The sequence below is a fragment of the Camelus bactrianus genome, chromosome 13 (genome assembly GCF_048773025.1).
Source record: "Camelus bactrianus isolate YW-2024 breed Bactrian camel chromosome 13, ASM4877302v1, whole genome shotgun sequence".
Lineage (NCBI taxonomy): Eukaryota > Metazoa > Chordata > Mammalia > Artiodactyla > Camelidae > Camelus > Camelus bactrianus.
The window spans coordinates 40,535,340-40,642,008 of record NC_133551.1 but is presented as its reverse complement, the minus strand read 5'-3'; the positions used below and the strand labels follow the sequence as shown (position 1 = coordinate 40,642,008).

Here is a 106,669-nt window from a genome sequence, read left to right as displayed (position 1 = left end):
CTGGGGTTATTTCCACTGCTGCTTTTATAACCACACCATGACTGTTGAGCAAGAATGAAGGAGCTAGTACCCTGCAGCTATTGAAACCCCCTCAAGTGCCCACAACCATCTGCAGTTGCTCTCTGAGCCTTAGTTTCTTCATCAGTAATAAAAAAAAAAGTTCAAGATGCTGTATTAAATGAGATTTTGTCTGCCACACAGTAGACTTTCAATATATGATAAATATTATTAGTAAAAAGTTATAGGCTTTGGAGTTAAATAAACATGGGTGTGAACACCTGCTCTACCACTTAGCTGTTTGATCTTGGGAAAGTCACTTTATGTTTCTTAGCTTATGTCAAAAAAAAGCATCCCTATAGACTACAAAGGCATACCAGAAAGACACACACACTAAATAGATGGAACTATAACCTAATCCTCCAAAATGGAATAAAATTAAGAAAATGATACAAAATGTGAAAGAACAATAATAACTAGTACTAGAAAAACTCAGGATTATGATATAGAACACCAGGAAGAAATAGAAAAGAAAAGAAAAATCACTATAGAAATGAAGGTTGAACTAGAAGGAACTCAAGAGCAAAGAAACACAAGATTAATGCCATAACAAAGGGATGACTTTTTTTAATCAAAAAGGAATAAAGAGAGAAACAAAAAGGAATTTTTAAAAGCAATAAATAGGGAAGATAGGCAAACAAGATCTAACATATGAATAATGGGACACCCTGAAGACTCTGCACTCTCATTTTTAACCACCACCCTCTCCCAACAAGGTACAAGGATGTGAGAATTACCTTTTGTTCTCAAATTTTCCTAATACTTTCAAATAAGCCATAATTTTCCTAAAGTTTTCATTTCAAAATCTTCATATTGTATAGTCCTAGGTATCTTATATAAATGCCTGATAAATATTAGAGGGTGAATGGCAAATAACCCTTCTCTCTCCCCATCTGTACTGTGTTCATTGTCAAATCCAGTCCTTTGAAGAGAGAAGGCTGCTGACTCTTGATAAAATGTGATTAGCTATTTCCAAAGGCAAATAAAAGACATTTATTTTAAAAGACAGCTCCTTGGACATCCAAAGTCTCTTGTGCAACAGTATTTTGATGAGTCTAGCAAAAAATAAATAAAAACACATGATATTTCCTAAGGGGGCATGGAAAACACGTATTCCCTAGGATAAACATAAGTCTTTTCTTTTTTTTTTTAACCAAACTCAAGCCTTGGGGAAGAATTAGAAAGGTTCACCAAATTGAAAATGAGGCCAAGGCTCCTCCTCCTTCCTTTGATAGCCCCTCTCTGGAGCCACGCTGCATCTCTTCATGGCTGTGTAGTGGATCAGATTTCAAAGTAAAGAGCAATGAAGAGAGAGGAAGATCCTTGAGGGAAAACCCACACAGTACAAACAAAGAATGTAATCCAGGCTTCAGAAATGGCTCCCCCCCCCCCTTTTAAACCAGTGGTTTACAAAGTCTGATTTAACCTTCTGTTGGTAACACAGAGACAGTAAATCAAAATCTATGGGTTAAGTTGAGGCTACTTGGTGCTTTGTTTCCAAGGATATGAGGAAGAGGCAGGTTCAAAGGTAGGAGAAGTTCCTGGTAAGCAGCAGGTAAAGGCGTTAGAGTCCGACAGATACAGAGTAGAATCCTAGCTCCCTGCTTAATAGTGGGTTAGTGTGAGCAAGGAACTCAACCTCTTAGTGCACAAGTTTCCTCAGCTGTAAAAAGCGGGATACTAGTGTACACTGTTCTTTCTTTCTATCTACCTAGCTAAATGCAGCCACATTACCCACCTTCAGATAATGTGGTGGTCATCAATACTGCTCACCAAGCATTTCAGCTCTCTTGTTTTCTAGGCATATAGTAGGATTGCACCTCATAACCTTCTTTGAAGTTAGGTACGGCTGTGTGACACTTCTGGCCAACGAACTGGGAGCAGAAGTGACAAGTGTCACTTACAGGTAGAAGATTTAATTGCTACTGTGAGACCGTTCAGAGCTCTTTACCTCTGGCACATAGTGACCAACAATATATGAATTGGTGCTCGATCTGTCAACCCAGAGGCCTGAGTGACTACAACGAACAGAGTGTCCCTGCCAATTTGTGATGAACTTGTAACATGAGCAAGAAATAAAACTTCATTGTTTTAAACTGCTGATATTTTGGAGTTGTTTGTTATTGAAGAACAATCTAACCTATCCCAAATGGTATAAATGGTGAGTCAGTAAATGCAGTTACTTGAAGAGGGCTTGAAAATGCCTTGAAAAACTTGGTGTGTGTTTTATGTATTACCTTATTAATTTACTCCACCAGAATTTACTTAGCAATGAGTATGTGCCAGGCACTGTGCTGGGCCGGGGGAGTGCCCATTGGAGCAGAGTATCTGCTATCAGGACTTTCCTGTCTAGGATACGAGGCCCTATCTTTAGACATTCACTGTCCTAAAACATATTCTCACTGAATACACTGATAGAACTGGTTATCAGTTTTTAGTTTATAAGTTTTTCTTGGAAAAAGGATGAGGACAGGTCTAAGAAACTAAAGCCTATCTACTTACAGACTTCTCACTTCCTCCCCAACACATCTTGTTTTTTTCTCCTTCATGCCTCTACTTAAGCTGGACTCTCATGTCTTCAAATGCTATGTCTTCCATGAAGCCTTTCCTGTTGAAGCTCTCTTTCTTCTGAAGATCCTATAACCCCACCATTCAGTGGATACGTCCTGCCTTGAGTAGCACAGTAGAGAAAGAGCAAACCTTGGAGCCAGACAATCCTACATTCAAGCCCTAGCTTTGCTGAGAAGGCTAGACATCTTGCTTTGGTTGAACACTTATTATATATTGGACACTGCAAGTCATATCACATGATTCAGAAATGGCTCACACTTGCCTTCAAGGTGAATGATATATATTACACATGTGTATATACATATATATATATACACACACATATATATAATATGCTCCCAGGCACTCAAGTATACATACATATATAGTCTTTTACAGAGAAAGCCAAGCAGAGAGAGGTAAAGTGAAGCAAAGATTCACACTCATATCTATTTGAACATTTCAACTCTTTTATATGGTTTTTCACTGTACAGCCGATTTGCTTGCTCACTCCCTTTTCTCTTTTAATATTTACAAAGATTTGTGCTTTTGCCTTAATCATTTCCCTTATATAACATCTTTAACTCCCTCTATTTAGGGAGAGCAGTTATTGTCGATTATTTCCCTCTTATGAAAACACTGACATTGATTAGCAACTTCTTCCTTCTTCCCTCTTTTCCAGCACCTGGTTTGAAGTAATATTCTGTTACTCTTAGTTAATAACTATAAGGCAATCAGCAAGTTTGCCCATTGTAAATGTTCTCCTGTTCTCTTTTTACTTTTGTTAGTTATACTGTATATTTATTTTAAGGGCACATAACCATTATAAACAATATTCTCTCCCTTATAACCATCATTCATTCTTAGTTCTACAAATAAATATATATTAAGTGCTCTCCACCTGCTACATCAATGTCTCACCGGTCTGGTTGTCTGAGGTGTGTTCCCTAGAAGATGTCTCAGAAAGTTCCCACAAGGAATATTCCCTGTGTTCTTCCATGTTGGGAATATTAAATCTGTGGCTTTCACACCTGAAAGTCAGTTTGGCTGGATGTTAAATCCTTTCCTTTGTCTGGTGCCTTAGATATGTTGTTACTCTATAGTCTTCTGATGTCAAGTACTGTTATCAAGTCTGATGGCAATCTGATTTTCTTTCCCTTATAAGTGAATTTGTCTTTTAGCCTGGATGCCCCCAGTATTTTTTTTTAATTCACTATTTTTACTAGAATATGTCTCAGTGCTGATCTTCCGAGTAGCTTCCCCAGGAATAAGGTATGCTTTTTCTGTACTCAGCATTGAGTCTTTTAAATTTTTTTCAGGAAAGCTTTTTTTTAATTACAGTTTTTAAATAATATTTCTATTCCATTGCCTCATTTTTTCCCCTCTTTCAAAGACATGTATAATAGTTTTAGATACTCTTGCCAGCTTCTATATTTGTCATTTTTCTCTTGAATTCTCAGATTTTTCTTTACTCATTCTAGAATTTAAATTTTTTCCTTCTTTTCACTTTTTATTCCCTTAAGGCATTATCCATTGTGCAAAAGCTATGTTCCTCTGATATTCCTTCTAGTTCAGTCTTCATTTGTGAAATTAGTTTTCCCTTTTATTTCCAATTCTTTCCTGAGTTTGATTACCTAATTTCTACTTTCTAATTCTGACTTGTGATTTTTTTTCATATCTTATACTATTTCCTTAAACTACTTTAGCTCATTTTGAAATATTAAGTTACAGTTTTTATCTGGTTTTGTGGGCATGTCTTTCTGGAATGCATTCATTTCATTAGGGATGTTTTTCTGCTCCTTGTTCTCATTTTTCTTATAATAACTTCATTAGAGATTTGACTGCAGTCCTTTCTGTTGCTCATTTTTATATAAAATTAGTTTTCCTGCACATTTAGTTGGAGGGGTGAGTTAGGATAGCTTTGCTAAATCCAAGGCCCTATGATTCCTTTTCTGTGTTTTCATGAAGTGTTCAAAAGTATGGCTTCATAATTTCTGAGATCTCCTGGCTCTGTTCCCCTCCCCCATTCTCATCTGGACTTCCCTTTCCTTTGCCCCAAATTTCCCTGGCCTACCCTATTTCTAATCTATTCTCCACAGTTTCTAGTCTGGTGTCCTGGAAAGATACTTTGGCTGGTTTTGAGGGTTCACAGGATCTGGGCTGCTCCAGCTTCTTCAGACCTCACTCTGGGCCCCCTTGCACTCATCAGCTGGAGACTTGGTCATACAACCACCCACCCATCAGTTCCTGCTGCTGATCTCCTATTGGTCCATGTACTTTCCAGGGAGCACCTGTTGTCTATTTTGAGGTTCTCTTATTTTCATATTTCTTAGGCACTCTTTGCTTCCCTCTGCTTCTTTCCACAAAAATGCTGATAACACAATTCTTTGAGCTGCCAGTGGTTTCCACCTACATGAATTTTGGGGTTTGGGTTGCTATCTTGTCACCCAGTTTTGTTATAGATATCCAAAGGTTTTTGGTTTTGCTAGCCCAGTTACTCTGTTTATTATTTTTTTATGGGAGAATTCAGGAAGATTATAAAATGTCACTCCTGTATTCCCAGAATTCTTTTCTCTCAATCCTTTATACAGTGCCAACCAGTGAAATCAAACAGATGATGGACAAATCACCACCCACTAACTTTTCTAAAAGTAGAGGATTCCAAGATGTAATAGTTATCCATCCAAAACCCATTTTGGTTTCACTTGGGATGGCAGTGTGCCCAGCTAAAGAGCATTTCCCAGCCTCCCTTGCAGCTAGAGATGATCCTGTGATCCAGTTCTGACCAATCAGATATAAACATAAGACAGCAGTGGGGCTGTGGAGAAAGCCCATCAAAAGACAGATCAGTTCAACTGGCCAACTCCTTTTGCCCTTTGCCATCTTCCTGCCCATCAGAAGCTGAGCTGCCAGGTGTCTGTGTAGGGTAGTGAAAATGAAACTAACAATCAAAGCTTTACTCATCTACTGTGACAGTATAAGCAAGAGACTAAACAGGAGAAAGTGCTGGCCCCCCTAATGTCCCATTTTTCTCCCTGGAACAGTGCCAGGCAAGAGTCAGGTGGATAAGTGCAGATGCCAGGATTGTATCACTGCTGGAGGATCCCTAACCAAAATGCTCCTGCCATGTTGCAGACCCAGGAGGCTGGGAGGAGGGGGGCAGGGCGAGGAGTAGAAAAGTACTACGTACTGAGTCAGCATTCAAGGAGGACACATTTCAAGGCCCCTTCTTTGCCCTTCTACCCCAATAAGTAGGTCTCTGCAGAGGCACCTAACAGAGGCCATGGCTAGGGCCTCCCCTTCTCTCCAAAAGGAGCCTGGGCTAAGGCTGGGTGATGGTAGGGGTGGGGCCAAAATCCTTGACTGCAACTTCCCTCAGAGAGCGCAGTGCATGGGCTGTGTACCTGTCTGGTGTGGGCCTTCCCAGGAGGCCCATGGGTAAAGCTTTGTAACTGCCTATGGTTGGGCCTGAAATCTCACAGATAGGTTTTTGACTTAGAGCTGGACTCCTCACTGCCTACACTTTGCTGGAGAAAGAAGCACACATCTTGGGACCAGAGGATGACAAATTTATGCTAAAGACTGTTGAGCAGAAGAACATTAAAAGATAGAAGGCAGATTCCCTGATGGCCTCATGAAGCAGCCGTGTTAACCCGGGACTATCCCTAAACTTCCATTTACGTGAGAAAAATGAAACTGCTAGTTTGTTTAAACCACTGCTTTTCCAGGTTCTTTTACAGCTGAATGCAATTCATAATGCTACATGGGGGTCCCAAGAGCAGTGGCTTCCGAAAGGGTGAGGCTGGTTGGTTTGTGAAGTTTTCACTGATACTTGGTAAGTGAGAAAGAATGCACAACGTAGTTGGGTTTTCATAAGCTAAATTTATTCAAATTTTTAGTACTGAGATTATGCCCTTCCAGATTATTAGATATTACGATGTCCTCTCTTTCATGAGATGTTGGTGCTAATTTATGATGCTGGTTGTGTCTAAAATCCTTACTTAAAAATTAAATTATGACCACTGTATCATAAAATCTCTAAACATATTTTTGGAAAAATGTACCAGTCATACCACACTTAAAAATATTTAGAAGTAACTAATTTCCCCTTCAAGTTCAGATAATTATATGTGCCTGGGGGGAAAAAAATGACTGTTTTCCTCTACTTGAACACTTACAGCACTTCTGTGACCAGATGTGTGTATTTTCCACACTAAACAATTTTGATACTGTCTAAAATTAGTGCAGAACCTGTGGGTCAACAAGATTGTCCCCTACTTCAAATGCCAATTGCAAGCAGTGGGTCCCCAGTTTACCCATGACTTCTGTCTGACTTGGCTACAAATTGGAGGGTCCCACAACCCCTTCTTTGGGTTTGACAATCTGTTCACAGAATCCAGGAAAACAGTTAATCTACCATTGCTGATTAATTACAAAGAGCATTTTAAAAGACACAAATGAAAGGACAGAGGAAGAGATACATACGGTGAGGTCTGGAAGGGTCCCATGTGGAGGAGCTGGTGCCCATCTGGAGTTGAGGGTGTGCCACCTTCCCAGCACATGGATGTATTCACCAAACCAGAAGGTCTCTGAACCCCGTTCCTTTGGGGTTTTATGGGGGTTTCATCACATAGGTATGATTGATTAGTAACCCTATTTCCAGCCCCTCACTTCTCTCCAGAGAATGGGAGGTGGGGATGAAATTTTCAAGCTTCTAATCATGGCTTGATCTTTCTGGTGACCAGCTCCGTCCAGGAGTTCCCAAGAGTCTCCTAACTAGATCCAAAAATACTCTAGTCCCCAGGAAATTCCAAGGAATTTAGGAACTCTGTCAGATACTCCTGTCACTCAGGAGATGACAAGGGTCTTAGGGGTTCTGTGTCAGGAACTGGGGCAGAAACCGGTTTATATATATTTCTTATTATTTCACAATATGCTTCTGTTCTTCAGTAGGAGAAAAATTCTGTCACTTTTGGTAAGAGATAGGAAGGGGAGGTTGCAGATGGCTTGCACAGGGGAATTCACAGGATCCACATGTATAAGAATCACTGTCTTGGGCAGTAGGAGTTAAGTATTAAGGAAAGAGTGAGCTGGGGCACCAGTTCAGACTGGAAAGTATGAATACCAAGTTCTTTGAAGAGCCCTTGAAGACAAAAGAAATATTTAGCTGGAGAAGACTCAGGGGATATCGAACAGCTGTTTTCAAAGACCTGAAGTTAACAAAAGGAAAGAAGTTCAGACCTGGTCTGAGGGCCCAGGGTTAGCGCTTGAACCACCCAGTGAAAGCTGCAGAGACGCTTCTAAGAGCAAGAGCAGTTCAGGGGGAAATGGCTGCCTTGGAGAGGCTGAGGCTGGTCATCCCTTAGCAGTGATCACTGGACTATAGAATCCACAGGAACCGGGGTTTTTTTCTGTTTTGTTCGCTGCCCGAGTACCTAGAATGGTGATCAGCAGCACATTGTAGGTGCATAATATGTATTTGTTGAATAAGTTAATGGGGGTGATATTCAGCATTTGATGGGAGGTTTGCCAAGGTGACGTTAAGCTCACCGTAGCCTGGATTTGTGTGCATCTTCCTTTATCTGTGTGGTCAGCCTTTTAAGTCCAAATATGTCTTCGTAGTTGTGTCAGAAATACACAGGGAACTCCTGTCCTGAAGAGGACAACAGACACAGTGGGGAATCAGCAATCCTGAGCTGGCAGAAACTCAGCCTCCAAGATGGTGTGCATTTTGAATAAAAAGTGTAGCAGAGTATCTCTGAGGTATCACTGGTTTCTCCCTTTTAAGCACTCTAGCCAAGAAGCCCTGCCACCTTGAAGAGGTACTCAGAGGGCCCTAAAAGAATTTTCTAAAATCTGTATGTCAAAATAGGTTATAAGTAAGCAAGTTCTTTAAACCTACTGTTCCGTACTTAGAGGGGAAAAAATTCTGATGTCCATTTTAACCCCCACACCCCAAGTCCTAGCACATTAAATCAGACTCCCAGCAGCCTCCAGCAGGCTGAAGATAAAACATCAGGGAAGAACCTGAAATCAAAGTCACAAAGGACAAACACAGACATAATGTGAGGTATTTATTTTGCAACCCTTAGGTTCAGTTGGCCAGTATCGGATCACCAAAGACACATTTTCAGGCTCCCAATGAATCCCAACCAAAGTTCACATTGTTTGGCCACTTGAGGATGCAAAAGGGAGCAGAGGATCACCTAGGTAATCCATACACACTCCAGAGAAAAGATATCCGAGTAAGGACAGATCCATTTCAGGGATGAAGGGCGAACCTGGAGCGAAGCACACCACGTGACTGTGAGAGGCGAGTGCAGGGCACTGGAGCAGCCGACACCTGCCCCATACTTCACTCCAGATCAGCGCACAGTCACAATGACAATGCACAGGTGAGAAAGAACAGCTGAAGGACACGTGTACTCAACGATATTTAACTTCTGTTTGTTAAACAGGTGACTAGGCTTCAGTGTGGGCACCGTCCCGATGTTGCGGGCTGGGACCATTCATTCCATCATTCTCCTGCTGGCTTTGGTCACTCTGCTTCCCTGTTGTGGAAGCCCATGTCCAAAAGAACCACACCAAAACCCCTCAAATAGAACTGAAAAACAAAAAGAGTAACTTTCAAGGTAAAGATTCCCCCATACAGAAAGGATTCAGAGCTGTAAGTTCAACACCAGAGAAGTCTGCTGCCACCAGCTCCCCAAACCTAGAGACTTGAGCCCTGATTTAGATGCCCTTGGAAGACTCACTGTTGGAGGGGAGATGACAATTTTTAAAGTTTTCCTCTATTTCTTTGGAAACCCAGTGACTTTCTCTGACACAGATCCCAAAGCTACCTTCCCCCACCCTCCTTTCTCTCTTCTTTGTGACTGCCCTGTGTTTGGTGCTAGAGGAGGAAAGATAAAAGTAAATATGGAGGGACATAAAAACAATTGGGAACAGGAGAGCTGTTTGTAGTTCTTGAAACATAAGGTTATACAGGGGACACTGGCAGGATATGAGGTAGGGCAGATAGATTAGGGGTAGATCTTGGAAATCCAGGGAGTTTGGATTTACTTCTTTAGACAATAGGAGGCAAAAAACAAAAAACAACCTTTTTACATAGAAGAGTGACACAGTCAAAGGCGCAACTAGATTTATACACTTTCACGGACCCCCTATAGCTACATATAGGATGGTTTGGAAGGAGGAAAAGAAAAGAGACAGAGAATCCCATCAAGTTATTCCCACAGTCCAAATGTGAGATGATTGGGTCCTGAATGCTGGGTATGGTACTAATAGGACAGATTTAAGAAGTATTTCAGAGGTAGAGTAGACAAGTCTTCTGACAGGTAAAACATGGACGATAAGAGGGAGGAATCTGCACTGATGGAAGTTCCCAGCTTGGGTAACTAGGTAGATTTCTTAATTTAGCTAACAAATAGTGACGGAGGACTCACGTGCCAGGGACTGGGTACAGTGATGAATGAGGCAGATATGGTCCCAACTCTCAAGAAACTTACAGTCTAGCAGGGGAAAGTACAGGGGAAACAAATACATAAAACATTCTTTATGTAATTATAGCTGTGAGATACCATGAGAGGGTATGATAAAGAATCTAACTTAGTCTGAAGTCAGGGTGGTGTGGATGGTAGTGCCATTCACAGAGACAGGAAAATATAAGGAGGCTCCAGCTGTTGTGGGGATGAGTTTAGTTTTGAACATAATGAATTTGAGGCATCTGTCTGTAAACCTAGTTGAGGATTTGTAAGAGATGAGACCTTGGAAAGAGAGGCTAGAGATATGGTCAAGTCCAGGGGAGATTAAAGAAGGGGTTCCTAATGCATGGCCTTCCCCCTAAGAGAACGAGCCAGGCCTCCGTGGCGACCTCATCAGGGGAAGTGTCACAACATGACGTCAGCATCTGAGCACCCCAGGAAGGTGAACCTGAGGCCGGGGATGTGTGTCTTCATCTACTGGCTCCAGAAAAGGGAAAAAATGCCAACAAAATATCTGTGAAAAGTGGTTGGAGGGTGGATGCTGTAATCTGCTGGAGTGGAGGAACCTAAAGTCCTGATTGGCTGCCTGGTAAACATCGCTCCAGTTTCTAAACTGCTAAATAAAGTTAGGGACAAACCAGCGCACAGGGCAGGCACTAAAGGTTTTATTTTCATAAATATGTATTCTGTTTCTCTCTCGTCTTTCTAGCTGTCTGGTCCAAATTAATGTCAAGACTGGAGGAGGACATGAAGGCAGAAAAATTCCCTTTCCTGCTGCCAACTTTTCATAGGTGGCCTGCAGGGCAGAGGCTGGGAATTCCTGGGGCTTAGGCTGAGGGTAGCAAGGAAGATGATACCATCCTTTGTGTCAGATTTGGTCCATGATCTCACCATCAGCCAGGACTCCCTCACCTCTTCCAGGCCTGAGACCTGACTCCTGGCCACTGCTAGCTCCCCACCTTGGTGGCCCCCTGTGGCACAGGCATGCTCTGCTTCCTTCCTGGCCCCCTCCCTGCATCCAAGCCTGGACAATGTCACCACTGTCTGACCTGGAGTGTTTCAACCAGAAGTTCCCAAAGTAACGATTCTCTCTTTAATTTAGTAAGGCCTGCTAGTCTGTGTGATGCAGGAGATATAAAATTGGGGTGCAAAATCAGGGAAAGTAAGGACCTATCTCCACTGTTCACCAGTAGCCCAGCATCTAGCACAGACTGGGTCTTCAATGAATAAACAAGAATTTCCAAGTAAGTTGGCAAAATATCCCAGGAAAGTTTTGAGTGCCGCATGGTATGTATATAATCCTCACTTGTTGAAATCAAGCTTTCTCCAAATGCCTGCTGAGTGCTGGGCCTATATTGGTAAATAAATCTCAAAGAACTCTCAGTCTATCAGGTTACAGTTAATAAGAAAATTGCCATAAGAGAGAAACAAACAAAGAGCTGTAGCAGAGCCCAGAGAAGTAAGTAAGGAATATTACCTGGAGAAGTAAAGCCAAACTTCACCAAGAAGAAAGTATCTCAAGTGGGTCCTGAAGAATAAACAGGAAGTTCCCAAGCAGACAAGGGAAAGAAAAGGGCATTCTAAACTTAAAAAAAAAAAACAAACCCTCGAAGATTTTAAAGTAACATTTCCAGGCATTAGTGGTAGTGTTGGTACTGTTACTGCTAGATCACTGGGAGTGCACAGTGGGGTAAAACAGATCAGTATGTGATAGCCCAATTCTCTCACTGATGATGTCACTGAGAAGTGAGATGCTCAGTAGAGGAGAAAGGAGATACGAAAATAAGATAAAAGCAGTTTTGTAAGAACCCTGTAGTACAAAATAGGAATTGAAAGTATCAGTAGGAACTGAAAATATACTGTTCTTTAAAAAAAAAGCAAGCAAACAACAATCATATTTCCTATCTCTGAGAACTGAAATTCAGGCCTGAAAATGATGACCAATTGCAGTGACTACCACTAGCATCCAGACTGTGACTCGGAAATACTATTTCCCCACTGAATGGAACCAAGACTCTTTAGAGAAATGGCTCAGTCTGGGTCTGGGACAGGGAAAGTCCAAAATGAGCCCAGAACATTTGGCCATAACAGATAGCAAGGCAGTTATCAGAAACTCCTATGACTGTGCCAACAGGACTAAGGGGCCAACCTGAAGAGGTTCCCCATGGCTAAATATAGGACAATTTGAGCATCAGTAAGCATAATATTTGCAATGAGCTGAAGCTAACTGGTCATCGCTGCAAAGTGCTAGTAAGCCAACTACAATTTTGGAAGTAGGTAAATAAAGAGGAAAAAAAATCATTTACCTTGCTTTTCTTACATAAACTATGCCACCGGACACCCAGGTAGAGGAAGGGAAATTCCTAACAAAGAAATATTCTAGTTCATAGAAGGGAAGATAGAAGTGAAATATCACCATTTTGAAACCCCTAATGAATTGATGGGTCTAGATGTGGCTTATTAATGGCTGCTAATATAAAAAAGGCAGAGAGATAATAAGAATATTAGTTTATGGATAGAAGAACTTAACAGCACATATCAAGTAGTCTTGCCGAAAGAAAAAAGTCAAATCTGAATCTGATCAAACCTTTTAGATACAACCATCAACTCAAAGAAAACAGAGGACCGAGCTACCTGTTAAATGATACCATGGAGGTACAGTCAGCAAAATCCAGACAGTGAAAAACTATAGGTTAAATGATTTTTCAACAAGTAAATGGCAAAGGGAAAGAGAAAGAGAAAGATGGAGTAGGACTCTCTAATTTAAAAAGCATTTAAGACAATCTAAATGTCCTTTGACAGATGACTGGATAAGGAAGTTGTGGTATATTTATACAATGGAATACTACTCAGTCATAAAAAAGAATAAAATAATGTCATTTGCAGCAAAATGGGTAGACCTGAAGATTGTCATTCTAAGTGAAGTAAGCCAGAAAGAGAAAGAAAAATACGATACGCTATCACTCATATGTGGAATCTAAAAAAAAAGACAAATGGACTTATTTACAAAATATAAACAGATTCACAGACATAGAAAACAAACTAGTGGGGGAAGGCGGTAGGAAGGGATAAATTGGGAGATCGAGATTTGCAGATACTAACTAATATATATAAAATAGATAAACAACAAGTTTATACTGTATAGCACAGGGAACTATATTCAGTATCTTATAGTAACTTATGGTGAAAAAGAATATGAAAATGAATATATATATGTTCATGTATGACTGAAGCATTATGCTGTACACCAGAAATTGACATAATATTGTAAACTGACTATACTTCAATAAAAATATATATACAAAAAAAAGAGATACATCACTGAACTGCAATATGAAATTCAAACACTGAAATATATTTGATATTAAAGAGTTACAATTTTTTAGATGTGCTTATGGTATTTTGGTTTGGTTTTGAACAGAGTATCTCTCATAGACACAGAATTTTAAGTATTTATGGATGAAATAATAGGACGCTCTAGATTTGCTTAGAGAATACAGGGGAAAGATGTGGGGTGTAGGTGAGTATGTGGATGCAACAAGACTGGCCATGAGTTGATGACTGCTGAAAGTGAGTGAGGGGAGGGGCACATGGGGCTTCATTACACCATTCACTCTACTTTTGCCTAGGTTTAAAATTTTCCACTAAATAAGTCGAATAAGAGAATGAAAAGTTATTGGGTTGACCCACTTGCCCTCCCAGGTTCCCCTAATTTTCCTGAAAGAAAAGGAACAAAGAAGAAAAACTGAGAAGGAAATAGCCTAGGAACTGAAGATGGATTCTCTGGGCAGGGAGATTTCAGACATGTTATGGGAAAGAATGAGGGGCTGTAGAGAAAAGTGTTCGCTGTGGTGTAGAGTCATGCAGCTGGATGCTGTGTTAAAGGGGATTATAGCATTGAGCCAAAGCTGATTTCAGAATAAAAGAACTGATGTGTATAAACCTAGTAAAAACATTTGCAGCTTTGGTTTATAAAACGAACTCTTGACATGAGGGAGTGAAAGGATAATTGCATATAAACCCTGTCTATCAAGTCAGGAGGGTTTTAATTACACAGGAGTCCCCGGAAGCCCTTGGCTCATCTCTTATTAAAGCCCTTAGCATGCTGCAGTATAATTATCTGTTGGCTGCCCTCCTCCTTCTTGGGACAGGGCCACTCACCACGGCCCTGGGAAGACAGCCCCAACCTGGATGTGGCCCTTTAGATATTCCATCCCTCAAGCCAAAGTTAGACTCCCTAGATTCCCCAGGGTCTTGGCTCAGAGAAGAAATGGCACTGGCCCTCCAGCTGTAAGTTAATACAAAACAGGAAAGAAAGAAGGAAGGAAGGAAGGAAAGAAGAAAGCAGATGTTCTTTATAATATCTCAGTGGCTTATGTAGGGATAGCTTCCCTGATGATAAGTAATTGGAGGCTCCCCAATGATCCTGAGGTCCCAGGGAGAGAAGCGGTAATGCTCCCCCAGTAATCCCTTCCAGGTGGAGTCCTCCAATGCGCAGATTTACAAGAGGAAGGTTATCTTTGAGATTAGAAGCCATTCTTTTTCAGTGAAAGCTGGGAGCCCAGAGATTACAGTGGGAGGCACAGCCAGCTCATAAATCTGCAGTGCTCGGGGCTCTGGACAGCCCCTCTCATTGGCAAAGCAATTGATGCTTCTGCCAGGGAGGCTCCAAAGAAACTGTTTATCACTATCTCATTTAGAGACTTGACACCCAAATGGAGACACTCACATCCAAGGTTATAGACCTGAGCAAAGCTCAGAGGTATCGAATCTGTGTAAATCAGGATGGAAGGTCTGCAAGGGCCCTGAGGGCCAGGCTCTTCCCAGATGTCAGCTTCTGACTCTCCGAAGGTTTACAGCACCTGGGACACTTGGTCTGAAGCCTTCATAACCAAAATGTATGAAAGGAACTAAAGTCTCAGCTCCAGAACAGGCTGAGAAAGCCCCTCTCCAGGTCGATGTCAGGTGTTCCGAGGCAACGCAGAGAGCCAGGCGACCCTGGCCACTGGGTCCTCCACCTCTGTCCCTCCACAGCTGAGCTCAGATTTTCTGGTTCTGGTTGATGTGAGCCTATAGTGCATCACCATGTCCCAGTGAAGAGCCTCAGTCTTCAGCTTCCCAAAAGCCACAGGGAGTTGACTAATCTTCTCGGGAAAATGGGCAACAGTTTGCTTCTGCTCAACCTTCAGGACCTGGATCAAGCAAGACCCCCTGTGAAGCCTTTGCCCAGGCCAAATGAGTCAGTGTGTCTATGCTTCCACAGCGTCCATCAACTCAGAACTTGGCTGTGGCACTTCTCACACAGCCTGGCCCTTATCTGGTGAGTTGTTTCACGCAGGGACCAAGGCACCAATATTGAGGTAGACTGTATCTGATTTTCTAGGTCCCCAGTGCCTGGCCCAAGAGACCATAAAGTGGCCTCAAATAAACACTAAGCGAGAGTAAATGATGATCTAGGACTCAGTGTGAGCCAAGGCACCTCTGGTAAAAGCCCACATCCTAACTCTTGCCTTAATCTTTCAAAGTCATCTCCACTCACTCAACATTAACGAAGCACACGCTCAACATTAACGAAGCACACGCTCTATCTGTGCTAGGAGGGCAATGGGCCCAGCGCCAGGGAGTTCAAGTGAAATAAGAGTCCCTTCCCTACGGACCTCAGTCCAAGAACCATCCTGCCTTAGGCCTTCTCTGCTAACGGTCAATAGAGTTCTTTTGCAGGATAAGCTGGACAAATGTGCAGATAATTAAACTGTGATGCAGATAAGCTACCACATGCTCATTCTAAAGCACTGGGCTCCAAAAACTATCCACTGAGGTAGTGAAAAGAAAATATTTGACCTTCTATTAATATTTATTTTTCATCAAAAAATAAGAAGTTCAGCTTTAATAGTTCCTGTATAGACTGACAACAGTCTGTGTAAATACTTCAAATATACACATATCACTACAGGTGTGTGCTTGTGGCAGACAGACTCTAAAATGGCCTCCATACCCCATATGTGTACAGCAAACCATCACGAGCTACACTTCAAATGTCTTAAAATTTTACTTGTCAATTACATCTCAGTAAAGCTAAAAAATAAAATAAAAATAAAAACGGCCTTCAAAGATCCCTGCCTCCAGATATCCATGCCCTGGTGTGTCCCCACGCCCCAACTGTGGGCAAGACTTGTGACTAGATTCTGATCAAAAGAATACGGCAAAGGTGATGGATGTCATTTCCACGACTTCATTACTTTGACAGTAACTTCCATCTTCCTAACAGACTCTCTGTTGATTATCTCCATTTCTGGCTTTGATGAAGTAAGTCATCATAGGAGGGGACTACGTGGCAAGGAACTGAGGGCAGCCTCTAGGTGACAATTAGAAAGGAGGCCGTCAGTCTAACAGGCCACAAAGAACTGAATCCTGCCAACAACCGTGTGAGCTTGGAAGAAGATCCTCTCCAGCCCAGCTTTCAGATGACACCCCAGCCCAGGCAACACTTGGAGTGCAGCCTGTGAGAGTCTGAAGGAGAGAACTAAGGTAAGCTTTGCCCAGGTTCCTGATTCACAGAAATGGTGAGATAATAAATGTGTGTTGTGTGAGCTGCTAAATGTGTGGCACTCTTGTTAGGCAGCAATAGATAATGAATACAGTCCTCATATTCTTAACTGACGGGTTGCATAATCAAAGAAGTGTGGAGGCCTCTGAACTAGAGCATCTGTAGGCCAGCAAAGGAGGGCCTCCACACCCCACAAAAAGCTAGAAGCAAGCAAAGGAGCCTGCAAGTTCTCATGGCAAAAAAACCAACAGTCTAAAAAGTGGGAAAGTGGAAAAACCTCAGGAATTGGTTCCCCAAGACCTGGGTTCGAGTCCCAGTTCTGCCTTTAAGAGGGAGGGGATCTGAGTCAACTCAAACTTACTAAGCCTAGCTCCCTCATTCATACAATTGGAACAAGAAGGATGGTATGAGTGGCCAATGAGAGTAAAGTGGACAGTGTTTTGTGAAATGGACAATGATATACACATTAGTTTGCCACCAAACCTGCGGTGGCCCTGGGCAGGGCACTGTCCTCTCTTGGCCTCAGCTTCCTCACTGTAAAAAGAGGAGGGACACACATCCCATCTCCAAGGGCTCTAACCTTCTTTGATTCCAGCATCACGTCCCATGTGAAGAAAGGAAGAGGGGAAGGTGGGCTGTGACATGTATAGTGGCTCCCTAGTCATGCCATTGGCCAGGACTGTCTTACCAACAGGGCCACTAGAGGGGCCTGTTTGACCCATCACATTTTGTCACCTTGCAGGCCAGCAACCTAAATCCCTCAACTAAGAGGCAAAATCTCCACCTGTCTTAGAAAAAGGAAATAAAGGGTCACAGTAAAGTCAGTGAGAACTGCCAAATTCCAACACAAATTACTGACCCACACTCGGAGGGGCAGCAGCTTGATTCTATTACCGAGCACCTTAACGATGTGCAGGAGCTTTTATAGACATGATCTCTAATCTTCACCACAATCTTATAAACACACGCATACCTTGTTTTATTGTGCTTCACAGATATTGTTGCTTTTTGCAGATTGAAGGTCTGTGACAACCCCTGCACTGAGCAAGTCTATTGAGACCATTTTCCTAAAAGCATTCGCTCACTTCTTGTTTCTGTGTCACATTTTGGTAATTCTCTCAGGATTTCAAACTTTTTCATTACTACTGTATTTGTTATGATGATCTCTGATCTTTGATGTTACATCTACGACTCACTGAAGGCTCAGAAGATGGTTAGTATCTTTTAGCAATCAAGTATTTTTTAATTAAGGTATGTGCATTGTTTTTTCAGACATATTGCTGTTGCATACTCAATAGGCTACAGTATAGCGTAAATATAACTTTTATATGCACTTGGAAACCAAAAAATTCACGTGACTTGCTTTATTGCAATATTTGCTTTACTGCAGTAGTCTGGAACTGAACCCACAATATCTCGGAGGTATGCTTGTAGACTGTATCATCCTTATTTCACAGATAAGTTAACTGAGGCCTAGTGAGTAAGCCCCTTGCCCTGGGCACACTGCTAACACATCGTAGAGCAGGGATTTAATTTTAATTCTATTTGACTCTAAAGTCCCTGGTCTTTGCATCACTCTCCATTGCTCTGGGGGACAGCAGCTTGGGCAGAAAGGTCAGCCCATGATTACAAAATAAAGGTTCTTGGCCCACAAGGAGATCATGTGCAGAGTGTGGCTTCATTCATTCATTCCACAAACATTTACTGAGCACCAACTGTATACCAGGTCATGTAGTGGGCAATGAAGAAATAGAGAAACACTCATTCCTTGTTATCATGGGGCTGAGTCTAGCTGGGGAGACACCCTAGGACAAACAGGATTAATGGATGAATAAATGAGTGAACAAATGGACAGGTAGATGGACACATGGACTGTGAACGACTGGTGTTTCAAGCACCACTAGTAAAGTGATGTGCAATATAGGGTGTGGTGGGATCCCCAGGTACGTGGTGACTGCTAGAAGGGAAGGAACAGTTCAGACAACTGGCTTGGCAAGTGCAAAGGCAGGTTGTGTTCCAGTGACAGCAAGCAGTTCAGCACGGCTGCAGGCTCAGTGCACTGAGGTGGTGGCACAAGGCAGGCGAGAGAGCAGCCGTGGAGGAAGTGGTACTCTTCCTTTACTCTGACCCCCTGAGCTAACCACCGATAGCGGAATCATCAAAGAGGCCCTGAGAACAAATCCGGCATGAGAACTGGGAAGCTTCAGAGAAATGCATGAGTAATTCTAGAGGGGTCACGCTCAGGGTCTGAGGCCAGCCTGAGAAGTCACAGAGAAACTGAGAAAAACCACCAGACTGTAGTCACATGGAACAAACCCATAATATGCTGCTGGGAAGGGGGCAGGGAGGAGAGGTGAGGAGACGTTGGGACCAAAAGGCAGGAACTCCTCTGACCAAAGAATCTAAAGTTCATGTTGCCCAAGAGTATAAAGCCAGATGAAGTGGATTTCCCAACTGAAGCCTTGGCAAGAGGGACACCCAAACACGGACCGTCATGTGCATACACACCACACTGAACTATGCAGATGGATAAAAGAGTCTGGCCATCTCAGTTCTCGATGCTGACAGCAACAGCACAGATGCACCTGCCCGTTTTTACTGTACCTCACAGTGAGAAGATGAAAATATAAAGTCTCACTTTCTTCCTTAGTGGGACTTGGCTGCTGCAACTGTCTGGTTTGGAGCAGCTGTGGTTGCTGGGAGGTGGTCCATCTCTGGTGCATCAAAGAAGTAGGCCTGCAAGAAAAAGAGATCCACAAGAGGGGTTAAAAAATAATGGCCCAGGTAAGTCCTAGACTCCATGCTAACAGTACCTCTGGGCTCTTGCGGCCCCTACGTTTCCCCCACCACACTGGTCATCACACTGAACTGTCTCTGTTTCTGTCTGTCTCTTACTCGACTGTGAGTGCCTTTTTAAATTTCGCTACCATTTACCGAGCACTTACACTTAATCTTCATAGCAACCCGGTGAGGATGTTATCATTACCCTCATCTGACAGATGAAGACAGTGAGGCTCAGAGAGGCTGTCATTCAATCAGGTGCACAAGACTAATGAGTGGTACAGCCAGGACTCAACGCTGGGTCTTTCCGACACCAAAGCTCAAGCTGTTGATTGCTACGCTGTACAGTCTCTCCTCCGGAGATCGTGTCCTTCTTGTCCCTGTGTCACCAGCCCCTCAAGCAGGGCCTGGCACACGGTGTAAACAATCAATACTTAATGAACTGAGCGATGACAGACTGCCGCTAAACCAGCCGGCTTCTATAAAGACCTTTAGAAGAAAGTGCTGGGCAGGCCTTACCTCATAATTCCCCAGCTTGGAAATGAAAGGTTTGGTAAGTGCTTCCACTCACCATCTACAATTTAACTGTCAAAAATCAGAAGGAGGTGGATGGAAAACATCAGGGGAGATCTTCCCACCTGTCTCGGGGTCTGAGAAGCCTACCTTTAGCCCAGGAAAGCACCAGTCTCACTAGCCCTGAACATGGGTTGTTCAAAGGACAGTTGAACCTGTTAACAAATCAGGGCCCACTGCCTGTGCCTGACTCACCCTTGGAGCTGGGGCTTCTGGAAGGTAAAAAAAAACAAAAAGCCACCAAGTTAAGAACCATCTTACCAGCTCTGCTCTCTATCAGCCGGAAGAGGGCACCAACACAACACGCTGGAGTTTCCCTGACATAATTCCTATTTCGCGTTAACTCTTCAATAGTCTGTTTCAAAAAGTTTCTAGCTGCAGACTCTCTCTAGTTTGTCACATCCCCAGAGCAATTCTATTCGTTTTAAAAGCCTTCCTCCCCAAGGCCCACTGTGGCAGCTGTTTTCTGAGGAAGGGAAAGAACGGTCCCTAACTTGAGCAGGGGCAGGGGGCCCCTCCAGTCGGCTTGCAGGTGCACTAAGCCAAGGAGCCCCCAGGATGCAGAAATGAAGACTCTCTTCCAGGCTCCTGGAGGAAACCCTTATCAGACAGCATGAACCAAGAGGCCCAGGTTCTAAACGTGGCGCCGCTAGTAACTCACACTGTGACTTTGGACAAGTCTTATCTGTAAAATGAAAGGATTGGAAAAAGAATTTTTTTATATATTCCTATAATTTCTAAGTTATATTTCTATGATTCATTAATTCCACAAAAACTAGGACAGAGACCCTCTACTAGCGGCAGTAACCACCTCAAACACAGGCTGGTACATCTCCAAACATGCTGGCCATGGATGCACCTAGTGCCTCCTTAGTCATCCCTGCCAGGTGTGTTCCAGGACCAGCATAGAGATGGGGTACAGGTACAGGCGCCGAGGGGCCCTCAGCAGGTGCAGGGCTGCCATACGCTTCACTGCACTAAGGCCAAAGCACCAATCCGTGTTCCCCAAGAGGGAGTGAGAAGGCCAAGCTGTCTGGTTCAGCCACTGCTGCTCAGCTCAAATAACTCCCCTGCCATTTCCTCTCCCTGCCTTTCCAATGATAATAACTGTATGTAGCATTCATTCTCACAACAGTAAGATGCTTACTTTTTCTAAATGAGGAGGTGAACTAACAGAAGCAGGGAGTGATGGAGCTGAGACTAGAACCCGACTCCTAATGTCTGCTTCTGCCTTCTTGCATCGTGCATCTCCTCAGGAAGAGAAAGGAGGAGGCAAACTCCCGTGGGGAGCAAAACCCCAGGCATAGTAGGGCCCTGGCTAAACAGACAGTTCCTTTCCTCGAGAAGAGGAAACTGTGCCTCCCATTGCAGGTCCTACACCTGCAATGACCTCCCGGCTCCACCATCCAACTGGCCCCACTCCTCTGAGCCCCTTAGAACTGAACAGAACAAGGTCTTACCTCCTGTCTCCTTCTCTCCTCCAACTTCTCAACAAGGTATAATATATATATGTGGGTAAGAAGTTCAGGAGGGAGCTGGGAAGACACCAGGGAGAGGCACCAGTGAAAGGGCATTGTCTCTAGCGTTGTGACCTGGGACTGCTGTTACTGGGGCACAAGGAGGAACAGGCAGCAGATTGGCCCTGACAGCTTCTGATGACACACAGCTCTTTGAATAATTTCTTTACATCTGAAGAAACTGTCACAGTATATGAGGGGCTTTCACAGCCATTTCATTGAGTCTCACAAAACCCCTGAAACATCAATCCCCCTGACATGAGGAAACCAGGTGCTGAGAGCTATGTCACCAGCCCAGGCTCTCAGGGCTAAGCGGTTCCAGCCCCGTACATTTTCTACTTTATCATCATGCACTCGTTTAGAAAGTTCCTGAGTAGCAAGATGGGCAGGTAAACCCTAACTTCAGTGTCATTTACCCCCAAAGGGAGTAGTGGGCATAAGAGGTCAAAGAGCCCGGCCCCAGGTACCAAGTGAAATGAGTTAATGATAATAGCAAGATACCTCCCTGCTCCGTAGCCCAATTTGCCTTGCTCCTCTCCACCCTCTACAGAGCTGAACAGGGCAATGCCTTGTCTCCTGCCTCCTTCTCTTCACCAACTTCTCAAACAGGTATATAATAGGACAAAAATTCAAAAGAGAGATGGGAAGATGCCAGTGATCAGGAAAGAACACTAACTCAGCACACAGAAGGGTCAAAGGAGGGTCAGAGCAGCAATTCTAGGGATCAGCCCAGAGATTCCAAGTGCCAAACATTAAGAGTGTCACTCTGCTGAGTCCTGTGTCTCAAGGGGTTAAAGCTTAGGCACATGTAAAAGGCATGGCAACTAGGTCTGTGTTTCAGAACTAGGCAAAGACAAAAACTGTTTTAAATGTTGTTCATCTTAAAAATAACTCCTTTTCCTATTTTGACTTCATTCTCACCTATGAAATACTAATTCCAAAACTCTTTCTACTTATGTGCAGAAAACCAGCAAAGCCATCCAGGGGGGGAACTCCACTAGCCCTCACTCCCCAGCCCCACGTGTAGACACTCATCCATCCCTACTTACGCCAGCCAGACACTAAATCTCAACCAAACTTCAGAAATTAGGTAAAGTCAGAGACAATCAAATTCTCATGACTTCACTACTTCTCATCTAGGAGAGTCTATTTAAAATGATATTTATTTCATGGAGCCTTTTTTTTTCAAGTACGTGTTGCTTGGTATCACTTTTGTTTTGTTTGTGGAGGAAGGGTAATTAGGTTTATTTATTTATTTATCTTTTTATTTTATTTTATTTTAAATGGAGGTACTGGGGGAGTGGTATAGCTCAGTGGTAGAGCCCGTGCCTAACATGCATGAGGTCCTGGGTTCAGTCCCCAGTACCGCCATTAAAATAAACAAATAAGTAAATAAATGTAATTATTTCTCCCTCCAAAAAAACCAAATAAATGGAGGTACTGGGGATAGAACCCAGGACCTCGTGCATGCCAAGCATGGGATCCACCACTGAGCTATATCCCTCTCCACCATGGAGCCAGTTTTTAAACAACCATTGTGTCTAACAGCTTGAGGTCTTAGCATGTGCATCTAAAGTGCACCAGAAGAGCATGGGAAGGAGACCATACCAAGCAGCCCACAGAAAGCAGCATGTGAAGCAACACAATTGTCACAACGGTGGCCAACGCGATGCGTCGGTTGTCCTCACGAACAGCTGGCCAAAATGTCATTGCCAAGACAGAGCCTGAGATGCCCAGGGCAATCGTGACTAGAATCCAACGGACGGCTTTCTGGGGGATGATCCACAGTATCTGAAAGAAAAGGAGGGCAGGGAGGGTTTGGGGGAGGCATTCAGAGAGGCATCTGTTCATTCCAGGCGGGTGAATTCATAAGGGCCCAGGAGCCAGTCAGCAGCTGAGCCTTCACTGCACTCTGGTGTCCCAGGACTGCCTGGAGAAATGCAACCAGCAGCGTGCAGACGGAGGAGAACGCTTTCCCAACAAAGGGCTGGAGATCCAAGGAAGGATGTGGCTAAACTTCTAAATTCAAGGGGTACTTCTCAGGCATGCATTGGTGTTAGGTTGGAAGTAGTGACACTGGTTGAATTTTCCACCACCAATTTTCCAAGAACAGGGCCTCACTCAGAATAAGCGTGGTACTTACTGCCGTGGGAATGTAAATGAAGAGTGAATAGCCATAGACGCACACGATCTCCAAAAATGAATAGGAGACAATGTTCATGACTTTGCTGTTTCTCCACACGAGGAAACCCCAGAGTGCAAGAGGAACCAGCCAGGCATAGGCATAGATGATTGTGGCTGCGATGGACACTGAGGGCCAGAAGACACAAGTTTTAATCCCACCATGCCTTTAACACACTGTCACGGCACTTCCATACCTGATACCTACCGGACTTACTCCCTAACACGTCCATCTGCCTCACTGGATCAGGGGATCGTATCTTCCTGGTCTTCACAGCCCCTGAGCCCGGCTGGTACCGTTCCCAGCATGCAGTAGGCGCTCTGTAAGTGTGCTGAATTGATGCACCTTTAGCATCTGTCTTTGTGGTGATGACAGCAGTCTGTCCTATAGTTTTTGCAATTCACTTAATAACTAACAACTAACTGGTATTAAACAACTGAATGATGCAAATGAAATACTTCCGAGGGCCAACACTACAAGTGTTCAAATATACTGAGCATTTCAATCAAATAAAAGCCAACTATCCCCTTGGAAGAACATGTCCTCTTTCCTAATATAACAAGAGCTGACACTGATTCCTTTAGCAAATTTATTAAAATGCCCTGGGTACAGATTTAACTTGCTCTGCATGCTATTTAGAGTTCCTTCTGTCTCTAAAATAAAGAGTTCCAGCTCATTGATGAACTGCTTAGAATATTCTCCAGTTCCACTTTCTTCTTTAAATAATTCTGTCTCTGTGGTAGAAATGCTACTTAGCGGTCCTCAGAACAGCAATGTTCAGTAATATTACAGTCCCTCCCTCCTCCTCCTTCAACAGCAGCGGGCCCTGGAGGATTTGTGCTCCGTCTTCTAGAGTGGAGGGTCATAAAGTGTGGCTCAGCCCACGGCACCAGCCCTACCGACATGAAAATCAGCAGGTGATTCACTAAACACTCTTGGCAAGAACAAAGGCACTGCTAGTAATTACAGTCAGACTCTGGCTAAGATATGTGATTGTCCAAAACATTTTCAGCTCCCAGAGCAGTTTTTTTCACATTGGGAACTCCCTCATTAAGCCAAATGTAATTTTGCTGATATACTGTCTTTTTCTTGGGTAACTAAAGGAAGGGGAAGGGAATTGCTACCATGGCTACAGCCATCCACTGGGTGTCACACGTTACACTGAGTGCTTTCCTGAGAGGTAACATTGGATAATAGTCAGAGCTGCAGACTCTCTATGCAGACTCCGTGGATTCTAATCCTAGCTCTGCCATTTATAGCTGAGTAAACCTGGGTCATAAGTCACTTAACCTTCTTGCCTTGGTTTCCTCATCTGTGAAATGGGAATAATAATGGCATACTACCTTATAAGATTATGAGAGCCAAATGAGTAAAAAACAGGTTTATTTAGAATACTGATTAATAAATAATAAATGTCCAATCAAGAATGAGCTTTTAATATTGCTAACTGATATATAAATACATTATTTCATATAATCTGTATCTTCATTTTAAAGATGAGGAAACAAGTTCAGAGAGCTAAGTGGTTTGGTCAAGGTCAAATAATTAATAAGTGATGGAAGTCGGATCTGACCTTGGATGTGTGACCTATCTTCTTTACATAAAATGGAAAAATGTTTATTGATTGAGTCAATGTCTATCTTACTGGTACATACATCCCATGATTCCCTGATACTGGGATGCCCAGCTGGACAGGATAAGAGCAGACAAAGGCAACCCCTACCCCTACCCCACGCTCCCACACCCTCAGGCGGTGTGATTCACTCCTCTGTCAATAAACCTACACATACCTCTGATATAGAAATTAACACATACCATTTATTACAGCAATATCTACTTATCTGGCCTTCTTTATTTAACCATTGAGCTACGTGAAGGCAGACTTGATAGCTCATGGATAACATTTATTGAATTAAATTTAAACCAAGGTCACTTGATAAATGGAGTTGGGACTGAATCCAGGTCTGACTTCATAATGGATAAGGAGAAGAAGGGAAAATGGTCATGGAAGGTAGAGGGGAGGAAAAGAAGGCAGGCTACATAGACACACACACATGCACAGATAAATACATACCTCCACATACACACGTATATGTGTACATACATATACTGCAATAGTTAATTTTACTGAACTCTTTTTGTACATGGCAGTATACTAACCTCTTTACATGTATCACCTTTTTATTCCTATAGTAGACCTATAATATAGGTATTCTTATTCCCATTTCACTAATAAGGAATCTGAGGCCAAGAGAGATAAAATAATTAGCCCAACAAAGTAGTCAGTGGTGGAGCTGGAGCCTGAAGCCAGTGGCCTGGTTCTGGAGCCCAGGCCCTGACACAGCCTCTCAGCAGGAGAGCAGGCAGGGAGGGAGGGAGGCTGGGAGGGAGAGTGGAGAAAGCCGCACAGGTCAATCTCCTGCAGAGCCAAACACCTTCACTTTGGGGTGGCTGTCATCTGCAAGTCCCTAAAAGCTGTTTTTTGTTTTTGTTTTTCTCTAACTATCCAATACGGCCACAAGAAAGAAATTTTTCAAACAAAAATGTCATCCACGAGCCCATCACCGGGACACGTTCATTTCTGCACTTCCCCTTCTATGCCCTGACCATTTGAAGACTTCTCTTTAACAAAGTTGCTAACAGCACTGGCAGAAGTTTGGATTACCAGTTTTTCACGTTGCTCTTGGTGCTTCATAATTAGTGGCTACAGACCCAGCTAGCTGAGTCATCATGCCTCCAATAACAATGCCCCTATTGTTTCCAACATTTGGATAATGCAAATAATGCTGCGATAGAGACTTTCATGCCCAGTGCTTTTTAATTATTTTGTACACTTTTCTTTGGATAAATTTTGATTGCTATTGGACCTTGCCTTAGTTTTCCAGAAGAGTATACAGAGTCACAGTATTGTGAATGTGCTTAATGCTGCTGAACTGCATGCACACTTAAAAATGGTTAAAATGATACATTTTAGGTTCTATATATTTTACCACAATAAATAATAAAAAGACTACATGGATTTATATAGATGGATAGTTAATTTTGAGACGGTAGGTATGTTTGAACCCTTAAATACAGAAAGCAAGGGCTGCAGGACCTACAGACAGGGGTCCAAGAACTCAGTAGGTAAAAGGAACTCACGGTTACCAATTGACAGCATTCCAAATGAGTCAAGCCATTCACCAACCTTTTCGGAATTCGGGCACATAATGGTATGTCTTCTCTCCCAGATGGATTAAGAAGTTGGAAAGATTCCCGCTAATTGCTATGGCAAAGACCAGTGTGGCACATATCCAAAAGGGGCCTGCAAAGGAAACCAGAAAATTCAGACAAGAAAATAAAGAATCAGTTTTTAGACTCTTATAGACTAATTTCTTATCTCCCTCACCCTATTCATGTAAGCAAGGGGAAAATGAATTTTAGATAAAATGAGTACTCGTTTAAGTGGGAATTTTCTTTTTTAAAGGGTCAAGCATACAACTCAGTAATTAGCTGCCTTCAAGATGGAGGGCATTGAAATGCACAGACCAAACACCTTCCACAATTAGGTGAATGAAGACACTGACTTGTTTATAGCTCCTTTTATTGGAGGATCATCCAAACAAATTCACAGACATTTTGTTAAACCTTCATCATCAGGATACAGGAAGCAAAGGTTACTTCTGTTACGTAAGTGTCAAATGTTGTTGCCAGAGAAAAATAATGTAAATCACATAGGTCCTTCTGCTGTCTAAACGGAATAGTTAGAGCAAGCAGAACACTTTAGCAAATAGATAATTTAATCTAACAAATCACAACAGCGTGTGTGTGTATGTTCAAGGTTTTACTTATCTTTTTTCTCAGTGTTCAAAGGCACAAAAGGGAATCTAGAGAAAAGTAAACTTCCTTCCCTCCCTGTTCCCTAGCTATGCACTTCCCTCCTGAGCTCACCACTGTAACCAGTTTCTGGTGAATCCTGCCAGAGATTTCTTTCTTTCTTTTTTTTTTTAAATTTAAGTATAGTCAATTACAATGTGCCACTTTCTGGTATGCAGCATAATGTCCCAGTCATACATACATACTGCCAGAGATTTCTGTACAAATATAAGCAAATGCCTATTTGCTTAGAGTAGTTTGTATCTCCTAATCCCCTATCCCTGTCTGGCTCCTCCTCCCTTCCCTCTCCCCACTGGTAACTACTAGTTTGTTCTCTAAATCTCTGAGTCGGTTGCTTTGTTATATTCACTAGTTTGTCTTATTTTTTGGATTCCACCTATAAGTGATATCATATAGTATTTGTCTTTCTCTATCTGACTTACTTTACTTAGCATAATGACCTCCAAGTCCATCTACGCTGTTGTAAGTGGGACTTCCACCTTTTTAGTTTGACAACTCTCAGCCTCCGTTTCCTTATACGGAAAACAGGGATAATGGCACTTAATTTATAGCCTTGTTGAAAGAGTGTATGGAGGGATTGGCACATAGTAGATTTTCATGAATTCCTTTTCCTCTTATAATCAACATGGATAATTGCTCTCATACTCCACGTTTAGGACTGAGCAGATATATATTACTGAACCCCACTGAGCATCAGCTTCCCTAATTGAAAACTGGAGATAATAATACCTACTCCAAAGGCTGTTGCAAGAATGAAATGCACTCATGCACACCAAGTCTTTGGTAAAGCACCTGCACACAGAGGCACTCAGAGCCGCTGGCTCTCTTCTCCCCTCAAACACAGCGGCCACCGCTGTCGGAGCCCTTTCCCTCAGGAGAAATGCGTGGACCTTTGACCCCTTCTCAGACAGCAGGGAGGTCAGAACAAGAGGCATCCCCTGGCCCATCCTCTTGCAGAAGTCCAAGGGGAGGCCAGCCTGTCTGAGGGCAGAGCTAGAACTCAGCACATCAACGAGTAAGTGTGAGACTGTCTCCTCCACGCTCACCCCTACCACCAACTCCTCTAAAATGAAAATCAACAATCTCCTCTTACACAGAGTGACCTAATCTGCCTCCAGTTTGTGATGTCGTTTGAAGACTATACTACTTGTGAATATATAATTGCATTTTCTCCAAAATTCTTTGCAAGGGTTGCTACTGAAGCTCAGCAGAATCAAATAAAATGCGGCATGTCCTGCCAACGGTGCGCTTCTCCAACTTTCCAGGCAATCTGCACACTCACCTGAGTTCAGCTGGGACATGGAAAAGAATCAAAACGGCACGACACGTACCATAGAGATCTGGATTGCTGCGGATATATAACCTCACAAAGTTTTTTCCTGGTATTGGCAAAAGAGACCCTTTTATTCTGTCAAAGACCTGGAAAACAGCATAGCAGTAAGTCTACTGAAGATTTTTTTAAAAAGTTTAATAAATTTAACTACTATAAAATTGAAACTCATTTATTAGAGCTTTAATTATTTATTTAGTATTTTTATTATTTTATTTAGTATTTTCAAATGCTAACAACCCTTTACTTTTGAAGACTATATCCAGTAACAAAAGCTTTCACATTACTTGATTGTTTAACTATAGAAGAAACAGGTCTCCACTACACATCCAAGGAAAAGGGAAATTGGTTGACAAACCTGGTAAGTGTCTACATCAAAGAATGTTTGGTAGTATTCAAACGTCCAGAAAGGGGAGCTTTTCTTCTGTCCAGCAAGTAGCTGTCAGAGGTAAAAGAAAACATAATGAACACAGAAGTAATTTCCTTATTCTAACTACCCAGAGAGAGAGAAGGTCTAATAGAAAATCAAGATGTATGAAAAACCAAACTTTTTTGCCCTCATCATTCAATTTTGCCATAGCCCCGCCTAATTCTCAGCTTGACATAAAACAAGCATCAGTTTTGAAGCCACACCAAAAGGGGTTAAATCCTGGTCCCTCTACTAGAGCATGCCTTCATCAAATCACTAGACTCATCTCAGTCTTTCTTATCCAAAAAGTATAGCTAACAAGAGCTACTTGATAGGATTACAGGTAGGATTAGCTTAATTATTATGTACAATAACATATATATGTGTGTACACACACACAAACGTATACCTACAGAAGGCAGTCAGTGTAAATATCTTCTCCTCCTTCAGCTCCTCAACATCTTCACTGCTATCACCACCTGACTTCTCGAAAATCTGATATACTGACCCACCCTAAAGTACGAAAACCTTAAACCATACTGCTCTGACAAAAGAACCCAAATTTCAATTTAGAAGAGGCACACTAGGAGGGCCATGCCTGCCCCAAGAGCACGGCTCTTTCCAGCAGAATGCACGCCCCATGCCAGGAATTGTGAGTGCCATCTTCAGATATCTGAAGAGGATTCACACAGAAAAAGTAAAGATGGACCCTGAGGAGCTATGCAGGACCAGAGAAGGTACTACAGGCAGGTATTTTGTATTCATTATAAAGGAAGATTTTCCACAATTAAAGTTGTCCAGCAGTGGCAGTGGCTGCTTTACATGGTAATGAGCAGCCTGCTCCTGGAGGTATTCAAGTGCTGTCGTTCCTTCTTTTTTTTTTTTTAATTTATTTTTGCTTATTTGGGGGGGTAATTAGGTTTTTTAGTTTCTTTGTTTTAGAGGACGTAGTGGGAATTGAAAGCAGGACCTTGTGCAGAGGAGGTACTGAGAATTGAACCCAGGACCTTGTGCATGCTAAGCGTGTGCTTTACCACTTGAGCTATACCCTCCCTGCCAAGTGCTGTCTTTCTGACATACCTTGAACAGCATTAATCTCTTGGGAGGGCAACTGAAATAGAGGAAACTGAAGGTTCTTTCCAACTCTAATATTGCAAGACATTGAACACCTGAGACTCATGTTCCATAAGCTAAGTCAAGGAATTCTGTTACTATCATAGAATATTGGTAAACCCCTCCAGATTCCCAGACAACACTGAGCTAATGGATACACTTTGATGCCTACTGTTGCTCAGTGTGATGATTAATTTTATGTGTCGACTTGCCTGGGCCATGGTGCCCAGGTGTTTGGTCAAACATTGTTCTAGATGTTTCTGTGAGGGTGTTCTTGGATGAGCTTTACATTTAAATTGGTGGACTTGAGTAAAGCAGATTGTACCTCCATAATGTGGGTGGGCCACAGCCAATCAGGTGAAGGCCTGACTAGCACCAAAGGCTGACCTCCTGAGCAACAGAGACTTCTTCAGCTGACTGCCTTCAGACCTCATCTGCAACATCAGCTCTTCCTGGTTCCACAGCAAAATGCCTTTGGACTCAAAGTCTGTTTCCCTAATCTCTAGCCTGCCAGCATCCTCCATCAGATTTTGACCTTGCCAAGCATCCATGATCATGCAAACCGATGTTAAAAAAATGAATCTCTTTCTTTACATATACACATTCTACTGATCGATTTCTCTAGAGAGTCCTAATGAAAACACTCAACTATCCTAAAAATCATTCCTATATCCTGAGGGTGCCAACAACTTTAACAAGCATTTAACATATACTAGCTCTAGTACAGAGGGACTCAGATTGTCTCAGTTTAAAGTTCCATCTGCACCTGCCAGTTGTGTGCCCTGGGGCAAGTCACTTAAACTCTGTGCCTCCGGTTTCTCTTTTGTAAAATGAAGATAAGAATAGTTTCTTGCATATAGTGTTGTTTTGACAATTAAATGAGATGATCCAAGTAAGGAACTTTAAGTGGTATCTAGCAGCTATTAAACACTGAACAAATATTAGCTATTGTGATAATAATGATGACAACAGTCAACATACTATTTCTTCTATTCCAGATGAGGAAATCCAGGCTTAGGGAAGTTAAAGTACCTGACCTAAGGCTACAGAGCTATTACTCCTGGCCACACCAGGATTCAAACCCAGGCTCCTAATTCTGAACTCTTGCCACAAGATCTAGTCTATAATGGTATTTAATTTGGCATAAATTTTGGTACCTATTTTGATATTTCATGGAGTACCACAAAGAGCACTTGGCACTCCACTATTTCATAAGCTTGTGAACACACTGCTATAAATTGAGCACTCTTCTAGTGAATTATAATCATGTCATGATCCATTTATAAAGTATTACTAGAAATACTATTTTTCTGGAACACACCAGCAGTGCACATGAAAGTAAATCTTTGTGATCAAAAACAGCTCTGATATTCAAAATGCAATCAGATGCAGAAACCTAGATCTCTGTATAGAATTTCCCCTCTCCCTCCTTCACCCCCTTACCACCAAGTCCTACTCAGCCCATCCCCTAAACACTTGTGTTCAGCTCTACTTCAGGCTTCATCCCTTCTAGTCTAGACCACTTCAGCAGTCTCCTACCTGGTCTTCTGGCCTCCAGTCCATCTCCCTCCAATTTACACTCCACAGGGCCACTATATCTTAAACATCTTTACACATATCTGGCCATATTGTTTAAAATATTTCAATGGCTCCCAATAGTTTTCAGAATACAATTCATACTCATTGGGTTGAGTCCTTGCCTATTTGTAAGCCTCATTTCCTGTCTCCACCTATATTTTGCTCCCAATGTATATGAAGATGGGAGATGTGCTGTCTGTACCATGTTCTTTCCTGTCTCTGTGACTTTACCACCCGTTCCTCTGCTCCCACAATCCCAGTGTGCTCCCCTTGGATAACAACAGTCCGTTTGTTGCCTGTTTCTCCCCCAAGACAGAGGCCACACATGATTTACCTTTGTGTTGTCACTGCTTGGCACTCTACCTGGCACACAGGAGACAGTGAATAAATGCATGAACAAGGTTTGTTAAAAGTTAAAAGAAAACAATTTCAAAGGCAAGTTCAAACCTCAGTTTTGTCAGAGTCATCATTTCCTAGTAACTCATCATCCTCTTCTCTCCCTGAGCCTCTTGGGGGTCCTGGCTGATGTTTTGGGGTTTCACCAGGATCCTCGATGCTTATTGTAGTGGCATCTGGGTTTGCTGCTAGAGAAGTGGTTGCATCACCAAATTCTGAAACCAGTTAGAGCACAAGGGCATCAGGGACCTTATCCACACTGGAAATGGTCTACTTTTAATTTAGAGACAAGCTGTTACAGTCTCAGCTGGCTGCAGACCCTATGAGACAAATGGCGAAAGGCTCTAAAAAAATATCATCTAAAAATCAAGCTGACATAGAAAAACGAGTATGAAGACAACAGGATTTGAAGTCAGACCTGGATTTTAGTCCTGGCTCAGTTACTTACTAAGTATTCAAGCTTGAGTGTGTAACTTAAGCTCTATAAGCTTCAGTGTTCTAATCTTCACAATGGAGAGAATAATATTTATTTTAAGGAATTTTGGGAAGGTTAGGAATATTATTACCTAAGTAAAGTCCTTAGCAGAGTGCCTGGCCCATAGCAAGTAACCAATCTAACCTCCTCTTCTTTGAATCAAGTTCAAAAAAATTTAATGGAAGTTATTTTTTCCAATAAGCCCCATGTAATCACTATAGAGAATATGGGGATGAAAATGAAAGTAGAAACCACAGACTGAAAAATCACTCTCAGTCCCACCCACATAAAGGCAAACACTGTTAACTTTTGGTATATTTCTTTTTTTCTATATAGTAAGATTCATACCAGTGATGGTCATTTATTCATTTAACAAGAATTCACTGTATGCCTACAATGTGCCAAGTACTGATTGAAGATGTGATAGTACCATGTAAACAATTTTGTATCCTGCTTTGTCTACTGGGGATTATATAAGAATTTTTTCATATTATATTAGTCTTTACAATGATTGTTACGTGGCTACACAATAGTCCTATGGCTGGGGATAGGGAGAGTAGGACAGAGACACCACCGTAAGTTAACACAATTATTCCACTGTTACTGGATGTTTGGGGTGTTGCTCACTTTTCCTTAGTACAAAGAACACTGTGAGGCATATCTGTGTAGAGGCAGCTTTTTGGGTTATTGCCTTAGCATGAACACTATCCATGCGATCACTAGGTCACAGGGTGCAAATCATTTTTAAGGCTCTGGAGCCATATTGCTAAACTGCTCTCCAAAAGAACCTCACCTAGGCATGTCCACAGGGAATGACTGTGAATTCCTGTCTCTGGGCATCCTAACAAGCTTTATTTAGTTGCTCTGAGATAAAATTCAGGGCAGCTCTGGAATTTGGCAGGACTAAGGAAGGGTAACAGCAGGACGCTGTTATTACACTGCAAGCATGGCAGCAGGATGGGGCTCCTGGATTGCCTTTCAGCCCTGCACATGGTTTTGTGGAGAGAACTAAAGTGACTGAAATTAATGAGGTGGCTGATATGTAGCAATTACTCAAGCTTCATTCAGTCTCCAATGTTTTGGTTGTTAAAGCAGCATGAGGCTCTGGAGTGAGATGGGCCTTTAAGATAAGACTCTAGCACTCCATGACCTTGGGCAAATTACTCCATATCTCTGAGTCTCTGTTTCAGCTATAAAATATAGATAATACTTATCCCACAAAGAGATTCTGAGAGTGATATGAGATAATAATAAATATTGTTATTGCTATAATTTATTGACTAGATAGGACACTGACATTTAAAAAGAAGGCTATAGCTTTGCCTGGGGAATCAGGCCAAGGATGATATACTTGTCTCATATTTAAAAAGCAGTATTTTACCAGGGAGAAGGGTATTCCAGAAGGAGGAACAGAGAGTGTCACTTTAGAGGCACCAGGTCCAAAGAGGTTCAAGCAGGATGATAACTCATCTAGTTGACAGGATTAGGAAAGGCTACTTGGAGATGCTGAGAAGATGAGAAGGATGGCCAGAAGCAGTGGGGATCACATTTCATGCAAAGGTAATGGGATGAGCAAGACCCAGAAGACAGAAGACGTGTCCTGGGTTTGAGGAACATCAGATGGCATAGTTTGATTGTAATGTAGAACGTGTGTACCTCTCACAGGATGACTGTTCACACATTCTGCTCTATATGAGTTATTCTTGTCCATCTCAGCTCCTTGAGGGCAAGATTGGTGCGTTTCTTATTTCTGTCACCAACATTATCTGCTTCTATATCCTGGCATATCCTATGTTGTTCCTTTCCTGACACAATGTCTCCCACCTGCAGAGTCCCTCCACTTTTTCATCTAACACTACCATTCTTCCTCGGAGAAGCCTTCTATGACCCCCACAGCATCCTGTGTTCTTTTCTAGAGAGCAAAGTCTCTTCACACAGTTTACAAATTCCTGTGTGATTTGGCTCCTGCCTCCTCTCTAATCTCACCTTGTGACAGCCTCCCCCACCATCTGTGCTCTGGTACACAGGCCTTCTTTTAATTCCTTGGGAAAAAAATGAAACGAACTTCCTCCCTCCTCAGGTACTCGGCACGTGCTGTTCTCTACACTCGAACTTTCTTGCACTGTACTCCTAGATAGGATGACCTAGGAAGGCCTCTGGAATGAAGTGAGATTTGAACAGAGAGAAGGAACAAGCCATGTGGTTATCTGGAGTAAGATGTCCCAAACAGAAGCATGGCACAAAAGCTCTAAGCTTCGAGTACCTGGTGTCTAGAAGGGACAGTGATGAGGTCCATGTGGACAGGTGGAGAGGAAGGGCTACAGTAGCAGATAAAAGCAGAGGCAGTGGAGGGCTGGGTCATGTAAGGCTTCCTACACCCAAAAAGGGCTCTGCCTTTCACTCCTAGTGAGATGTGAGCCACTCGAAGGTTTTGAACGAATGACATGATCTTATAGTTTTAAAAGACTACTCTGGTTGCAAAATACAGACTGTAGCGGGGGCAAGAGTGGATGCAGGAAGACCAGAAGGAAGGTCAGGGCTATAATTCAGACATGAGGTGATGGTGACCTTGAGCATGGTGGGAAAGTGGTAGATGTGGTGAGAAGTGATCAGATGCTGGATGTATTCTGAAGCTGGAGCTGACAGTATTTGCTGGTGAAGTGGATTTCTCTTTAAACATCATATCTCTTCCTTAGATAATATTAAGATACTGTAGGTTGTGAACGTAGGATGCCTGAGTTCAAATCCTGCTTTACCACTTATTATAACCTTTAGGCAAATGACTTAACTTTTCTGTGCCTCAGTTTCCTGATTGGTAAAATAGAATAAAATAACTATTTCATAAAGCTGACATAAGGATTAAATGAGTTAATATTTGTAAAAGCACTTAGAACAGGGTCCCTATCACTCATTTAGTAAGGGCAATGCATGTGTTTACAAGACAAATGAGCATTCATCAGTCCTTAGTCTAGGTCAGGCTCTGGGTTATAAGTTACCAACTTTTCTGCCAGCACTTTCATAGTTTGTAGACATATATTTAAGTGATCATTTAACAAACGAATGTCTCCCTCACTAGACTGAGAGCTTCATAAGGGAAGAAACTGACTGTTCACTCTTCTACCCTGATAACTAGAACAACTGCCTGGTTCATGGTCACCATGGGATACCTATTGAATCAGTGAAGGAATGACCTGATCACATTTCATCATAATTATCCTTTCACACTTTTATCTACTCCAGCTGTGTAAAAAACTTCTCCTTTATCTTTTTATCTCCTGTGTCTAGTAGAGTTCTAAACACAAAATAAGTGCTCAATAAATGTGCTGAACTAAAGCAGGAACTCTATAAACATCTTCTGTAATCACTACATTAAATTTATGTTGTTACCAATCTTAGGACGGGCTATTTGGCAAGAAAGAACAGCTGATGTGGACACATGGAATAACCTGAGTCCGGCAAACATTCCTTTACCAAGACGTCCAAAACAATCTTCTTTAATGTATGTGCCAGTACAGCAATGGATATCTGTTGCTGTGACTGCAGAAATATTGATCATAAAAGGTGGGCACCCAACTGATGTACCTTCAAACTGTAAGTCATCTACAGCTGCCATTCAGCCAATGGGTCTTCTCCCAATTATCAGGAAGAAAATTTGCAAAGGTCTAGAAAGGAAAAACAAATAAACTTCATTGGATACCATAACCAAATATCTGCAAACAAATCTTATTTCAGCATTTAAAATGGTACTGCTTTCCCTTGCCTCCTTTTTTTAGTGGGATTTGATACATTTATATAAAGATAACCATTTAACATCAGATATCATGAAAACTGTCATAAAGAAACTAACCTGAGGGGTGGGTGTCCATTGGTTCCATCCAAGCTCACTCACTGTGCGACTGTTTAAGGGCCAAATGTAGCCTGGCGATGGAAGGACAGGGAAGGAGAGGCTGGGGGTTGAGAGGTGGCTGAGGGCAGTGAATAGCAAAGGCAGTTCAGCCTAGCCAGTGGTTAAGGGCACAGGCTCTGGGGTCAGACAGACCTGGGTGTGACTCCCGATTCTGCTGCTTCTCGCTGTGTGCCTATGAGCTCCTCAGGGCCTCAGTTTCCTTATCTGTAAAATGGGTTCATACTCGCACCTACTCACATGGTGTTGGGTGCCATTAAATGAGACAGTGAGTGTAAGGCGCTTAGTGTACAGCCAAGCAGTCAGTAGGCGCTGGAGTGATAGGGACCCTGCAGCCTTGGGGCACCCTGAGCCCAGAATGGTCTAGGAAAGAGCTGCCCAAGAAGCGGAGGCAGTGTTTTAGGAGAAGCTGGGCTGCAGCGGCCGAGTGCCAGGAAATCCCGGGCTCCCTCAGTCCCGGGCCGACCTCGCAGACCCAGCTGCCTCACCTCGCGGGGGCTCGGCGTCCAGTCGGTCCGGTCCCGGGAGGCCTCGGGCCTCAGGTTCTCCACGCAGGTTCTGGTCCGGACGAGTTGCCGGAAACCGGAGATCCGGGGGGCAGAACTTCACCACCTCCTCCGGGCAGAGCCCCGCCTCCTTAAAGAGACAGCGGCTCCCAGAGATGCTGCTTCCGGGGACCTCAGCGGGCAGCGGCATCCGGAGCTCGCTCCCTACGCCGCCCCTCCGGAGGGCGAGGCTCCGGCTCTTAAAGAGACAGGCGCCGCCCGGTGGAGCGGCGGGGACGCAGAGAGGGTCTGCCTTTTCTCGCCTTTCTCCGGTGGGTGGGGCGCAGAGAATTCTCTAGAGAGTTTGTTTATACCTTTTGTTATTGAAATATAAAATAGCGTAACGAAAGAGGATTGTGAAAAGGAAAAAAAAAGTCATCAATTTCATTCATTTTTGGCCATTAAAATTTAATTAACCAGAGAAGGAGTGAACCAATCAGTAATTTTCTGAGTTTGTGAATGATGCTATCTGTTAGTAGGGACACCCCCGTAAGTCTGGTAATTTGTTCCTTCACTCCCACTACGGGCTTCTTTATGCCCTTGGGGCGGTGAGGGGCGGGTAGGCATTGGCTTCCTCCCTGTGCCACCTTGACTACAGCAGGGGCTCAGTAAACAAGGGTGCCGTTGCACTGTGTGACCTGATGAGAAACGTTTTGCCCTGCCTCCAGTCTTTGCTTGGTTAACATCTACACATCCTCCGAGATTTCAGTACCATTTCCTCCTCGTAGGGAAAGCCTCCCTTCGCCTCCCAGGACTCCCTTTACTCTTGTAGTCTCCTGTGCTAACATTGTATTGTTTGCTCATCTTTGCAGGCCTGTGAGTGCTTCCGAGGAGACGGATCAGGAATAGGGCCGCCCAGGGCTGGGCCCACAATAGTTGCTCACTGAAGGCTTATCATACAGTGATCAAGTTCTGGCTGTTTAAGCAGCATAAGCCAAATTCACTGCCCACCCAAGGTGGAACCTGTGACTTTGGCCTCACCACAATGGACCCTTATAGACAATTGGAATGACTTACATCTGACTCATAATTATACACACACGCACACACATACACACAGAGTGTATTTATTGAATGGAAATCGTAATCAGGCTTTATACATGCAAAATCTCTAATTCTCAGAACAATCTAGCAAACTTGAGGTGATTATCCCCATTTTATAAACAGAAAGCTTAATTTAGTGTATGTGCAGGGTACTTTGGTTAAACATGTACCAGGAATGAATTGCAACTCACAAATTCAGGTGTGCTAGTGTATTAACCACTTCTTATGTCCGATGTCAGATCCTCTTCGCTTCACCTGCCACTTTTTTCACCACCACTCATCTTATTCTGGCTTCAGCAGGTATAACCTAGGTGAGCTTCACCTCAAGTCCATACCTCAGGCTTCTCACTTTCTGCATCAGGGTTTGTGTCTTGATTCCTTGGGATCATGGGACTGCTGGGATGGTTCAGCACTGGGGCAGGTGCAACCCAGAAATGCAGAAGTGGGGAGCAGTTAATGCCTCATGGGACAAATCTTTGACCAATAGAGTCAACAACTGATGAATACCTGCTTCTCTCTTTTTCCCCTCAGATAGACTCTCCTCAGGTATTTCTTACAGCTTTCAAACTGTCTTGCAGGATCAAACAACCAAATGCCTTTGGAAGTAGTCAATTTGATAGTGCATCCTTGCAATGGCTCTCCTTCCTTCCCTGCTTTACAGCTCCCATCCTTCACTCCTGATCCTTGAACTCACACTTGCCAATAAAGTACTCACATGAGGTGAGGAACCCACACTAAGGCATGTTGGTACCAAGAATAGTCCCAGAAAGTAGCCCCCAGGATGGATTTTGGAACTGGACTGCTCATCAATCAGATGGCAACAACAACCCCATTGCTAGTGATAAGTGTGTAGGTGTTGGGGGGAGGTGATAACACCCAGACTATATATTTCTCCTCTTCGAAACAGAACTGAAAGTTATACTGATATATTAATTATAATGATATGTAAGTTTTGGCTCAAAATGAGACAAGAATCAAAGATAACTATACTGGTCTAACTAAAACAGTGATTCTCAACAGGGGACTATTTTGCTCCCAGGGGATACTTGGCAATGCCTGAAGACATTTTTGATTGTCACAACTTGTGGGACACTATGGGCCGGGGAGCTTCTAAACTTCCTACAACATGCAAAATAGGGGTAGGGGAATAGCTCAGTGGTAGAGAACATGCTTAGTGTGCACCAGGTCCTGGGCTCAATCCCCAGTACTGTCATAAAAATAAACAAATAAAAATAAAATAAAGACAAATAATTGTTTTTAAAATGTTAAAAAAAAAAATAAAAAGAAAGTCCCAACAACATGCAAGATAGCTCCTCAAAACAAAGAATTATCTAGTCCAAAACGTCAGTGCTATCAAGGTTGAAAAACTCTGAGCTCAAATGTTCAGGTTTCCTTAACTTATCTGCCAAATATAGAAGGGAAGGTGAGTCCATCTGATGATACTAATTAGACCTCTACTGCCGTGGGGGGAAATGAGCTGATGAGAGATAGAACCCACCCCACCCCACCTAGAGAGAATGGGGGAAGAATGAGGAGGGAGGGGAAGCCAAGGAGCAAGCCTTGCTTTGATGGACAGGGATGGGGTGGGGTGGGGGGTGAAGGGGACAGTCTGAAAAGCATGAGCCTTGGATAGATGCTGCATGTGATTCTGCTGGAGTCCTCTGGCTTTCTGCAGAGAGGAAAGCTGGCAACCACACAGCTAAGCCGCGCTCCAGAAAGTGTCTCCAACACTCCCGAGTGACACCCATCCTAGGGAGAAGGCTGTTGGTGCTGTGGGAGCATCTCACTGGCTCCGGGGGTTGCAAATGAGGGATGGGCAGTAGGTACTGCTTTACTCTTTTTCTTTTGGAGTCTCTAACAAACAAGCCTCTTTTCCTTTTTTTTTTTTTCTTAATGTGTCTGCTAGTGTTAAGGGCTAAGGTTGTTTGAAACCCAAATGTGGGGCCAGAGCCATCCTGCAACAAACAGGACACAAAATTCATGTATGCCATATCCTGCAAAAATTATAAAATTTGTAGGCAAACCACATACATTTTAAAAGACAAAACAGGAGGCTTCAAAGACTTTGAAAACTCAGTGGGCTAGTCTCAGATACTCAGCAGTTACAGGTATTTGGGAATACAAGGTTGAGAAGTGTGACGTCGGGCCCTTTCCCTTAGCTCGGCCTGCATTCTGTTCATGCCCTGTCTGGTAGAAAGAGGTTAAGTGATTCGGCTTTGGTCATTCAGTGAGTGGAGCCAGGCCAGTGGTGTGCTAGAATATGCTCAATGAGAGCTGGTTGTCAAATTTTCAGGAATTCTGTGAGCCAGTTATTGAAACCTAACCATTATTAAAAATTAAATTATATCAATTTACAATTATGTAAATTTTATTAACAATTAAATAACTTATATTAACAATACAGGTAATCATATTCAAAACATCACTTCCTCAATATTTCCCTACATTTCACTATCATCTGTGCTCTTGAGATGATGCCTGTTTTTACACACACAGTGTGCTTCTGAGGGCCTCTTCCCAACTCCACAAACACAGTGACATCACTTTGGTAGCTTAAAATCAGCAATTTGGAATTATTTACAACACAGAAATTAGAAAATGCTACATGTCTAGGGTTGATGTTTTTGCTTTGTTTGCTGTCTGGACTGAGGCGGACAATCTTTTTCTATAAAGGCCAGAATAGTAAATATTTTTAGCTGTGTGGACCACACAGTCTGTTGCAACTACTCAACTCTGCTGTTGTAGTACAAAAGCAGACATAGGCAAATGTATAAATGAATGGTCTGTGGTCCAATAAAACTTTATTTACAAAAATAGGCAGAGGGCCAGATTTGGCTCATAAGCCATGGTTTGCTGACCCCTGATCTAGGTTTAAGAAAATAATGAAGAAAATATTAAAGTGCAGATTAAATATAAAAGTATGTGTTATGACTATAGTTGTAGTATTGTGAATAACACAAAAAATTGAGGCAGTATTCTTTCAGTATTCAAAAACAAGTTCCTCACATCATGAACAAATAGTGAAATTTTGACATATATCTTCATTTTTTTCACTTTCATCTTCCTCCTTAACTTAAAGGAAAATTATTAACCAACATTCATGTCCAAACTGTCCTGTTCAGCAATTGCAAACATAGGTGAGCTACAGAAGCAAGAGTTTGGCAAAAATCAGTGAAAGCATCCTGTAAGAATCAACTGGCTATGTGGAATTAGCAATAAGGAATATTGGGTATTTTACTACTCTTGTAAATTGTTTACTGCATACTCTGTATAGCAGTAAAATGTATAATAAACTTACATATGGATATAGGTATATATTTTCCCCCCAGAGACCCAGTGACAATCTAGGAGAAAAGCTAGATAACCTTGAATTTGGTGATGACTTTTAGATAAAACACCAAAGTCACAATTCATGAAAAAAGAGTTAAGTTGGACTTCATTAAAATTAAAAACTTCTGCTCTGAAAAAAACATGGTCAAGAGACCGAGAAGACAAGCTACAGACCGGGAGAAAATATTTTGCAAAAGACATAGCTGATGGAGAACTATTGTCTAAAGTAAACAAAGAGCTCTTAAAACTCAATAACGAAAAAACGAACAATCTGATTTTAAAATGAGCAAAAGATTGGAACAGACATTTCACCAAAGAAAATATACAGATGGCAAATAAATATATAAAAAGATGCTCAACAACATATGTCATTAGGGAACTGCAAATTAAAACAAATGAGATACCACTACATACCTCTTCAAATGGCCAAAATTCAGAACACAGACTATATCAAACACTGGTGAGGACGTGGAACAACAGGAACTCTTATTCCATGATGGTGGAAATATAAAATGGTGCATCCAGTTTGGAAGATAATTTGGCAATTTCTTACAACACTAATCATACTCTTAACATAAGATCCAGTAATTGTGTTCCTTGGTATTTACTCAAATGGGTTGAAAACTTAAGTCCATGAAAAAACACAGATGTTTATGGCAGCTGTCTTAGTCCATTCAGGCTGCAGAATATAACAGAATACCATAGACTGGCTAGATTATAAACAACAGAAATTTACTTCTCACAGTTTCGGAGGCGGGGAAGTCCAAGATCAAGGTACCAGTAGGTTCAGTGTCTAGTAAGTGTTCACTTCCTAGTGTCTAGATAGCCATCTTGTTGCATCCTGACACAGTGAAGGGGTAAGGGCTCTCTCTGGGGTCTCTCTTATAAGGGCACTAATCCTATTCATTAGGGCTCCACCCTAACTACCTAATCACCACACGAAGACCTCACTTCCAAATACCATCCTTAGGGATTATGTTTCAACATATGAATTTGGGGGGGACACAAACATTGAGTCTATAGCAGCAGCTTTATTCGTAACTGCCAAAATTTGGAAGCAACCAAGATGTAAGTGAATAGATAAATAAACTATGGTACATCCAGACAATGGAATATTATTCAGTGCTAAAAAGAAATAAGCTATCAGTTCATGAGAAGACATGGAGGTTTCTTAAATGTGTATTACTAAGTGAAAGAAGCCAATCTGAAATGGCTACATACTGTATGATTCCAACTGTATGATACTCTGAAAAGGTAAAACTATGGAAATATCAAAAAGATGAATGGTTACCAGGGGAGAGGGAGGGATGAACAGGTGGTGCACAGAGGATTTTAGGGCAAGACTATCCTTTAAGATACCATAATGGTGGACGCATACCTTACAGATTTGTCAAAACCCACAGATTGTATAATACCAAGACTGAACTCTATGTAAGCTATGGAATTTTAGTGACAATGATTTGTTAATGCAGGTTCATCAGTTGTAACAAATGCACCACTCTGGTGGGATACGGATAGTGTGGGAGGCTGTGCATGTGTTGGGGCAGGAGGTACATGGGAACTCCCTGTACTTTTTGCTTAATTTGGCTGTGAACCTAAAACTGCTTGGGGGGAAAAAGCCTACTTAAAACAAACAGATGACAATAAGAACAAACAAGTGAAACGAGGGATCTAGGATTGCTTTGTACCTGGCATATATACACAAGGGGTTATTACAGCTTGAAGAGACAGGTGCTTGTCCTTTGCAGACCCAGCAGGCGGCATTTACATTGAGATGCTCAGAAACAGAACATCTTTTGGAGCTGTTTTTTCTTTCTCTAAATAAGGTCAGTGTGCTAGAGGCCACGACTGACACCTTTTTGAAGGTGGCAGCTACTTTCATGTCATCCTTCCCTCTATCCGAACACACAGGTATGTAAATGCCTTGGGGAAGGGGGTGCACTTTAAAGCTTTGTGAATTAACTCCTTAGAGATTATTAACAGAACTGGCCTGAGGCTACTTCCACTCTCTGGATTTCAGTTTTCCGGCTTAAAAAAGAAAGTGGTTTTAGATGTTTTCTAAACCTCTTTCCAGCTCTGAGCTTCTATGATTTTTTCAGTTTCTCCAGCGAGCCTTACTATCTCTGGATAGTAGTTCTTTGGACGTGTGGTTCCTTCCACCAGGACCACTGTCCCCACTTGCCTGATTTACTGCTTGCTCTTCTGTCTTTCTGGTTTCAGCACAGACATCACTTCCTTGGGGATGTCCTCTTGACCTCTCTAAACAGAATCAGCTGCCCTTTCTCCATGCTCCCATGGCCCCCACTCATCCTCTGTCTCTGTGTTTAACATACTAAATGGTAATTTTCTGTTTACTTGTCTCTTCCCCACTCTACACTACACCCCACTGAGAGCAGAGAGTGTTGTATTTATCACTCTACCCCTAGTGCTAAGGGAGGCGCAGTCCCAAATTTCCTTGGGGATGTCCCCAGCTCTGTCTCTGCCTGGGGAGCTTCCAGACCCAAGTCCTCTGGGGAGGGCTCTGCCTCCATAAACACTCAACCACCAGCTAGAAGCTGTGAGTGGGAAAAACATCTTTCATAGTTAAAGAACAACTTACATTATTAAAAGAATAATTAACATTAGTGTTCACTTGTAACAGAGCCTTTCTAAGGAGCCCCAGAGTCCTTTTAGGTGTGATCTTTTAAAGTCTTTATTTTTAAAAACTTATCAGAAGGAGAAACTTCAGAAGATCTGAAGTTTCCCAGTCCAAATATCTCTCAAAAGTGAAGACAAAGACTCAGAAACAATCATTAGAACAGACCTTTAGCCACTGGTTTGGAATTTTCCATTCCATTGACAGGAAGGCAAATACCTTCTGTCCTGACACCTTCCTCCTGTCCGGGTTGGCTACCGCGACCCTGCACCTTTGTCCAGCTCCGCCCCGTGTCACCTGGCGGTGGCCTCTCTGCCCACTGGCCTCAGAGCCAGCCCTGGCTGTGCCGAGATGGGGCTGTCCCTGCCAGGGCTATGGCTGAAGAGGCTCTGGGTGCTCTTTCAGGTGGCCCTGCACGTGGCCCTGGGCAAAGTGCTCCTGACACTGTTCCCCGGGAGAGTCAAGCAGGACATCCTGGCCATGAGTCAGAGGACTGGCATGGCCCAGAACCCCCACTTCTCCTATGAAAACTGGATCCCCACCTTCTTCAGCATCCAGTATTTCTGGTTCATCCTGAAGGTCCGTTGGCAGCGACTGGAGGACACGACCGAGCAAGGGGGTCTGGCCCCAGACTGCCCCGTGGTCCGCCTGTCAGGACAGAGGTGCAACATCTGGGACTTCATGCAAGGTCAGGGGGCTGAATCAAGCTTGAGGGGTGCTTGAGGAGGGTGGGCATGTGGGTTGAACAGGGCTGAATTCTACTACTCCAGCTGCTCCTGCTTCATGTCTTCTTCCTGCTTCCTGAAATGAGGATTTTTCCTGGGTTCTGTTTTTCTGAGTGGCATCACCACCTTCCCAGGCACTCAAACCACAGAGCAGGCACACTGGCCTTCAGCGCCTCCAGCAGCGCTCTTAACGCACAGTCCCTTCGTCTGGGCTGCTCTTCGCCCGCCTCTGCCTGGTCTACTCCTGTTCACCCTTCAGACTTCCGCTCAGTGACACTTCCTGAGATAAGGCAACCCCAGCTTCCCTGGACTAGGTTCCCCCCTCTTGTAGGCTTAACATCCTAAACTTTTCTTGATCACACATGTCCTGGTTTGGAATTATGTATGGGTATTTGATTAATGTCTGTCACCTTCACCAGCCTGCAAGCTCCGTGCAGGAGGAGACCCTGGCTCTCACCCAGCATCCCCCTGGCTGCCGCTGCTCATAGAAATTGCTCAGTAAATATTTGTTGAAGAGCTCTCTCTCTCTCTTCCAGGCAAACCAGCTCTATCTGTTTGGGCTCTAAAAGGACTCTCTGGGTCAGTTTTCTCTTTCTGTCCTCACAGCTGCTCTTCCTGCCAGGTTTTCCTTCTCCCTTCTTGTGAGTGGCTCTTCCCTCCCAACTTGTGAGTGGCTGCCAGATTACCCTTCCACAAGCACATCCCTGGCCAACAGGCACCCCAGCTCGGCAACCTCCAGACACCCCAAACCCCTGCATTTGGGATGAAGCACAGGCTCAGCCTTGTGTCTTCCCTGAGCTGACTCTACTTTTGCATCCCAACTTCACCTGTAGGCTTCCCCTTGTGCCACTGCCTCCAGATGAGCTGCTGGTTCTTGGGCATCCCATGTGCTCTCCCTTCTCTTTGCCTTTGCTGATGTTGTTGGCTGTTCCCCTCTGTCACCAACATTCCAAGTCCCCCTCATCACCACAGTGCACAAATGACCTCTGTTTTCTCAATAAGCATTCACTAAGTGACCACTGATAATAAGAGCAATGAGAAAAACAACAAACCTTCCTGTGTGTCTGCCTCATGCCAAGAACTGTGATGCAACCAGGCCAATTTGCTGAATTTTGATCATCTAGCGACCAGTTCCATGAAAGCCAAACTTGCCTCGTGGCCAGTTGACAGGATTTGCTTGCTTATTTTAACTGTTCACTTTCTAGTGGGTCAGTTACATTTTAAAGACAGTTCTATTTGTCTCTGCTCCCTGCTGCTGTACTTGAAACTGAAGAAATGGAGAGAGAAGGGGTCTGAGAGAAAAAAGAAAACTCTAGTTTGTAAAATGGAGTTGGCTTTCAGTCCACTGGCCCAGAGTCCCTGAAATAACAGGTACTGATGATATCAACACAACTGGAAGATTTCATAACTGAGAGAGGAAGATGGTATAGTGGGAGAGAGAACCAGAAAGTCCTGGAAGAAGTAAGGTTGGGTAGGAAGGTGGTCAGGCGAAGGCTTCCTGGAGAAGAGGATAGTGAGCTGGTTGTCCAGGGACCTCAGGCTTGGGATGGGTGAGGACGAGGGGAGTGGTGAACAGAGCAGGAAGGAGGGGAGGAGCAGCAGAGGTCAGAGATGTAGAGGGACATCAATCAGTTTGGCCAGAGTAGGGTATGGGAGGCATGCAGGGATGAAGGATGAAGCTGGAAACATCACTAGGGATCAGAGCTTGCGGGGCTTTAGGTGTCTTAGCAAAGAGGGTAGCCTTTATCCTGAATGTACTGGTGAGTTCCAGAAGGGCTTTCAAGCAGGTAGTAAACATGATCAGTTCTGCTTCTTAGAAAGACATCCTGGAAGTGCTTTGGAAACACACCAGTCCACTAAATAGCTCTGCTGTATGCTTTAGGTATGAATCTGGGAACTCATTTTAGAGCCACAAACTGGAAGGTCTGGAAGATTCTTTACAGATAATCTAAAGCAACGCTTTCACTTTTCAGATGCAAAGGCCCTGAGAGGTAAAGGACTTGCTCAGAGTCACACAGAGCGTTCTTATGGTCAGAACCAGAACCTGAGCCCTCTGACTCTCAGCTAGTCTACTTTCTGTTACTGGGTAAAACAACAGAAGCTCAGAGAAATTCTCAGGCACCTCTTATCCTTTGAATGTACACGCACATGCACACACAGGACAGACACATGCTCTCAGACACACACACACCGCCAAACACTGATTAACTGACGTGGTAGAAGGCAAGTCTGGATGATTTGTTTTCTCCGTACCTGGCAGTTAGTCTGAAACTGGATTTATTTCAGCCCCCATTAAAAATCTTCTAAAATCTCCCCAAGTATATTTATGAGGGGTCATCTAGTAACTATAAATGGGCTTTCTCTGGTGGGAGAGCCTGGTGTGGAGGTTAATTTACTAGTTTGAGGATCAACCTGTAAATTAACCAATGATGGCTTCAAATCTAGAGCTACTACAGAGCTGTTTTCCCATTTATACAAACAAGTTGGACTTGACAGTGTTTGCCTGATGTTCTTGAAATGGTGTTCTCTGCACTGTGGCCTCTGGATGTGGCATAGTGCCAGCCCCCAGCACAGCCACCCCCTCAACACTTGTCCTTCCTCTCTCTGCTACCAGGAAAGCAGGGAACTAAGTTTAAACTTTGCACTCAAGCCTGATTGTTGCATCTAGCCACACTATAAATAATTAAACAAATGGCTCTGTTTCTTCCAAGGTCCTAATCAGTGGATGTTGAAATGTTTTATCCAATTAGAAACAATATTCCAGACAGCTAATATTTAGCACTGGTCCTGACCTTAAATTCCCTTGGTTCTTATCTAAAGGGTGACTCCCTGGGGTCACTGGAGGCCAGTGGCCAGCGACTTGGCCATAACTGATCTCTGAGCCTCCCCTGCTGAGGTCTGGGCATTCCTGTCACATGGGTGAGGATGCAACCAACAGGCACTGAGTTTCTCTCCTAGGGCCTCCTCTGAGGAAACCTGTGGGACAAGGACAAGGAGAACTTTGTATGTCCAGAGAAATTGGCCTGCTTTCTCCTCATGTACTGAAAAATAAAGAATATATAAGCAATTGTGTTTCTCCTTTTACTTGGCCACCTGGAATCTCAGAGTCAAATATTAGCTCAGGTGTAAAGAATGCTTGGCATCTATTCTATGCCTCCCGGAGGGGCATGATTTAAAAAATTTTTTGTTTAAAATTTTATTATACATGTAAGCTGCTTCAAATCCTTTGCAGAACAAGGTGAAGGAATAACTAACCAAACAAACCACAAGCAAGTTAAGATGCCCTGAACTCCCCTCCATCAACAAGTCCTATCAGTTCCACCTTTTCCCCTTCTCCACTGCACACACACTAGCTCAGACTCCCATTGTCTCTCATGTGGATTTATACAAGTCCCCCTAACTGCTTCGGCCCCACTTCCATTCTCACCCTCAGTCCTTTCTTCATTGAGTAGTGATCTTCAGGTGGAAACTGATCATTTTTCATCACACAGCCTATTGTAGTAGTCAGAGTTCTGGCTTGCAAGTAACAGAAACTCACTCTGGTTTTCTTAGCCACACATATATACATGTATAAAGGAATGTATTAGAAAGATGATGCAGTCTCCCCAGAATCAACCACAGCCGCTGGGCTTGGACCATCCTGTAGCATCAACAGTTGGGCCTGGAAACTGCTGTCACCGTGGTTGCCATGGGAATCCATCACCACTGTAGGACTCCACCATCTCTGATGAGGCACGACCATTGAGCTGTGGATGAATTCTACCATCTCAGTAACTCCAGGATCAAAGAGTTAGGAGGGTCTTTTTTTTTTTTTTTCTTTTTTTTTTTTTGGTGGGAAGGTCCAGTCAGCCCAGCCTGGGTCACTCACTGCCTATGCCCTGGCTTCTGGGAGCAAAGAACAGACATGGCCCTGATGTCTTCCACAGAGCAAGGCTGGGCACACAGCTACATCAACAGTACACAGAATAGGGAATTCCAAGTGGGAAGGCGGGTAAGAGGTTGGGCAGCCAAAATTGCAACCAATATCCACCATCCTTGTTTTATGTGTCCATAATGTCCCCTTGTACTTGGGAGAAAACCCAGGTTCTTTACTAAGGTCCCCATTGTGGGGTCCCCTCCTCTGCCCACCTCTTCACAGCTCAGGGAGGAGATGAGCACTAAGAACATAAGAACTTACATTCATTGAGCACCTATTATGGGCAAGCACTGTTTTAAGCCCTTATCTGTTTTAAGTTATTTAAATCTCAGAACAATCCTAAAAGGTAAACATTGCTATTATGTCCATTTGTGGATGAGGAAATGGTGGTACTTTGAACGGAAAGAGCACCAAGTTGAGAACATAGAAACCAGAGTGTTAATTTTAACTCCTGCTGTGTGACAAGGAGCAAGTTTATAAATCGGGGGAAAAATCACCCACCTTGCAGCACATGAATCATATCAATGAGAGGATCAATGCGTGCCTGCCTTATGAACTGCATGAAAGGGACTCTCCTTGTCATCATTTTAATGATCACCCAGCGACTGCAAATGGTCCACTGAGACCATCTGATGGAATCCCCTCACTTTTGAGAGGAGCAAACTGGCTCCAGCCTCTGCTAAGCCTGCTCTCTAGCATTCCACCTCCAACCGTGCCCTGCATCCATCTTAGAGGGGAAATAAAGGTCATAAGAAATGAATTCAGGAGTGAAGATGATGCTTGCAAACGAAATGCTGTGTGTAGGTTATTGGTTGATGATGGTTCCATTTGTTTTAGGTAACAGGCCATTGGTGCTGAATTTTGGAAGTTGCACCTGACCTTCATTTATTTTCAAATTTGACCAGTTCAAGAGACTTATTGAAGATTTTAATTCCATAGCAGATTTTCTCATCATTTACATTGAAGAAGCACATGCATCAGGTAAAAAACATTCCCTCCCTCCAGCTCTTCCCTCCCTCTTTCTCCCCTTTGCTCAAGGTTGAGGGTGGGGAGAAAAAAAGGAGAGAGAGGGAAAAATGGGAAAACTGAGAATTTAAAGAGGTTTAAAGAGCTCGCCCAAGAAACACAGCTGAGTATGTCAGGGAAGGCTTCCTGGAGGAGATGGTGTTAAGAGCAGTAGTTCTCAAGAGAGGGTGGTTTTGGTCCCACAGGGGACATTTGGCAATGTCTGAGACATTTTTGGTTGTCACAGATTGAAGGTGGGAGGATGCTACTGACATCTAGTGAGTAGAGGCCAGAGACGCTGCTCAACCCCTCACAACACACAGGGCAGCCTCCACAACAAAGAATTATCTAGCTCAAATTGTCAATAGTGCCAATGTTGGGAAGTCCTCTATCTGGGACCCTCGGTAAAAAGGGGGGCGGAGGAGGTATTTAGCTTGCAGGAAGTATGTGCCATGCCTGTGGGTCCTTCTGCCCGGCCTTTCTCTTATAGATGGCTGGGCTTTTAAGAATAACGTGGACATCAAGAATCACCAGAATCTCCAGGACCGCCTGCGGGCAGCCCACCTGCTGCTGGACAGAAGCCCCCAGTGCCCTGTGGTGGTGGACACAATGAAGAACCAGAGCAGCCAGCTCTACGCGGCGCTGCCCGAGAGGCTCTATGTGCTCCAGGAAGGCAGGATCCTGTATAAGGTGGTGTGGTGGGAAGGGGACCCAGGGAGGGCAAGGGCAGAGAGGGCTTGTATCAGGCAGACCAGATTCAAATCACTGCCCGGTCATTTATCAGCCACATGACTACAGGCAAGTCTTTCCCCTTCCTGGAGCTTCCATTTCCTTTTCTGCAAAATGGAGATGTTGGCCCCCACCTCAGAGGGAATGAAATAATGTATAAGAAAGTCCCTAGCATTTGGGTCAGAGCTGTAGCTTCCTGGCTACCTTCTGAACCCAGAAGACTGGCCCTGCCCTGGTTTGGTTTGAAGCTGAGAGACAGAGACTGTTGCTTCCTTTTCATAAACAATGCTCAGAGAAGGAAATTGACTTGCCCAAGGTCACACTGCACAGGCTCTGATTTCAATTCTAGAAGCCTCTGGATGGGATGGGCCAAAAGCGGGAGGGCCTCAAGCTACTGATCTCAGAGGGAGGCCTGAACCTGGGAGGAGGTGTAGACGCCAGCAAAGAACAAACTCTGCAGTTTGGAGCTGGAAATACTGAAGCAGGAATTTGAGGCAGGAATTCGAGGCAGGAATTGAGTCTAGGCTTCCTTTCTGGTGGTCGTGTCCCCCTTCAAGGCTTCAGCCTGGTCAGGGTGAGGGAGGTAAGCACAGCCTCTGACCCATGGGCACCATTAGCCTCCCCTGAGAGGACAGAAATGAAGTTTTATAGCTGCTGAAGGGATTTCGAGCCTTGGAGAGCACAGGAAGCCCAGCCATGTGGATACTCCTCTGCCCACGGGTCAAGCAGGTCCTAGTCATGCAGGGGAAACAAGCAACAACCTGCAGATGAACCCTCAGGGTGCTAAGGGTCACAGCACGAGGATTCGGTACTCCCTCCTTTCTCCCCCCTGTGACATGGCAGTAAGGTGGCACAGTTGAGACAAGCTTGGTACTGAGTCCTAACCTGGGTTAGGTCCTGTGCAAGTACCAGAAGCACAAGCAGGAGTTTAAAATGGCCCACACCTACTTCAAGGTGCTCACAGTCGGGGATAAGGAAGACAGGTGTCCCAGGTGCTGTGAGATGCGGAGCAGGGGTCGGCATATCTGTTCTATAAAGGACCAGAGAGTAAATACTTTCATCTTTGTGGGCCAAATTACCCCTGTCAAAACAATTCAGTTCTGCTGTTACAGCACAGAAGGGTGTGAGGCATCAGGACACACTTGGCTCTCAGACTGTAAATTTTCTGAACCCTGGGGAAGGGCAGGCTTCTCAGAGAAGGTGACAACGGCTTAGGCCTTAAGGGGTATGGAGGCAGCCACATGAGCATAGTGAGTGAATACCATTGCAAATATGGGGAAGAGGGTGAGCAGAGGCACTGAGGCATGTTAGGGCAGGATGCGAATGGAGAATTGGGGGCTTGCTGGTTAACAGGGGCTCATTCAGGCCCAGGGAGTTTGTCCTACATCTTAGGGCAAAAAGGAACCACTGAAGAGTTTTGAGCAGGGGAAAGGCATGATCAGATCTGTACTTTAGAAAGATCACTGCCTGTTGGGTAAAGAATGGACTGGAGGGGGCAGGGACTTGGGACTGGAGGTGAAGAGGGTTGAACTGAGGCCTTGGGATTGGAGAGGCAGAGGTGGTTCTGATGCAGAATGGGCAGAAGTTGACGTGAGCGGTGGAGAGGAAGATAAGGCCAGTCTGAAGGTCCAATTGTGAAAGAGAAGCTTATTGGTATAGAGCCTTTTTTCCTTTGGAAAACTATTCACTTTACTCACTCTGGTTTTCCTCCTACTTCTCTCTCCAGTCTTCCCATTAAATGTTGGTGCCACTCCACACACTGTCCCTGGGTGTACTCATCCACTTCCCAGGCGTCTGCCCTTGACTCCACCATCCTGAAAACTCCCACATACATATCACCAGCCCAAACCTCTCAACTCAGCTCCAGACCGACATATTCCTGCAAGTCGGGAATCTAACAATGCTGATTCATTTCTCTTGCAGGGTAAACCTGGTCCATGGAACTACCATCCAGAGGAAGTGCGTGCTGTTCTGGAAAAGCTCCACAGTTAATCTGGACAGATTCCCCCTGTTACAACAGGAGGGCTCCTCAAGGCTTGACTCGCCCCCTGACCCCATCACAGTTGATGTTTACGTCTTGATCTGTGTCCCCAGCTGTGAGCCCAGATTTTTCTGATCTAAGCAAACAACTGTTACAATGAGAAAATGAAGCCACAAGAAAGCTGGGTGTTAAGGTACAACTCCACACTGCCCCTGCGGTACAGACCATGTTCATTGTATGTTCATTTCATTCTTGCCAAAAGATTTAAAACAGAGGGTGGTGCTGGTGATGAGGGGTGGGTTTCCATAGTAATATATCTTCAATTCTACTGTAGAAGAAGAGAGTACTCACTTTACCATCTTTGAATTTATTTCATAGAAATCTGGCTCTCTGAACCTGGGAATCTTCCACCATCTTCCCTTATCAAAAGTCACTTGTGGGAAGGACTGGCTTCCTGAAAACATTATAACTTTGACCAAACTAGGTAACAGGCACCTCAAAGCTGTCATTCAGTTTTACAGACGCTCGTATTTGAAATTCTGTTTCTCTGATTTCTTCACAAGTCTCTTAACTGTCATTTGTGTTAGATGACATCAGACTAATGGATAACCACTGGTATTGATCTGTTTTAACTCTGCTTCTTTTCATATTTGTTTATGACGGCCACAGCCTAAAGTACACACAGCTGTGGCTCGATTTGAAAGAAAATGTTTTAAGATGCAGCAAGCTAATACAGAATGATTAAAACGTATCAGGCTATTTTGGTGGCTTCAGTGTCATCTTTACATTGTCTTTGCTAATTAGTGTCAGCCTGTTCTATGTTTTATGATAGACCAATGTAATCTCTTCAGCAAAAATACCATATGCTGGAATGCCCTCCTTTGGTGGAAAGAACACTTGGTCTCTATGTATTACTATACTAACAATGTTTTGCCTTGTGAACTGCTAGAGAACAGTCATGTTGGAATCAAACTGCATTTACAACATGGCATAAAAGCATGGGCTTGGGAGATATTTTTCTAACATGAAAACACCTTCTCCTTGGCTCTGCCTTATTTGTTACAATGGTATTATTAATGTTGCTATTTTACTCTTTTAAAAATTGTTATTATTGATCATCTATCAGGCACAAGCACTTTCAGATATGTAATCTTATTTAATTTCTATATATTTCAAAGAGGAGATTATTAGCCCCATTTTACAGATGAGGAAAACAAGGCTTGGAGTTAAGTAACTTGTGGAAGGTCTGGGAAGGTTATCTCCAACTTCAAACCAGAGTCCCAGCTCTGCTCCCTGCTGGCTGTGTGACTGTGGTTAAGCTGCTTTGGTATATTAAACTATGAAACAGTATATCAGCAGTGCCTACCCTACAGAGGATTGTGAGTAAAGCACTCTGAACTGTGCCTGGCTTGGAGAAAATGCCATCAAAGTGCTGGCTGTTATTGTTACCAACATTATTGTTCCCCAACTGCCTCCTTGGGTCCCCTTTTTAGGGGCTAGCGGATGGAAAAAAGACAGGACAGTAGGAACACTGAATAAGGATTCTTCATCCTACCAAAACGACTGACCAATACTGGTGTGAGTTTGTGAGGGTACACTGAGAACGAACAGCTGTGAAATGGTGGGGCTAAAGCACAGCTGAGCACTGTTCTTCCAAAGTACTAAATTCCACAAAAGGAGGCAGAGTATGAGGCCATGCACCTCTGAATCACTTCTCGAATGATCCTTCAATTCATGTCTATAAATGCACAGAAACCTCTCAGTTTTAAATAATAGTAGCTGGAACTGAGGAGTTTTCAGAAAGCTAAATTGATCCCAAACATTCCAATTCAATTCTCTTCAATGTAATGCTTCAGGGATTAACTGAGAACTGATTCTTTTCTGGTTTCTGAGTGATGCAAAAATGGACAAAGTCCAGCAGCTTAACCTCCTGGGGTGGAGGTGGGGGACATACACTGCAATATAACTGATTCAAGGTGGAATACTATGGCTTAGAGCTGAGGTAAAGACTAAATGCTTAGAGAGCACAGAGGAGACAGCAATCCCTCTGAGCTGGATGGGTCTGGGAAAACTTTATGGAGGTGATGGCCTCTGGGCTTCATCTTCAAATATGCCTAGTACATCCATAATCTGGAAGCCTGGAAAGCATGGGAAGGGAGAAGGTCATTTAAGTGGTCTAAATAACACAGGCAAAGGTGGAAAAAAAGAACCTGCCCAGCAGACTGCAAGAGGTTTGAACGCAATTCTGATTCATGATGAAGAAAGGGATTTTCTCTTTGAAGGTGACCTCTCTGGGTCTCGGTATCAAGAATGAACCAATTCTGCTTGGCTAACATTGCAAAGTATGACTAAGAGAAAGAAGCTTCTTAATATGTCCTGTCCCACTCCGAACACAGTTTGCATTCAGAACATCAACTCATTTATGTTGTTTTGTTTTTTGGAAGGGGAGGTAACTGGGTTTATTTATTCATTTTTAATGGAGGTACTGGGGATTGAACCCAGGGCCTTGTGCATGCCAAGTACATACTCTACCACTGAGCTATACCCTCTCCCAGAATATTTGAAGAAGATGCACAACATGTCTGTCTGCTCTCGACAAGAGGGTTTACCTTTAGTTCACCTCTTCTCTAAGGGTGATGCCCTTTGTGGTACCTGGCTTTATGTGGGGCTCTGCGCCTATGCCCATTCTGGCTTATACAAGACATTGCCTTATGTGCCTGGCAGGAGGTGCAGGAAACCCAGACTCTGACTGTCAGGAATTGGCAGATGCCCCCAGAATGGCCCAGTGACTTGAATGCTTGATCACCTCCCCAGAGTCAGGCTCTCAATTTGTTCCTGGCCACAGACAATTTTGTTTCTGGTAAGCTCAGCCATTAATTTCAAAAGATGTATTAAAATGTTTTATCCAGGACTGTTAGGTATTCAACTGAGGAAGGATTCCAGGATACCTAATTGGCTGTAAAGATGACATCACTGAAAGTCTCAAGTATGCAGTTTTTTGAAGAAGGGCACACGGATCCTGTGCTCTTTGAAGTCTTATGTGCTTGCAAACAACCAGCTACCTGTCTTTAAGCCTGAAGGATACCTGGTTGGGTTTCAGTCCCTTTACCTCAGAGATTTGTGGACACCACTGTTGTCTAGCAGTCATGAGAGGAAAAGTCTGAGGCCAGCCTAATTTATTTTCCCTAGATTTTAATTGCTTTTATTCTGTCTGAAAGCCTGTCCAATTCTTTCTTCATATTTGAAGTTCAGTAACTTCCCCAAGACATAGTCCAGGGTTGATTGTTCTACATCAAAATTTCTTTGGAATACTGCTATGGTCTGAATGTTTGTGTCCTCTCAAAATTCACATGTTAAATCTTTAAGCCCAATGTCATAGTGTAAGGAGGTGGGGCTTTTGGGAAGTGACTAGGTCTTGAGGGTGGAGTCATCATGGATGGGATGGGTGCTCTTATAATAGAGGCTCCAGTGAGCTGGCTTGCCCTCTTCCACCATCCAAGGATTCAAGAAGTCTGTAACCCTGGAATAAAGCCCCCAACCAAACTTGCTGACATCTTGATTTCAGAGTTCAGCCTCCAGAACTGTAAGAAACAAATTTCCATTGTCTACAGGCCACCTAGGCTATGGTATTCTTGTTATAGTGGCCCAAACTAAGGTAAATAAAATATCCTCTTTTGATCTTAAGACTTCTTTTTTTTTTTAACTTTGCCTTCTTTTTTATTGAAGTACAGTCAGTTTACAATGTTGTGCCAATTTCTGGTGTACGGCATAATGTTTCCATCATACATGTACATACACATACTCGTTTTCACATTCCTCTTCATTATAGATTACAAGATATTGAATATAGTTCCCTCTGCTATACAGTAGAAACTTGTTGTTTATCTATTTTATATATAGTAATTAGCATCTACAAATCTCGAACTCCCAATTTATCCCTTCCCACCCTCTTCCCCCCTGGTAACCATAAGTTTGTTCTCTATGTCTGTGAATCTGTTTCTGTTTTGTAAATAAGTTTATTTGTCCCTTTTTTTTTCCAGATTCCACATATAAGCAATATCACATAGTATTTTCTTTTCTCTTTCTGGCTTACTTCACTTAGAATGATGATCTCCAGGTCCACCCATGTTGCTGCAAATGGCATTATTTTATTCTTTCTTAAGGCTGAGTAGTATTCCATTGTATAAATACACCACAACTTCTTTATCCATTCACCTGTTGATGGACATTTAAGTTGTTTCCTTGTCTTGGCTATTGTAAATAGTGCTGCTGTGAACAATGGGGTGCATGTGTCTTTTTGAGTTATAGTTTTCTCAGAATATGTCCAGGAGTGGGATTGCTGGATCATATGGTAAGTCTATTTTTAGTTTTTTAAGGAACTTCCATTCTGTCCTCCATAGTGGCTGCACCAATTTACATTCCCACCAACAGTGTAGGAGGGTTCCTTTTTCAGCACACTCTCTCCAGCATTTATCATTTGTAGACTTTTTAATGATGGCCATTCTGACTAGTATGAGGTAATACCTCATTGTAGCTTTGATTTCATTTCTCTGATAATTTGAGCATCTTTTCATGTGCTTATTGGCCATCTGTATGTCTTCTTTGGAGAGATGTCTATCTAGGTCTTCTGCCCATTTTTTTTATTGTATTGCATGTTTTCTGACATTAAGCTGTATGGGCTGTTTGTATACTTTGGAAATTAGTCCCTTGTCAATTCCATCATTTGCAAATATTTTCTCCCATCCTGTGGGTTGTCTTTTTGTTTTGTTGATGATATCCTTAGCTGTGCAAAAGCTTTTAAGTTTAATTAGGTCCCATTTGTTTATTTTTCTTTTATTTCCATTACTCTAGGAGCTGGCTTGAAAAAAAAATTGCCATGATTTATGTCAAAGAGTGTTCTGCCTATGTTTTCCTCTAGGAGTTATATAAGGACTTCTTATTTTTAAATTTCAGTGACATTTTCTTCTGTTGCCTTGAACTTCATTTCTGTGGCATTAGTTTACTCAGAAACTATAATTATTGGTCTGTTGTAGCCCCTTTTCTTCCATAACTGTATCTTCTCTATAACTATTTAAAAAATCTTTGTTCTTTTGGATTCTAAGTTGTGATTTTTCTCTTCTCTTCTCTGATCCTGATTCTCCCTAATTTGGGTTTATTATTGTTCCAGAAATGGCTTGTTGGTTCTCACTCTTTTCCACTCTCCTCTGGATTTTAGGGAGCTAGAAGCCTGAACCTTGCATCCTAGTTAGGTTCTGCCCATGGGAAGCACTGGTAGAGATTAGAAGGCAGGTGGAAGGGGGAAGCCCTTCTCCATGTCTGGCTGTAGGGAGTGCAGGAGACTGTGCGTTGTAGCTGCTTCAGGACCACCAGCCATGAGGTGGAGTGGCTTCTGTTCAGAGGCAGTGATGGTGCGTCCACTGGTCAACAAACAGTGTGGCCCATGGGTTCCAGCACTGGGTTACTTTCCTGTCTCCTGTTTGTTTTCCCAGCCTTTTCAACGCTTTCTTTGTAACAAATTCCCTGCGTTATTTCTCTCACAGCTTTAACTATATATCTAGATTGATTACAGTTTTCCTAACTGAACACTGACTGCTGCAAGTACTACCATCATTCCTTTGCTTCTTATGTGGCTTTCACCTCGGATACAGTTAACACTCTTATTTTTCTCTTCCATTTCTTTTCTTAGCTCTGCCAACTCACTTTTCATCTTGTGTCTCATTTTTTCTTTAAATCTTTGTATCTCTTCTTTGAGCTCCTTTTGTCTTTTTGAGAGATAGCTATGGGTCTCCATTCTTGATGTGTTCTTTGTGTAATTTCTCTTGCAACAAATGTTCTGTAACTGCCCTATTTTTCTGTTTCCCCCTCCCCTGCATCTTTCTGTTTTACAGTTTCTAGTCATAGGTCCCTATAGCACAGTGGCTCTCAACTTTAGCATGTGTCAAAATCACCTGGAGGGCTTGCTGAATCACAGATTGATGGGTCCCACCCCTAGAGTTTCTGACTCAGTGGATCTGGGGCTGGATTAGGGAATTTGCATTTCTAACAAGTTCTCAGATGAGGAAGAGGAGGATGCTGTTCCAGGGACCCCACTTTGAGAACTACTGCTCTATAGTTGCTATTAGTTTTCTGCTGAGATCCCCTTTCCAAGCCAATGCAACCATCTGCCAGCCGCTCTAAGTGTTGGCTGTTAATGGCTCACAGGTGTCCCTTTGCCTGAGCATTGCCCTAAGTGACAGGAGCTTTATTACCCAGCAATGCCTGAGAGTTTGTTCCCCCGAGGGTGGCCCATGGCCAATTACTGATGGATTTGGCAACACGAAGACCTGGTCCCTTGCCTCAAGGTTGGGGAGCATACCTCTCTGGTGATATTCATGCTCCAGAGCTCCCCATGGGATGAGGCTGAGGCCAGACTTCATCTGAAGCCATCTCTGATTAACTTTCTCCCCTGACCTATCCTGCTTCCTGAGAGCACTCCCTCAGTAAATCACTCTTACAAGAATTCCTCTCTAAAGCTCTATTTTTCGAAACCCTGATCTAAAGCAATCCCCTTCCAGGTCTTTTCTGATTACTCTTCTTTAATAGGGCTTGTTATTTGCTGAAACAAGTATAGAAGGATGAAGAGTAAGCTGGGGCAATCTGCAACTTTGATTTAGATTAGTTGTCTTAAATACCCTCATTAAGTTTATTATTTCCTTTGTGATAGGACTCCTAGAAATCCTCTTCAGTCACACTGGTTTGGTTACCTCTCACCACCTGCTATGGACTTAATTATGCACCCCCCGTTCATATTTTTTGTTTTTATTTATTTGTTTTTGTTTTAGGGGGAGGTAATTTGGTTTGTTTGTTTCATTGGTTGGTTGGTTTTTGATGGAGGTACTGGGGATTGAACCCAGGACCTCATGCATGCTAAGCACATGCTATACCCTTCCCCGACTCCCAATTCATATGTTGAAACCCTAAGCCCCAATGTGACTGTATTTGGAGACAGGACATATAAGGACATAATTAAGGTTATATGAGTTCATAAGGGTGGGGCCCTGATACCATAGAATTAATGTCCTTTAAGAAGAGACACCAGGGAGCACTCTCTCTCTCTCCCTCTATTTGCACAAAGAAGAGGTTATGAGAGCACAGAGCAAGACAATGGCCACCTACAAGCCAGGAAGAGACATTACACCAGAAATCCAGCAGGCTGGCACCTTAATCTTGGACTTTCAGCCTTCAGAACTGTGAGAAAATAAGGCCTGTTGTTTAAGTCACTCAGTCCACGGTATTTTGTTACGGCAGCCTGAGCTACCTAGCACACCCTCCTTCACCATGCTTTCCCTCCAGCAGTCTCCTCCGGTGTATCTTGCCTGGTTTCTCCTTCAGCTCAATCTCCCCTGCCTTTGAATGATTAACCTGAGCCCTATGGGAACCCACCTAAAGCCACCTGTAGACCAAGACTGCTTCAATCTAGTCAAAGGATTGTTGGATAAGACTTTCAGAACTGTGACATGTTTAAGAAAATGTCTAGCTCTGGGAGAGCATGTCATTCTCAGCTTCTACCTTCACCAAATCCTGATTTCACTGTATTTAGTGAGTATGCTTCCCAGTTAGAGGTTGTAACTACTTTCTTGAAGAGAAAACTTTTTTCTTTCTCTTTATAATCTTTTTTATTGTAAATAATAACTTTTGAGAGAGGGGAGTAAAAATTCCTTCTCTCCACTATCTTTAACCACAAGTAACCATTCTATGTTTATATGTGATTTGTATAAAGTATGATATATGATGTCTGTATGTATCACACTTACTAATCTATGGATGCATAGACTTTTCCAGTTTCCCATCTTGTAAAAACAACATTGCTAGAAGTCTTTGTCCATTTGTCACTTATCTGATTGTTAGAATAGATTCCTAGAAATGGAATCTCTGCCTCAAAGGCTATACATGTGTTTAAAACTTTGATGTAGTCTGCCATGTACTAGTTTTTAGAAGGCTTGCTACCAGGGTCAAGCTACAAAGGGCTGTTGGAACAACACCTAGAAGGTAAAGTTCCCAAAAGATGCCTGAGATGTAACACAACGCAATGCTTTTTTTCACAAGTCTGTATAAACAAGTGATAGACACAATTTTCATCTATATAATATGTCGTTGCCTTGCTTGAGTACATAGTTAAAAGGTTACTAGATTTTTTATTTTTCAATCCATCCCTTTTAAAAAAATTCTGATTGGTTGTTTAACTTTATGCAAGATATTGTGATAAGCACTGGCTCAGAGTAAGTGATCCAAAAATGTATACATCATTAGCTAGCTTTATTAAAAACTCCTCAAGGATTTTACAGTATAAAGAGATACACAGACATGCAAATAAATGAACAAAATTAATTTATTTAATCAACAAATATTTATGGAAAATCTACTATGAGCCAGGCACTGTTCTAAGTCCTGAGGATACAGTCATGAGCAAAAGCAAAAAAACTCCCTGCCCGGTGGAACTTACACTCTAGTGAAGGAGAGAGACAATAAACATGATAATATAGGAAAAATAAGACGAAATAGATAGTGATAAGCAGGGCTGTCCCTAAAAGGGCATGGGAGCCAAGGGCAATTCATTCAATTGAGCCCCCTATCCAAGATATTCACACTGAAAGGAGGCTGTACTGCCTCATCTTTCACGGCATGCTTGGGATATCATTAAAGGAAAAAGAATCCAAGTTGAATTTTAGTGGTAGTGAGAAAAGAGGAGTAAGGTACAAGAACCCCTGAAGCACAGGACACAGGGTGGCTACATCTACTGCCTCATCCCAGGGTTGGGGGTCGCGGCTGGTGGTGAGGGTAGGGAGACACTATAACTTTAGATACAGTGAGGAAGGCCTCACTGCAAAGCAGATTTTAAGTAAGGATCCAAAGTCAATGAGGCAGCTAGCTGTATAGCTACCTAAGGAAAGGGCCTTCCAGGCAGATGAATTAGCAAATTCAAAGGTCTGGATCACACAGCACAGTGGCAGTCAGGAATCAGCGGACAGGTGGAGAAAAGGCCAAATGAGGGGGCTAGGGGAAGGCAACTGGGACAAGTGAGACTTTTAAAAAATGATGGGCTTCAGCAGTGAAAAACAAAAGATAAAGCCACGTGTTATTAAACCTATTGCTTGAAACTGAGAATGGTTTTATCAAGTGAAAATGAGTTTTTAAAGCCTAAAAAATGAAGGTTAAGGAATGCTGTTTTCAAATATCATAAAGGGGTATTACAGGCACTACACTGAGAACTTGTTCTCTGCATCCACAGAAGACAGAAACAGAGAAGACTTAAAGATAATTTACTAGGCCTGTGCCAAAGAGATCAATCAGATAACCTCTGGAGATCCCTTCCAGCAATCTGTAAGCCTTAACACAGTGTTTCTTACACGAAGAATTATTGACATTCCAGTTTAGGAAGCTGGCAAAAAGAAAATCTTCAGCTTTTCATTTTATTGAACATGAACACAATTGCTCTAAGTCACTTTCCTTCTCAAAAACCTTAAATGGCTCCAGTGTTACGGGAAAATATTGAAAGCATTAAAAGCTCTCTGTGATCTGGCTGTAATGTACGGTTTTGGTCTTACCCTTTGCCCTAGTCAGACTTATGTATTCACCACTCCTCAAATACGTTTTATGAGAGTACTCACTCACCCTCATGTATTTGACGGCACCAATGTCACTCTTGAAGGACCTTTTCTACTCTCCTCCATTGATCTAAAACCTACCTTTCCGAGAGTAAATTTGTGCAACAAATCTTGGTAAGCAAATTATCAGAAAGTATTAAAAGACTTAAAACTGTTCCTAACTTTGACTAATTTCCTGCTGGGAATCTCTTCTAAAAAAAATCATATGAGAGGGAGGAAAAGATTTACACATAAAGATATCCTCCATAGCATTATTTATTTTAAATTTTCTATTATGAAGAATTTCAAGCATATAAAAAAGTAGAGAGACTAGTACAAAGAAGCCCCATATATCCATAACCCAGATCCAATAAATTACTACTGTATTTGCTTCAACTCACATTTTTTTCCTTTAAAAAATATGCTCAAGTATTTTAAAGCAAATCCCAGATATCATGTTATTTTTACCTTACATACATACATACGCATTTTTACCTTACATTTTTTACATTTTTACCTTACATGCATACATACATACGCATCTCTGAAAAATATAGGCCTTTTCTTACATAAGCTTGATGCCAGTATTTCACACCTAGCAAAATGAACAATGATACCCAGCCCATAAGCAGATTTCCCCAATTATCTTTAAAATGTCTTTTTCAGTTGGTTTGTTCAAATCAGCATCCAAATAAGATCCACACATGGCATGTGTTTATTGGGGATCTTACATTTCCTTGAATCTAGAATGGAACCACTTCCTTAACTGATTAACATTTTTCATGTCACTGAATTGTTGAAGAAACCAGACCACTTGTCCTGTAGGATAAGCCACATTCTAGATTTCTCTGTATATCAGCCAGGATAGGCCAGGTTATGCTAGGGTAACAAGCAATTCCAAAATTTCATTGGTTTAAACAATGAAGCTTTATTTCTCCTTCTATATGTCTACCACAGACTGACTGGGAGCTCTGCTACCTGCTATCATCAGTCTTACTCCCAGAGGTAGAACGATGAAGTAGTTAAACTATGTAGAACATCACGGCTGGTCACTAGGGGAGAGAGAAAAGGGCTTTGAAGGGTCTCTTGTAAGCAATTAAATGCTCAGCCTAGAGGTCAACTACCTTTCATCTCATTGGCCAAAACTGATCACATGGCCCTACCCAAACAAAGAAGGCCAGGAATTATATCTTACCATGGGCAGGGAAGGCAGAGATCTGGGCATTTCAGTGAGCTGCATTAATGGCTACAAGTCTACTTGCTTCCTTGTGGTGTCATTTTACTTGTTCCTCTCTCCCTTGAATTTCCTGAAAATGAAAGATAACTCTAGAACTTGATTTGACTCAGGCTCAGTAATTTTGCAAGAACACTTCATGGGTTGGTCTATGTGCTTCATATTGCATCACATTAGGAGGCATACAGTGTTTAATTATAGTAGATTCTAGCAGTAATAGCCACTACTCTCTGCCTCCACCCCCAATGTAGTCACACCTCCTTGTATCCATGCCCTAGGTGGACCCCTCTTGTTCTGACTCTGGGCTTGGCCATATGACATGATTTGGGAAAAGCACGATGATAGCAAATACAATGTGAGCAAAGACTCAAAGTGTTTTGCACATTGTGGCTATTCCTCTCTTGCCACTCTAGAATGCTGAGATTGGTAAGCAAGTTATCAGAAAGTATCATGTGATTATGAAAGCTGACAAGTCCAAAATTTGTAGAGTTGGTCAGAGACCCAGGGAAGAGCTGAGGTAGCAGTACAAGCCAGAAGGCCCATCTGCTGGCAGAATTCTTTCTTGCCCAGGAGAGATCAGTCTTTTTTTTTATTAAGGTCGTCAACTGATGGATGAGGCCTGTCCACATTATGGAGGGCAGTCTGCTTTACTCAATCTCCACCAAGGTAAATGTTAATCTCATTCAAAAAATACCCACAAAGAAACATCCAGAATAATGCTTGAGCAAATATCTGGGCACTGTGACCCAGTCAATATGACACATAAATTTAACAATCACATATATATTTCACTAAGGCTGTGTTGTGGGGTGAACTGTATCTCTAAAAAGATATGTTGAAGTCTTAACCCCTGGTACCTGTGAATGTGACCTTACTTGGAAACAGGGTCATTGCAGATGTAATTAGTTAAGATGAGGTCATACTGGAGTAGGTTGGGCCCTTAATTCGATATGACTGGAGTCCCTAAGAAGAGGAGAGGACACACAGAAACAAATATATGCATCGAGGGAAGATGATGTGAAGACACACAGAGTGAATGCCATATGATGACGGAGGCAGAAATTGGAGCTATGGTGCCACAAGTCAAGGAATGCCGAGATGCCACCAAAGCCAGAAGCTAAGAGAAAGGCATGGAATGTATTCTCCCTCAGAAACTCCAATAGGAACAAACCCTGCCAATACCTTGACTTCCAGCTTCTAGCCTTCAGAACTGTGAGAGAATAAATTTCTATTGTTTTAAGCCACCAAGTTTGTGGTACTTTATTATAGCAGCCCTAAGAAGCGAATATAGACTGCATAGATAAAATACTATGTTCTAATGTCATTTTTCCTGTGTGTTTATCAATTTGTAATAAAGTTAGGTTCACACATTTCTGTTTGTTTTCAATATTTTGAAATTGCTTAATTTTTTAACTTTTTGACTAAATATATGTTTTCAAATTCAAGCTATATGGTAAGATACATTCAAAGAAGTTTTATTTCCCTCCAAGCTGTCCTATCCTGTTCCTAACCTCCCCAAAGTATAAAGAAAATCAAATAATATCAACATTAGTTATCTCTGGGAAGTAAGATTATGTGTTTCCTAACTCTTCTCCGAGGTCTTCAAATGAGGACAAAATAAAATTAAAAGAAAAAAATAAGCTAAAGCTCAAGTTTTATGACCTCAATGAAACCTTCTCATAAAAGACTTTCTCTTTCTTGAAATTGTACATTGTTTACTGTCCACATTGTTCACTTAGCCCTTTGCATCAATCAATCAATCAATTAAAAAATTAATGTACTGACATCTGAAGGACACCATGTTAGATGTTGTGGGGACACAAGGTATTATCAGCTGAGTTTTCATGTATAGTCATTTCCTTGATTAAATTGAATGCTGAAGTAAAAGTTTTCTTATAGCCCACATGTTGGCCATCACTACTGACTGATGAACCAAATTCCTACAAAATGTTACAGAGAAAATAAATAAAAACTGAAACAGATTGATACAAATCCCTTTAATAACGACAGCTTCATGTTTCAATAAATATATTATTAAAATTGTGCAAGAGGATTTTGTTATAATTGTTAAGAAAGATTTGAGACTGCTATTCCCTCTGCAGAAACGCTATGCACAGATGCAAAATGATCAAAGGCTGATACAATAATGAATCTCAAGTAAGTGGCGTGGCCATCACGTGCCTGTAGGGGAAAGATCAATACAGATGCTTTTATCAATCCTAGTTAACCATTAAACAAGCAGTGAGCAGAAGGGTTTGATGCAAGAATAATATTCTAAATTGTAATGATTTATGAGATACAATATTCAGAAGAGAAATCAGCCACATATAACAGTACAGTTATTCTGATGTGTATCAGCCAAATATCAGCCTTGGTTTGATGAAGACTAGCAGGTGGAGCTAAAAATTATGCTGTACAATTCTGATTAATTTTTAAAAATGCTTTTCTAAAGTATTTTTATGCTAAGAGATTTCATTTGTTGGATGATGCCTCAGAATACACTACTCTGAAACATTACTATATTTTTATATTTACATAATTTTTCTGAAAAGCAATTTGACTATATATATATAACTATAAATATGTCTATACCCATGGACCCAGTAATTCCATTCCTTGAAATTTAATTTTAGAAAATAACTTAAAAGGTGGATATCATAGTAGCAGCAACAGGCATAAGATGTCCCTGTAGCATTAACTATAATGACAGAGGGAGGAAAAAGGAAATTAGTTAACATTTGCCTATCTGTATACATTTAATTTTAAAATTATAATTTATGAAGCTTGTGATATAATATTAAATTTTTAAAAGATACAAAAAATTTCACACATACTATAATAACATGTGATGCGTATGGTCAATAACTAGAAGAAAATAAGTACAGTAAAAGCTGCTGTGCCAGGGTACAAAAACTATGGGTGATTTCCAGCCTTCCATTCCCCCTTACTCTTCTCCAAATGCTCTATAGTGGTGCAATCCTCCCTGATCCACAGTGAGTTCTGAAACAAAATACTTAGCAGAGGCTTACTAATCATAACCTACTGGTAAAGATGGAGAAAACAGGAAGATAAAATTCCTTCTTCTGGTCCCCAGTGGCCTCCCCAGTCATTAGGCACATTTGGGTGGTGGAGAAGATAATTAATAGGATTCAAAAACTCCTGCAGAATCTTTTGAAACACTGATTTCATAGCTGCCAGTATGTTGTGAAGAAGGAAACTTAATGGACAAGGTACCTTTAACCCTCATTTAGAGAAACTTTAATTGATTAAGCACTACTACCTAAAAAAATACATATTCAGTTGTTTCACTTTTGTGTGTTTGTCTAAAACAGGGGCCTGACAAACTAGCAGGAACAGAGAAACTCCTGATGAGGCAGCAGCTTCCTCATCAACAGGCATTCATTCCACTTGACAAGCAAAGCCCAATGGAATGTTGTCAGAAAACGCTGGTTCTCTTTTCACCTCATCTCTCTTTGGCTTATTTGTTGCTGATCCTATGCTCCAGTTCCCCTTATCTGAATCTCCCTTGTCCTTTCATGCTTAAATTAACATCTAATTTTGGCATCTCGACTTTTTTTAATTCCTATTTTAAAAGCCTACAGAATCAAATGAAAGAAAGGAAAGCAATACTTCAAAATAAATGAATGAACAACATAAAACAAAAACAAATAAGTGAATTCTGTTCTATCCTTGCTGTCATTCTGTTTATGACAGATAAGAGCCTAGTTGATGAATGCTACATTAGATTATACTATTACTGAGAATAACTTTCTCTCTTGGTTGATTAGATACAGAACCTATAATATTATGAAGGTATTTACTAACTATATGACTATGGAGATAGGTTTAAAATTTAAATACATTGTACTGGCTAAAGATGATGTTTATCTCTTCAAAGTATATTTACTTACCACAATTTCTTCATTTTGAAGCTGCCCCTCTGTGTGTACTAGATCTAAAACACAAATTTAACGGAAAGGAGTTAGGGCTCAAAACACATGAGGAAAGCTATGGAAATTTATGTTAAGCAAAACATGATACCTGGTAAACTATAATTAGACCAGATTTACCAGTGATTTGGGGTTATGATTCAACATAAAAATAGAGACATTTGATATGAAAGATATAAAAGATAAAGTATTTATGAGCTACAAAATATTTCTAGTGAGTATAAATAAAAGTAAGTGTAAATTATAGTAAAGGAATATAAAGCAAAGAATTGATAAAATGTGAAAATCCTTTTCAAGGATCAAGCTACTGAGTAATGCAGGCCTGAAAGGAGCCATCTTACCATTCTCGTGGTTACTCATGGCTCAGTTTCTTACAATGAATTTTTACTATGATGCTGAATTATGCCACCTGTGAACTGATCTTTCCTGGCATCCAGCTTTAGAAAACTTTTACTTATGTACTTTTAGGACAGATTAACTTATTCAATCATGAATTAATTATAACAAACATTCTTTTGGGAATATGAAATAGTTAGCTGATATAATAGACAGACATTATTTAGAAATTAATTTTATTTGTATCAAAATAGCATACATATTTTAAAAGGCATGTAGCACAAAATAGGAAGTCTCTAGGAAGTAAAATTATGTATGACTTTCCTTCTGTTTCCTAACCTTTCCCTGAGGTAATGAAAAATATTAAGTCCCTGCTTGACCCCTTTTTCCTCCAATCCTGCCCCCTAGAGGTAAATGTTTTCAACTGTTTAATCTGTTTTTCCTGGAATTATATGTTTTACATTCTTTTTCTTGATTTATCGATTTTTTTACTGACTTTGTATTATGGTATGTGAAAATTTAGGCCTCTTGGACCAATATCCTCTTCTTTCTCCTCCTGCAAATTTTCCCTCCTGCCATTGCCTCAGTTTTGAAATCAATACTTTATGGGTACATTACTGTCTATATAAATGTTATTTACTGCTGAAATAAGTAATAAATTATGACACATTTTCTTTCTTATGCAACCCCTCCTCTACCAGAAGTTAAAACAACCTCATATCATTTGCTTAGTTTTTTCAATTATGAAAAATTGGAAAATCTCAAATATACATAAAAGACAGGATATAATGCCTATATATATATACCCATCATCTTGAATTTACAATTATTAACATTTCACCATACCTGATTCATCTAATTTTTTGCTAAAGTATTTTAAAGCAAGTCCAAGACATCACATTTCACCTTTAAATATTTGATTATCCATCTCTAAATAAGAGTATTTTCTTACATAACCACAATACCATTATTATACTAACATTAAAAAATGCTTTAATATCATATAATACTCAGTCTGTATTCAAATTTCCCCATTGTACCCCAAAATGTCTTCTTCTAGTTGGTTTATTAAAATCAGAATTAAGTCTCTCTTAGTCTTGAACTGCCTTCTCTCCCACACACAGAGTTTTTTCCATGCCACTGACTTATTGAAAAGAACAGGTCAGTTGTCCTGTAAAATGTCCCAAATTTTCTCATATTGCCTCCTTGTGGTTTCATTTAATTTGTTCTCTATCCTCTGTTTTATGTAGATTAGAATTAGAGCTAAAGGCTTGATTATATTCAGGGTTTAAGGCCTTCATCATATGTCTGGTGATTTCTGGCTCTTTGTTTCTTATGAAAAGATCATCTGAAAACTGTTCACGAGCTGGACTTGTTGACTACTGGACTTTGAAAGGGAGACCAGGAAATGAGCTAGCCTTTGTCAGCATACACAGATCTTTCTTCTGGGACCATTCAGTTTCTCCAAAGATGAATCCTCCAATCTCCTGGCTGGAGCTCTATTCCTAGTGGCTACAATAAACAGCAGAACACAGGAAGAAGGCTAGAGTTCCCACCATTCAATATGCAGGCTTCCACTTACATCCGTTTTCCACTCCATGTCTCACTTACTCTCTCTCTACTATGCCTACTATGCCTGGGTTTTTCTAGGCTCTAAATATGTCACAAGAAGCATTTAAGTCCTCTTTTTTCACCAAAATGCAGCCCGACTGGAAATACAGAATAAAGGACAATTCTCTACTCCCTCATGATCAGAACAATGCTGGTGAAACAAGCACATACCTCTCTCAACCCACTGCTCAAAATCAACTGGCTCTTTAGAAGTGCTCTTTTCAATCCTCAAGGTCCGCACTGACATTGTAAATAAACAAAATAAATAAAGTGTTAATTATTTACCTGACTCTATTTTGCTGTCCCTATATTCCCTTTTTCCTCTGTCTGAGAGGGTCAGGCATTGGTGGGACTGCACAAAGTACTGGGATCAGGAACACTACGTTCTGAAAATCACTCTGTGTAACTGCACTCTGACAAATGTTTGCAAGCATATATAACACAAAGCTAATAGAAACTTTCTGAATTTGGTATCATCCGGATTTGGGGGGGGTAAATAATAATAATAATAGCAATAATAATAATAATACTATTATTGGTCTTGGTCATAAAACTTTATGGAGAAACTACTATGAGTCAGACATATTCATTCATTCACTCTTGACTTCAATCTTACTTTACTGATGAGGAGAAGGCTTAAAGAAACTAGGCAACTTAGAAAGTCAGGTGAAGTGTTCAATGATATACAGCTAGTAAGTGCCAGAACTGGAATTCAATTAACTCCAGACCCTTTACAATTAATGACAGAAGAGAGAATGCAGTCATCTTCCTTCTGCACTGGTTTTTCTCCTTTACCCCTAACCCAGCTCCCCTCACCTCAAATCCATTCTTCCCCTTCCCTGTTCTGTGCCTTGAGGGGAGGGCCCCTGGGAACAGCATCATCTGGACTCACTTGCCCACTGGCTACTAGTCAGATTTGGCCAATTGGAGGTACTGGGAGGAAAGTGAAGGGTTGTGGGGAAGTGAGATCAGGTTGTATTTTCTCCACTCCCTTCCCTCTTCAGTATCATGTCTTTGACAGAAGTTACGTGCCTTCATGATTACAGCCCCTGTTGGGCAGGCCCTTATCCACAGGCTCCAGCTCTCGCCGGGCTCCAGTAATACTATTTCCTTCCCTTGGCCCAGGGGAGGTAATGGCTTACTGCTGTAGCCAGTTTCTTGGTGTCTCACCATCCCTAGTTTGTTCCCTTAACCCAGGCCATAAATAGTCCCATCAATAAAGTCTCTTCATTTGAGCCACGTGGGATGTATCCTGTTTCCTGCTATGATTTTGTCTGACACACTTTATCCTTAAATAAACATATGACAAGATTAGGATAATGTTCTAGTGGGAGATACTTCTCCTAAATCCCTCAAAAAATACCATTATTAATAAAAGAATCAAAATTATCTAATGTAAATAATCAGGGTTATCAGATTTCCAGAAAGATTTTGACAGAGAACCCCTAGCCAAAAGAATCTGGAATAAAGACATCAAGGAACCTAGTGTTCTGGCAAGCTGGCTTCTTATGTTCATAACAGGGTCTTTTGCCAAAAGCATTTACATAGTAAATTGCATGGAAATTATTATGTGCTTTGGAAGGGTTTCAAATGTGCAGTTTCAGAGAGGTTAATTGTGCTCAAGGCAGTTAACCCATATTCCCCACCCATCACCCCCAGCAATAAAACTGGATTCCATGCTGTAAAAAAAAATTATAGTGTTTTGCCAAAAGTTTACATATGTGCCCTCTGCCTCTGGAAAAACTGAAAGATGTTGAAAATTAATACATGATTTGCTTACCAAAGTAACTCTGGATTACAAGCCTTTCAATCCTTACGTGTTTGTGAAAACAAATAATGAACTCTTGGGGAAACATTCCTGTGGTGGTCCAAAATGTTTCTGGATTTCTATTGTTAATTTTAAAGAAAAAGAGAAAAGAATAACCATCTGTTTTCAAATGTTTACTCACAAAATTCTAGTGAACAAATTAAAAAAAAAAAAGACCACTAGAGTCTTGCAACCCCATCCTAACTGTTCATTCTGCCTCTAATCTCTCCCCAACTTAAATAATTCTTTACTACTAACCAGATATATTTTTTTAAACATAGAACTTATGTCACTCTTCTCTATAAGCCTGCAGTGACCCCTTATTGCCTATAAATCTAAACTCCTTAGTATGGCATATATGACCGTCTACAATCTGGTCCCATCATGATATCATCTCTCATTACTGCAGTCGCACTGGACCGATTAAAATTCTGCAAACACGTCATGCTGGCTCATGCCTCTGTGTCTTACTTTATGAGGTTCTCTTGACCGAAGAAGCCCTTCTTCCCTTGCAAAAGTTTATTCACTTTTTGGTCCTATCTCTCCAACCCAACAAATTAGAATCACTTTCTCCCTCTTTTGCACTCACCTCACACACAGCATTTTATGGTTCCTGCTACACACTCTTTGTCCAGTTACTTTCTCTTACTCACCCTTATATCCCCAGGAACTATCACAATGGCTGACTCATAGTATGTTTTGAAAAAGATGTTTGTTGGAAAAAAATTAAAATACGCACTCAATGTTAGTCATATACTATATAAAATTCTATATATATGTACATATATAGTATTGACTACAGAGACAATCATTTCTATTTTAATTATATAAGATTTTTCTCTTTTGGAGGTAAAATTTACCTATAGTGAAATTTCTCCTAGGTGTGCAATTCAATGAGTTTTGATAAATGTATATGCTTATGTAACCAATATCTCAGGTAATCAATACCCTAATCAAGATAAAGAACATTTCCATCACTCTACAAACTTCCTTTCATTCCTTCCAGACAATCCTTACTTCCTTTAGGAAACCACTGCTCTAACATGATAGACTATGCTATAATTTGCTTATTCATTTTTTTGTTTGATATTTTTGTTGAATATTTGGATTGCTTCTAATTTTTTACTATTATGAATAAAGCTTCTATAAACATTCTTGTACATGTGTTTTGTGGCTGTTTAAATTTCTCTTGGATAATTACTAGGAGTGGAACTGCCAAGTCATAAGGTAGAGAAGTATGTTTAGTTTTATAAGAAAATGTCAGATTTCCAAAGTGGTTGTGCCATTTTCCCTTCCTAACAGACATGTGAGAGTTCTAGTTGTTCCACATCCATGCCAACATTTGCTGTTACCGGGCTTTTTAATTTTCGCCCATTCTAGTGGATATGAAATAGTGTCCGACTATGGTATTAATTTGCATTTACTTGATGACAAATGATGCTAAGCCCTTTCTTCATGTGCTTTTTGGCCATTCATATATTTTCTTTTGTAAAATGTCTGTTAAGTATTTTTCTCATTTTTAAAAAAGCTCTTTGTATTTTTACTATATATTTGTAGGAGTTCTTTGTCAGACTTTCGTATTATATTTTCTCCCAGTGTGCAGTTTGTCTTTTCATTTTCTTAATTGTGTCTTTCAATGAGTATTAGGTTTATTTTTGGCAAAGTACAGTTTTATTACTTTTTTCTTTTATGCTTAGTGATATTTGTGTCCTCATTAAGAAATCTTTGTTTTTCTTGTTGTCATGAAAGCACTTTCTTATGTTTTCTTTTAGAAGCTTAAATATTTTAGCTCTGAATTGAATTGATCCATTTTGAATTAATTTTTGTGGTTAGTATGAGGTAGAGGTTGAGATTCATTTTTTTCCCACTTGTTTACTCAGTCATTTCAGCACCATATGTTAGACAGACTTTCCTTTCCTATTGAATTACCTTTGTATCTTTTTCTAAAAGTAATGCACTATATATGGGTGCATGTTTTTTTGCTCGCTCCAGTTTATTCCATTGATCTGTTTCTGTACCCTTAGCCTTTTATAGAAAATTAACTGACTTTATATGTGTGGGTCTATTTCTGGGCTCTCTACTGTTCCATTGATTGATTTATCTTGACAAAAATGCCATGCTGTTTTGATTACTGTATATTTATTTTAAATCTTGAAATCAGATAATGTAAGTGTTCCAACTTTTTTTTTTTAAGATTAGTTTGACCAGAGTAGGTCTTGGTATTTCCATATAATTTTCAGAACCAACATGTTCTAAAATTCTATTGAGATTATACTGAATCATTGTACTGGTCATTTTAGGGAGAAATTGTCATTTTAACACCATTGAGTTTTCCAACCATGAATGCAGTATATCTTTTCATTTATTTAGTTCTTTAATTTCTCTCAGCAACATTTTATAGTTTTGAGTGAAGGTCTGGCATGTCTTATTAAATTTATTCTTAACTATCTTGTGTTTTAAATGCTATTGTAAATGGGATTTTAAAATTTTCATTTTCCAAATGTTTCTTGCTAGTGTATAGTAATACAATTGATTTTTGTGAATTGACCTTGTTAAATTTACTTAGTTCTAGCAGGGTTTTTTTGTTTGTTTGTTTTTTTGTTTTAGATTCATTAGGGTTATGTAGATTTATATAATCTGTGAACAGAACAGAGACAACTTTTTTTTAGTGGCCAATAGCTCCTTTTTTATACACACACACACACACCCCTGGAGAAACTGAAACCCAAATAAATATGAACAGTTCAAAAGGATACTTGGGTTTTTTTTTTTTTAAACTAAACAATCTATAGACTTTATTTAAATATCACCAGTGCTCCCATTAGAGTTCTTTATAGCAGAATGACAACCAAGTTCTTGAAGGATTCAGTTCTGGATTACATGTTGCATTTGATGGTCTTCTCTCAAAAGGATACTTGGTTACAAGCTATATGTAAAGGGGACTCATTCCAAAACTTATTTTCCTGGTTGCCATCTGGAATAGGAAGACTCTTAGGGGAAATATTACAAGGGTAATCTCTTCCTGAAGAATTGATATTCCAATATTATAAAATGTCCCCTTTATCTCTGATAATACTCCTTATATTTTACCTTGATATGAATATAGACATAGCCACTCACTCACTCATGCTTACAGTTCATAGGGTGCATCTCTTTTCATGCTTTATTTTCAACCTATTTATGACTTCATGTTTAAAGTGCACCTCCTGCAGACAGCGTACACCTGGGTCTCACGTTTTGACCCAGTCTGACACTCTCTGGCAATTAACTGAAGTGTTTAGAACTGACATTTAATATAATTATTGATAGGGTTGGATTTAAGTCCTCCTATTCATTTTCTGTTTGTCCCTCCCATATATTTATTCTTGTCTCATTTCTCCTTTCCTATCCACTTTTGAGTAAATAAAAAAAAATTTTTAATTCCTTAAATTCCTTTATTAGTTCTTTAAGTGTATATCTTTTTTTAGTGGTTGCTCTCAAGGTTATAGAACCTCATGACAGTCAATTTACATTGAACTCTACTTTTGTGTCATTGTTTTAATATATTTTAAACCCATATATATTATAAATCCCACAATACAACATGTTGTTTCCTCATTAAGTGGTTAGCTGTCTTCCAAAATAATGAAAAGAAGAGAAAAGATACTCATATTTACACCAAATATTTCCAATGCACATACTTTCTTCCTGAACACTTGAATTTCCATCTAGTATTATATCACTTCAACCTGTGGAACTTTCTCTAGCATTTCCTGTGATGTAGGTCTCTTTCTTATATCCTCATTTTTTAATGATATTTTAGCTAGATACAGAATTCTGTGTTTATAGGGGGTTTTTTTTGGTTTTGTTTTGTCTTCCTTTTTCCCCAGCATTTTAAACATATTGTTCCACTGTCCCCTGGATTCCACTGCTTGTGATGCAAAGTTGGCTGTCACTGGTATCATTGTTCCCCTGTACGTAACGTATTTTTTTGCTCCAGTTGTTTAAAAATTTTTTTCTTTATCTTTGTTTTTCAGTGATTTGTCTATGATACAGTCTCTTTTCTTTTACAGTTTCTTAGATCTGTAAGTTAGTATTCTTTAATGAAATTGGGGAAACGAAATATGCTATATCCACCCAATGGAATTTTATTTGTCAATAAAAAGGAATGAAGTACTGATATGTGCTACAACATGAAGAGCCCTGAAAACATGTAAGTGAAAGAAGCCAGTCCAAAGACCACATATGTATGATTCCAATGATATAAAATGTCTGGATAAGCAAATCTATAGGGACAGAAAGTTGATTGGTGGTTGCCTAGGGCTAGTGGGGATAGAGGGTGACTGTGAAGGGGTTTGAAGTTTCTTTTTGGGGTGGTGAAATATTTTAAAATGGATTGTGTATAATACGGTTGCAAAATGCTGAATGTGCTGGAAGCCACTGAACTGTACACCTTAAATGCGTGAACTGTATGGTATGTGAATAAAATGCCAATAAAGCTGTTACAAAAAAGAAAAAAAAAGAATCCAGGTCTCCTAACTCACAATTCTTGATTTTTTAATACTATGCTTAATATTTCATAACTACTTTTTATTTATATTTATATAGTTAAAATTTTTATTTATTTAAATAAATTTACGATTTTTACTTGCCCTATGTTTTTTATTGGGTGCTTGTAATGAACATGACCAATATAATAACACCAAAGATATGTAGAAATGTACTTGGATTTTAAAATAATACATAACTGAATCCCCATAATTAAGTATAATGAAGTCATCAAAATAGTAATTTCCTTTTAAATAAGGCCTTATAGCTATTGACTGTTTAACATCTATTATCTCAAGTGATAATAAAAAAAGTCATGCGATTTTTTCCCCACAACTCTGAGGTAGTCAGGGAAGGTGGTATTATCCCCATTTTTCAGACCAGGAAACTAAGGCTCAAAGAATAACAAATATATTCTTAGCCCAGGTAACACATATAGTCCCCTTACCCAGGAATTATAACTGTAAATCTATCATTCTTCTACAATGTGCCAAAGGGACCGATTCTCTCTCCTTCCTTTTTCTCTTAACTAATTTTTTTCTTACGTACAATTTTTTTCCTTTTTCATTGACATGTTAAATACCAGAGGGCAAAAGTAGAGTCAAGAGGAAGTAAAAATATAATCACCTTTAAAAATTCTATTTCTGAGGAAATAAAGAATTGGGAACACTGTCCATTGGGGCAAATTTATAGCACTATTTTGTCCAAATAATTCTATAGTTACTTCCATTTAGACAAACCTACTTATGAACAGAGAATAAATGTTAATATCTACTATATACAGTCTAATTGTATTTGTTGGAAATGCATATGAATTAAAAGTCTCTGATGTACTCTGTTCAGTTATCAGGTTAGTAACTACTTTTATTCCATATAGTTTTCTGTACTAAGGATTTTTGTCTAATGTAAAAAATATTATGTACTTATTTATTAATATGGACTGATAGAGTCTAAAATAGTATCTGTTACATATAACAGCCAATGTTAATGATCTAAAAACATATTCCCTTGAAACAAAGGTCACCAAAGGTGTGCAAGGTAAATTGATCTTGCCTTGCAAATTTGATCTATCTCCAATCAGAGACAAGGAGTATTTTCAGAAAGATCTCTATTTCTGGCAAACAATTTAAGGCAAATCTCTATAGATGTGTGATCCTCATAAAAGCCCCCACATTTATATCTCTACTATAAGGCAGAGTGGAATAAACATCTATTACCTGAATTTCAGGAACTAAAAAGCTAAGAAGGAGTAAGAGGCACAGATGTTAAGTTTTTTATTCAAACCTTGAGTTATTATAGTTTAGTACAAAGACCCTAAACTGGTAGTTAGAAAGTAATAGAGGTGTATACTAAATTCTACTGGAACCCAACAAAAAGATAAGCTAATCCTATCTAAGGAAAAGGAACAGATGTCAGAGAGGAGATAACAGCTGGGCTTAATGGGAACAGGTCGAGTTGCTAGAATTTTATCCAGATACATGGACTTCACAATAGAACACAAAGAACCACAAGATCCATTTTACAACTGGCTCTGCCTTCAGTAGTTAAAACTAGTACTTGACCTCTTTAGACCTCTCTTACCACAATTCTAAATGAAAGGTTTAGATCAGATGAACTCAAAAGTCCTTCCAGCTCTAAAATTATATGATTCTATAAGTCAAGCGCAGGTCACTGTACAAATACCAAGAAAGAGAACTCAAGAGAGTAATAAAATAGCCAGGACTATTGGGGAAAAAAAAAAGTTCTTCCTGGATGGACTTGGAGGGTATTTGATTCGTGAAATAAGTCAAACAGAGAAAGACAATTACTGCATATCATTTATATGTGGAATCTAAAAAATAAAACAAACTAGTGAATATAGTAAAAAGAAACAGACTTACACATAAAGAGAACAAACCAGTGGTTAGTAGTTGGGGGAGGAAAGGGGAGGAGCAAGATAGGGCTAAGGGACTAAAAGGTACAAACTACTATGTATAAAATAAATAAGCCACAAGGAATATTGTACAGCAGACAGAATATAGCCAATATTTTATAATAACTATGAATGGAGTATAAGCTTTAAAAATTGTGAATCACTACATACCTGAAACTTAAAACACAGTATCGTAAATCAACTATACTTCAACTTTTTAAAAAAGTTCTTCCATTAACTACTTTTTCTTGGAATTTAAAAGTTTGAGAATGATATCTATCTCTACGTAGAATAAGCTCTAACACAGTGAAGAGTGGTAACTGGAATGATATCAAGAAGCTGAAGACCAAACGATGCAAGTAGATAGAAGAAAGTAAAGCATTCAGTTCAGCAAAGATGTTGCTTAGACCAGAAAGAAAATAGGCAGTAGACAGGAAGTTGTAATGTTTAGATTCCTATTTACCAAGAAAACCTTGGAATAAAACCATAACCAGATATTAAAATGTGTACATCCATAAAATGAGGTAACCATTGTTTGAAGTTTTGCCTTGTTAGACCACATTTTAAAAAGCTATTTTAGTTTAAGAATTATCAAGAAAAGGATTAAAAACCTAAATATACACAACTGAATTAGTTCCAGAGATGGTACTAAAGTGGGTATTGTCAGGTAATCTAGTTCACCATTTATTAAACTGTTTAACCCTGCTAGTTATTGTACATGTAAAACATGTACTCTCAGTACTCAGGGGGTTCACTAACCTAATATTAAGACTTTAAGGAAGAAAGAATAGTAACTCTTACCCATCAATTATATTTTCAGGTGGATGTTTTTCATCACTTGATGTCGCTAAAATCACTTCAGTTCCTTCAGAGCTTAAACAAAGATCAACTTTTCTCATCTTTAAGTACTTAACCTGCAAGTAAAACAAAACAAAATGACAACAAATGCAACTTTTTTATTCTCTGAACTTTATCTGAGAAAAGGAAGAGGGAGAAAGCCTGTTGCCTAGCACACAAATTAACAACCAAGCTATTCAACAAGTGGGAGGGACTCTGACATGTTTATTGACATAAGTAAGCTTCTGACCTCTCCCAGGGATAATTCGTAAGATATGAATATTTTCACTACTCCATAAAACAACTCCCTGACTACTCTCATTGACATAGCTTTTCTGCTTTCAAGATGAAAAACCCTCAATAATTATACAGAAGTCAGCTAAAGTGACATGAATTAGTGGGTAAATCTTAAAAAGGGATTTATAATGTTCTATTTCTGAAATTTTAAAAAATGTAGAGCATAAAAACAGATGCTTTGTAACTGTTTAACCATATGCTTATCAACTGAAGTACCAAACAATATTATTTAAATCTTAAAAGACATCTTATCATCATTTTTTTTTGAGTAGAAATGTGAAATAAGAGAAAAGACAACTTTTCACTTATTTTTAAATTCTAAATCAGTCACTTGTTTCACGAACTTAGACATTTCTGTTGTAGAGTAATATTTTAAGTTTCATGAAAGGCCTGAAAAGACATTGTTGAGCTCAACTATGAACCCTGGAGGGTAAACCAGAAGGAAGAATACAGAAGATTATATCAGAACTCACCCTCCTATTTAATCTGCAGGTGATAGGACACAAACCAATATACAGATGCAAAGTGACTAGGAAAGCTGTGTCAACAAAGAATTAAAAGATGAAGAATGCCTGGAAAAGGGAGAAAGCCTTTGAACATACTTCATACCTTGTCCCAAGTCTAACTTTTTAAAAAACTAAAACTATTTCAAATAAACAAACAAGGTACAGCAAATACTACATATATTAAACAACCATGTACCCACTTCCCACATTTGAAAAATCTTAACATTTTGCCATACCGACTCAAACTTTTTTTTTTTTTTAAGAAGTAAGTAGCCCCTCACTGACTAACTCCAGTCCCTTCCTTGCCCGGTGGTAACAGCTATTCTGAAACTGATGAATATCCTTACTGACTACATTTTTATACTTTTACCATATGTGTATCAATATGTACTGTTCTTTTAAAACTTAGATGTTTTCATAATATATATATCCCTTGCTACTTGCTTTTTTCATTCAGTATTATATTTTCAAGATTATTATATTGATACATGTAAATCTGCTTTATTCATTTAAACTGCTGTAAGGTATTTCCCATTTCTCTGATGATGGATATTTAGGTCTATTTCCAATTTTTTGCTATTACAAACAAATTTGCAATGCATATCTTTGTGTATGTGCACATGTGGGAGAAAGTCTTTATAATAAATAGGATCTTTCCTTGTGGAAGTAAAACTGCAGAAACCTAGAATCAGTGTATTTCCACGTCAATAATTGATCAACTTGATCTCTAAATTAAAACAATTTACATTACCATCAGCAGTGTATGAGAATTTCTGCTTCCTCATATTGTCACCAACTTGGTATTGTTAGACATTCTGGCTTTAGTCAACTGCGTTGGTGTGAAATGTTCAGTAAGGTTTTAATTTGTATTTCCATGATTACTAGTGAGACTGAATACCTTTTCATGTTTATAAAAGGTCATTCAGGCCTCTTCAGTTATTTGCTTTTTCTTATTCTTCACTCATTTTCTATTGCGTGCTTTTTTCCCCCTTATGTCCTTTTCTTTTTGATCTGTAAAAATTTTTTAAGCAAAATATTCTGGATACAAATCCTTTGTTATATGCATTGCAAATCTCTTCTATTCTATGACTTGATTTTTCTTTCTAACTTTATTTTTTTGTGCAAGAGCTTCTCCCCCACCACACACACTTCCTTTTTTGGTTTTGAACTGTAACATATATACAGAAAAGAACACACATCGTAAGTATACAAGGCAATAAATATTCACAAGGTAAACATTCAGGTAACCACCACCCAGGTAAAGAAACAGACTATCACCAGCATTTGAGAAGCCTTTTTTATGGCCCCTCCTAGTCACCACCCTCCCCTCCTTCCCACAGGTAGCATGGTCCTTATTTCTAATGCTACAGATTCTTTTTACCTGAACTTTATATACATGGGATCATATAGTTTGCATTCATTTGCATCTGGCTTCTTTCACTCATCATTACATGTTTGAGATTTATCCATGTCGTTGTGTGTGGCAGAGTTGAAGCACAACTAAGTAATCCAGCCCCAACCCAGCTCAACTCCTAATAAGATCAATGAAATCAACCCTTAAGTGGAGCTTCACAGGAAACTGGATGTGAGCTAAAAAGCAAGGAAAGATTTCTATGGTCTCAGGCACTTAGATCCCAAAGCCCTGATAAAGGAAGGAACTGATTTTACTCTTAAATATGTGAAATCAGAGATAAACTGAAACTATTTAAATAAAACTACAACTCAACACAATCCCTAGATGGACTGAAGTAATTTTTCTCCTTAGCCTAGCTACCAGACAAAGAAAATGGTGTGTTTTCTCTGGGAAAAAACATTACCTACTTACTTCAGCATCTATTGTTCTTTTAAACACAATGGGCAACACACAAAGTCATGTGAGTAGCACAGGGAATTATAGCCATTATATTTTAATAACTTTTAGTGGAGTATAATCTATAAAAACACCAAATCACTATGCTGTACACCTAAAGTTAATATAATATTGTAAATCAACTATATTCCAATAAAAATTTTAAAAATAAAACTTAAAAAAATTAAATACTAAAAAAAAAGTCATTTCAAGCAGATCTATAGATGACCAAGGTGATGGAATTATAAATTGGTTAGAGAATTTAGTGCAAAGATGCACAAAATGGGTGAAGAGAAAGGGAATTTTAGCAGAGAAATGGAAACTATAAAACAATGGAAATCCTAGAACTGAAAAATATCATATCTGAAATAAAGAATTCATTAGATTGGACACAACACAAGAAAAGGTCAGTGACCTTAAAGATAGGTCAACAGAAATGATCCAAAATGAAATAGATGAAAACAGATGATAATGAAAATAAAAGAACCGAACATCAGATACCTACAAAACAATATCAAACTAGTCTGAAATACATGTAATTAGAATCCCAGAAGGAGAGGAGAAAGAGAACAGTGTAGAAGAAAAATTTTAGTACATTGTAGCTAAAAATCTTCCAAAATAAACCCAAAGATCCAAGAACTTTAGTGAACAATAGCTGGATAAATACAAAGAAGATCGCACCTAGGCACATCTTAGTCAACTGCTGAAAATTAAAGAAAAGAGTGAAAATTAAAATCAGTCTAGCAAAAACCACCTTATACGTAGGAAAACAACAAGGAGAATCAAAACTGAATTCTCATCATTAACAATGGAAGCTAAAAGACAATGGAATGATGTTTTTGTGCTGAAAGAAAAAATATAGAATTCTATATCCAGCAAAAATATCCTTTAAAAATGAAGGCAAAATAAAGACATTTTCAAGCAAACAAGAACTGAAAGTATTTGTTACCAGTAAGACCCACAGTACAAAAATATTAAAGGCAAGTACTTAAGGCTGAAGGGATACGACTCCAAGTTGAATCCTGGATCTATGGGAATGAATGAAGACCACTGGAAATGGTAAATACATTGCTAACATAAGAGAATTTTCTTAAAATTTCTTTAAAAGACTACTGACTAAAGAAGCAGCCACTAAAAAACATAAAGAGTTACAGGAAAAAGGCTGACAGAGAAGAAAAATTAGAATACCATAAAAATACTTGATTAATCTGAAAGAAGGTAGAAAAGAAAAAAAGAAGACAGAACAAACAAAACAAACAGCAAGAAGATAGATTTAAATACAAACACAAAGATTATTCCGTTAAATATTAGTAAACTAAACACTACACTATCGGACTGAACTTAAAAAAAAAAAAAAACTAGGTACTCTTTCAAGAGACACTCTAAATATTAAAGTAGAAGGCTAGATAAGATAGAATAAATCTTAGTATCTGGTAAGGTAAAATCTCCTACTTAACTTTCAAATTTTGTTTGTTTCTATGCTTCATACCTTGATTATTACAAACAGTTTTGTTAAATTATAGTAAAATGTTTTTTGAGATGTTGATTATAATTCAATTCTATTATAGATTAATTTGGAGAGAACTGACATGTTTATGACAATGAGTTCCCCAATTCATGGATCTGGCATATCTCTTCATTAATTTAACACTTCTTAAGTTTTAGTTTCCTACAAATACATCATCACCTCTTTTATCATATTCACTCTTAGATCCCTTATGGTTTCCATTGCTACTGTAAATGGGATCTTTAAAAAACTAACGTTGTTAAAAAATCTTATTCTTCATCACACAAGGAATATTTCTAACATTTCACCATTAAACGTGATGCTCACTGAAGGTTTTGTTAGCCACTGTCCATGGTGTTACCCTTCACTTCAGATTGTTGGGGTTTTTTTCTTTTAAGTATGAATGAGCACTGAATTTTATCAAATGCTCTTCTAAAATTTATTATGGTGATTATACAGATTTTTCTACAGGTTGTTAACGTGATTAATTAAATCAAGATTTTCTAATGTTACAGCATCCCTAGTTTGTAGCACAAACTCTGTCAAAACGTCCGAAGTGTTTTAGTGTTTTTATCCTTAGCTGGATTCAGTTTGCTAGTATTTTTAGAAATTTTGCAAATATATTTCTAAGTGAGATTGGCCTGTAATTTTTCTTTGTTATTTAGTCCATGACTGGTTTTGGAATTTAGACTGTACTCCCAACATAAAGAAGTTGGAGAGTTTCCCCTAATTTTCTATTCGTATATGATGGGGGTTATTTGATTCTATAAGCCTAGGAAAGTGTTTGTAGATTTGTAGTGTAGATTTTTGACTATTTCAAGTCAAATAGTTCTCTTTAGGCTTTCTACACCTTGAGTTAATTCTGAAATTCATATTTTGAGAAAATAATCTACTTCTTCTAAGTTTTTATATTTACTGGCATGAAGTTCATGTTCTATTATAACTTTAAAATCTAGTATTGATAGTGTTAAAAGCCATGATCAAGAAAAAAGGCACATATTCTAATATGTTTTTATTTTGCCTTTTTTCTTGCCAATCTTACCATAGCTTTTAACACTATTGATACCAGAGAACTGGTGTTATCAACATTGATAACCTTTAGTTTGAAAAGAAGAAATACGGTGAATTCCTAGAAATACAGATTGATGTACTGGGATGTTATTTATCAACAAAATTATAAAATTACTAAATTTCATTATTATTAAAAGTATAGCCTTGAAAATCTAAACAAGAAATTAGTAAAACTGGAAAGCAACAATAACATTAGTTTACAAGTTATACCTAACCTACACATTTCTTTTTGTTTGCTTGATAGAGTTACTACCTATTAGGGACATGACAACAAAACTTGAGACAAAGCATCTCAAGATACCCTGTGGACTAGATGAAGAAATGTGGGAAAGGTGATAGGCAGCACTTTAGGTAGCCATTTATAATTCTTAGAATGACTATACTCAAAGAATGATGATTAATGGGACAAAAAGGACTGTGGAAGACCTCTATCCTTATTCCATTCAATATTTTTATTAATTAAGGATGGAAAAAGTATGTTTATCAATTTAGCAGACGACACAAAGCTGGGATGTCAGCTAATAATGCTACATGACAGAAAATATGCTAGAGCACACAAAAAGATCTGAACAAGCTAGAAAAACAGGTTGCAATGAATAAGATATTTAATAAGGATAACAGTCAAGGCCAGTCAAGGATACTCAGACTTAAATCAATCACACAAGCAATGGTCTAGATCAGGGACTGGCAAAATCCTGCCCATGAGCCAAATGTAGACTGCCACCTATCTTTGTATGGCCCATAAGCTAATAACAGTTTTTACATTTTAAATATTTTTCAATATCAAAATATCTTGTGGCACATGAAAATTATATGAAATATGAAATTCACAGCTAAGTGTCTATGAATAGTTTTACTGGAAATGGTTACGCTCATTCATATATTGTCCATGTGCTACCGTGACAGAGTTGAATAGCTGTGGCAGACTATAAGGCTCATAAAGCCTAAAATATTCATTATCTGGAAAAAGTCTGCCAACCCTTCTATGTGTAAAACGTAGAGGATTAGTTGACTGCAAAATCACTGTAAGGCAAGAGTGTACAGTATCTGCCCCCAAAGGTAAAAGAATGTTATTTTATATTAATAGAATTAAGAAGGTACTATATTCTATCAAAATTTTTGAAAACCAACTAAGGCACTATGCTAGTAAGGCAAAGATACCATGTAATAGTCTTTGACTATGTAAACCTAAGACAAAGAGGTTGACTAAGACTTGGTTTTTGCCTTAAAGCTCAGAGTCAAGGAAGATGGACAAGCATAAAACCAATAATTTAGTATGTTATGTGCTAACAATGTGATCCACATCTAGAATACTGTATTCCATTCTAGGTACTATATTTTAAGTAGAACATGATCAGACTTAACATTGTTCAGAGGAGAGCAAAAAGTTCATGATGGTCTATAAGTCATGTTATGTGGAGGAAGTTGAGAGAATTTTGTTTCAAAAAGAGGTAATTCAGTGAGAGAAATGTGACTAAAGGTTTTAATATTACAAGTCTTCACAAATGGAAAAAGGCTTAGAACTTTTCTTTTACAACTCCAAGAGGGAGAACTGGACTCAACAAATATGAATTTTAAGCAGGAAGACATCATAGATATAAGAACTTTCTAGCAAAGTAAAGATTTTTTAACCTTTTCCATCCTTGAAAGTGTCCAAGAAGACTAGGTGATAACCTTTGGAGAAAACTAAAGAAAGAATTCTTGAACTGGGGTTCTTTTAGACTGAATCAAATTCTAGGAAAGGTAGATTGGGAACAGATAATGAAGAAACCTGAAAGTCAGGCAAAGACGGTAGGCTTTAGCCTGTAGTCCAGCGGTTCTCCATTGGAATGGGGCTGATTCAGCCCCTTCCCCAAGGGACATTTGTCAATGTCTGGAGACAGTTTGGCTGTCACACTTGGGGTGGGGAGGTGATGCTTTTGGCATCTTGTGGGCATTTTAGGATGCTGCTAAACATCCCACAATGCATAGGACAGTCTGCCACAACAATTATCTGACCGAAAAATGTGTATGGTGCAGAGATGGAAAAATCCTGTGGTAATCTATTTGGGAGTGGAAATATGAAGGTTGGAGACTTAAGCAGAGAACTTCTTTTTTTTAAAAGTGTTGTATTTTAGGGAAATATATCTAGCATTGATGTGTAGTAGATGAATAAGGAAGAGAATGTATTCTCCAGATAGTCAGTTCTTTTCTTACCTCACATTCTTATCACCTAAGTTGTCTGAAGGAAGCAAACATGTACTTTAATACAAAACTCATTTCATACCTCCTAAAGCCACCAATATCCTTCCTTTTTCCTGTAGTGGGTGGAATTATCTACATAACATAACTGGGGTTCACTTTGAGGTTCCTTTGTTGTGGTTAATGAAAAAGATGCAAATCAATCCAAAAGAAACCCAAAAACAACTCAGCAGTTAGGTTGTTTCTGCAACTCCAAAACGCAGATTTGGGATGTAGCCTATTCCCCATCCTGGGACACCTTACTTAATTCACGTGTGTTCACTTGGGGCCTCAGTTCATCAGAGGTGCTCTAAGGTGCCATCCTTTGCAATTTTTAAGGTCCCTGACCCTGGACTTCCCTGATGCCTTATCCTGTCCTCTAAACCCAGTGCCAGTTAACCACCCTTTCACCTCCAGTTCATATGTCCCTTCTTTCCGAAAACCCCTCTGCGCCAAATCTTCAGCTTCCTTTCTCCCTGACTAGCCCCCTGCCTCTGGTACTCCTACAACTATACTCCTCAAACCCTCTCCCACATCATCATCCACTTGGTACTTTTGTGTAAATTAGAACACGTCCATCCTGTCTCCCCAGTGCCAGGTGCTTTAGCTTGGTATTACTTGAAAGGCAACCAGCCCTGATACCGCCTTTTCACCTCCATCCCAAACCCCTCTCCTCAGTTTAAGGCCATTTCCAGACCTCCAAGGGCCCTAAATACTCATACTTTTGGACGCCCCGCCCCAAGTTACACAAACTATATTAAATGAATCAACGTCAAATGTAATTCTTAAATATACGGGTTACGTTCCAGTTGATTTGTTACATTTTGATAGATTTATTAATTTCGATTTGCAATTGATTTTCTCTTTTTGGGGTCAAAACATTATTTCAGGCCTCCAAAAAGTTCGTGAGCTGTCACTAGTGTCTCTAGGACTCCGGGGAAAGAACAGACCTGCACCACACATCCCCCACCCCACCCCCCTCACGAGCCTCCCCTCACGAGCCGCTCCTCCGCGCCCTCCCACCGTCCGCCTCCGCGCCGCGGGTCTCCTCACAATCCCCGCCACGCTCGCTCGCTCCCTCCTCCACCAGCATCACCCTCGGTCGGCCTCGCCCGACCAGGCTCCCACCTCCCCCGGTGCGGGCTGAGCCCGCCGGGCCGCCTCGCTCGCCTAGGCCTCCAGTTAGCTCCAACGGCGAGGACAGTCGGGCCTCGGGATTTCCCTACAGCCCCGCGCCCCAACCCCGCCCCCTTCCCTCTCCGCAGGCCTTGGAGGAGTTCCCGGAGCCTTCTACTCCCGGCTCTTCGCTCCACCCCGCCCGCAGGCTCCGCCCTGTCCCGCCCCGTTCTGTGCCGCGGCCTGGGTCCCAGCCGCGTCCCGCTCCGTCCAGGCCGCCTCTGAGTTCCCGGGCGCGCAAACCTCCTCTTTCAGCTCTACGATCCACCCCTCCCGTAGGCCCACCCCAGACCACGCCCCGTACCCTTCTTTACTTTGCGGGCTGAGCACCGTAGCCCCGCCCAAAGGCCTTTCCCTAGGCAAGCATCTGAGCGTGGTCTGCCTACCCTCCCCCAGCTCAGCTCAAATTCTAGGGCCTGTAAGACCCACGAGACCCGCCCTCGAGAGAGCACGCACGCGCAGTCCCCACCTCTCCGAGCTCCAAGCCCTCCACCCTCAGGTCGCCAGCCCTAGGCCCGGCCCCGCCTCTAGGTCCGGCCCCGCCCCTCATGCCGGGTCTCGCGCAAGCGCGCCTCCCCTGCCCAGTGTTACCCCCGCCCCTGTCGGCCCCCGCGGTCCCACGGCGCCAGGTCGCCCCCAGCCCCCTCCCTCCTCCCGCCCACTTTCTGTCTCACCCTCCCTAGCTTTGTGCCGGGGGCGCGGAGCTGCTTCCCCCCTCAGCCGCGCCGCGGGAGGAGGGAGCCGCCACCGAGGAGCTGCTGCTGGCTGCCCCAGGCAGGGGCACAGGTAGGTGGCGGCCGCGGGCCGGGCCGCTCACGGAGCCCAGAGCTGCGAGTGGGGGCGGGTGCCGGGTTTGAGGAAAGGGTGGAATGGGGGAGGGGAAGACCGAGGGGGACGGGGTTGGGGTGTGGTTGGGTGAAAGGTGTGAGGATGAGGATACAGGGGTGACGGAGATGAGTTTAAGGGTGGAGTTAGGGTGCTGGGATAGGGTGTGGGGTGTGAGAATTGGGGTCGGAGGCCTGGGTGGGAAAAGGGAGCGGGATTAGCTTGGGTGGGCTTGGGGAGGGGCTTGAGTGGGAATTTACGGATACGGAGAATTGCAGTACTGGGGAGGGGGGAAAGGGAATGGGATTTGAGGAGTGTGAGGAGAAAAGGATCTAGGATTGGAACAGAAGAAGGGGTGGGGTTTTGGGGGTGGGAAAGAAAGAAGTTGGGGCTTTGGATTGTGAAGTTGGGCATAGTGAGGCGTGAAGGAAAGAGATTTTGAGGATTGAGGATAGAAAACAAGGAAAAAGATGGAGAGATTTGGGTCCTAGCAGAAGGAATCCCAGAGAATGGGAGGAATGGAAGAATACATGGTGAAGGACACATGGGGCTTAGAGTGGGTGGGGGTGCAGTAGAGTGGGGAAGGAAGGAGAGACAGGTGCTGGTGGGATTGGATCTGGGGGTCATGGAAGGATTGGAAGGGCAGGAGGCTTGAGAGATGGGGTGGCAGGGGAGCTGGGAGTGAGTGAAGGGAGGGGGTTAGAATTTTTGGTGTGGAGATTGGATTTTGTATGAGAAAATCTAGAATTGGCAGATAGCAAAATTGAATGTTAGGATGTAGGAGAGGTTGGCATGTTCCAGGAAGAAAGTAGGGACCTAGGTATGGATGAGAAGGCAGGTAAGAAGGTGCAAGTTATGAGAGAAAAAGATAATGAGTTGAAAATTGAATAATGGTGACACAGAACAATAAGGTTAGGATTGTTAGTTGCTTATTGGTGGTTTGGAACTAGTTTCTGTTCAGGGTTTTATGTTAGAACTTTTCTCAAGAATTCTGCATTTTCAAATAAAGCAAGGGTGTCTGCAGCCTTGGGATGAAGGCCACGGGTTGACAGATGTTCTCCTGGTGTATGGATGTGGGTAATTTCTGCCATGGCAGAAGGAAGAAGGGAGGCCTCAATGTAGCTCTGTCTTGGCTGTGTTCCCACTGACTCTTTCCTCAGATGTCCACTGTTTTTTAATCTCCTCCCTCTCTCACTGCCCCCTCTCCCCCCAGCTTGAGCCAGTAATACCAGAGGGATCAAACAGGTGGGTGAGATTAGTTTTTAACATTTTTTTTTATCCTTAAGGCTGATGTCATATTTTTATTCTTGAGAGACAGCATCATGCAGTGGAAAGAGCTTGAGCTCTGGAGTAACTAACAGCCTTGAGATTGAATTCTGGCTCTGCCCCATACTAGTTCTGTCCCTTAAGTGAGCTGCTTTACATCTCTGAGCCTCTTCATCTGTTAAATGACAGTCCTGACCTCATAGGATTGTTGAGGATCACATGAAGTAATTTAATATAGTACCTAGTACAGTGCTTAGCAACTGGTAGGTGCTTAATAAATGGTAGCTATCACATCTACTATCATTATCGTCATATTTTGATTATGATTTATTATTCCCAGGGGATTGTTAACTTGCTTTACCTAGTAAAGTTAGGTGTTTTCTTCTCTTTTCAAATTAGACCACCATAGACTCACCTCAAAATTTTAATCCTGTTGTCTCAATCCCTGCCTCCCTCCTCCCAGTCCACTTAACTGGATAGTCATGATTCTTGCTTGGTAAACTGGCTTCAAGATCTAAAGAGCTGTCATGTTTAGTTATCTATTATTTTATCTTGCTTCTTATTCAAAGGGGCTGTAGAGAAGTGAGTTTTTAATGTAGTAAGGTAAGATTTTATTCAATTGATGATGACATGCTTCATGGTAACTTTGGCTCATTTGTGGTGACCAAATACCAGAACATGCACTATTGTAATAGTTCCTATGAGATTATATAAAACTGCCCCTCTGGAGACAGGCTGGGAGGCTATCAGAATGCCCTGTTACTCTGTTGCTCTAGTATAAAATATAGCTAACGCAGATCTCCACTGGACATTGTTATTCTGGGAGATAACTTTCCAGTTTGTATAGAATTTTTGCTGTGACATAGAACAGGCCCCGTCCCCTGAGGGGCTCCTTTGTAATAGACCACTCTGTACAACAGCCAGGCACAAGCAAAGCCAAGTTACAGAAACTTTGTGTGAAATTTTCTTGCCTTTATGATTCTTTAACCTTGAAAGGCTTAAACATTAATTCAATTCTTAGATCATCTTATAGTACCTCACAGACTCTCAGAAGCTCCTAATTGGGAGAATGCAAGATGCACAGATTTAGTAGTGGAAGTCAAACGTCACCAGGATTTCTTGAACCCTGATCAGTTTCTCAAGTACCATAGTTGAAAGACAGAGAGCCCTTGGGGCTTCTGGACAGATGATGCGAGTTTACTCTTCAGGAAAGATGAGATTTTTTTTTTCATCATTTAGAAGGAGAACTAGCATTTGATGAGTAATTTAAAGATAAAATTTAGCCAGAATGGTGCCTTTTTGGAAACTGATCCATGGAAGCAGAAGCTGCCAGAATCTTGGGCAGCCTGGGTTCACATCCTCATCCTGGTCCCAAGCTGCTTGTGCCCTCTGCTGGATGGAATCAGACTTTTCTGATTTTCACCAGAAGTGGTCATCCATTCATCCATTTGTCTATTTCACTCCAAAGTTTATAGAAGGGACTATTGGGATGAGTGTTAGGTGTAATTCAGATGGGCAGACCCTATTTCACTGCCAGGGAGCTTGTAGTATGCGGATTCCTTATATGTTATCTCCCATAGAATTTGCCTTACTGCATTTAAATTCAAGTCATTCTTGTTTGGGTCCATGCCGGTGTCCGCTTTCTGACCTACAGGTAGAGTAGGGCTCTGAATGTCCAAATCCAGAAATACAGACCAAAGGGGATCTGCTTTATCTCCTCATCAAGATTAAAAGTCTGAGGTTGAAGGGGCCAGATGCTTACCCTACTGGAAGAAAAGCTTAGAACTGGTAAAATATCTCCTTTGTAGCAGGCACTGAATACTGGCAAGAGTATGAGTTATGAGAACTGGCACTGTGACAGGATTTTTTTTCTGGTTTTTAGTTTTTTCTTTCCCTCCCTGGTAGTACCAGTAGCAATATACTCCCATCATCCTCTGCTTCTACCACCTGCAGAAGGGTCTGGCAAGTGGGGGAGGAGCCTGCAGCTGTTGCCTGGAAGGGGAGCTGGCTCCTAGCAACAGTATCAGCAGGCCCTGCAGCTCAGAGCACTGTCTGTCCCTTTGAGGTCTTACCCTTCTCATTCAGTTCAACAAATATCTGTTGTGGGCTTACTCATTCTAGGCACTATGTTGGGCCTGGGAAAGAGAGATGAATCAAATAAATGTCATGCCTTCAAAGAGCTCACAGCTCTGGGAACATTAGCAAGTGAACAGAGAGTACGTAGTGCTAAGTGCTATGTAGAAGGAGACACTGGTGCTCTGGGAAAACCAGACAGGCATGTGTGCTAGTGCATGGGTTAGGAAGTTTTCCCAGGAGAGTGGGCTTACTGTTAATGATGAGTAGGTATTAGCTAGGTCAAGGAAGCAGAGAAGGATGTTCCAGTCTAAGGAGCAGGATATGCAAAGGCCAGTGGGACAGGAGAGCACAGCCAACTTACCTGGGTAGTATGAGGTGGCCAGAGAGTAGGGCAGAAGGCGATAGCAAGAAAGGGTGAAGCTCTCAGGCTAGGCAGGACCCCTTTTTCTGATGTGCTTTTACATACATAATTATCCTCAGGAGAAACATGGATCTTACTGATGCCCACAAATAGGATCTCTGTTTGATCTCCGGAGACTCAGCGTTTTTGACCATTGACTTCATTGATGACACTTGACTGGCTCCAGAGCTACATCCTAGCCCTGCAGTGATGTTGAAGAATGTGAATTGGTTCACTCGAAAAGTCAATCAGAGTCTTTTAGGGATAATAGCAGCTTTTTGACCTATATTAGATTAAATTTTATCTTAAAACTGTAACAATGATAATCATACACTTTCATTTTATTTAATGTAGTAACTTCTCAAGTATTTTGAAATCTCACAGTTCCTCAGGATCTCATGGTACCTCAGGAAAACAAGTATTTATTCCAATTAGTGCTTAGGCACAAAATGTTACCCGCATGATTGCGTAAATACCCTGCTATTTTTGATATTTTACCTTACCTCAAAAGTGCCAACTAACAGAAGAAGTTGAACCATAAGTGCTAACTAAAAGCTATTCTAGCCCTTTGTGCTTCCAAGGGCTAGAATAGCTTTTAGTTATGTCTTGTCATAGAGATCTTTATTTGTAGATCCCCAAAACTCTGTTGCTTGTGATCTGTGTAAAGTTTGGCAAACAAACTTTAGTTCCACAAGTATCTGTTCAGGGGCTATTAATTATGTGCCAGAGCGCTATGTTGGGGGGGATGAATTAAACATGGTCCCTCCTGTCAAGAAGCTCAGATTAATGGAACACCCCCAGAAATAAATCAGTAGCAGAACTGTCAGCCAAATGCAATAAAGTAATGTGTGGATGGTGCCAAGGTGGCAAGGGAGTTACTGGTTTCTCGTCTTTGTTCTGTGTGTAAACATGTTTTAAAAAAACAGTAAATTCTATATGCACTTTTTGTAACTTGCAAATCAATAAAAAGTTTACAGTTTTAATGACTACATAACATTTCATGGTGTAGATGTAGCATCATTTATTTAATAACACCCCTGTTGGACATTTAGGTTGTTTTCCATTGTTTTGCTAATATCGACTATGCTGCCGTGACTTTCCTTATAGGTGACTCTTTGATCACTTCTGTGCTAACTTCCTCAGGGTGAATTTTAGAAATGAGTTTTGAGCTGGCTTTTGAAAGATGAATGAGTTCACCAGATGGACTAGGAAAGGGCATTCCAGGTTGAGGTAATAGAGGCAACCTCCAGTGCCAGAGTTCACAGGCAACTGGTAAGCTTTGATTCCCCAAAGCAGCCACAGGGTCTCCTGGTAGGCTCATAAAACTCTGGGCACAGCAAGATGAAGTTACACATTACAAATGGCATTTTAATTGGAATTGTTTCCCTTGTGGCTTGATTTTACAGTCGCAACCAAGGCAATGTCTTACTGCCTCAACTCAGAAAACCACCTGGATCCAGGGCCCATCTATGTGCGAGAAAATGGGCAGCTGCACATGGTCAATCTGGCCTTAGATGGTGTCAGGAGTAGCCTGCAGAGGCCAAAGCCTTTCAGACTGTTTCCCAAAGGCTTTTCTGTGGAGCTTTGCATGAACAGGGAAGATGATACTGCACAGAAGGAGAAGACTGATCATTTCATCTTCACATACACCCGGGAGGGGAACCTTCGGTACTCTGCCAAATCCCTCTTCAGCCTCGTCCTGGGCTTCATCTCTGACAACGTCGATCACATTGATTCCCTTATTGGCTTTCCTGAGCAGATTGCCGAAAAGCTGTTCTCTGCTGCTGAAGCCAGGCAGAAGTTCACAGAGCCAGGTGCAGGGCTGAGGGCTTTACAGAAATTTACTGAAGCCTACGGAAGTCTGGTGCTTTGCTCCTTGTGTTTGCGAAACAGGTAGGTGTTCTGATTATGACAGTGAGTATTTTGTTGGGTGTGTGAATTCTGTCACACTCTGGGGCTTAGTGGGCTTGGGGGCTTTCTCCATCAAACAGCACTTCAATTTAGAATTTCCAAACACAAAGTGGAGGCCATTTTGAGAAAAATCACTGTCCTTCTTTCCCCCAGCCCTCCAAGACAGCACTTAGCTTTATTTTGGAAACACCTTGCAAGGATTAGTTGATTGCCACAGCTCCTCCATTAGGTAAAAAATACTCTTCTACTAACTTTTCTAGTAAGAGAAAATAGAAAAGATGTGATCTGCCAAATATCTCAGTATGCTCTCAGAGATTGGAAGATTAGTAACCAGAGTTCTTGTCTCTGTTCCAGTTTTCAGACCTCTAGATACTGAGCATTAGATAAAGGCAACTTTAGAAGGATAAATGATTAAAATTTCAAGTATGTTAAAGTTTGGAAATTTTCTAGTAAGATCCCAACACTAAAACCAAGATCTGTCTATTTTAAACAGAGCAGATGTGACTTGCCTTTGCTCATATCCTTTTATTGATTTACTTAAAATTTTCATACCACAATCATGTAAAATAACTTTCAAGGCACTGATTAATTAAAAAGAAAAATTTTTAAAAAAAATACATACAAAAGAATTTAAACACAAATGCTGAATGGTATAAAGTGAAACATAAGCCTCCCTCCCGTCTCTCTCCTATTTCCCTTCCTCAGGGGCAACTACTGTTATCAGTTTCTTTTATATCATTCTGGAGATAATTCTGTTCATATTCTTGCGTGTATAGCTTTCCCCTTTGTTATACAAATGGCAGCACACTGCTCTCATACTGTTAGGCATTTTGCTCTCTTCACATATTTTGAAAATCATTTACCATCAATATTTGTAGGTTTCTTAAATAGTTGTATAGTATACCATTATATGAACTTTTTTGTAATTAGAAAATGTGAAAGGCAGCTTACTATTAAAGTGCGTAATCAATGTGACTATTAAAACAAGGCTAACCAAAAGGCATGTAATAAAAGAAGAGAAACTTATACCAGAAAACATAAGCTCATATGCTTAAAGAATAAAGAAGAACAATATTTAATCAGCTTATTGAATTAATTTTTCACCCCAAGCCAAATACGGTACTTTAAAAAGAAAAGACATAAACCCACACCGATAATTGTATAGGTATAACTGTGGACTTGTGAACTGAGTAGGCACCTTATGAAAGCTCTGTCTCTGTGCTGGGGTCTCAGTCATGGCTGGGGTGGGGGTTGATGCCAGTGGAAAAGAAAAGAATTACTTTGTGTAAATGAAAACATCAAGCAGTATTTCATTGAAGCTCAGACAATTAAAATACATTTTATGCCTTCATTTTTTATTCCAAGTTATTTATGTTCATTGTAGACAAATTAGAACAATGAAAAATAAGTTATGATGTATACTTTGTTTTAAAATCATTTTATAAAGGCAAATGCATACCATTCGAGAAACATATAGAACTGTAATATTAAAAAATTTATAGTCCCATCATTCATGCTTATCATTTCCAAATATATATCTTTATACGTTTGGGAATATACTCAATCTATAATTTGTAATCTTTTTTTCCTCCATCTACCATTATTATAGCTTAACTATTTCTCATAATAGTGAAAGTACTTTTTGTCTATTTGTGATGTCTGCATACTATTCCAGTGGTCAGATTGGATGAAAATAGCACTTTTGATGAGCACATCAATTAATGTAGCATTTCTGAAAAACAGCTTGGCAGTGTGTATCAAGAGCCTTAAAAATATCCGTATCATTTGTTTGACCCATTAATTCCACTTGTTAAGAATATATTCTAATTTCCAATGTAATCAGATATGGGAACAAATATTTTTACATTAAGGGTGTTCGTTACGGTACTATTATAGTAGTGAAAACATGAAAGTTGAATATCCAGCAATAGGAAATTAATTAAGCAAATTATGGTATATTCATATAATGAAATACTATATAGTTATTAATATATCCACAGGTCATTTAAGGTGATGTGGTAAAATGTTCATTATATAATAAATGAAAAAATAATTGAAATTGTATTTAATCTCAATTCTGTTTGTAAAAAAAATAGGAAATTTTATATGGATTACATATATGGGGGAAGGAAGAGAAGCCCACTGAAATGTAGTTTAGATAGTGGGATTGAAATTGGTTTTAATTTTCTAGATTTTCTTAAAATGTTCTCCAAGGAACATGTATTACTTTTATAGTTAGAAAAGCATAAGAAAACATTTTAAATGTAGTCTTTTAGCTCATATTTTATTGCAACAATTCCAGACTTTGCTGCCTTATTCAGATATAAGATTTTCAATTGTGATTAAAAACTTCCCTTCTCCTTTTGAATCCCCAAAGGAAAATAGGAAGAGGGCAGGAGGTTTGGGTTTGCATTTGCAATCCCCAGCTGAAACTGCAGCAGTAAAGGTTTTACCAGCACAAAAGGGTTTAGATCATGGGAAAAGAGCTTGAGAATATAATTGAAAAATAAGATAATCGAGTAGGTGCAGGCACTTCCTGTTCAGGGTTGGGTCGCAAAGCTGCCAGCCACAAGGAGAAGCCAGTGTCTTTGCAGCTGGGTTCCAGTCCTATAGGACTGTCTGCCCTCTGTGTTTTCCTTAAAATATCACCCTGTGTAACTGAATTATAATAGCAACCATTTAATGAGGGCCTATGAGATGCTGTGTATTTTTGGAATATTGTTTCTAATTTTCTTAATAATCCCTAAAGGAAGTAATCATCAGCCCTGTTTTCCAGCTGGAGAAATTGAGGCTCACAGAGGTTAAGTAACAATCACAATCTACACAAGTAAATTCTTACAATCACACAAGTAGTTAGGGTTGTTAGAATCCAAATTCAGGCATTAAATTCTGGCATTAAAATACCTGGGCTCCCTCTGCTGCTTCTCCACTACACTAGTCTGAACTTTTTAAGTAGCACATTGGAAGACTAATATTGAATAAGACCCTAGAGCTTTGATTATGTCCTTGATAAGCATCTAGTAGTGCCTGTGGCCTCACGTGTTGGTTTCTCCACCTTGGCTTTTATAATGTTTGTCACATTATACATTGTTATGTCCTGTGCAGATAACCTTTGTTTCAGAATTACGAAAAATCTTTGGTTAACTGATCAAAGGATGTGTGTTTTCCTTTCTCTGATTGCCAGTAATCTCCCAAATCCCCATTAACCCACTTCAATTCTGTGATTGGAAGATGGAAAACAGCAGCTTTATTTACAGTGCAGTTGAAGTATGTCTGAGTAAATAGAGCTAATTTGTGTACCCAGCTGAGCTCGGTCACTAGGCAGCTTAGAGGGGGTATCAGTACCACAGGCCATCTGTACCCAGCAGTCAGGCCAGCGATCAGCTTCAGTACATCATCTAACTCTGATTGAAAGTAGGAAGAAAAGAGATCTGACCCTCCTCTTGCCCTTGGATTATTCAACCCTGTTTTTGATTATTACCATCCTGGTGACAGAAGAGAAATGTGAACACTGAAGTATAACCTCACTGATCCTACCATGCCCTCTTGCTGTGGAAACCTCTAGACATCCATGAGGAAAGTGGATGAGAAAGGCACGCTCTTGCCACAAGCCAGTTTCCCTGTTCTTTTAGGGTCCTCTCCTGTTTCCTGTCACATCTAACCCTTTTCATTTTTTGTCACTGACATCATATGAAATAGATGGACAACTAGAAAGCAGGGTGGAGGCCACAGCCTGGGCTGTGCAACGCTTTTTTGATCTTTTCCTCTCCAGAGGCGTCCCTGATATCTCCTGATAGCAGTTTGGCAGGGTGCCCCGGTGTAATTAAAGTGTTTGTGCTTACAGCTTTGTCTTCATAACCATCTAGTATAGAGTGAGTCCTCGTAGTAGTCTTGCTGCACAAACTTTTGGCATAAAGTTAGCAGGGTAACAGTGGCACAGGAGAGGGGGCAGCTACTCAAATTTGTGTTTGAATAGAAAAGATAAAATCTGATCTGCCAAATGTATCTTGGTATGTTCTTGGGGATGTGCGAGTTAGAACCCAAAATTCTTGACCTGTTCCAGTTTTCAAACCACTGCTTATTGAGCATTATGTAAAAATCAGCCTTAAAAGAATAAGTGATTAAATTTGAGTATCCTAAAGTTTGTAAATCCTCTGATAAAAGTCTCAACACCAAGGTCTGTCTGACTTCTAACAAAGCAGATATTTTCTCTTGTGTCTTGCCTTTGCTCATATGTTTTTATTTATTTAAAGTTTTAATTCCACCATCATGTAAAAAGATTTTCAAGGCATTTACTGTTAAAAAATTCAGCCTGTGCCTATGTAGTAATCAGTGAGGTCTGCTTGTTATACATAGTACCTTGTCCTGATGGAATGTTGATGTATCACAAAGTCCCAAATGGTGATGTGTTAAAAGAAGGAAAACAAAAGCTATTGATTGCTCTCTACACCTGACAGATACCTGGTGATTTCAGAAAAACTTGAGGAGATTAAGTCTTTCCGGGAGCTGACCTGTCTGGATCTTTCCTGTTGCAAGCTTGGAGATGAGCATGAGCTTCTGGAACATCTCACCAATGAGGCCCTGTCTAGGTATTGTTCTGCCACTACTCAATGAATTGTTTTTTTTGTTTTTTTTTTTTAAAGGATGATCCATAGGATTATCTTGAAGAATGTTGGTTACTTCCCAGTCATGTGTTTATTTGCTGATTTTTCCTTCCTGAAACATTTTCAAATTCCATTTACTTGATACAAGCACTGTAGATTGGAGAGCTCTTAGGAAAGAAGTCAGTAGGTTCATTTACCTAAATAACCTTTATTTCAACATATAGTGCTTAAGGCTACCTGGGCTGAAAAATGATTTTGCCATTTAATTGTCCAGTCCTGGTTTATTCTAGCAAGATATGAGAAGTTATACAATTTTTTATAGTCATTATCTTTTCGTATTTTAACTATCAGTAAACTATAAACTATTTAAAAAGTGAACTATTAAAAGACAGCCAAATAAATCCTTTTCAAGAACCATAATTTAAAGCAGTTCATACCATTTCATACCATTCACAAATAATCCAGCTGACCTCAGTCTGGCCAGCAGAGGGAGAAGGCCAGATGGATTCCTTTGTGGTTTCATAAACACCCAGAGGGATAACAGCAGCTACAAACCTGAGTCTAACCTGCTTCCTGGGGCCTGCCTAGGACAGCGACACCTATGTACTGCCCTGTACAAGAGTATTTTTGTATGAGGTTAGTAAAGGTTCAGAGTTCTTGTGTATGGGTCAGTGAAGCACGTTAATACACCAATTTCAGTTTAGCTGAATGGATTGGGATATGGCTCTACTTTATAAGCCCAATCTGAAAATCTGGATTTATAAAGCTAATTAGAATGAAAAGATTGTGCTTTGCGTAAAGAATTCTGATAGGAGTTCTTTAGCAGAGTTTCCTGATAAATTTAAAGTGGTTTTGATTTTCGCACAGCATTTGTCTGAAATGCAGCTTTTGTGTTAAACAAGGTGTACTAATCTCCTTAGTGAAATCCCTGTTTGTCTCATTCCACCATATACCTCCAGTGCCCTCTGCCATCTGAGATTAGTACTACATGACACTTGGATCTGAGTTAACTCTCACTTAGTAACTGAAATAGCACCAAAAAATCTTTAACTCTGTTAAATGCATCAGGTGTGAAATAGCAGGGGGTGGAGGATATATTTTTAAATGAAGTTTATGAAAGCATGTTCTCATACCTGGACTTTCTCAAATGCTAAGTAATTTATATATGGTCTTTGTTTCTCTAGTGTAACTCAGCTCCACCTGAAGGATAATTGTTTATCTGATGCCGGGGTGCGGAAAATGACAGCACCAGTTCGAGTGATGAAAAGAGGCCTTGAAAATCTAACGTTATTAGACTTATCTTGTAAGTTTTATTAGAAGTTATAGATGGTTAATGTTGAAAGAGTGGACTTAGAAATCATCTAAGTCTTCCCCTTCATTTGAGAGGTAATAAAATTGAGGGGAGGTGATTTTCTTAGGTGCCACAAGTTGGTAGTAGAACAAGACTAAAGCCAGAGGCTCTTGATTGCTGGCTAAATACCTTTCCTGGCATGCTGCCACCTCTCTAGGAGAGGAAAAGCCCTTACGAATTCATCCACACCACTCACTCTCTGCAGACAGGGCAGCCTTTCATCACATTCACAGCATATAGAGAGGATATTTGGCTCATCTTTACTTTCTTTGGGTTGCTGGTTAATAGTGTCTGTCATCTAGGCCTCTTTTAACAATAATTGCTTGATGAAAATCTGGATAAATTCACAATTTTAATAACTTAGGTTGAACTAGATATTGACTCCAGTAGTAGAAAGATAGTAAGGATCATTTACGATTTAATTGAACATCCACTGAATACATGACAGGATGGTATAGTGTCGAAAGAATAGGAGCAGGGTTTGAGGTCAGAGGACGGACACTCTTTGCTCTGCCGATTGTGTGCCCTTGGGCATGTTATTTAGCCTCTCTGAGCCTTGGTTTTGGCTTCTGTAAAATGAAGATAATAATGAATACCCCTCCTCCCTACCTCCCAGGGCAGTGTATTTGTTCAACAAATATTTTTTGAGCATCTCCAGTGTGTCAGGCATTGTGCTCATAGTCTTGAGGACTCAGTGCTAAATGCAGTACTCCTGATATGAAGGTAATATGTAAGAAAGGATTCTGGGGAAAAAAAAATGCAAGTTAGTAAGACATTAATAGGCTTTGTGTCTAAGTACCCTTGAAAATATTTTTAAAATAAATCTATTACTTTGGAGGTGAAATGGCTATGAACAAAGTCTAATACACTATTTTAATACTTGTTTACATATACTGTTTGCATATGGTTCCAAATTAAACCCTTTGGAATAACTACCTGGTTTTTCTGCTAACCCCCAACTCCTAAAAAGTTAGAGCTATAAAGCATCTTCTAGTGTGGCTCCTTTATATTACAGACAGGAAAGATAAGATCTCTGTATTTAATTTACTCTGAGAAGTTGGAACATTCAGTGTTTCATATTTTATCATTGGCTTTTTTTCCTGAGCTTACTGTTGGCATTCTAGCAATACTTATACTGTAACAGAATATAACTTATGTTTTGACATCTAGGTAACCCTGAGATCACAGATGCAGGAATTGGGTACCTCTTTTCTTTTAGAAAACTAAACTGCTTAGATATCTCTGGGACGGGACTCAAGGTAAAACTTTTGCTTCCTTCTCTTACTTTTCCAAACTCACATTTTGTTATTTTGCTTCTGCTAATTGGCATTTAGAAGGACTGGTATTTATGATGGTGTTTATTTCCTGCTGAGAGCAAGTTAAGAGTTGACCAGATGAGTGTGCATTTGTGTTCTGCTTTTCCCTTACTAGGACATCAAAGCTGTCAAACACAAGCTTCAGACCCACATAGGCCTTGTTCACTCCAAAGTGCCTTTGAAGGAATTTGATCATAGTAACTGCAAGACAGAAGGCTGGGCTGACCAGGTAATGCAAATTTTTCTCCCCTACAGTTAATGTGGCTTTTCATTTTAATTCCAAGTGTCTTATTCAACACTTGAACGAATGTTAACACTCTTGGTATCCTTGGCTGAATTGTCATCCTCAGTCAAATCAGAGACACCGATGGCTTGTAACTGACCCAGTTACTTAAGGAAATGTATTAGATGCCAGTCCTTAAATCCCATGGTCTAGTCACTATTGAACCTAGAAGAAAATGCCTTCTTATAAATAACTCAGAAAATAAGTGAATTCTTGCTTGCTATGCAAAAAAGCAGTGTGACCCAACTTCAGAAGGACAGATTCTCTTAGCAGTGTGTATATACTGGAAGAAGAATAATTCACACTGGTAAGAACTCAAATTGGACTCTTTCCCTTTTGGGGGCACAAATTTAACTCTCAGAGCCTTAATGAGGAACTGTCTCTTTTATCCTGAGCCCTCCCATTTTCAACTCCTTGGCTGAACTTCCTTTGACTGTCTCTCATCTTCTTGATGGACTTTCTTAAGTTGGTAAAGTACACAGACTTAAGTAGGAAGTCAGAAGGTAACCACGTAGCAGAGCATCAGTAGATGCCAGCTTGCCTGTGGCTGGTGCCTTTCTCCTTCAGATAGTTTAAACCAATGTTACTGGTGGAGGCCGAGAGGACCCACCACACCAGACTGTTTTATTCTGGATCCCTCTTGGGCTCCAAGCTATAATACACGATGGTGGACCTATCTGACTACCTCATTGTACCATCACCTCCCTATAGATTAGCAAGAAGGGGTGCTGGTGAATCGATATTTCAGAAGCACTTTAAAGTTTGTCTGGAAAAATGCATACTGAAATCGTTGTAACAGTTCATTGGCAGACAAAGTTTGTAGCACTGGATGAATCCTAGATACATCCAGTAGATTTGAGGCAAGTGTGGGATGATCACACAAGGGCTTGATGTGGTTTGGTTATGGCAGCAGGTGACATGGTGGGAAAAGCGTAGGCTGTGGAGTCAGGGACCTGGGTTCGGGATCCTGGCCCAGCAGCCCAGGAGCTGTATAAGTTAAGGCAGCTTTTCTGTTTATTCATCTGGAAAATGCAGAAACCAGGACTTCTCTTGCAGAGGTTGGTAAGGACGAAGTAAATACCTAGGAGCCCGGACCGAAAGTAAGTTGGGTTCCAAGCAGGTTCACACCGTGCAGCCTCAGCTGGGCCCTGAGGACTGGCAGCAGTGTTTTATCTATCTCTTGTTAATTCCTTGTTGAAACTGTTTCGGGCTGACTCTGTTCTCCTGCCTCATTCTCACAGGTGGCACAGGAAAATAAGGCCATCTGTAAGAGTTCCTTTACTTCCCTAAATCTGTCTTAAAATTTCTCCACTTCTGCAACCATGTCCCACTTCCCGCCTGTCTAAGGGAACAGATGTGGCACTTTATTCCACTGATAAACCCTTTAGTATTTTTCTTTTTTTCATTTCTATTCCCTAAGATCTCCAGCTTCCTCTGTGATACTTTACTAATAATTATTTCCCTCTACTGCCCCACCACTACGTCTTCAGTCTCACCCTCTGTTGGCTATTTATTTCTGTGTATAAACATAAATCACTCTTATTCTCACATGTTCTTCATCCCTTGTTGCAACTGTGAATTGTTTTCTATTCTTATCTTCCCACCTCCTCACTGCCTACTCAGTTCTTAATCCCTTGTAATCTAGTTCTGGCCCCCAGGGCTCTACTGAAGGTGGCACGTGATCTCATTCTTCACCCTCCTCAGCTTTCCTGCTATATTGAGATAAACATGCAGCCTTCTGGTTTTTCTCTCTGGGCCTTCCTGCTGACTCTCCCCTAACTTTCTCACTTCTCCCTTTAGCTCTTGCTGATTCCTCACTGCCTCCTTTCCTCTCCTCTTCTGTCTCCACTCACCCTCCTGGTTATCTGAACTGTTCTTGGAGACTTTGTTGTCCCTGTGAGGATGATTTCGGCTTCTTTCACACCTTAGACCCGTTCCTAAATATTATCCATAAATCTCTGCCAGGCATCTCAAATTCAGCTTGTTCAGAACCAAACTCATTTTCTTCATCCCCATCCCCAGACAGCTCTTCCTGTTGACATTCTTATTTCTGTGAGTGGAAGCACAGTTTTCCTTATTGCCTCCCCAGCCACCAGATGCGGTTCATCTTCACATTCTCTTAGATCTGTCCCCATTTTCCAGAGTCAGGGAGGTACCACAGAAGAGATGACAACTCATAATTACTGAGTGCTTCCTGTATGCCAGACGCTGCCAGGCCCTTCACGTAGTATGTTCTCTCATTTAGTCCTCACCACAGTCCGATGGTGTGTGTACTGTTACTAATCCCTGTTTTACAGATGAAGAAATTGAGACTCACAAATTAAATCACTTGTCAGGGGTCCCCTGGCTAGTAATTGATAGAGCAGCTCTGGAACTATGTTCTTAAACTGCGTGTTGTTCTGCCTCTGTGTCCTGGAAATGTTTTTTTCTTGACTGACTTTATGATCATTTCATTGCATACCATAAAGAGAAATGTTAAATTTAAAGTTCCTATACTTGTGGTGTATGTGAAGTAATGGTTTGCTTTATTTTTTTTATGTGTAGTTTATACTCAGCCAGATTTCCAAAAGAATTTGTAATAGCTTGTAATAAAAATAACACTACTAGCAATTTTTTAAAAATGCAAACTGATCATGAAGTGTTGTGAGAATGTGGAAACGTGGGCATTTTACACACATACGAGAGTTCGAGTTACAGTTGGTATAGTTTAAGGCATGAAAGTGAGTCTAGGAATGTGTGAAAAGTATTGCAACTAAGGTTTTAAACTTTAGTTTAAGGATATGCAGTTTTTTTTCCTAGATTGGAATAGAGATGAAAATAGGGAGTCAGCTTTATAGATTTTTTTCTGAGTAATGCAGGGACATATATCCAACATGTTTGTTGTCTGACCAAGTCCTGCATTAAAACAGAAAATCCAGACTTGACTTGGTTCTTATTCTCGTCACCATCATCTGAAGTAAGATTTCCACAGGGGTTTGTGTTTATGGAAAGGGAATGGGGGAACAAGGAAGGCTTGAAATTAAAAGCTTGAGATTTTGTTCTAATTCAAGTCTTTCCAAATACATTTTAGATTGTTCTGCAGTGGGAGCGTGTGACTTCGGAAGCTGTGAAGCCACGAGAAACCTCGGAGCCTCAAACAGCAGCTCAGCACTTCTGTGAGAAATTCCTTTTCCTTTGGAGTTTTTTGCCCTTAGGTTATTTGCATACTTAAAGCACTTTCCCATCTTCACTCAATGGGAAAATTAATTATGATAGTATTGACTTAATTAGATCACTGAGACTGGTATTTGCTCAACATAGCTTACAGTGTAAGTTCACACTTAGCTTTAAACACCAGCACCAGGAAAATATCTTGGTAAATGTATGTATGTTTGTACATAATATGTTTATTTATTTACATTCCATTTTGTTCCAGAAAAGATTTGCAGTGGTGCAGAAGTAGATAGAATACAGAACATTAAAAGTGTAGCAAAAAGGTAGAAGTGTCCATCAGCAGATGAATAGATAAACAAAATGTATTTACGGAATACATTGTTGGAACTAATGTTGGAACATTAGTCAGCCTTAAAAGGGAAGGAAATTTTAACACATGATATAACACAGGTGAAATTTAGAGACATTATGCTAAGTGAAATAAGCTAGGCAAAAAAAAAAAAAAAAAAGTGAGTCTTCTTATGAGGTTCCTAGAGTAGTCAGGTTCCTAGAGACAGAAAGTAGAATGGTGGTTGCCAGAGGGAGAGGTAGGAGGGAGTTATTGTTTAACAGGTACAAAGTTTCAGTTTTACCACACTGAAGAAGCTGTGGAGATGAATGGTGGTGATGTTTGCACAACAATGTGAATGTACTTAATGCCACAGAACTCTACACTTAAAAATTGTTAAAATGGTAAATTTATGTTACATATATTTTACCATAATTTTTTTTGAAAGGAGTTAAAGGATGAAATCAAAGTGAAGGAAAAATACAGGTTAAAACAATAAGAAAAATTCAGGGGTTATCAAAAAATACAGAAGAAGGTTGTACCTTTTGCTAGAGTTGTGCCACAGATTTGGTTCTTAAAAGGCAAAGTCCAGATTTTGAATAATAATAGCTTACATTTTTTGAGTTCATATTCACATCACCCTTATGAAATAGATTTTATATCCCTATAAAAATGAGAAACCTGAACCTCAGACAAGTCATTTGCCCAAGATCACTTATCCAGGAAGTGGCAGTTGTGGGGTTTGAATCCAAATCTGTGCTACTCCTGTGTGAGTACATGCCTTCACCCTGTGCTGGTGCACATGCTGTAAGATACTTTACAGGGCACTCAGACGGGAATAAAATCAACCCAAACCTCACCCTGTTTGGGCTTCTGTTGTTTCACTTGGATCATCTTTCTGGTTGTAGGCAGGCATTAGTAGCCGGCATAGTAAGCTCATTGCCCTTCCCTCTGTCACTCTTACAGATGGGAAACGGGCTCGTACAGAAGCCCCAGTGACGTGTCCCCTGGCAGACACCCATGTGAACTCTTCTGAGAAACTCCAGTTCTATAAAGAGAAAGCCCCAGACTGCCATGGGCCATTGTTGAAACGTGAAGCCATCTCAAGCCAGGAGTCAAAGAAGAGCAAGAAGAGAGCTTTTGAGGAGCCAGAGAAGGAACAGAGCAACTCTTCACAGTCTTCAAAGCAGAAATATGTATGTCTAGCTGTTGAAGACTGGGACTTACTAAATTCCTATTGATGGGCAGATATAAATTGATCTTTTCCCCCCAACTCTAACGTATGAGGAAAGGGGGCTGATGATGTTTTCCTTTTTGTTTGAATTTACCTATGGCATTAGCATAGCAAGTGGATATTTCTACTTTTGTGGTGGGGGAGGGGAATGCTATGGAAGTATGTAATAATTTCTAATGTATATTTTCAATACATAGTAATTTTTTCAAATAAACGTTTTTTGCTGTCCTTAGGTTCTACTTGTGAAATATGGGGCCACAGGAAGTAACACCTTGGTTTGGTTTGGAAGACCATGTGAACTAACAGGGCAGCTTAGCATTACTCCAATTTGGCCCAGCCAATAGGATCAATATATATACACATATATATAGATATATACATATATATATCTATCTATATATATACCTATGTCTGTACAGCTACTATTATTGAATGCTTCCTATGTGCCATGCTCTAACCTCACAACAATGAAAGGTGGATGTTAGCCCCACTTTAGATGAAGTTAAAAAAACTCAGCCTCAAGTTAAATGAGTTGTTTAAGGTCTAAAGCTTATCAGAACAAGAATTTATAATCCTTTCTGTCCAGCTCTGAAGCCCACACTGTTACATTGCCTTCTTAAATAATAGTTACCATTCAGTAGAATCTCAGCTAGTAAGTCTATTAAGTAAACCACCAAGAATCTTCACAGTAGTCCTGCCAGGTATGGACTTTTGCCTCCATTTGACAGAAGACCAAGGACTTGCCTTACTTAGATAAGTCATTCTCAAGCTTCATTG

The 106,669-nt window shown here is 40.7% G+C and overlaps 4 protein-coding genes and 1 non-coding gene across 22 annotated transcripts; 2 read left to right on the top strand and 3 right to left on the bottom strand.

The window, feature by feature from the left end:
• Positions 1-8,668: 8,668 nt before the first annotated feature.
• On the bottom strand, positions 8,669-37,613 carry YIPF1 (Yip1 domain family member 1). Of its 4 annotated transcripts, XM_010951763.3 has the most exons (12): positions 37,261-37,613; positions 36,908-36,979; positions 36,716-36,786; positions 36,451-36,530; positions 32,445-32,608; positions 29,256-29,336; positions 28,899-28,986; positions 26,879-26,995; positions 23,653-23,819; positions 23,118-23,300; positions 19,243-19,374; positions 8,669-9,211 (listed from the first exon to the last, which is right to left on the bottom strand). In XM_010951763.3, exons 4-11 carry the CDS (start codon positions 36,479-36,481, stop codon positions 19,285-19,287), a joined length of 921 nt encoding a protein of 306 aa, XP_010950065.1. In that variant the 5' UTR covers positions 36,482-36,530; positions 36,716-36,786; positions 36,908-36,979; positions 37,261-37,613; the 3' UTR covers positions 8,669-9,211; positions 19,243-19,284. The 4 variants fall into 4 exon arrangements, with proteins under 4 accessions (XP_010950065.1, XP_010950069.1, XP_010950068.1 ...); XM_010951767.3 differs by lacking the exon at positions 36,908-36,979; XM_010951766.3 differs by lacking the exons at positions 36,716-36,786; positions 36,908-36,979.
• Positions 37,614-44,608: 6,995 nt separating this feature from the next.
• Positions 44,609-53,441, top strand: DIO1 (iodothyronine deiodinase 1). Of its 2 annotated transcripts, XR_012511267.1 has the most exons (5): positions 44,609-45,014; positions 49,805-49,948; positions 50,463-50,662; positions 52,625-52,875; positions 53,061-53,441. XR_012511267.1 is itself a non-coding variant. In XM_010951762.3 (4 exons), the coding sequence occupies exons 1-4, from the start codon at positions 44,678-44,680 to the stop codon at positions 52,691-52,693; spliced, it is 750 nt and encodes a 249-aa protein (XP_010950064.2). In that variant the 5' UTR covers positions 44,609-44,677; the 3' UTR covers positions 52,694-53,441. The 2 variants fall into 2 exon arrangements, 1 of the variants encoding a protein (XP_010950064.2); XM_010951762.3 differs by having other exon boundaries at positions 52,625-53,441.
• Positions 53,442-55,159: 1,718 nt separating this feature from the next.
• Positions 55,160-55,234, bottom strand: TRNAA-GGC (transfer RNA alanine (anticodon GGC)). The gene has a single exon. It is a non-coding gene; the product is annotated as a tRNA-Ala (tRNA).
• A 7,329-nt stretch (positions 55,235-62,563) lies between these two features.
• On the bottom strand, positions 62,564-87,653 carry IFT25 (intraflagellar transport 25). Of its 14 annotated transcripts, XR_012511270.1 has the most exons (8): positions 87,098-87,249; positions 79,290-79,388; positions 78,484-78,596; positions 71,217-71,323; positions 69,608-69,676; positions 67,451-67,494; positions 63,501-63,612; positions 62,564-63,357 (listed from the first exon to the last, which is right to left on the bottom strand). XR_012511270.1 is itself a non-coding variant. In XM_074376449.1 (7 exons), the coding sequence occupies exons 3-7, from the start codon at positions 78,579-78,581 to the stop codon at positions 63,580-63,582; spliced, it is 351 nt and encodes a 116-aa protein (XP_074232550.1). In that variant the 5' UTR covers positions 78,582-78,596; positions 79,290-79,388; positions 87,098-87,249; the 3' UTR covers positions 62,564-63,579. The 14 variants fall into 14 exon arrangements, 13 of the variants coding, with proteins under 13 accessions (XP_074232550.1, XP_045370239.1, XP_074232544.1 ...); XM_074376449.1 differs by having other exon boundaries at positions 62,564-63,612; XM_045514283.2 differs by lacking the exons at positions 62,564-63,357; positions 63,501-63,612; positions 87,098-87,249 and adding exons at positions 65,522-65,720; positions 87,450-87,473.
• Positions 87,654-87,674: 21 nt separating this feature from the next.
• LRRC42 (leucine rich repeat containing 42) lies at positions 87,675-106,120 on the top strand. The gene is made up of 8 exons (XM_074376437.1): positions 87,675-87,931; positions 93,119-93,605; positions 98,081-98,212; positions 99,412-99,530; positions 100,749-100,837; positions 101,010-101,123; positions 104,248-104,332; positions 105,625-106,120. Exons 2-8 carry the CDS (start codon positions 93,133-93,135, stop codon positions 105,897-105,899), a joined length of 1,287 nt encoding a protein of 428 aa, XP_074232538.1. The 5' UTR covers positions 87,675-87,931; positions 93,119-93,132; the 3' UTR covers positions 105,900-106,120.
• The last annotated feature ends 549 nt before the right edge of the window (positions 106,121-106,669 follow it).

Bases quoted from the DNA above. Each gene is read 5' to 3' on its own strand.
- YIPF1 (XM_010951763.3), bottom strand. From the start codon at position 36,481: ATGGCAGCTGTAGATGACTTACAGTTTGAAG. The intron at 28,987-29,255 runs GTTTGTCAACCA...GCTGTTTTCCAG, and splicing joins TTGATGTAGACACTTACCAG to GTCTTTGACAGAATAAAAGG. The intron at 26,996-28,898 runs GTACGTGTCGTG...TTTCCTTTGCAG, and splicing joins CAGCAATCCAGATCTCTATG to GCCCCTTTTGGATATGTGCC.
- IFT25 (XM_045514286.2), bottom strand. From the start codon at position 78,581: ATGAGAAAAGTTGATCTTTGTTTAAGCTCTGAAGGAACTGAAGTGATT. The intron at 67,495-69,607 runs GTATGTGCTTGT...TTTGTGTTTTAG, and splicing joins TGAGCAGTGGGTTGAGAGAG to ATCTAGTACACACAGAGGGG. The intron at 65,721-67,450 runs GTAAGTAAATAT...TTTCCCCTACAG, and splicing joins TTCAAAATGAAGAAATTGTG to GCACGTGATGGCCACGCCAC.
- LRRC42 (XM_074376437.1), top strand. From the start codon at position 93,133: ATGTCTTACTGCCTCAACTCAGAAAACCACCTGGATCCAGGGCCCATC. The intron at 93,606-98,080 runs GTAGGTGTTCTG...TACACCTGACAG, and splicing joins TCCTTGTGTTTGCGAAACAG to ATACCTGGTGATTTCAGAAA. The intron at 98,213-99,411 runs GTATTGTTCTGC...TTGTTTCTCTAG, and splicing joins ACCAATGAGGCCCTGTCTAG to TGTAACTCAGCTCCACCTGA.